We start from the raw sequence: 144,179 nt of genomic DNA on the forward strand, positions 1-144,179 counted from the left end.
ATGGGCTAGCACAGCATCATGAACAAACAAATGTAACAGGTCAGGCCGACCAAGGTGTCACAGACTCGTTATGGTGTGAGAAAAACCCTCAAACAGTACCTTGGGCATTGTGGACCTTGCGATTGGCATCGGTCCCGGAGTTCGGTGCAGGAGTCGCCGGGTCCTTGGAGTCACACACTTTACAGAGTGAACTCAGTGAGGTGGAAATCAGGAGCGCCGGAAGGTATCGGGTGTCTGTGCAAAGTGGAGCGGTGTGGCGCTCTCAGGTCATGGTGCAAGCGGAGTTTCAGTGAGCGTGTCCAACGGCATTGGTGAGATCAGGGCTGTGATGCAAAGTGGGACAGTGCTCATTGGAGTGCTGGCAGGTTATGGTGGAGGCAGCCGCAGCACTGCTGCTGAAGCACTGTTGTCGGTAGACGATCTGGAGTTAATGACGCTAGGGTTGCAGGGCGAAGCGGGGTGGTGCTCACGTAGGTGCCAACAGGTCATGGAGCTTGCAGCAGCTTCATTAAGGAAACGGGTTGCTTTTTCTTCTTTGACAGCTGAAACACACAATTTCAGATTTGGGTACCCAGAGGATGGTGAAGTCTTTGGTGTGCCTGAGACTTCCAACAGGAGGCAAACTTTATTTCAAGCCCTTGGAGAAGCTTTAACTGCAGGTTTCAAGAAAGTTTGTTCCAGTCCTTTCACTGCCCAAGGCAGGGGCAGCAACCACAGGCCAACCCAACACGGTAGCAAACAGCAAAGGGGCACTACTCCTCCTGGCAGTTCTTTCAGCTCTTCTTCTTAGCAGGGCCCTTAGTCCAAAAGTGTTCTAAAGTTCTGGGGTCTTAGGCCCACTATTTATACCACATTTTCTCTTTATAGTCTTTGTTTGCAGAGTCTCTGAGCTCAGTAAAAACCAGTTCTGCCCTCCCTGGTTCGGTTTCACTACAGGAAGTGGAGACAGCCTTGTGCAGAGCAGACACAGCCTAGTCAGGTTGTAGTGAAAACTCCTCCTACTACTCTAAGTGCAGAAAGGTCCATTCAGCCTGGTTATGAGTCACCAGGATAAGCAGGACACACCTCATCTCCCTTTGTGACTGTCTAGAGTGAATGCACATCCCCAGCCCTTTCACTAAAACCAGAAGGTGAAAACACATACAGGCATAGGCGAACAGAATAGTTAAACACGATAATACCCACCGCATAAAAGTGCCATTTTCAAACACACAATTTAAAAATCACCTTTTCTAAAAGATGTGTTATTAAATGTATTAAATTTAGAGCTCAGAAAACCTAAACTCTGTTTCTGTATATTTTACCAGTTCAAAGTTACTCTTGCAAAATGTTGCAAGCCAGCTCCAATGCTCACCAATGGGAAAGATCGCTGTTCAATAGTGAAAAACGAAATGCACAGTATTACACGTAAAGCATTACATGTAAAGCACACTACCACATGTCCTAACTTTCACATACAATGCACTATGCCCATAGTGCTACCCTGGGCCTACCTTAGGGGTGACTTACATATAAGAAAAGGATAGATTAAGGCCTGGTAATTGGGTGTACTTGCCAGGTCGACATGGCAGTAAACACTGTGGAGAGACATCTTTGAAAGGCTGCTTGTATGGTTGGCACAACCAGTGCTGCATGCCTACTATTAGCATTTGATTTACAGGCACTGGGCACACAGAGTGCACTGTACTAGGGACTTACTAGTAAATCAAATATGCCAGTCATGGAAAACCAACCATAACACAATTTACAGATGGAGCACTTGCACCTTAGCATTGAATAGCAGTGAAAGTGTGCACAGAAACACTACACCAGCAAAACGAAGTCCAGCATACAATCAAAAACAGGAGGTCAGCAAGCAAAAAGACAGGGGAAACATGCCAAAAGATGCCAGGTCTCTCAGAGAATAACAATATTGAAATAAAAAGATCATTTGAGTTACAAAGGAGGAAGTTATTTGGCCTCCAATGGTTTGCGGAAGTTTCTATTCTCAAAATGATCCGTGCATCAATAGCAAGCAAATGCACCAGCCAATGAGGGCTTTTCCATTCAAACATATCAAATTTAAAGCAAGTGAATAATCACCACATGGAAAGGTAGAATGCTCTTTACATGAATAATGTTTGTTATTTTCTGAATGTATGCATTATTGGTAAATCCATATTTAAGACAGGAACAGTTTGGTTGCTACAATAGTTTATATTGCATTATGTATTGTTACTAAGTTATGAGAAATCATAGCATACAAATCCCTGACTGTAAGGTCCTTAGATGAATACATTATTAATAATAAGGATTCAAAATATTGTTCCTGGGCCGATTAAAAAAAGATGTGTCTGTTCGTAGTTAGACATTGGTCAGTAGAAGTCATAATTCATGTATAGGTAATATAAGCATAATTTATAAAGTAGGCAGTCATACAATAAATACGTGTTCATAGCCCCTGTGCCAGTAGCAGTTTCTGGGTAACATCACGGATGGGTGGTTTGAATTTTAAATATTACTCAGAAAAGCCATAAACCTTTAAGTAACATTCCAAGCGAGTCCTGGTTTGAACTATCTATTTTGGTACTAGTAGTCCAGCCTTTCTCATGTGAGACACACATGTGAAAAGCAAAATGTAATGTACAAGTTAAACAAAAACAAAGCCATAAACAGGCAGAGATGGGTTGCTCTCACCCCCTCGGGCCTGTGAGAGAGGAATGAGGGAGGCGGCTCAGATGGGGCCCCTAGGGCAAAATTTAAATTACAAAACAAGGCCATGGGTCACACAGGTGTGTGTGACAACCCCATGATTGCATTATGTCATTGGTAATGTCATCAATAATATCAATTGAAATGGTATTAGTGATGTCATCAAGGTTATCATTCACCATGCCATGAGTGATGGAATATTTGAGGTCATAATCAGTGAATGGCAGGGACATACGTTATAGTTAGCTCCGTAAACTATAACTGGTGAATTTCAGTGTTTTTTTCTATTTTAAAACAATAGTTTTTATGTTATTACAGACCTAACTATAACATTTTGTACACTTTTTTTTAAAGTATATTTCTACTGACAAGTTCAAACTATAGTATCACTTTCTTTGTTGACCTTTGTGATTGTCTCCTTCTCTCTCTCTCTCGCTCTCTCGCTCTATCTATATATATATATATATATATATATATATATATATATATATATATATAGGAGCCACACTCAAGCGCAAGAGGATGAGGAACTTGAAGAGGAAAATAAATGCATTAAGTGACGAGCCGCCGTACATAAATGGCAGGATAAGAGCAGCTGATTGAAGTAGATGTTTTCTACAATCCAGGTCTAAAATGCTAATCATGGAGGTAGACCTGCACCCCCTCTTCATCTCACACGCACCTAGGAGCAACTATGCATCCTGGCATGCTATATTGCATGTCTGTTCCTGCAAACCCCAAGTTCTCTATTCCAATGAGTATTCTTTCAACCACTCATGACAACGAAGTTCGGAAGACATGCCAGTCATACACGGCATCTATCAAGCCTGCCCTTTAAAGAGAAAACTGTGTATATTAATATCCTGCACACTTATTTTCTCTTATGCAGTCCTTATTACACTTAATTTTGTAGTAATCGCTGGGAGAGGAGTATTTCCATCTGTGGCAGGATGCCACACAGGGTTTGTCTCCAAACACATCTCTAGAATACACACAGGTATGCTATTAACCCCTTCTGCGTTGATGACGAGCCCAGTCTCGTCATGCAGCATGGCGTTCGTGTGCTGGTGACGAGCCTGGGCTCGACATGAGCCATGGAACTCTCACACGCGGGGATAATTCCAATGCTGTGCTGAGCATTCCATTGCGCTGGCTTGGCTCATGACGAGCCTAGGCTCATCACCAGCACACTAGCTCCGTGCTGCATGACGATCCTGGGCTCGTCATCAGCACCACGGCGCCGTGCGTGGCCCCCCTCCCCCGCACCACGGGGGATTTAGCCACGCGGCGAAGGGGTTAATGTAGGTGCCCCACTATGTGGACCTTTATATCATCTGTTTGTTGTACCACTACATTGCAAATCATGAATGAATGAACGAATGGAATGAATATGGTATTTTTAGAGCCTACCGTCACTGTACCTATAGATCAATACAGAAAAGGAACAACAGAAAAGCATCAACAGAGGAAAGCAAAATAAAGTGTAGAAAGGAGGTCCCGCTCAGTCATAATAATGAATGGCACGGAGTATCCGGTGCAACTGCTCTTCCTCAAGTATGGAATTGCTCATCACTGGTCCCCTTTTGTCCTCTTTATTCCTTGTTCTTATTATGGTATCATTAAAGTCTATTTATAAAGCACTGACACTGCGTGTATAAACAGATAATATAAATCATTCCAAATACTTCATTTCATACAAGTAATGATTAATGTTTCACTTGCAATGCTTCCTCTGCAGATGCTAATAACGCTTGTAAACATATGGCAATAATAGGATTGTAAATTGCCATGACTTAAATGGTGCAATTTAATCATACTTGTTCATTATTAGCTCGAATTATCCCTTTCCTTGTTTCCAGTTCTCTAACTTTATCAATAGACTTGATACTTCTTACAGACGTTTCCTCTTTTAGAGATTTTTATATCTGGCTGTGCCAACTTCGAAGAAAATAATTAGAAATTGATTTAATTACAGTCATTTTGATTTATAGTTGAGACCAGTTGAGCAGAAACCATATTTTGTATTTGTAATTTGTATTTGTATTTACCGTATTTTCTGGCGTATAAGACGACTTTTTAACCCTTGAAAATCTTTTCAAAAGTTGGGGGTCGTCTTATACACCGGGGTCATTTTATAAGCAAGTGAATATAGCTCAAACCCTATATTTTAAAAGGAAAAGTAGGGGTCGTCTTATACGCCAGAAAATACGGTATATAGCGCAAATCACCAACAGGTCTGTAAGTGCTTTTGGAGGCGAGGCTTGAGGTGATGTGGACGGATCAGGAAATCCCACCCATGATGGGAGGTTTAGCTGGTGGTCAGTGCTTCCTTAAACAGTAATGTTTTTAGTTGTTTCCTGAAAGTGAGGAGCGTGGGTTCTTGGCGAAGGTAGTCTGGCAGCTGATTCCAGAGTTTAGGGAGTATGACAGAGAAGGATTGTCCCACTTTTGAAGCAAGGGTGTATTGGAGGGTTACCAGGCTGCAGGCCTCGGTAGATCGAAGTGAGCGCCATGGTATTTTGCAATAACATCATGAATGTATCTTTCATGAACTTTTTTTGACTAAGCATATTTTATCAGGGGATTAGTTTGGTGTTTTAAGGGTTAGAGATTATTACAGTCTTCAAACTCTTACTGAAACCAGCTTCCTTCTCTATGATCTGAACCAGGCCTGGAATTTGGTTCCAAGCTTTTGGACCTAAGATCATGAGGCACTTGCCACCCCAGGATTTTAACCAGAATGATGGCGGTTTTAGCAGATTGGCATTTGAGGATCTCAGCGTCCTCTGAGTCCTATGGTGACAAAACCAGGCAGTGAGATATTTGGTGCCCCTGGCATGAAAGGCTCCGAAGAGCAGAAAGAAAATATTTAAATAAAATCCTTTTAGGAACAGGTAGCCAGTGCAACTTCATGAGTGCTTTTGAGGCTGAACTCATTTTTGGGAGTTTATTACCAGTCTGGCAGCTGTGTGCTGGACCATCTGGAGTTTGTGGAGCAACTGATAGGGGAGAGGATGTGGTCTAATGGCTAGATCAGTCATCCTTGAAGCTGGGGAACCAGGTTTGAATCTCAGCAGGGACACTCAACATCCTGTGATTCTGGGCAAATCACTTAATCTCGTTGTGCCTGCCAAAAAAAGGAAAATTAGTGTGTCTATCTGTAAAGTAACTGGTGCTCACATCAAGTGCTTAGATTCCTTTGGTTAGAGTTTGCTCTATATAAAAACTAAAAAAAATAATAATTTGAAATCCCTGCATAAAGGCAGTAATCAAGAAAAGATGGCATTAGGTGAAATCCAACGGTTTTCCTTACAACTAGTGGGAGTGAGTAAAAGGATTTTTTAAAGATTTCATCATTGAAAAGCACACACGGGCCACTGATAGAACTTGAGGGTAGAAGGAAAGTGCATTGTAAAATTTGCCATTTCTACTGTGGCAGGAGGAGAAGTCGCAGAGATCAACCTTCATATCGCTATGGAAAACTGATTTGCTTTTCCCGACAGGAGAATTTTGGTTTTATCAGTGTTGCAAAACAGTACTTAAAATTCAGTTTGGACTCAAAAGAAACCTGATAAAGAGATAGGATCTAATGAGATTCATCCACATCCAAAATGGCTGCGAATCCATAGGAGGTCATCAGGGATATCAAAGGGGCAAGGTAGATATTAATTAATACAGGGTAAGTGATGAGCCTTTCGGAACACCAAACACCACCGATCTCCCAGCCTACGACTACTGCCCGAAAGCTGAAAGTTGTTTCCTATCAGCCAGAAAAGAGCTGATCCAGGCCAAGGCTTTTTCATATATGGCAACCTCAAGAGGATGCTGTAAGAGGATAGAGTGGGAAATGGTATTGAACATTGCTGAGAGATCCAATATGATCCAGGCAGCGTTGTAACCAGAATCCAGGGTCATTTTAGTGGAGGCTTCTAACAAGACAGACTCTGTGGAGGGCCTTTTTTAGCAGTGGTCTACTCAGAAACACTTCCCAGAAAGAGAATTGTTTAATATGTGGTTGATAACTGGATTCACTGCGTCAATGGCCTTTTGTCAAATGGTCGGTGGGTAAGGACCTCTCGGGGAGCCAGGCTTGCATATGAGAATCACTTGTGATTGTAATAATAAAATATCCTGAAAAGTACCTAATGTGGGTTGGGGCTACCAGGGGTGTGCGGTCTCTCTGTGTAACTGCCTGGGTTCGGGAAAAGAGGCATTGAAAAAACGCTGTAATGTTGATATTTTTTCTTCGAAGAAGGTGGAAATCTTATCACACGGTTTGTGGGGTGGGGGGTGTTTCTTGACAGTGCTTTAGGCTGCCGGAAATATTTCGGGATTTGAAAGACATTTTTTTTGGTCAAAGTTAGCTTGTTCCACTTGGCTGGTGTAATAGGCTTTTTGGTGTTCCTGATGAAATCGTGTTAAGATTTCTGGCCCAACCTTAATCCACTTGTGGAATAGAGCCAAATCATCTGGGATCCTGTCTGTAAGGGGCAGGGGAGGTCTTATCAACCAGGTGGTAAGATTGGAACTCACAATATTTCCCCATTTACAGAAGTGGGGGGCTTAAGTCAGGTTGGGGGTTAGATTGGTGACTAGCATCCTATGTCAGCTTAACGGGAAGCAGCCAACGGTCAGACCATGAATGAACTACAGGTTGCTCCAAAACCAACAGAGGCAAACTGGTACAAATCTCATCTAGGGTGTGACCAGCTGAGTATGTTGGACCCACAACTAATGGAGAGAGGACTAATATTGTTAGAATCTTTGAGACTTTTAGCATCAGGATTCTTAAGATCCTCAAAGATGTAATTAAAATCACCTGGTAAGGTGAAGTTAGTGTATTGGAGCAATAATGGGCACAGGCATCTCCTAGAGTGGCCAGAAAGTTAGGACATGATCCAGGCAAGTGATATATTAAACCCCCAGTGAAGAACTGTGAGTGACTAATGTTAAAACAAAAACCCAAATGCTCGGCCCCTTCAAATCGCTCACCTTAAAGGAGCTAATTTGAGAGGAATCTTGAAGGATAATGGCTAAGCCTCCGCCACGTCCCTCAGACCTATCCCATCTGAGGAGCGCACAGCCAGAAGGAAGTGCAATGGAAATGTCTGGGTTCGACTAAGGCTTGAGCTAAGACACAGTAACAAACACAAAGGGGCAGATTTACAAGCCCCTTGTGTCATTTTTGAGCCGCCGTTGCGTCACTTTTTGCGACACAGCAACAGCATAAAAATGCGGCCCATTTACAACGTGATGCATCTAGGGAGATGCCTTACGTTGTAAGCCCTGCGTCACATTATACCTACATCACGTATAATGTATGCAGGGTGGGCGTTCCAACTCAAAAAAGCCTTGTAGAATTAACGCAGTGAAATCTACAAGATTCCACTGCGCCACTTCTAGGACGCCACTGCATCACATTCTTACGCCTGCTTGGAGCAGGCGTAAGGAGTGACACAGCACAATCAGGATAGGACTTCCCCTGCATTGCTGGAGTTGCGTTGTGCTTGCGACACGATTTCAGCAATGTGTGACTTTTGCATCAACCGATGCGTCAGAATTTCTGATGTATCTATCAATCCTTGCGCCATGGTGCGTTGTATTGTAAATACTGCGCATCCTTAGTGCCGCAAGGGTTTCTCAGGGTGGGGCAGGGAAAGTAACGCATCTTTACAGATGCATCACTATCTTTTAAATCTGCCCCAAAGTTTTCGGCGTGTTTGGGAAGGGACGATGCATTTATAGGTCAACAAGCAAGAGACTTACTCAGTCTCACTCTGGGTTGCTCAGTGAAACAGCCAATATAAAGCACACATTTGCGGCGTTTACATCAACTTGCACCCTCCCAACAGCTGAGATAAATAGTATTGCCGCAGTGGGGAAGTTTAATATTAAACAGCTTGGGGAGACTGGTGCTGACTGCGGGATGGACACAGATGGACGCCAGAGGCACGTCCATGCCCTGGGCCTGCACATATCCTTCTTTTCCCTTAAAACCCCCTCAGCACTCAACTATCCTCTCAACTTTGTTGAATGTGGTGGATTCTCAAGGTTACAGAAGTAAAAAATACAATCCCATGTTCAGTAAAATACACTGAAACACACTGAATTTCAAGCCCCAGAATAGGTTTCAGATTCAGGCAAAATTACACGATAAAGTAAAATTTTGTAATTTTAAAAAGTATGTGACATACTACACTTTGAGGTGCAATAAGTTGCAGCGTAAAAGCGGTCATATCCATGCTTCAGGCCTGCACACATCCTTTTTGTTATCCTTTTGGCACTCGTCTCCCAAACGCTCAACTGGACACCGAACCTTGTTGAAGACGGTGGCTTTGTAAGATTATAGAAGTGAAAAATGTATCCAACATTCAGTAACACATACTGAACCACACCGAAATCCACTATGCCTAATGCTCTTACACATCATTGCTCTGTCAGTACAATAACGACACCTGCCTTAATTCCAGTTGATATCGTCAAGGAGGGCAACCTACGAGGTCGCTGTATCAAAACATGGCACCGTACGTTCATGCTGTTTGTTTTTGAATGTCTCTTTACTCGACATATATCTCGCATGTCAGCTATAATAAATCAACACTCTATTTTGTGAACACTACAACCGACACCCAAAATGACATCATGTTACATCCTGCAAAAACCACAGTTGATGGACAGAATGCAGAACAATGTCATACATTCACCCCAGTACAGAGATCTGGGCCTAAATCCATCGTTTTTTTGCCCATGAGGCACAGGGTCAGACTGATTTGCATATTGCCATGGCCGAACTGGGGATGTGTGGAGTGCAAAAAACCGATGGATTTGGGCCCAGATCTCTGTACTGGGGTGAATGTATGACATTGTTCTGCATTCTGTCCATCAACTGTGGTTTTTGCATTATGTTACATCCTGGCAGCCTCTGCCTGTCATTCAAGTAAGTCTGTGAAAATCAATCTTTCACCACTGTATGTCCTAATGTGTACTTTTCCAGCATCATTTCACATTTTCTACCAAGGTATTCTCAATGACCTTTTAATCCTTTTGAATGGAATATGGCTCATGCCTTATTTACTCTAACCCCTATGACATCATTTGTGTCAACTAAAACTCTTCTCCTCTGTCCCATACCCACATTAGAAAACGTTCCCATTTCTCTTTTCTCCGGATACTCAGTCAAAGGAGACATTACCACTACAGTCTTCAAGGATACTGGTTCAGCAGCTGATGTCCAGGGGTCCATCTACAAAGGGAACATCCGTGACAGCAACAGCTCAGACGTCATCATGTAGGGCCTTCAATGGAACAAATGTTAATTTCATATGGTAAAGTACTCTGTAGAATGAAATGTGACTTGCTGGCAGCTAATATGAAACACGACCAGTGCAGGAATTAACACAATCTTTTTTATCTGATGTACACATGATTACATCTTCCTCTTGCAGGTCCTGTGGATGAACAAATGCTGCACCACCCACAAGGAAATTAGGGAGGGCAGTGCCAAAGCAAACATTCAGCTCTCTTTCAAGCTGCAGTCTCGGTTGCCACCACAGCAACAAGAATAGAAGGAAGATATTGATGGCCCCACCCAGAATTTATTCTCTAGTACTGCCTCATGGCCAGTCATCAGCTTTCCTCCAATGCTTCTGAGGAACAAAAGCCTCAGCCAACAGCTCAGCAGCCACAGATACGAGACTACGAAGGATACCCCTCCACACAGGCCTCAACCAAAACATACATAGTTGATTCCTGTATGCACTCCTTGCACACCTGTCAACTCCACTTTTCTGCCAATAATCTGGGAAAGAGGGTATTCCCTTTGAAGAGGATCTCTCCTCATCAACATTATACCTACCAAAACCTCCTAGATATCAACCCTCTATGTGATGGATAGATGAACAACCTGCTGACCATGTCAGATGGCATGACCATATTCTGTCCTCTGGGAGGATATGATTTTCCAACAGTATCATTTATGCTTATCCTTTTCCATCAGCATCCATCTATGCTTACAGTGATAAGATAATGAATCTGAAAACTCAAATCTCTCTACTCTGGTTACCATTTTCAGCATGCTGTTGAGGCTGTTGATACAGCCTTGTAGAAAAAGGGTAGGGCCGATGTCGACCAAGAACCTCTTTCAGTATTGCCCGGCGCTAACCGCCTCTCATACCACTCGAATCTATCAAACAAAGAGGCAGGCGATGGAGATGGGAAGGCAGGAAACAGGAGTTTATTCCGACGGAGCAGAACACATCAAATCAGACAACAGGGTATCTTCTCGAGGTGCTCTAACTGCATCTCTGAGGCCTGGCCTCTTATACACAGGTTTATGGCTTTATTACATGAAACACATCTTTGTCAACACTTTGATGTACGGAAAGACATCCTCGGAATCCCCGCTTCATGCCTGTTCCCACACACATTTACAGTAGAAGTCCCCACCCCGGTCTCGACAGGTGATGACTGTCACGCAGCTGGACATTCCGCCGATTCCCGGAATGTGTTTTCGGCTGATCGGATCTCATGGGGTGGGGGCTTTGATCGGTTGTGGATCCTTTGATGACATAAGCTTCCTACTGTATGGGGGCAATAAACTGCATCCGCAGGGACAGGTGGCGGCCTGGGAACGAGCAGGACAATCGGGCGCAGAGGAAAGTGGGGTTTATCAAAGGATACAAGATCATGAAAGGGATGGAGGGAGGTGTTTAGCTAGGAACGGGATGTGGCTCCGAGGCAGGGTTGCGCTGAAGGGGAGGTTTATGGCCCAAGCATGTGAGAGCGGGGGCTGTCAGCGTGCGGGGGATGCTTGCGAGGTTAGAGGGAGAGAGAGAGAGACGCGCTGGCTATCGGCAGTGGGCAGAGGAGCCATGGCCTTCAAAATGGCTGCTACTTACGCGCACATATGAGCCTGAAAAGGGACATGATGGCGCCGATAATGTTGATGTTGCAAACTAGATTTTAACAGTCCTCCCTTTTCAACATATCTAGCCAGCTTGTTAGTCAATGTCTATCCTCATTATATTTCTAACCTCGACATCGTACAATGCTTTCATGCGTTCGGTTTCAAAGTCCAAAGTCTTAGGGCAGATACAGTTTGCACATAGTGAACACAGAGGTGGCAAGCATTGGATACCCAGGCAGAATCCACATATTACGACAATCGGTATCAGTATGATCATAAATAATCTCCACCCCCAGTTCTTCACGGTACTCCAGAACCAACCACCAAGCGACCATTCTTCTTGTTCCTGGTGAGCTTCTGAGGAAAGTCTGTGGAGGTGTTCGATGGCTTTGTACACTGAGGGTGAAATGTCCGGTATGTAGGTGCAACAGCTGGCCCCAAAATACGGCATGCTCCTGCATGATCCGCTAGAACCACACCTAGAACAAGGCGGTTCTGAAGAGCCACCAGGCGAACCGCTTGAAGCTCGGCTGTATTGTTCGCAAGGATGCCAGCTGTAATGTTCATTGTCATTTCAACTGCCTGGGTCAAATGTGGGATGGCACGGCTGTTCGCCATCGGACCCCAGAGTGGAACAAGTCCCTTCATTGCATTGAGGAACTGTGCTCCGGTGGAGTCGGCTTGTTCAATGTCTTTTGCTCGTTTTTGTCTGTGATGGTTCGCTGGAGCCACATAGGTCGGAGGAAGGATGAAGGCAATGTAACAGGTACCCCCCCAGCCTTTGGGGCGCAGGTGTAAGCCTTTGTAACACAAACAAAGTACATATTCGGAGAAGTGACAAAAGAGGGTGGATCAGTTGAGTCCAAAGTTCTGGTGATGCGGCAAGCACTGTGGCCTACCAGCTGTCTTCCAAGCCCTTCGATACACATAAGGCCTGAGACATTGACGATGGATAGGGCCACAGTCAGGGTGGCAGCTGTTCGTTTCCGGAGGTAGGAGAAGGTGGGTCTGGTTGGGTTGTTGAACACCTGCATTTCAATCCGTTCTTTGACAGGGATGTCCATATGAATAGAGTCGTTGGATGTCAGGGGGTAAAAGTGTGCAGCAGATCTCCCTGTTTTGTTCTGCCAGACCCCATGAAAGAAATGCGTCATCGTTCTGCTGGAAGTGGCATTATCCTTGGAGCTTTCTTGCAAGAGGATCAGCCAAACAAGGCAGGAGCCGTGAACTGAGAAAGTTGAAGGGATGAAGGGGTAGAATGTCCAGTGGCATGGGGTAGTAACCCACATATCCAGCAGTTGGTGGCATTGGTGGCAAGATTGTGCTGGTGCAGCAGTTGTACAAAGGAGTTGTTCCAAAACTCCTTACGTCTTTCTCGGAGTTGAGGTGAAAGAGAGACCAGGTAATGTTCTTTCATTGTGGTAGGCTGTGCAGTGGTCAGAAATGTCTTATGAGCTGGTGCGCTTTCTTCCACGATCCAGAGGGTGGTCATGAGGAGGAGGCAAAAGAGAAAAGCGATAAAGAGAGCAATAGTCTTCGAGCTGTGGATTTTGTCAGTCTTTGGGTTTCTGTAGTGAATCTTCGGATGTCCGGTTGCTTCCATCATCTTCGTGCCGGGGGCTTCCATCATCTTCATATCGGGCGCTTCCATCATCTTCAAGGGGCTCGGTAGCGGGCAGAACCACAAACTTCGTTTGGCTTCTCTCCTGGCAGCCTTAGTAGTGTTAGGCCACCGCTCTGAGAATTATAACTTAGTCAGTGGTCTGCTTAGCCGAAGCTCCCTCCTTTTGTCGCAGGTTATACCCTTCTCTGGATGGCACAGTGGGATCGGGAAATTCTGTCAGCTCAAGCGTCTCTTTATCAGGGTAACAGCTCAGGGATGGTCGATCTTTGTTCAGGAGTTCTTCCTGGGTGTTCACGTCTTCCGTCGTCGTCAGGGTTGAGGAGATCTTTTTGCAGTGGTGTGCATGCAGCCAGTTGCGTTTCCCCTCCACTCGAAGAGCTGTTCGGGTGGTGATCAAGACTTGCCAGGGGCCCGTCCACCGAGGTTCCAGACTCTTTGCACGCTGGAAATTTCGGACCAGCACGAAGTCGCCGGGTTGGATGTCGTGTCCGGAGCCCCTGGAAGCATCAGGAATGGCATGCAGCACCTGTTGAAGGATAACAGACAGTGTCTTAGTCAGGTTATACAAGTAATCAGACATTAGGACGACCGGGACATCGTGAATGGAAGTCGGTTTAGGTGCAGACCAGACGCTCATGGGCCGGCAGAAAACGACCTCGTAAGGTGTCAAATGGTGTTTGGTGGGGGTGGAACGCATTGATAGCAATGCCAGTGGGAGAGCGTCTGGCCATTTCATTCCTGTGGTAGCCACTATCTTAGCTAGTTTGAGCTTCAGTGTGGCATTATGCCGTTCAACTAGTCCAGCAGATTGGGGGTGGAAGACTGCGTGGAATTTTTGTTTTACACCCAACCCCTTCAAGATGAGTTGGATAACTTCGGCTACGAAGTGGGGGCCATTGTCGCTCCATAAAATTCGACAAAGGCCATAACGAGGGAAGAATTCTTTCAGTAGTACCTTTGCAGTGGCAATGGCAGTGTTGTCGCGAGTTGGATAGGCTTCCACCCATTTGCTAAATGCGCACACGACAACAAGCACATACTTCAGACCTTGGCATCTTTCTAGTTGGATGTAGTCCATCTGCAGGACTTCAAATGGATGATTGGGAACCCCAAACCCTCCCCGGGGTACTACAGTTCCTTTCCCAGGGTTGTGTTGCAGGCATATCAGACATTGTTGGACCAGACGTTTAGCAGAGTCTGCGATTTTGTCGTAGTGCCAAACTTTGGAGACAAGTTTGGTCATAGGGGCAGATCCTATGTGTGCAGGAGAGTGTGCCATAGTCAGTATGGGGATCAGGTATGAATTGGGTAGCAACCATTTGTTCGTGTCTTTTGTCCGCCAGCAGCCTTCATCGTCTTTCAATCCCACCCGTGCCCATTCAGTCAATTCGTGTTGTGAGCTGGCCATTTGTATGTCTCTAATAGTTTCCCTAGCGTCCATCCATTTTTCTGCTTGTGACCTGGTCACATACATGCGTGTCGTTGTCCTATTCTCGGCTGTGGTTCGGGCAGTGATGTCGGCCAGTGCATTCCCCTGCCCAATGATGTCTGTCACCTTTTTGTGTGCCTGGCATTTGATTACCGCAAGTTGTTTGGGAAGCAGGACTGCTCAGTCAGAGCAGAGACTAGATCTCAGCGCAAGATGGGTGTGCCGTGCGAGGTCAGGAATCCCCTCTCCTTCCATAGGAGCCCAAAATGGTGAACCACCCCGAAGGCATACTGGCTGTCTGTGTAAATGTTTGCTGTGGTTCCTACTGCTAGGATACATGCTCGTGTGAGGGCAATCAGTTCGGCTGCCTGTGCAGACCGTTGTGTGATGCGGGCTGTCTCTACTACAGTTCGGGCTGTGGTAACTGCATAAGCAGCTGAGGTGGTGCCATCGGGGAGTTTTATGCAAGAGCCGTCCACCCACAGCTCTCCGTCAGGGTCTGGGAAGGCTGTGTCTCTGAGGTCAACCCTACTCCTAGTCTGTTCGTCCGTGAGGGTCACACAGTCATGTACAGGGGACACATTGGGATCGGTCTCTGGTAGGGGCAACAAAGTCGCCGGATTCAGCGTGGTGCATCTTTTCAGGGTGATGTGGGGTGCAAGCAGAGTCAGTTCGTACCCAGTCAGTCGTGCACTAGTCAGGTGTTGCGTCTTAGTCTGATTCAGGAGGGTGTCGACCGCATGGGGCACTAACACCGTGAGGGAGTTCGAGAGTACGATCCCCTCACTTTGTCGGATAGAGATAGCAGCGGCAGCTACAGCTCAAAGGCAGGCAGGCAAAGCTCTGGCTACGGGGTCAAGAGTGGCAGAGAAGTAGGCACATGGGCGTTGTTTTGGGCCAATGGACTGGGTCAAGACAGACAAAGAGCATCCCTCCCTTTCGTGAGTATAGAGGGAGAAGGGCTTTGTGTAATCGGGGGTTCCTAGGACGGGGGCTGAGCAGAGGGCATCTCGTAGTTCTATGAAGGAGGATTGGCACTCAGGGGTCCAAGGGAGTGGGAAGGGGACGTCTTTAGCCAGCAATGAAAGCAGTGGTTTCACAATGAGGCTGAAGTTTGGCAACCACTGTCGGCAGAAGGAAGTGAGACCTAGCAGGGAGCGGAATTGTTTCTGGGTTTTGGGGACAGGGGTCTCTAGGATGGTTTGAATTCAGTCGGGGGTAAGCTTTCTCCCGTCTTTGGACAAGAGGTGGCCTAGGTAAGTGACCTGGGGTTGGCAGAATTGCAACTTCTTTTTGGAGTCCTTGTGACCATTTTCCGCAAGGAAGTGTAGGAGTCGGATGGTGGCTGTGACTGCAAGTGGAGTGGTGTCGGCCGCCAAGAGGATATCATCAACATACTGTATCAACACCACTCCATCGGGTAACTGGACTGTGTCCAGTTGTCTCTTGAGGGCCTGGCTGTAGATGCTGGGACTTTCAGTGTAGTCCTGGGGTGCTCGACAGAATCTATACGAGAGGGCTTTTAGGGTGAAGCCGAAGAGGTATCGGCTGTCTGGGTGGATGGGGATAGAGAAGAAGGCGTTCTTGAGATCAATGACAGTGAAAGTGGTGGCAGTGGAAGGAATCAGCGTCAGAATAGTGGTAATGTCTGAGACCACGGGGTACTGAGGCACAACTACTTTGTTAACCTCTCGTAGGTCGACGATGAAGCGATACACTTTCTCATCTCCTTCCCCTTGCTTCTTTATGATGGGTAGGATAGGGCTGTTGCAAACATTGCTAACTACTTCCACTACCACTCCTGCATCTATCAGGGACTGGATAATCTTTGCCAATGCCTTCTCGCCCTCGGGCGATATCCGATATTGTTGAAGTTTTGGGAGTATTGCGTCCTGTCGAACAGTTATGTGCACTGGGTCGATCATCATGCGTCCTACGTCCGAGTCAGTCTTGGCCCACAGATATGGAGGTAGAGTGTCAAGTAGGGACGAGTCAGCGTCAGAGATGGAAAACATGCGTCGGGAAGGACAAAGTCTGAGCAGAGCCGGGTTATCGTACAGAAAGACCCGAACTCCATCTTGCGAACACCTAATGGTAGCTCGGAAATGTTTCAATAAGTCAAGTCCCATAATGGCATCAGGGGTGTTGGATGAAAGCAAAAACGTCATGTCAGTGATGTGATTTTCTAAGTCAAAGGAGATCGGTGTGGACAAGGGGTTAGTGGAGGGTATTCCATCGAAACCTATCGATGTTACAAGTGAGCCAGACAAGGGTGCCCTTGGAATCAGTCGTTTAGATAGAGCTCGACTGGATCCCTCCCTTGCCCTTGGCAGTCCTATGCGAAGTCGTGGGCGTCGTCGCAGTCAGACTGTTGGTACTGATTCTGTCGGCGACGGTCAAATGTGTTCAGTCTGCTTGGTCTGTCGTTATTTGTGTCATTCGTGGACCCTCGTCCTTGTCCTCTATTTCTTGGTCAACCCGCTACATCACTGGTGTCCCTATTCTTATTCATCTCTAACAGGACCGGACACTGGGATTTCCAATGGCCGAATCCCTTGCAAAATGCACACTGGTCCTCACCAATATCTTTTCGTCCAACATAGGGTGCGGGTGAACGTTCTTTAGGGGGTGGGTTTCTAGGAGCATTCGACTGGTAATTTCCCTTGTACTGCTCTCGTCCTATAGTCACCCCTTGCAACTGTGCAATCATCACCTTCTCCTACAAGTCCTTTTTCTTTTTCTCGGTCGCTTTATCGTTTTCATTCTTCTGATGTTCGTAATACTGGGCCATCTGAAGGATAGCCGCAGGCTTGGAGGCTGCCCAACTACTTTCGCTGGCCTGTAGTTTCTGAGAGACCTCCTGTGACAGACCTTTAACATAGTTCTGGACAAACAGATGATGTCCGGTTGCAGTGGTCATGTCCTGGCCGCTGTAATCGGAAAACACCGTTTCAAACCGGGAGAAGTATTCTGACACGTCTTCCTGGGGTTGCTGGCGGCAGGCCGTCACTATCGACCAGTCCACCTTCTTTTCTGGGATCAGGGTTTTCAGTTTCTGCACAATTTTGTCTGGGAGTTCTAAAATGGATTTCAAAGGTTTCTGTCCAGGTTCTCGCTGTCTATCTATGCCTTCGAGTTGTGACGAGGTATGTCCGAACAGCTCAAGGTGGTCGACTTTCCGGATTTGCTTCCACACATCAGCTGGCAGACATAACCCGAAAAACAAATCGATGTCAGCTAAGGTCATAATCGTTGAACCTAAGGCTGTAGCTAGTTCAGTATAAAAGGCAGTGGGGTTTTTCCGTAGATCGGGCAGAGATTTTCGGAACGTCAGAAGATCTTGCCGATCCCATGGTTGGTAGACCCAGTTATACACTACCCTCCCTTTCGCATCTTGAAGGTTAACATCATTGTGTGTTCCCTGACCTCGTGGGGGAACCCAGTAGGGAGCAGCCTCCCTTATAGGCATCATGGTGCTAGCCTGTTCTATTCGAGGTTCGGCCGCTACAGGAGTCGTAGGTTTAGCTTCCAACCCCCGCTCAGTGAGGTGGCGGAAAACCTCAAGCGTACGAGTGAGGAGGTCCGTCACGTCACACTCGCCCTCATCCCCGATGTCAACCCTTCTATATAGAGTCGTTAGGCTCTAGGGACCTTTGTCTCGGTATCGGTCCTCATAAGCATTTAGAGCATGGTAGCATAATCGTACAACAAAGTGCCATCTATGGCTCCCAGCATATGAGTTAAACATATTCATTATGTACTCCTCACTCTCCTTCCGTTCCACTAGTGTCTTTAGTATCTTGTCGATCCCTGCTCGCTCATCCTTGCTCAACCTGTTCATTCTAGTGGAATCTTTCCTTTGGACCTCAGGGTCATCTAAACTGCTGCTTGTGCTGTATCGAGTACAAGGGGTTCGCCCGGCACGGAGGCCATGAGGACCGAGGCCCTGGTACTATTCTCATCTGCGCTTGGGGGTGGCGGGTGTTGTACTAGGGGTCGGGAAGGGGCATGTAGATGATCGGAGGACCTAGTAATAGATCATCGTTTGCTCGCTGTTTCATGGGTAGCTCGGGGTAGAGCATAGAGGGTGTTCTGACAGGACACTGACTCAATGTTTCGGACTCTTGCTTCTGTTTGGTTTCCTCTCTCTCCTTTATCTCTTCCTCTAACTTTCTGGCAGCTAGGTGAGCTGAGCTGCTTTTCGCAGTTCTTTCTCTAATCTGACTTCGTTTCTCTTTTTACGTTGTTCTGTTTCTTTGCGCCACATGCCAAAACTATCAAGCATAGTGGGCGTTGTCTTATTGTTACAACGGGCTGTTCCCAGTGCGTTTAATTTATCTTCGTCGAAGGATCGTATCAGTGGCCACTGACTTTCCTGATCCTTTCTTGTATATTTATGCCATAGCTTGCTATAGGCTATAGTGATTAGTCCATGCTTCATGAACATGTCCTTATTAGGGGTGCCTTCCAGTGGAGCTGGATGGTTCATTTCTAATAAGCGGTCCGGGCTGAACCAACTACCAATCAGTGGGGAGAAGATAGGCATGACAGATTACAACGGGGGACAAAGGTCCGCACTACCTATCCTTCACTACTTGCAAAGACTAGACAGAATATTTCTATTCTAGGTTATTTGCAAACAGAGAATACCTCAAAGAACCAACTTCGAACAGTCAATGTTCAGACAATCAATCAATCAGTGGGGAGAAAAATAGGCACAACAGATTACAATGGGGACAAAAGTCCGTGTTACCTACCCCTCACTATCTGCAAAGGAAGAGAGAATATTTCTATTCTTCCCCGTTTGCAGACAGAGAGTATCTCAAAAGGACGAACTTCGAACAATCAATGTTCGGACAATCAATCAATCAGTGGGGAGAAAAATAGGCACGACGGATTACAAAGGGGACAAAAGTCTGCGTTACCTATCCTTCACTATCTGCAAAGGAAGAGAGAATATTTCTATTCTTCCCCGTTTGCAGACAGAGAATATTTCAAAAAGAACAAACAACCGAAGAGTAATACTAGTATTTTCCAAATAATCAAACAATTGTTTTCGCAATTTGTCGTGTTACACGACCTTACCCGGACCGCATGGGCAGTTTCTCGTCTTCCGCATCCAGCGCCCGATCGTCCTCTATTCTCCGTAACTTGTCACGGCACTCCTGATGGTTCACAGTCAGGACCGTAGATCACTCGAGAGAGGTCTGTTCGGAACCGGTGAAGTTCGGATGATCGGCTGTCAGACGAGGGTCTATCAGACAGGAGCTTTCCCGATCGTTGCAGTCGTTCACTCTGTCGTCAGGACCTCTCCCACTGGATCCACGTGTCACTGAAGGGCCCCACGTTTGGGACGCCAATTGTAGAAAAAGGGTAGGGCCGATGTCGACCAAGAACCTCTTTCAGTATTGCCCGGCGCTAACCGCCTCTCATACCACTCAAATCTATCAAACAAAGAGGCAGGCGCTGGAGACTGGAAGGCAGGAAACAGGAGTTTATTCCGACGGAGCAGAACACATCAAATCAGACAACAGGGTATATTCTCGAGGTGCTCTAACTGCATCTCTGAGGCCTGGCCTCTTATACACAGGTTTATGGCTTTATTACATGAAACACATCTTTGTCAACACTTTGATGTACGGAAAGACATCCTCGGAATCCCAACTTCATGCCCGTTCCCACACACATTTACAGTAGAAGTCCCCACCCCGGTCTCAACAGGTGATGACTGTCGCGCAGCTGGACATTCCACCGATTCCCGGAATGTGTGCGGCTGATCGGATCTCATGGGGTGGGGGCTTTGATCGGTTGTGGACCCTTTGATGAGAGAAGCTTCCTACTGTATGGGGGCAATAAACTGCATCCGCAGGGCCAGGTGGCGGCCTGGGAACGAGCAGGACAATCGGGCGCAGAGGAAAGTGGGGTTTATCAGAGGATACAAGATCATGAAAGGGATGGAGGGAGGTCTTTAGTTTGGAATGGGATGTGGCTCTGAGGCAGGGTTGCGCTGAAGGGGAGGTTTATGGCCCAAGCATGTGAGAGCGGGGGCTGTCAGCGTGCGGGGGATGCTTGCGAGGTTAGAGGGAGAGAGAGAGAGACGCTCTGGCTATCGGCAGTGGGCAGAGGAGCCATGGTCTTCAAAATGGCTGCTACTTACGCGCACATATGAGCCTGAAAAGGGACAAGATGGCGCTGATAATGTTGATGTCGCAAACTAGATTTTAACAGCCTTAAAGCTTTATGCTTTTATTGTATTGCCCTTGGGTCTATTATTTTCAAGTCCATAGGGGTGACATAGGGGTGAACTTGAATGACACTGCATCCGCCACAAGGAACTTCTTCTGTTGACTGAGTGGCTGATTACATGTTGGACTTGGCCCTATCATTTTTGTTGGTTTTACGAATCTGAACTTTAACAGTGCTCACTCCCTAAAACATGGTAAAATGGGCTTACACCTGATTGGTTTAATTATTTTACCTATAAGTCAAGACCTTAGTGAAGTGTTAAACCATATACCCAGGGCCTGTAAATTAAATGCTACTAGTGGGCCTGCAGCACTTTTTGTGCCACCCAATTAAGTAGTCCCTTAAAACATTTCCCACTTCTGCCATTGCAGCCTGAGTGCAGTTTTAAAAATTGCCAGTTCAACCTGGCAAATTAACACCTTTGCCAAGCCCCAAACTCCCTTTTTATTACATATACATCACCTTTAAGGTAGGCCCTAAACAGACCATGGGTCACAGAGCATTGTAATAAAAAAGTTGTGCATGTACTTTTACGTTTTACATGTCCTGGTAGTGAAAAACTCACAAATGAATTTTTCACTACTGTGAGGCCTACCTCTCCCATAGGATAATATTGGGTTGACTTATTACATTTAATAAATGCTAACTTTTGATTGGAAACCAGTAGGAAAGTAATATTTTGTGTTTGAGAAATTGTAATTTAAAATCCTCTTTAATGGTGAAGTCGGATTTTAGGTTACCATTTTGTAAAATTTCACTTTTAGAATGTTGGGATTTTCCTGGATTTCCTGGATTTCCCTGACTATTTGGTCCATCTAGCCTGTTACTGGGTCACATGATTGGGTGCAATTGGTAATTGGTCTTTGTATATTCCTCCCAGACAGCCACACAATTCAGGGATTATGTTTGCCTGGATGGGCTATTACTGGCAGGGTTGGGAAGAGGAGCTAGCCTAGCCCCACTTGAAAATCAATAGGTTGTTCCTTGCCTTCACACAAAGAACTTCATAGTAGGCCATTGTACCTGCAGCCAGGCTGGAGTCAGGGCAGGAGACACATGCAATTCCAAGCACTTCAAAATGAACCTCTTGAAACTTCCCCCTACTTCAAAGAAGGCACCAGGTATAAAAATAAGACACTCACACCCACTATTCATTTTACTTTCTGGACCCAAGGAAGGTCTATCAGAAGACTGCCTGCTGCTGTAGCCCGCTGTGTATTTCAGAAGACTACTTTGCTGCACCTGGAAAGACTCATCTACTGCCTGAACGCTGCCTTGAACTCTCAGAAGCCTGCATTGCTGTTTGAGCTCTGTTCCACTACTTGCAACAGGGATTACCAGAGTGACACCAAGGGCCAGTTGACTGGCCTTCTGATCAAAGCATCAGGGACAGAAAAGGCTCCAACCATCTTGAATCCACATCTGGGCACAGCTTGAGTAATTTCCTACTCTTCACGTGGAGCCTCTCCAGTCCTGGACTCTTGTGAGTGTTGCTAAATGTACCCAGAAATCTAAAATCAAAAACTTGGGACAATTTTCCCTTAAAAAGTGTTCTGAGAACAAAGAAGAGGGCGGCACTTTGGCGCTCACGATCCACCTGAAGGTGAATCGCTGGTCGGCCTGTCTTCCCGGCAGCTCCAATCAATCAAGAAATTTGTATAGCGCGCTACTCACCCGGAGGATCTCAAGGCGCTTGGGGGAGGGGGTCCGCTACTGCTCGAACAGCCAGGTCTTGAGTTGCTTCCTGAGGAGAGGTGGTCTTGGGTACGAAGGAGGTGGATGGGGAGGGAGTTCCAAGTCTTGGCTGCCAGGTAGGAGAAGGATCTTCCTCCCATGGTGGCTCTTCGGATGCGTGGGACCGCGGCGAGGGCGTGGCTTGTCGATCGCAGTTGGCGGGTGGGAGTGTAGAAGGTCAGGCGGTTGTTGAGGTACCTGGGGCCCAGGTCGTGGAGGGCCTTGTGTGCGGGGGTGAGGAGACGGAACGTGATTCACTTGCTGACGGGGAGCCAGTGCAGGTCTCTCAGGTGTCCGGAGATGTGGCTGTGTCGGGGGATGTCCAGGATGAGTCGTGCAGAGGCATTCTGGATGTGTTGGAGTCTTTTCTGCAGTTTGGCTGTGGTTCCTGTGTAGAGGGTGTTTCCGTAGTCCAATCGGCTGGTGATGAGTGCTTGGGTGACCGTCTTCCTGGTTTCGGTGGGGATCCATCGGAAGATCTTTCGGAGCATGCGTAGGATGTTGAAACACGATGATGAGACGGCGTTGACTTCTCTGGTCATTGAGAGGGAGGAGTCCAGGATGAAGCCCAGGTTGTGTGCATGGTCCGTTGGTTTGGGTGCGCTGCCTAGGGCCGGGGGCCACCAGGAGTCGTCCCAGGCAGAGGGTGATGAGCCAAGGATGAGGACTTCCGTCTTGTCTGAGTTCAGTTTCAGGTGGCTGTTCTTCATCCATTCGGCTACTTCTTTCATCCCTTCGTGTGGGTTAGTTCTGGCGGTGGCAGGGTCGTTGGTGAGGGAGAGGATCAGCCGGGTGTCGTCAGCATAGGAGATGATGTTGAGGTTGTGTTGGTGTGCGATGGCTGCGAGAGGGCTCATGTAGACGTTGAAGAGGGTGGGGCTGAGTGATGATCCTTGTGGTACGCCGCAGATGACTTCGGTGGCCTCGGATCTGAACGGGGGGAGGCGGACTCTCTGGGTTCTTCCGGCGAGGAACGAGATGATCCACTCCAGTGCCTTCTCTTGGATACCGATGTTGCTGAGGCGTTGTACAAGGGTGCGGTGGCAGACAGTGTCGAACGTTGCGGAGAGGTCCAGGAGGATGAGGGCCGCAGTTTTCCCGTTGTCGAGCAGGGCTCGGATGTCGTCAGTGGCTGCGATGAGGGCGGTCTCGGTGGTGTGGTTGGCTCGGAAGCCAGACTGTGAGTGGTCGAGGGATCCGTTCGTCTCGAGGAAGGCGGCAAGCTGTCTGTTGACGGTCTTCTTGATGACTTTGGCAGGAAACAGGAAGAGTGAGATGGGGTGGTAGTTCTTGAGGTCGGTGGGGTCTGCTGATGGTTTCTTCAGGAGGGCATCCTTCAAGCTCTCAGGGAAGGTGGCGGTATTGAAGGGGCAGTTGATGATGTCTCGGAGTTGGGGGTGCGATGACGGGGTCGGCCTTGTTGAAGACGTGGTGGGGGCATGGGTCGGTTGGTGATCCGGAGTGGATGGTGTTCATCGTGTGGATGGTGTCTTCGGTGCTGACCGGGGTCCAGGCGCGGAGGGTGGTGGTGGGGGGCGTTGGTTCTGTGGTTGGGTGCGTGGTCTGTTCGCCGAAGCTGTTGTGTATGTCTGCGATCTTGCTGTGGAAGAACGAGGCGAGTGAGTTGCAGAGGTCTTGTAAGGGAGTGATGTCATTGTTTCCAGCGCTTGGGTTGGAGAGCTCTTTGTCGATGTTGAAGAGTTCCTTGCTGTTGTGTGCATTGTTGTCTAGTCGATCCTTGAATGCTGACTTCTTGGTGGTGTGGATCAGCTGGTGGTGTTTGCGGGTGGCGTGCTTGAGGGCGGTCATGTTGTCTGTAGTCGGGTTTTTTTGCCAGGCTGTCTCGAGGGTACGGCAGTTCTTCTTGGAGTTCTTGAGGTCGTCGTTGAACAAGGAGGCTTTCTTGCTTCTGGGCCTGCTGGGATGGTTTTTCAGGGGTGCGAGGTCATCAGCGCAGTTGGTAATCCACTGTGTGATATTGTTGGCTGCTTGGTTGGGGTCCGTTGATCTGGCGGGAGAGTTCAGGTTCAGTGCTGTGATGAGCTGGTCGGTGGTGATCTTGTTCCAGCTCCTGCGGGGGGCTTGTTGCGGGTGGTGGCGAGTCGTGGTCCTTCTGAAGCTGAAGTGGACGCAGCTGTGGTCTATCCAGTGGAGTCCGGTGGTGTGGCTGAAGGAGATGTACTTGCTGGAGGAGAAGATTGGGTCAAGCGTGTGTCCGGCGTAGTGGGTTGGGGTGTTCACCATTTGCTTGAGTCCGAGGTTGGTGAGGTTGTCCAGCAGGGTGGTGGTGTTGTTGTTGTTGTTCTCTAGGTGGAAGTTGAGGTCCCCTAGGAGGATGTAGTCGGAGGAGGCAAGGGCGTGTGGGCTGATGAAGTCTGCGATGTCTTCGCTGAATTGTGTGCGAGGTCCTGGGGGTCTGTAGATTAGGGTGCCTCTGAGTGTGGTCTTGGGGTCGGTGTGTATCTGGAAGTGAAGATGTTCGGCGGCTGTGAGGGTGTCGTCGGAGTTGGTCGTGAATGTGATGTGGATGGTGTTCTTGTGGACGATGGCGATGCCTCCTCCTGTCTGGTTGACGAGGTCCCTCCGGGTGATCTTGTATCCGTCCGGGATGGCGATGGCGATGTCGCGCGCTGAGGAGGCGTCCGTGTCCGTGAGGAAGGCGACGTCTGGAGATGAGGTGTCGAGCAGGTTCCATAGTTCCACGGTGTGTCTGTGGATGGAGCAGGTGTTGAGCAGGATGCACTTCAGGTGGTTGCTGTTGGTGCTCGGCTTGGTGGGTGCAGGTGCGGTGCAGGTCCGGATGCAGGAGAACTTGCAGGATTGGCAGGTGAAGGGTCCATGGGTACATCCTGGGGATGCTCGGTGGCAGCCGGGGGTCCGGGCGGTGTTAAGTGCGTTGAGTGTGGCGGCGGGTGGGATGGCTTCTGTGGGGGCCAGGGGGTCTGGCGCTGGGCGCGGTTCAGGCGTGGACGGGCTCAGACGGGCTTGCCTATGGCTTGCCTTTGGCGCACAATCGGCGCTCCCGCTGCGCGTACGTGCGGACTCTGCCATAAATGGAGAGGGGGGGCGGGGCGAGGGAGGAGCAGCTGGGAGGAGGGAGCTGGGTGGCGAGTGGGGAGGGGAGTGGTGATGCTGGAGGGAACGGGGGTGGAGCCGTGGGGCAGCAGCGGCAGGGAGCGGGGTGGGTCAGCGGCAGAAACGGAGGTGGAGGCACAGAACGATCAGGGGCATATCGAGGCACAGAACGATCAGGGGCACAGGGCACAACGATGCAAACAATAACAAATACAGGCACAATACTGGGACAATACTGAGGTCAGGGGGCAGAAACGATCAAGGGCACAACGAGGCACAGAATGATCAGGGGCACAGGGCACAACGATGCAAGCAATAACAAATACAGGCACAATACTGGAGCCACAGTGGACGATGTAAATGGACAGTTACAGGGGCAGATACAAACATGGCAGCGGCGGCGGCAATCGGACACCGGGCACACTCGGGGTGAGCCACGCGGCGGGAGGAGCGACCGGCTCTGAAAATCCTTTTCAACAGTCCTTTGTAGAAGGGTTATTCAGCCTTTGTCCAGTTTGAGATTTTCAACAATATATAAAAGACACTAATTCTAAACATGGAAATCTTCACCACCATGTCATCAGGTGTCTCTCTGCCGACAATGTCTACTCTCGGACACCACCTGCTTCCATGTCCTGCGAATTGTACAGTCACAGACATTTTTCCTAAAAAAATATTACTTTAGTCAGAAGAAGAAGAAAGTTTTGTTTGTTTGATTAATTAAAACCTTACAATATATATGCAGTATTTCTTGATTATAAAATCAGTTACAGAATCCCTTCTATGAAAATGATAAACTTCCAGTTTGTTACACTATTTACATGTTATATACTTCCTAAATTACATTCTTTCAATTTTTAATGGTCTAACTTAATTCTCAATTGCATTAAAAACCTTACAAAAGCAGAGCTTAAAATTATATCGTCCGTATGGAGGCATCTTATCAGTGCTTGTCTGCAACTCCTTATTCCACCAACATTAAAATGTTTTTTTACAATAGATATTCTTTCAACTTTCAATTCTGGACAAACACACAGGAGGTGCATAATATTCTCTTTACCAAGTTTGCATAGGTTACAAGTCATTGGTCCCTCTGTTCTCAACCATGGCATTAGATGACATGAGCCCGGAAATGCTCCAAAGCGAGCTTTTATGAAAATTTGTTTAAATTTCACAGACCAAGGAATTTCGAGTTACGGTTGCACTTTTACTTTGGTATAGCCATTCAAGAGAGGCCATGCATGTTTTCTTTTTGAGAAGGTATATTTATCCAGGAGTAGTGATAAATGCTTTGTTGTACTATTAATGACTTTTTAAAAAGAATTCAGGGTAATTGGCATTTCCCAGACTGAGTTTACTGAATATTCCTCTAATGATGTTAATAGATATTTCCACGCCTGGGCTTTCGAGTTTAAGTTTATTTCCTGCCACAATAGTTTGGACAGTTGATTTACAGTGTCCGTTTTTATCCTTTTCCACACTTTGATGAATTGTCCTTTTAGCCCAAGTACCTGATTAGTTATCCCAAATTCCATTTGTATCTGCGCAGGTGATGCATTGTGTGGTATTAAAAAGAGGGCTTTATAGATTTTCGTGACTGCATTGTTGATTAGGACTGAATGATTTCCACACAATGCTTCACTTCCATAGGTTAAGGTTGGTAAAAGCTTTGCTGATAGTACTTTTAATGATGGACCATAACTCTGCCCTCCTAAGGATTTCTGTATAATTCTGAATGCCACTAGCAATGTTTTACTTTAGTCTAAACGTAAGCAAAGACTGGGCCAAATCTACTTCGTATCTCTGAACTGTGCTCCATCGCGGTGGGCCATAACTTTCTACTCTGCCTCAATACAGTGCTAGAGGGTTAAGCACAGGTTAATTTAGTGAATTTTCTTGTTCACCCTGACAAGGACAGTTTTTTTCTACCAGGATATGCAAACTTTAAAAGTCCCAGGCCTGCCATGCAGCCTGTGTGTAGCTTTAAACAGTCATTTCCACTCAGCAATATAAACCGCTTGCCAGGTCTAAAACATTCTTCTTAATACATATGTCACCCCTAAGGTAGGCCCAACACAGCCCTAAGGGTAGGGTGCAGTGTATTTTATAAGATGGACATGTACTTTTAAAAATGTGCATGTCATTTTACAAAAAAATACTTGTCTCCCTGGCGTAGATGCCTCCTACTTGGACACTGCCTGCTGCCATGTCCTGCTGAACTTTACCTTCTTAGACATTTTTCTTAGGGATCTTGTCTGAGAGGTGAGAGGGTTTGCTGGCTGTGACAGCTTTGTAAATGATGCACAACGTTTTGAAAATGATGCGGGCTGGCAAGGGTGACCATTGGCGTTCTATCAGGATGAGGTTGATCTGATCATATTTCTGCATGCCCTGGATGATATATGCTACAGATAAACAGACAAAATATCGACTACAAAATATCGAATGGACAGAATACCGAGTACAAAATATAGGCTGGACAGAATATCGAATGGACAGAATATAGACATCAAAAATATCGTTTTGAAGGTAAGTAATGTAATATCGAATTTTAAAATATAGATAGTCAAAATATTGAAGTACATAATATAGGTTAATAAAAATATCGAACATTTAATAATATCTAATTTTTTATAGTGTATTTTATGTGTTAAAAGTGTTTATTTATGTTATAATGTAATTTAATTAATGGATTTAGTGTTATTTAAATGTTGCGTAATTTAATTCTGTAGCGGGTTGTGGGTTTATAGGGGAATAGGGTGGGAAGTAATTTAATTATAATTAATTAAATATGTAAATTTATTTATTGGTATTTGTTTATAATTAATTTTTAATTTATTTTTATTTTGTAATTAATAACATTTTAATTGCCGATTAATTTTATTTAATTGATCAATTGATAATTATTTTAATTTAATTTCTGTAGCGGTTTTGGGTTTATAGGGGAATAGGGTGGGAAGTAATTTAATTATAATTAATTAAATATGTTAATTTATTTCTTGGTATTTGTTTATAATTCATTGTTAATTGATTTTTATTTTGTAATTAATTACATTTTAATTTCCAATTAATAATATTTAATTGATTAATTGATAATTATGTTAATTTAACTAATTTAATTTCTGTAGATGGTTGTGGGTTTATAGGGGAGTAGGGTGGGAAGTAATGTAATTATAATTAATTAAATATGTACATTAATTTATTCGTATTTGTTTATAATTAATTGTTAATTAATTTTTATTTTGTAATTAATTACATTTTAATTGCCAATTAATTTTATTTATTTGATCAATTGATAATTATTTTAATTTAACTAATTTAATTTCTGTAGCGGGTTGTGGGTTTATAGGGAATAGGGTGGGAAGTAATTTAATTATAATTAATTAAATATGTTAATTTATTTATTGGTATTTATAATTAATTGGTAATTCATTTTTATTTTGTAATTAATTACATTTTTTTTGCCACTTAATTTTATTTAATTGATTAATTGATAATTATGTTATTTTAACTAATTTAATTTCTGTAGCGGGTTGTGGGTTTATAGGGGAGCAGGGTGGGAAGTAATTTAATTATAACTAATTACATATGTTAATTTTATGGGGGTATTTATTAGATTTTAATTGTTAGGTAACTTTTTAATGACTAATTAATTAATTGTTAAATTGTAATTAATTAGTATTAATAGATAACTAATTGTAATGATTAAATTCAATTAGTATTTGTAATTATTTATTTATTATAATATATTAAATTGGTAATTACTTTTAATTATTTTTTTATAGATATTAATATATATATATATTTTTAAATAATATATGAAGTATCTACTTCCCCTACTGTTGTACTCACTGGAGTGGGAATAGTAATTTTTACCCCTACGCTATCCAATGCTTTCCCTACTGTTGCACTCTCTGGAGTGGGAATAGTGATATTTACCCCTACGCTATCCAAAGCTTTCCCTACTGTTGCACTCTCTGGAGTGGGGATAGTAACTTTTACCCCTACACTATCCAACGCTTTCCCTACTGTTGCACTCTCTGGAGTGGGAGTAGTAATTTTTACCCCTACGCTATCCAATGCTTTCCTTACTGTTGCACTCTCTGGAGTGGGAATAGTAATTTTTACCCCTACGCTATCCAACGCTTTCGCTACTGTTGCACTCTCTGGAGTGGGCATAATAAGTTTTACCCCTACGCTATCCAACCCTTTCCCTACTGTTGCACTCTCTGGAGTGGGAATAGTAATTTTTACCCCTACGCTATCCAACGCTTTCCCTACTGTTGCACTCTCTGGAGTGGGAATAGTAACTTTTACCCCTACTCTATATAACCCTTTCCCTACTGTTGCACTCTCTGGAGTGGGAATAGTAATTTTTGCCTCTACGCTATCCAACGCTTTCCCTACTGTTGCGCTTTTTGGAGTGGGAATAGTAATTTTTACCCCTACGCTATCCAACGCTTTCCCTACTGTTGCATTCTCTGGAGTGGGAATAGTAATTTTTACCCCAAACGCTATCCAACACTTTCCTTACTGTTGCACTCTCTGGAGTGGGAATAGTAATTTTTACCCCTACGCTATCCAACGCTTTCCTTACTGTTGCACTCTCTGGAGTGGGAATAGTAATTTTTACCCCTACGCTATCCAACGCTTTCTCTACTGTTGCACTCTCTGGAGTGGGCATAATAAGTTTTACCCCTACGCTATCCAACCCTTTCCCTACTGTTGCACTCTCTGGAGTGGGAATAGTAATTTTTACCCCTAAGCTATCCAACCCTTTCCCTACTATTGCACTCTCTGGAGTGGTAATAGTAATTTTTACCCCTACGCTATCCAACGCTTTCCCTACTGTTGCACTCTCTGGAGTGGGAATAGTAAGTTTTACCCCTACGCTATCCAACGCCTTATCTAATGTTGCACTCTTTGGAGTGGGAATAGTAATTTTAGACTTCCACTATCCTACGGTAATAATATTGGATATTTATTAATTATATTATGTTACTATATATATATATATATGTTTTAACAAATATGACTGTACATTTTTTTATAACTTTAATTAATTATTTAATTATTATAAGGTAATTGAAGTATTTTTAAGTATATTTTAGTAAATAATTTTTAATATTAATTTAATTTAACATTGTTTTCAATAAAGTCGATATTTTTACAAACTATATTTTTGTAAACAATATTTTTTACTCGATATTTTTGTACTTACTTGTTTGTAGATACAAAGTCGATATTCTGTCTGTCAATATTTTTTCGCTGATATTTTAGGTAGTCAATATTATGTCCCTCGATATTATGTCAGCGATCCATGCTACAACATGTAGGATTCACTTAAGGGGAGCCAGTGTAGAGTCAGGGAGGCCATGCTGTAGGGCTTACCACCATCCAGATGTGAGTATGAGAGTTTCATAATCAGTTCTGAAGTTGCTTACTAGTAGAATTAATTTGCATTTCTTTAGAAGGAAGAGTTGGTACCAGGCTACTTATGCTTTTTTTTGGCAATGTGTTACTTGCGGGTGAAGTGGGTGTCAAAAGAAATCCTGTGACTTGGTATCCAGTAAAAGTTGCGGTTTGAAGCTGCCATAGTTCATGTCAGTGATGCAGCTGTATAATGCATCTTGTCTTTGTTCTTGGCAAATACTTGGAATGGTGTCTTTATTAAGTTGAGCTTTAGGTAGGCACTGGCCATCCAAGTCTGGATGAAGTGCAAACAATGTTTGAGGCACTAGATGTCTAAAGTCTAGGATCCTTTCAAGTAGAGTTTCGTATCATGGGCATACTTGTGAATCTGGATGCTGTTTTCTATGAGTAGAGAACCATGCAGCTCCATGTATAGACTGAAGATGACAGGAAACAGTATGAAACCCTAGGGGACCCTACAGGTAATTGGGATCTATTGTGACCTGGATGTGCTCATTTGACAAACTGGGGTTGGTTGGAAAGGTAGGAGAACCATAGAAGGATATTGTCAGTGAATCCCAAATCTAGACTCCAGGGCCCATACAAGGGTAGGGTGGTTGACAGTGTCAAAAACGGGCTGAGAGGTCCATCAATATTAGGAGGCAGTGGTAATTTTCAACTGTGGTCAGTAGGGCATTGTCTACAATGTCCTGTATAGATATATAGGTTCCTGTAGAGAGATTCAATGCAGCAAGGACCTGCCCTTGCTGCCTTGGACTTGTCTCTAGGGTCTCCTATTTCTGAACTGTACACCAGAAGGCAGACCCTCCAGGATTTCTCGATTTTGCGATTTCGCGTTCGCTGCGAAATCGTCACTTTTGTAAAAATGCCGCAATTTTTACAAAAGCGCCTGAGAAATCAACAACTCCCCATTAAACTCTTCTCCCCTCAATCAGGTGACCTGCTGAAGGCATCTAGCATTACTGGGAGAAGGGGTTGTAAACTAACCACAAAACCTTGTGAATATACACACGTGTACGTGCTGCAACTGGCGAGGTTTAATCTGTTAACTTAATGTGAAGTACTGAAATTAACAGATCCACACTCTTGTGAAGTCTAAACCTTCGGGTGCCGATTTGCGGATTTCTTTCTCCCACAGCTTCTTTGCAAGCTATGAACCCAGTCCCAATCTGGCCCCAGTGTGGCTAGTAAATTTAGTAAGGACCATCAAACAGGTAGCTTTCCTTTCACAATACAGGTTAGTGAAGTAGTGTGGCTCACTGGTTAGAGGCGGCAGACCCGAGAGCAGAGGACGGCCCGGGACCAGGGTTCGATTCCTGGCGCGGCAGGTTTCTGGACCAGGGTCAGCGGACTCGATAATTCTCTCGCCTCGGTGCCCACTCTGATCAGCGTTCACACTCGGCAACTCTGGGCATTAGCTTGCCTCATCTTCACTAACAGCCCCACCAGACCGCCGGGGATGCCTGGTCTCACCCTGGAGATACCCATTAAGGCACCATCTCTCAGGGAAGCCAGGAAGGGTTTCGCAGCGGTCGAAGCGCCTTGGGACCCTCCGGGTAAGTAGTGCGCTATATAAATGCCTATACATTACATACATACATTACATTACGTTAGCACAGGCGTATGCACTTAATAACAACTTTTGGAGCAGTGCCTTTATTTCTTATTATTTAAGGTAAATGAATAGAAGCGCAAAGTTAAAGGAACACGTTAAACTCGGATCTCAAAAAGAAACGAAGTTTAACACAAATGAAATATATTCTTCAAACATAAGACTTCCATTAAACATTTATTAAACATCTAAAGTTGAAAACGAGTTAAGAAATGGCTTTCAAGAATGTTTGACAATAAAGCAAGGGCACACGTTCACCAAATGCTGGCAAAGCCAAAAGGTCTTGCCTCAGCAAACTGGTGGTGCACTCGTTGCGTTTTTATGATTTATTGCAGGCACAGGCTACAAAGTAAAAACGCAAATATGCTATCACTTAAACACCATACACTCACAGAAACGAACCGTTTACTAGTGATATTTTTTAACATATTTTTGCTGTGTCATGTGTCTTTTTAGTATCAATTTTTGAAAGAGACACGACAATATTACCACCTAACCAACTGCATAAACAGGTACAATTTTATAATCTCACTTTATGACAAACTTTGAAAAAAACAGAAGGCGAAAGAAAAAGCTGATAATTAAAGTTAGTTCAAACAAGCAATGGCAAAGGTAAGAGGTTTCGCCTTTGAGACATACTGGCTTTGCCAATGGTTTTTAGCGGTACTGTACAGCATTGCTAAAGACTAAACAAAAAAAATGTGTTGATAAATTTGCCCACGTCATTTTGTAGGGATGCACAACTGGCAGGGGTGGGTTTACAAAATGGAGCAGGCATTTTTTCCCTTTTATTAAACGATACCTTAAAATGTAGCATATTATATTTTTCTTTTTTTGAGGCGCAGGTTGGGGGATGTAAGTAACTCAGGGTGCTGGTAGAGGCATTTCCGCGGCTCCTTTCCTTTCCAATGTACAAAACTGGCTGCAAGTAAGAGTAGTGTACTGGTATTAACTACATCGATAATTAGATCGATGCAGATGTTGGGTCATTTACGAACACTCTGCCCTGAGGATGGTCTCATGTACAATATGCTAATTCCACAACAACTATGCCTGGATGAACTAAATGGAATATCATTACAAACCTTCTGAATATTTATTACAAAAGACTGTTTTTTGGCACTGGTTGAGTGGATTCTGATGCTGATTATAGTCACAACCTTATTGTAGGCTAGTTTTAAGTGCAAGTCGAAGTGTGTATTTTGAATAACCCACTGTTCATTTTTGATGTACAAAATGTATCTAAATCAGGAAGTTAGCTTTAGGATGAGGGAAGAAGAAACCCAAATCATTTTGAGCTTTAAAATAAATGGGCAGCGGTAGGATTTCAAAAGGTTTGCATACAAACAAAGTCAGTTATTTTTCTCACATTGGGCCTTCTCGGACCTGTTCAATGGGCCATGACCTGTCCACGAAAACTGTGTCCAGCCGCCCTCAGACTCTAAGGCAAGAAAAGGGTTAAGGATGCGCCAAACACTGGTTCCGGAATGTGTCAAAAAGTGTGATAATTGCTACTGCTTTACTAAAGCAAATGGAGAATTGCATTTCCAAGGGAGAACAGCCTTCACCTGCGAGCTGCTTCCTCTGTTCCATATTCCAGGTTGCCTATTCAAAGTGGAATACTCTGCTAAAACAGTTTCCATTAAGTTAAGGCTGAAAATGAATGTTTATGAGTAAAAAAAAGTGCAGCAAAAATGCCGCTAAATTTCCATATTTGTGCTGCTAAATTTCCATATTTGTGCCGCTAAATTTGCGAATCCATGCCGCTATATCCTGGGGGGTCTGAGAAGGGTTTATTTATGATTTGCTGAGGCAGTAAATAGCAACAGGTATTTAGAATGGCCAGGGGACCCATTTCTTGTTTACTTGTAATAATTGTTGAGGGGATGAGCTTTAAGGAAAAATCATCTAGTGCTATGTCTATTCACTCGCTGTTGCAAAAGGCATGCAGTGTGAACAGGAACAATGGTGTGACTGGAGTGCTCACATCAGTAGATGTCGCCTACGTTATTCTGGGTAAGCATGGGCGGAAAATCCGTTACACTCGCGGATTTTGCGGATTTTCGGTAAATTCGCAATCCGCGAGATTCACGAATTTCCCACAAAATTCGCGAGCGGAACGGATTGGGTCCAAAGTTCAAGCTGACTTTTTGTAACTATTTTAGAATGGCGCCGGCAAGCTGCCAGAGCCTCTAAAATAGTTACAAAAAGTCAGCTTCAACAGGAAGCACTAATTCACAGAATGAACTTAAGACTCAATTCTAATCTTACTACTATTTTGGTATTCACAGAATGCACATACTACTTTTGGTATTCACAGAAGTTAGTACTGTGTCTTAAGTCTGTCTTAAGTCTGTCTTAAGACAAACTTAAGACAAAATCCTAACTTCTGTGAATACTAAAAGTAGTAAGTGCATTCTGTGAATACCAAAATAGTAGTAAGTTTAGGATTGAGTCTTAAGTTCATTCTGTGGATCTGGCCCCCAATCATTAATCACCCCACATTTGGGGTGATTAATGACTGTGTCTCTTAATTTGACCTTCAACTCAAGCACCTGCTATACTTTAGCTAATAGTGCTTCCTGTTGAAGCTGACTTATGGCTGAGGGCAGAAGGGCACAAAGTGGGACAGAGGGCATGAGTTAGGCAGAGGGCAGAAGGGCACAGAAACCAGTGGGGCAGAGGGCAAAAGGGCACAAACAAGAGTGGGGCAGAGGACAGAAAGGCACAAAAACAAGTGGTTCAGAGGGCAGAAGGGCATAAAAAACGAGCGGGTGGCAGTGATCAACCAGGCAAAAAAAAAAACTTGAACATGCAAAGCGCCCTGCGAATACACAAAGTTCCCCACGAACACCCGCGAACACCCAAAAATAAAAAATTTGCGCGAATTCGCAAATTTTGCGTGTTGCGAATCCGCAAATTCGCGGATCGTGAATTCACAAAATTCGCCCATGCTTAATTCTGGGCAGCATCCATTATTCTTCACCTGATTGCTACACAGGATTGCAAAACACATCATAAAGTCAGCAGAATCTCTGTTATAAATTATATTTCCACACTGAAAAATAATCAGAACATATTTTTGTAAAACATGACCAATATTATCTGTACTTCCCCATTTAGGTTGATTTAGTATGTTGTCTCCAACGAAGAGTGAACCTTTGCGGCATGTAGCCTCATTAATGATCAGAAAATAACAGTAAACATTGACTGTGTCCAATATCAATGCAAAATGACACCTGCTGAGCTCCTGGTGTACCTCTGTAATATGACCCCAAAAAATCGAAATGAAGGTAGGCAACCATTTCACTGGACCACAGACCAATCTGTCTCCTTGAATTAAAGTAGATGCCTCAGGAAATTGTGTTTATATACTAGTAGTAGGCTAGGGACTTTGAACAACTACTAAAGGACTTTTTACGAGTAATTTATCCATACTGCCACATTACTAGTGGGTTCTAAATGTCCACACACATGTATACAAATGTTTATCAGTGTACTAAAAACATCCCATCATCTTCCACCAAGGTGGACAAAATATAAGAATGCATAATCTCATGATGTCATAGTGACGGTTGAAGAAAGTGGTAACTATAACATTAATGCAAACACTTATACCTCATTCATGAGAACTGATGCATCGCTGCAGCGAGGCAGTGATGCATCAGAAAAGCTTGGGCTGTGGTGCAACAGTTTTAAATGACATGGATGTGCTGTATTCATGGTACAACACACCATGTCATAAGGTCCCAAGATGTATTAAAAAATGACGCATTTGTGGGACAGATGCCACAGAGAAAAGTGACACATGTGTACCCAAAGTGGCACTAGGCTGCTTCGTGGTTTGTAAAGCAAAGCTTATATGCCTCAAAACAGTGTTGCGCCTCATTGGAGTGCGTCATTCGTCAAAAATACCTTAAAAAGTGATGCATTTGAAAGAAACTGTTTTACCTGCACCTCGAAAAGGAGAAATGGAGCAGGTAGCAGGCAGCAGCAGTGAGGGCAACAACCCCATCAACCCAAATGCCTGTCAGGATGTCCAGACAGAACCCTATTCGAAGAGGAAGAGTAATTTCAGTGAGGGAAAGAATCATATTCAAATAACAGAGGTGACAAAGCATGAACATCAACTCTTTGTCACCTCAAAATTGCCAGTAGGGAAGAAAGAGGCATGTGGCAGTCCATAGTGGACAAGATTATCAGTGTAGGGAAGTTAAAAGGATAGTGCCTGAGTGAAAGAAGTGTGGGCATGGTGTGATGTAACGGCCTGAGCTGCGGACTGTGGAGCCGGTGGAAATCAGGTTCGAGTCTCAGCACTGGCGTCAACATCCTGTGATTCTCAAAAAATCACTTAATCTACCTGTGCCTATAGTTCAACACCTTGATACCCTCAAGGGTGATTTGCTGTGCTGTACAAATTCTAGATTTATTTATTTATTAGCGTAGGACCAAGGAGAAACTGGCCAAAATCCTAAGGGCTAGAGGAGGAGGACTTGAGGACCAGGAGGAGCTGGACACCTTGGAAGAGCAGGTGTTATCAGTCATCCCAGCAGATTCGGTGGCAGGAGTCCCAGGACAGGACAGTGCTGTGTTAGAGGACCAGGAATATCTACAGGGTAAGTGGCAAAAAGGGACAATATGGTTAAACATGTCATGCGGTGAAGCACAGCAACATTTGCTTCTGCAATGCACTCTGCTGTGTCCAAGGGAAAGAGCAGTAATCTCACACTTAATTCATACATCACATAACTGTAAGTCATACTGCCGAGTTAGTTACATGTTGCACAGTCCATCTCTTTCAAGTGTGTCCAGTCCTAGTGTGATGTGCAGCATCAGTCCAGGTTAATCTTTGTATACTGGGACTTGTAGTGGAATGTATAACGAGTGGCCAGGACTACAAGTCCCACAACACAATAAAAAAACTTGGACTGGAACACCACTTGATGCATGGACACTGGAACCCCACCCACCCTGACTTTGACACTGCAGGTCCCCTTACACCACAAGGCTAGTGTGTCTGTCTTGGTGTCATACAGCCAAATCTGGACTTTAAACAATGGAATAGAATGAGGTTGCCAGAAGATGAATTCCTCACCTTAGATGGGCCCAGGTGTGGTATATGTGAAGTAACACCATATAAAAAATGCAAAGAGCCAAAGGTACACTCACTAGCATAAAAATACATTGCACACAGATGTCCCGATGTGCAGGGTGAGAGCACACATTTGTTGGCTGCCATAGTAGAGACCACCCTACCTCCCGCCATGTACACATTTATACTGAGGGTTGAAGGCAATTGAAATGATGCACACAAGAGGACCATGCATGTATGCAGGAAGAACAGATGGCGTATGAGCCTGTAGGGCCCCTGGTAGTGTAGTGCAATATAAGTGTGGCTGAGCACAATGAACTGTGTGTGGTGAGCCATTGCATAGCAAGGAGGTAAGACGTTATTTGTGTACTGAAATATAGCCTGAGTGATACTCATGCACTGCTGTGTGTGATATTGTCACACTTGTGAAGCATTTGAAAAGGGATGACACAGAAGAGGGCATTGGTTTACTACATACTATATTTGATGTGGCCCTAGGTGAAGATGTGGTGTCAAGTGTCAGGAGGGATTTGGAAAGAGAAATGTCTGACTATGCCTTATTGTTATTGTTAACTTAGGTTTCTATAGCGCCAACTCACCTACAGGTCTCTAGGCGCTCAAGACCGATAACAAACAGCGATGATTGAGAACATAAGAGAGGCAGAAAAGGCCTATGATGCAACTTATTTGGATGGGCCAAGTGCCCCCCTAAATAAAAGGGTTTTTAACAACTTCCTGAAGCGCAGGAGATTCGCTTCTCTCCGAAGTGATTCTGGTAATTTATTCCATATCTGTGGAACCAAAACCGAAAAAGATCTCCCTCCTTTGGTTTTTATCTTGTAACGAGGGCAGACCAGTAACTGGGAATCAGCAGACCTCAAGACTCGTTTGGGGGTATAGACCTCCAAGCGTTCTTTGATATAGGCAGGGGCTTGCCCATAGATAGCCTTATGGGCCGTGCACAAGCTCTTGAACTCCACCCTCTGCTCGAAAGGGAGCCAGTGTAGCTTGAGCAGTAGAGGAGGGGCATGGGATCTTTTAGGTAGCCTGAAGATCAGACGCGCCGCATCATTCAGGACCACCTGCAATCCGTTGGTCAGGATTTTAGGCAGACCTAGATAAAGGGCGTTCCCATAATCCAGCCTCGAGACGATGGTAGCAGAAACAACCATAGGAAGTGCGGAAAAGGAGAGAAGAGGGGCCAACTTACGCAGCTGTCTGATCAAACCAGTACACATCCCTACTACTGAGGAAATCTGATAGGCCATTGACAATTCATTCTCAATCTTAATACTGAGACTTTTTACTTTATCACACGGTATTGGTGAGGGACCTAGTTCCTGGGGCCAATATGGATGTATGACGTTATAACGCATACCATTACAACTACCTACCATTACAACACGACCATTACAACGCATACCATTACAACGCATAGCGCTTAGAGGTGCTGCATAGTGGTAAGTATAATTTACTATTCCAACTCCAGTCCCCGTGGACACTAGGGAAGGTGTTGGATAGTAAATTAAACTTATTCCCTATCCTAGAGCGCCCCCCAGCGAAATGCGTTCTAATGGTATGCGTTGTAAAAGTTGCGTTGTAATGGTAGGTAGTTGTAAAAGTTGTATTGTAACAGGTGTATACCGGCCAATATAGGTCACTCCAGGGTGAGGCTACGGTGGAAACCACCAGAACCTCCGTTTTTTCCAGGTTTATTTTCAACAGGTTTGCAGTCATCCAGCCGACCGTATGTCTGAGAATGTTCTGGGTATTGGTCTGCGCCAGGACCGTGTTGTCAATACTCAGTAGCAGCTGGGTGTCGTCAGCGTAATTAAACACAGGACAACCTATGTTCGCTAGAGAGTCAATCAATGGTTGGAGGTAGAGGTTGAATAGTAGTGGGGATAATGCGGAGCCCTGAGGGACTCCGCACTCCAAAATACCCACCTCGGAGATAGAATCCCCCAGTTGAATCCTCTGGGTCCTGCCCGTCAGGAAGGATTGAAGCTATTGATGGGCCAGACCCCTTATCCCAAAAGTGGCCAGTCTGTCCAGTAGCAGGGAATGGCTGACAGTATCGAGCACCGCCGATAGGTCTAGGAGTATCAGGGTGCTTGGTTTCTTACTATCAGCCATACCTCTCAGCTCATCCAGCACCAAGAGCATCACCAACTCGGTGCTGTGGTGTGCGCGAAACCGTGCCTGGCGCTCCTGGAGTAGATGGTGTGACTCCAGGAATAAGGAAAGGGACTTCAGCACATGTTGCTCCAGGACCTTGGACAGAAAAGGCAGTTGGGATATCGGCCTGTAGTTTTTTAAAATAGCCGGGTCGGCTCCGGACTTCTTTAACAGAGGCTTAGCACGTGCCTCCTTGAGACTCAATGGTAAATAGCCAGTCTCCATTGAGCTGTTGAGAAGGGAGATAATATGGTCTTCTAAGATAGGACGGGCCAGACGTAAAACCCTAGGGGGACATGGGTCTGCCGGGGAGCCTGACTTGGTGTTGTTCATAAGCTGCTCAAGACTTAGAGAGTCTATCTCGGGAAACCTTGAAATACATGCTTTCGAGGGAATTTGAGCTTCCTGTGACGGAAAAGGACCATTCAGGGCATTGTTCTTAATCTCAGAAAGGATAATCTCCATCTTCTCAAGAAAGAAGCTTTGAAAACTATCAACCTTTATTATTGTTTCCATCAGTTCTGTTTTTTTACTCAACTCAGTTAAGATTTTAAACGTTTCCTTCTGAATGTTCTCGGCTTGATTTATACGGGTTTCATAAAATTCTGCTTTTGTTGCCATAATCAGTTTTTTATATGACTTAAGTGAGATTTTATACTATTCCCGATCTATCCCGTCTTTTGTTCTCCTCCAAGTCCTTTCTAGAAGGCGGAGTTTCTTTTTATGGTCCCTCAGGAGCGGGGTGAATCATGGAGCACCTTTCCCTACTCCTTTTGCTTTTTGTAGTCTCTCAGGTGCTATCTGGTCGATCGCCTGACTCAGATTCCGCGTTATATCCTTGTAGTCCTGTTCTAAATCTCCACTAGAGGCTAATGATTGGGCACGATCAGGAAGACTACTGATCAAGGATTGTTAATCAACTTTTATCCACTGCCGGACTTTTTTCAGTTTTGGAGGTTTTTGGGACGGATAACTTACAATTGGGATCTCACAGTTCACCAAGTGATGGTCCGACCAGATACAGGGTACAATGTCCACAAGGTTTACCTTTGGGTCTGAAGTCCAAATAAGATCTAGGGTGTGCCCCTTAACATGTGTGGGGGCATCTACAAGCTGTCTAATACCCAGTGAGGACATAGTATTCTCCTGATGTCGAGTTGGCGGGTCTTTCTGGGCTTTATCCCAATGCATGTTAAAATCCCCTGTTACCACAATTTTTTGGTATCTTGTACATAAATCAGACATGATAGGGGCAAATAAGTCATTAAATGCTGAAGTGGAGTTTGGAGGGAAGTAAACTGTATGAATCACTAGACATGAATTATTCAGAGTGATCTTCACTCCAAGTATGTCGGCTAGTTCTACGGTCTCAGCTGCTATTTTAACAGCCTTTAGGTCTTTTTTAAACAGAATTGGTACCCCCCCACCCCGGGCGTTATCCGCACGATTGTGCCATACCGCATCATAATCGTTGGGAAGGGCACCTATAATGTCAGCCAGGTAGTTAAAACATCAATGTCCTCATCTTGAAGACGAGTGAAAATTTCAAGATGGTGCTTTTGATGTGACCTTGTGATTAGGCAGGTTAATTTCAGAGAAGGCGGGACTAACCCAAACCTACCCCTGCATGGTCGAAGAATATTCAAATCTTCTAGCTTAGTCATGATGGTGGGATCTAACATCTGCCTACCAGTATCCAAATCTAGGAGATCTCTAGAGGAAAATACCTGTCGCCGACCAGAGGGCCCAGCCCCTGACCCCGACCGAGCGCGGACGGGCGCAGATGGGCTGGACTCTGGCGTGACTCCGGCGGGAGTCCGGCGAGCCCGCTGCCCGTGACCGCTGCGCGTGGACATGACCGTATTAAATGAGGGTCTAGCGTCCTTCTGACGACTAGACCGTCAACCAAGATGGCGCCACCAGGCGTCCTTCCCTCCCTCAAAGATGTCCGCCGAAATGGGAATGCTTGGCAAGGGGGCCCTTCCGAAAAAGCGGTGAAAGTCAATTACAGTGCAGGCAAGTGGGAAGAATATTAAAACCGGGGTAGAAGGCGCAAATTACAATAAAGAAAATACAAAAACGGGATTATTAAAATTTGATCGCTTCAAGCCACAAAGATCAAATCCTGTCAAATCCTGTCAAAGCAGGAGGATGTCAAACAGGGAATTGTGAAGTGACAAGATGAGATAGGTTTCCACAATGATGGGCAGGTCTTAGTGATATTTGTAGGGTGAGGTGTACATGCCTAGTTGAGTGGCCACCTTGAGTGTTACATGTCACTGAACATCAGTACTACTTTCATGTGAACCACAGCTTAAGCCATAGTCCTCAAATGCAGGCAGCCATGTTGCTCAATTGCAAATGCTGACTCACTGAGTATCATGGTGTCACGTGAGAGCCGAAGTATGATCTTTGTGCCATCAGTTTATGACGAAAAGTTTAGATCCCTGGGTCCACTAGAGGATTGACAAAGGAGTCATGTACAGGTACAAGTGAGTGAGACTGAGTTGAGTGATATGTGACACTTTGCAGGTAACCAAATCTGGCAATGAAAAAATGGGGACAGTATCAGTGGTAGCAACCTTCCAAGTTTGACTGGGCCTATCCCCTCAGAGTTGGTACATGGTGCCTATGGCTTTGAACTATGTAGACAACTGTGTGTGTGTACTGAAATTACATAAGTATACACAAATAGGGAAGCCATGGTAAGTACATGCCCTTACACATGCCTGCAGTGTTACAAGGTTGCTTGCTGTGTATAGTTTATATTTATTTATAAAGTTTTATACAGCACGAACAACATCCTGAGGGATATCAGAGCGCTATATAATATGATGGAAGGAAGGACATGAATGCAATATCCACATCAAGTAAGAAAAAAAACACAAAAATATTCGCAGATTACCGGACAATTGTACCCAGGAGGGTAACACAATCAACAGGTGTAGGCGGGCGACGAGTTGGGGTCAATAATATGCAGTAAAGAAGAGCTGTAACAATGGTGGTACAATGGTAGTAGGAACAATGACAACGGGCAAGTGAAGCCTATCCCTCTTAGGGTAAGAATTTGTCATTAGGAATCTTTTGGCTTCCAATTTGAACACTGTCACTGAGGAGATTCTGCGTAATTCCGGTGCAAGAGAGTTCCATATGTTTGGTGCAGTGCCGGAAAAAGCTATGGGACAAGTTCTCTTTGAAGAATGAGTGGTTTCAACAGGAGGTAGAGGCACTTCTTGAGGCTCTTACACCACGGGATAGTTCAAGTTTTTGAGCCAGGTATTTGGGAGTATTGAAGTGAAGGGTTTTGTGTGTCAGAACAGCAATCGTCAACTAAATTTGTGTTGTGTGGATGCATGTCAAATATGAGCCCTTGGACACTGGAATGCACATTCTGCATGCAAGACAGCACAACAGGATAGACTGGGGCATGGTTTACTGTGTGTAAGGCAGACTTCAGGATCCAAAATTCTACATGACCAAAGCAACATCACTTTCCCAGGGGCTGCGGGATGAGAACTGGCCTGGGTAAATGCAGGTACCCTGGTGACTTGCTGCAATGTGCACAGTAGTAGTGTTAAAAACTGAACCTGCATTCAGTATAGCCATCATGAAGAAGAAATACAAACACCAAGCAGATGTGGAACTTACCTCAACTTACACTGCGGCAGGGCAGGAGTGCAAGCTGTGTAACTAGGTTGCAATGTGTGGTATGACACACAATTTCACCCTTGTTACACAGGGGTCCTGTGAACAATGTAGAGATAATTCCATCTGAATTGCAACAACAGTGAATCTTGGCCACAATTCCTATGAGTAACATATTTCCTACAAATCAATGTTGAAGTGAAAGTGAATGAAAATAAAATGTGTATGTCTGTCAAAGTTACTTATGTCAACATCTAGCATAGACCACTATTAATGTATTCCCATTTCATTGCAGGGGAAGAAACAACATCTCATGACCACCAGCCTGTCCTGCAAGACCAATCTGTTGGAGATGACACCTTCCAGCAATTGCTGGATTCCATTGGAACACTTACTTTAGTCACAGCTAGGGGTGACAGCATTGCTGGGTCTCAAAAGGAAGCACAGAATATGCCCCATCTGCCAGCCAAAGTCCAAGCCTGGACTACAAGGCCCCCAATTTGTCTTCTAATGGTGAGCAGAGTCCAGAAGAAGCTGGTAGATGAGGTTTGGGCAGGGATGGAGACTATTGTGGGCAGCCTACAAGGAATCCAAGGTGCCTCTGTCTCAATAAGGACACTTCTGTGGCTATCATAAGCACCTACCTGGCACTGCTGGTGTCATGAGGCAAAGGCAACAACAACAGCCTGCCAATGTGACACCAGTGAGGTTGCTACCCAGGTAGCACCATCCTACAATCTATTGAGCGGAACGGGGACCACTACATTGCTAATATGGATGCCTTCCACCATGATGTTGTTGCCAAGCTGACAAGCCATTAGGCCCTTGTCAGTGCTTCCCTCCTTTCTGGTACAGACGAATGCTGCTGGGGGCAAGGGAGCCACATCTCAGCCACATCTCAGCCGGTGATATGCATGTGCCTCAAATGCCTAATGCACAAACACCACCACCATCAGGGGAGGCACAACACACATCAGAGGATGAAGATGTGGACTTCACCACTTTCTGGCGGCGATCTACCCAGTAACATTTGTCTATGCCTCTTGGCTAGTGTCCCTTTGAACCTGTGTTAATTATTATGCCATTGACCCTGTCACCTAGTTACCATTTTTGCATGCCCACCTGGTAATCCTATCCATTTGTGGATTGTCAATGAGGCCAACTTCCCTAATTTTAATTTGGACCTTTAACTCACTAAAATACTCTACCTTAGGCTTACGAACAATATTGGGATTGTTGCTACAAGAACTGCTACTTTTAATTAGCCTATGTACACACCTGTAAATAAATACACTACCTTGAACCAGTGTGTTGTATGTCTGTTGCAATAATGAATAACTAGACAATGGTGAATGTGTATATCCAAAAGCCACTTCCTACCATCTCAAGGGAATTGTGCTATAGCTCCTGTTGGACATTACCATGCATCATGTGCCACTCCTGCCATGGCATTATGTGAAAACCTCTTTGAACTATCGAACGTCATGGTGTGTCAATAGACATCGGTATCGTGGGTGCCACACAGTGCAAAAAGGCTAACTAATCATACAATTGCAAAACTGCCCAATTTGGATTCTGTGAGGCCGGTGAGCCCCTAACACATTTCACACATCCAGAGATATTGTCCCCAATTATCATGACAATGTCATCATTCACATATGTCAGCCTCAATGCTTCCATTAAATATATTCTATAAGTACTATCATAATGCATGCACTAACAACATGCAGTTACTAAAGGCCAGACTCTTTTAGTATAGCATCATATATACGCCATTCAAAGATGTAGAAGCTCAGTGCTACACCTTAAATATCATTAAGAATGATCTGCAACTACTAAGCATTTGGGACCGTGTGTCAAATGATAAATGTAATAAGGCTCACTGGGATACGTCGGGACATTATATCAATTTGCCTCTGATAGCCTCACATGCATTGCATGTGAGTGTAACCACACATGACATCAAGCGTACTATATGCACAAACATAACAATATATTGGAGCCAGAGAACAAACCCTGGAACCAAGCTACTCATCCCTAGGCTAAGCTAAACATGCAGGAGTGTTACGGGATATGCTTAGAAGGCTGACCCACATTGAGAAAGGTGTGACCAAGCTGGACTTGGTTGACACCCAACATTATGGGAACTCACAATTGCTTAACTGAGTCACGCTACAGGCTGAGTATTGCGAGCTTGCTAAACATGTGGTGCTATTCTGAGGGAAACATGCCAGGGCACACCAATTTGGAGAAGGGCAACTGCCCAGGACGCACACTGGCCAAACCTTTGTGACCCCAAGGGGCTCCTCCTATATTGCTGAACTACATCTTCGTGGGAGATCGACAGCAACCCCACTGAAGACATTCTGGAGACTACTCCAATATCATACACACCAATATTTAGAGGAGATAGCCATGGTGTGTCTGATCTCTACCCATTAGCAATTTCTTAGCAAATTCATATCCAGTGAGGAGCATGTACAAACCATAGACTCTCCAGATGGATCCAAGACTCCCAGTCTGGATGGTTTCACTGGGGAGTTCTATAAGCACTTTAAGCAACTCCTTGCACCACGTCTACTGGCCATGTATGGGGAATATCTCAGACCTGTATCCACTCTCCATCACTGCAGGAAGCTGTAATAACCTTACTCTTCAAACCTGGCAAGGACCCTCAATATCAAGGATCGAATAGACCCTTATCGCAACTACATTTCAACAATGAGATATTGGCCAACGTCTTCTCTAACCACCTTGCCCTCCCGATGGAACAAATGTTATCCCTCGTTCAGTCAGCATTTCTCCCCCACCATTCCTCATCTTTGAATATGCACGCTGTCTTCCCAGTTCATAACAGGATTTCACCTGATATTCCAGCTGCAATAGACCTTCTGGATGCGGACAAGGCTTTTGATTCCCTGGAATGACCAGTTCTCGATGCTTTTCTACCCAAGTTGGGTGCCCAGCGTGGGTTCTCTTAATTAATCAGTAATTTATATACCAGACCCATGACACACATCATGCCAATGGCTTACTAACCCCCCGTCCCTGTTACGCATGGTAGACAGGAGGGATGCCCCCTGTCCCCACTGCTTTTTATAATGGCCATAAACCCCCTGGTCCGGCACCTTCAGAAAGATCATATGCAACGTGGCTTGCAGTCTACATCGGGTCCCCTCCTTATCTCTCTATGTCAATGATGTGCTGCTGTTACAGCATTCAAAGGACAACTTAGCCCTGTTTCTATGGGAGGTAGTCTATTTTGAAAGCCACTCTGGCCTCCAGGTCAATTGGTCTATATTGGAAATATTTCCCCTCACGGATGTTACTACACCTTCTCAATGTGAATTCCCACTGATCTGGTGTGACGGTCTGTGAAATATGTAGGCAGGGAGCAAGTGGTGTGGTTTGACAATGGCCCCGCTATTGATACGCTAGCCATGCAGGTGGAACAATGGAATTGTTTACCCCTGTCAATGGCCGGATGAATCGTGATTATAAAAATGTTGGTTCTCCCCTGTTTCCTGTATTTCATTCAAAACATTCCCATCCCTATCATCAACTAATTCTTCACTACACTATGTGGCCTGTTATTAACCCCTTCGATGCTTGTGACAGAACCAATGTCCAATAGTCGCTGGTGCTGCGCACAGTAAGGGGAAGGAATTCCAGAGTGCAGGTGCCTGAGCTTTAAAGGAACGGCCACCAGCTCTACAGCAGCGGACTTGTGGAGTGCACAGCAGATGTAAATCGGAAGAGCGCAGTGCCCGCCTAGGAACATAGGCTGTGCAAAACTCCTGCAAAAATAGTGGATTCTGGCAATGCATGATCTTATGAGCTATAGATAGGGTCTTAATTTGAATTCTTTGCCTTATGGGCAGCAAATGAAGACGGCGAAGAAGATTGGAGGTGCGACATAACCTGGGTACAGCAAAAAGAATGCGTGCTGCTGCATTTTGTACACGCTGGAGTCTGGCTGTGACATTGCAATAGTCCAGAAAAATGGCACCACCGACTGCACTTTTGATGGGTAGAGGCATGAAATAAGCCTAGAATAGATTTGAGGCTACGCAGGAGGCCGAAGCAAGTGCCCGTCACCTTCTTTGCATGAGGCTTAAAAGTAAGGGCAGTATCCATCAAGACCCCTAGATCTTTGACAGTGTTATTAGGTTGTGGAGGGGGGGGCCTAATGCCGTGGGCCACCATTGAGAATCCCATTTACGTCACGGTCTACCAGGAGCAGTTTTGTTTAAGCAGAATTCAACTGCAGGTAGTTATTAGTCATCCAGTCAGAGATGACCATGACATCCTCACGGAATTTCAGTTGGTCAGTAACCGGGTTGTTAGTAAAAGTGAATACCAGCTGGGTGTCGTCCGGATAAGATGTCATTTTGATGTTACGTTATTTGGCTAACAAAGCCAAAGGGCGGACGTACACATTGAACAGCGTAGGGCTCAAAGCCATGACCTGGGGAACACCACACTTTAGAGGGTAGACATTGGAAAAGTAGGGGGGGGCGTCAACCTGGAAAGAGCGTTCCGACAGGAATGCCGTGAACCAGGCCAGGGCCCCGCCTTTGACTCCGATCTCTTCCAAACGTTGGAGAAGGTTTTTATGGGAAACAGTGTCAAGGGCGGCACTAAGATCGAGTAAAACCAGTGCCGATGTACCACCCTCGTCTTGTGCTGCCCGGAGCTGCTCAGTAACAGCCAAAAGCGCTGATTCGGTGCTGTGTTTAGAACGCACACTGGCCATGGGCTCTCGCCCCTTGATGGTCCGACAGCTCTTCTACATTACAATATTAACAGTGTGGTTATTTGCAGCATGCAACACACCTCGCCACATGTGAAGAACATAGTTAAGTAATTGTTGTTTAAGTTGTCTAATTTCACTATTAAAAATGAGATCGGTACACTAAGCCAGCTTCGACACTCCTGTGCCCTACAATTGCCTACATCACTATAATTTCCAACATGACCAAAGAGAGAAGGAGAATTTGTTCATTCTTCTTCCCAATCCAAAATGATACAAAGCAAATGTAGAACGGATCAGCTACCTATATGGTTGCTACTGCCTTCTTCCGTATGTCCCTTTAGATGTTCGTTTGTAGGGACCCTGGAACCCGCAATGGAACCCGCAGGGTGTTTTAAAAGAACACTCACCTACTTAGTCGGTGGCATGCTTCATCATTGGTTTCTCACGCTGGTTACCAAATGCTTCCAGTGTGTGCTGCGATGCCAGAATTACTGCGGAGCAGGTTTACTTTTACGCATTTGCCTTAGTGATTATTAAAATTGGCTTGAGAAGCCTCAAAATAGTTTTTAATAAGAGTTAGAGGGTTCACCGTAATGTGGTGGATGTATATGGGATGTTTAATTGGTCCCAATTATCCTCATTAAGGTCATCCTGGGTGTGGTCTACATGTTTCAGCCATTATCAGTAGCCCTGAAAGGTCAATGTGGCTTTCTTCAGGACCAGGAAACTAAGTTCACTCGTACTAAAGCATGCACTGCAAGGGTAGAGAGTACTTACGAAGTATCCTCGTGACAGTTCGATCACAATACGTCTTGTAGTGTGTCCTGTGAAGAGAAAGGAAGGGTAAAAAGAAGGAGAAAAGCTTAATGTGTATCAGTGGTCATACACATGAAGGGCTAAGTGCCAGATTTACTCATAGCCCTTAAATTTAGAGAGAATCAGGCCCAAACACTCTAGGGGATTTTTATGCAGCTTTGTAGTAGTGAAGCGTCTTACTTTCACATCCATCTTATGGGTTAGTGCTAGGATGTCAGGGAAACATCCATACATGGTCATACATAGAGAAACAAAACGGTACACTCATCCGCGTCAGCATAATTGTCACAGTGCTTTCATCAGAGCAAATGTGCTATGCTCCATCATGTGGGGAGAGGTGTGGCGCCACAGCCAGGGTTACTGGCGCTGGAATCTGGGGATCACGGTTCGATCCCCGGCTCCGGCGGCAGGTTAGCCCAGCACCATGTGACTCTGGGCAATGACTCTGGGCAATAGCTTGCTTAATCTTCCCAACGGTGCTCAGCACCTAGAGACCCTTACGGGTGTGTCTTCGTGCTTTACAAATGTGGATTATTATTATTATTATTAATAATATGTGCGCTTGTGTTAGGAGGCAAACGAGAATAGGGGACCTTTTTTGTAAAGAAATTATGCAAGCGGCATCGCAACGTCCTTATCTCATGCAGTGCTCTCTAGATCCGAAGCGATCATGTGCACAGTTTTCTCAGTCACTCACTCGCATTTCTCAAATGACGAAGCGGGGATGACAAATAATGTTACAGTAATGCGTGCCAGACAGACTCTCAAGATTTCTCTTTTCAATTTCGCATGCAGAGTTACTCATACTGCTCCCACACACATTTTTGTAAGTGCAACATGCATACAGGCATGTGCACCCTGTACCGCGTGATTAGTGTTTAATATAAACACACTGTTTTGTATCGTATTATAAATTCCTCCTTTTTCATTGATTTCCTACTTTGTGGACAGTTATATTCTCATCCATGACTACATCCTACCAGCCCATTGGCATGGACACATATAACGTTATTTACTCAATATGCCACCTGTATATTAAGCATGGACATAAAATCCGTTCCGTTCGCGGAATTTGCGGATTTTCTGCAATTTCGCGGTCCGCGAATCTCGCGAAATTGCAGAAAAATCTGTGAAATCGCATGCGGGATGGTTATTAAAAAACTGAAGTACATGAAACACTTACAGGGTACAGCAGGTGCCCAAGTTGAAGCTAATTTCTTTGTAACCATTTACAAAATGGCTACAAAGAAATTAACTTCATCTTGGGCACCTGCTGAAACCCTGTAAGTGCTTCCTGAGCTGCGCCTCCAGAGTTGTTGCCTACTTGCAACAATTCTCTGACCCTCGAAGCAGGGTCAGAGAATAGTTACAAGTATGGCACAATGCTCCAGGCTGTCACAAAAATCAAACCACAACGGGAAGCACTTACAGATAAGGAAGCAGGTGCTGGACTTGAAGCTCAAATTCAGTAACACATTAACCAGCCCCCGGTTGAGGCTGGGCAGGTGTGCTTTCTCCCCATAATCTACAGGGGTGAACCAGAGGGTGCTGTGATGAAGCAGAAGGTGCAGTTGTGAACCAGAGGGTGCTGTGATGAATCAGAGGGTGGCAGTGGTGAACCAGGGGGTGGCAGTGGTGAACCAGAGGGTACTGTGATGAACCAGAGGGTGGCAGTGATGAACCAGAGGGTGGCAGTGATGAACCAGAGGGTGACAGTGATGAACCAGAGGGTTGCAGTGGTGAACCAGAGGGTGGCAGTGATGAACCAGAGGTTGGCAGTGGTGAACCAGAGGGTGTCAGTGGTGAACCAGAGGGTGTCAGTGGCGCACCAGAGGGTGGCAGTGATGAACCAGAGGGTGGCAGTGATGAACCGGAGGGTGGCAGTGGTGAACCAGAGGGTGGCAGTGGTGAACCGGAGGTGGCAGTGGTGAACCAGAGGGTGGCAGTGATGAACCAGAGGGTGGCAGTGGTGAACCAGAGGGTGCTGTGATGAACCCGAGGGTGGCAGTGATGAACCAGAGGGTGACAGTGATGAACCAGAGGGTGGCAGTGGTGAACCAAAGGGTGGCAGTGATGAACCAGAGGGTGGCAGCGGTGAACCAGAGGGTGCTGTGATGAACCAGAGGGTGGCAGTGGTGAACCAGAGGGTGACAGTGATGAACCAGAGGGTGGCAGTGGTGAACCAGATGGTGCTGTGATGAACCAGAGGGTTGCATTGATGAACCAGAGGGTGGCAGTGATGAACCAGAGGGTGGCAGTGATGAACCAAAGGGTGGCGCTGCTAAACTGCTCGGGAGCCATGTGGGTGTGAGCCCCCGTGCTGCTGAGCTGCCCAGGGGTTGTGAGCCCGCGCACTACTGAACTGCCCGGGGCCCAGTGGGTGTGAGCCCCCGTGCTGCTGAACTGCCCCGGAGCCCTGTCAGTGTGAAAATCATTTGTGCTCAATTGCCTGGGAGCCCTCTGGGTGTGAGCACACATTGTGCTAAGTGCCCCCTCCCCCCAGTACATATTTACCCGTACTGCACAGCACCATTATGCTCTTGCACCATGAAGTCTGGTGCCTGGATGCTCCTGATCCGTGTAGGTGGTACCACCGTCTGGTGCAGTCAAAATGTAAAGTCATAACTTCCTACACAGCACCAATAAACACGTGTCCCCCCTGGCACCGGTATGCGCATGTACCAGGCGTGGAACACCCGCATGCCACTGCACCCTACTGCCCAGCGCCAGCATATGCCTGTACAGGGCAGTTTAGTATGAGATGGGACATTGTCCAGCAGCAGCAGCTGCATCCGCCTGAACCCACTGAGCAGGATCAGAATGGCTTTGTACCAATACGTGCAGCAGAGCTATCTTGGACATCTGAAGGATTCTGGGGTCCTGTGCCAAACGTATTTTTGCATCCAAGAGTTTCCCGAGCGCCATCCCTGTGTAGCTCCTGTGACCAGGAGGCTGCTTTCTCCTCATCTGCTGCTCTGCTCGGTCTACGACTCTTTATAAACAAGATGCATGTGAACTCGCATAGAAGCCCCGCCCGTTTGGCCCCGTCCACTACACAATAGCGGTATGAAACCTCTTCCCGCCCTTCCCCACTATAATGGCCAGCTCACTCAATGGACCTCGGCGCCTTTTGACGCGCTGGCAAAGTTACAGGCACACGTGGTCACATATTTGTGCAAATGGCACAAAAATCCGGAAGTTTGCTGGAAAATTCGCGAACTCGCAGATTTTTTTGCTAATTCGCACGAATTTGCGGATCGCGGATTCGCAAATTTCACCCATACTTATGACATTGTGATGTTGGATGTTATATAAATAATCAATACAAACATTAAAAAACACACAAACAAATGTAAAAAGCTTTTGGGCATTTATATATTGTATTTTCCTTTATTGCAAAACCTAAACAAAAGTGTGTCTGTTTGTCCTTTATGCATTACTACCATTCATCTGATCGCCATGAAACTGTGGGAAGTTGTTGAGTACACTCCTGTGAAGGTTTCTGGCAACAACAAAAAAATTGTTAAGAGTTGTTGAGTACATTCAAGCGAAGGTTTCTGGCAAAAAAAAAAAATGTGTTAAATATCGGCCCCCCGGCTCCCTGGGCCCTCATAATCTTTCCAATACTGAACGTTGACAGTTTCCGGTGCAACTCGCTTTTGCAATCACCATCAAAAAAGCACAAGGACAATCGCTGCAAGTGTGTGGACTAGATTTGGAGAATCCGTGCTTCTCACATGGACAACTGTATGTGGCCAGCACATGCGTCGGAAAACCTTCTGATTTATTTGTGTACGCACCAGACGGAAAAACAAAAAATACTGTGTATCCACAAACAATAGAAAAAATAAACAGAATTAAAACAACACTTTAAAATGTTTTCCATATTAAAATGAATAAGTTTCAATAAAAATGACACAATGTAAATTTAAGGTTATCATCACGATTTTCCTGAATTTCCTTTTTTCTGAGATCGCAGCAACGCGCAACGGGTAAGCTAGTCTATATATATAAAAACAAATGTATGTCTGTCTGTCTGTTTGTCTATGCATTACTACACCATTCATCCAATCGCCATGAAACTTTAGGAAGTTGTTGAGTACACTACCGCGAAGGTTTCTGGCAAAAAATGTTTTTTTTTAAATATCGCCCCCCGGCTCCCCGGGGCCATCATAATCTTTCCAATACTGAACGTTTACAGTTTCCGGTGCGACTCGCTTTTGCAATCACCATCAGCAAAGCACAAGGACAATCGCTGGACTAGATTTGGAAAATCCATGCTTCTCACATGGACAACTGTATGTGGCCAGCTCACGCTTCGGACAACCATCTGATTTATTTGTGTACACACCAGATGGAAAAACCAAAAATACTGTGTATCCACAAGCACTCGAATAAATAAACAGAATTAAAACAACACTTTAAAATGTTTTAAATATTAAAATGAATACGTTTCAATAAAAATTACACAATTTAAATTGAATGTTATCATAACAAGTTTCCTTAAATTTCCTTTCTTTCGAGATCGCAGCATCGCGCGACGGGGAAGCTAGTTAATATATATAAAAAGTAAAACCTATAAAATATCTTGAAACTCTAAAACCTACCTTATCTAAATCTACACTATCTATTATTTGCTAAACTACTACAATATAGAGGATGAAAACATTGAAATACAAATGTTCACAGCAGTTGTGAGATATGCTCCATTGCCTCCTTTAGGTTTGACAAGCGGATGAGCTGATGGTGAGTTCCTCACGAATACCATCCAGTTTCTGGTTTAGTTTGGGCAGTACGCATATGATGGTGTAGTGGAACAGCGATTCCCTTCAAAGGGGTGTCCTAGTCTGTGTGGGTAGACACTGTGTGGTGGCAGGGGGACCTGGTGTTAATACACTTTGGTCCAGCTGTGGCTAGTTTGGGACTGCTCTGGGTTAGCTTGAACCTGCTCTGGCTTGGTTTGGGCCTGCTCTGTCCTGCCTTGGGAACACTCTGTCCTGCCTTGGGTGTGCTATCTCCTGGCCAGGGGGTGATGTCAGCATTGCAGGTGTGGTTGGTCGAGAGATGTGATAAGACCCCCCACCTTTGCACGCACATACCATTTCTGCATCTGTTTTTTATGCCTTAGCAATGTTCCTCACATGTCAGTAACGTTCTTGGCACATTTCAACAGTGTGTGTATCATCAGCTGTCATGTTGTCAAGGGTGAAAATAGAAAAAAATTGTTTGCAGAGGCAGTATATGTACATGACGTCTGTGAGCAATAGTCTGACATTTTAACCGAATCATATGCTCCTGACCACACCAATACCAGCAATAGGGATAGATAAATATAAAATATGTTGTCACTTCATAAACACCCCCAACTTGAACCTGGTAAATTGAGTCAAGTGCCATCTGTGTGGGTGCACTAAATGTAACAGTATTCACGATAAGATAGATATCATATCATACAAGACAAATGTTCACACTCACGAAAATGTCCTGCTCTACAATTTGACAGATGGGCCTGGGTACCCTAATTGGGATTCAGAGTTGTGTCCTAAAAATGTGCCAAAAAATTATCTTCAACCGAAATGTAAGTGGATAAGGTGACACAAAACAGGCAGATATGTTTACTCCCTTTGGACCTGCTTACATACACCTTACAGTCTCAAAATTCTTAGTTCATGAGCAATGCTAAAGAAACTGTGGTCAGGTTCTGTACTGAATCACAGACTGATAGCTCATTGGTAGTAGCTGAGTATTATCTTTCACCACACACCACAATAGAAATTTTCCACATAGATAGCACACAGACATCATAATGGTACATACATGTACTTATTACATTTACTGTTAGCATCAGGGTCCTGTAAGGATTGCACCTTTCCCCTTGCGGATGGAAGATGTCCACCTAAAAGTCATGAAAGAGAACATGATAATATTGCTTTCACAAATGCTTACATTTTTAATAACCAAACTATGATATCCCAGTATTGCAGAAGTATACAACAGTTGAAAACACATATGGCAATATGCCCAGTTCATTGCACACATCTAAACCGTTTGCAGGCCTGAGCAGGCTGGATGCGGAACTTTAGATGTGCCCATCATGACATGCCTAAAGCATTCTTCAAAGATGTGATCAATTACGTAATGCTGGGCAGCATACTGGCATTGTCCCGTATCCCTTGACAAATGGGTGACATGATTGACCATAAGAGTAACTAAGGGGCATAATAATGTTCCCCTTGTGCTGCACTTATATCACTTTTTATGATGCTCCTATTGCACTCATCACTAAATCAAATATATGTGGTCACGTAGTCACTTTGAGTGGCTTAGAATGGCCTCTTAGATATGGAGTCAGGCAAGGCAGCACAAATTGCTGAAATGCCTTACTATGCACTAGGGAGCAATTCAGTGGGCCTTGTGATATTTTTTCCCACACTCATTTATTTTGAATGTTCCCCAGATTTACAAAACCATGTAGACATGGGGTTGTTCCAAAATGATACAGCTACCCAGGGGAGACACAACAAGGAGATATACCTTGATTTCTCCTCATTTTACCCTCTTTCCATGTGTGCTGCATTTGTCAGAATACATAGAAAGAGGAAAAATACTCACAAACTTGTTTTTGTGCAGGTAGTTTAACCTTCAAGCACAAACACAATCCTGCCAAAAACACAGGCACCCATGCACCACGCCAGTGGATGGTGAAGGTACAGGAATGCATCGTATTGGATGAATACAGTGCATTCCTGCTCTTACACTTTGGCGTCGGGAAGGGCAGCAAGGCTACTTGCTGTGCTGCCCAGCACAGCAAGGCTACTTACTATGCTGGCCTATGCTAAATCCCCAATGATAAGGCGCTAAGTTCTCTTACATTACATCATACCCACATATATATTTATTTATACTGATATACATGCTGCTTGTCGCAATATTGTCAATAAACACAAATGAAGTACAATCCAAGTTTATGTTTTCCATTACGGATAATGGTACATCCCAAAATGCAGACAGAACATACATATATACCGACAGGTCTATCAATCATAAGTCCCAGGTAGTCAATCATATCAGCCTCCTGTGAGATTATGTCTGCCCATCAATGCTTCATCTGGTGGGTTGTTCGGCCTAGCTTCAATGTTTGTTCATCATGCCAGCACACCCGCTTCCATCTGTCCTTCTTCTCCTTTGCAGAGTAGCCCTGGCTCACTCTGCCACCAGTCATAAGCATCCTAGGAAGTGGGTAGGCAATGAGCCACTTGAGTTGTCTCAACTCTGGTTCGGACAGACATATTCTCAACCCTCTCCAAAAATACAAATAAATTATCCTAAATTTACTCTCTAGTCACTCAAACTACCCCAACATATAAAACCCAACAAAAACTACACCCGACAGTACAATCACAAATAACAATACAAACCTATGACACAGGATAATATATGTATGGGACAGTGACAAAATATGTCCACAAGACCTAAATGCACACTTTAATCTGACCCTCTCAAACAACCCACTACACCAACACAGGCTTCCTGCCACCCACACCCAATGTGTCGCTTCCTGTGTCAATCCCGCCTGTTTTTTTACACATGCTCTGTTTTTTCTGATGCATCAGTACAGAAATTGCCAATGCATGATCAATGCACAACTCATTAGCCACTATGCTTTTCCAATGGATTGGTGCAGATGTGCGGCTTAGAACCCAGGCAAAGGGGCAATGAGACACACAAATGGGTGCATGGGTTGCGTGGGTTGTGACCCAAATAAGTGGCATATTGTCTGGGATACACTGTAAGGAATAGTGCAATGCAGGAAAACACACGTTGATCTCACTTTTTTGCTCCTCTTTTCTTACCTACCAGGTTTAATCTTTTCTGATGTGTGAATTTTGATTGGTAATAGGGACCAATGCATGGGCAGTTGGCATAAGGCATCACAGAAATTCATCTAGCTACGCTGCCCTATGCCAGATTTAAAGTGCAGTATACCATCGTATATGGTGCATTCCTGTCCTCTCAGCCTACACTGTAGAATTTTTGGCAGACTAGCTACAATGCAGGCATCCTTGCACCATGGTACAAATGTATCTATGTTGGGCCTAGTTTGCCAATCCAGCCCGGCCCAGGGCTAGAGGCGACAATTGAAAGTGTTATGTTATATCCCTTAGATTTCTTGAAATATGATTGAAAACATAGCTGTCATGTAGAGACTATCTGGGCTACATTGCGTGGTCATGACCATTATATGTCCATATGTTGACACTCACAGGACATCATGTAGACTATACTGTCATCCACATATGCAAGACAGAAACCAACATCATGAAGTGAAGGGCACACACAGGAGTGTATGCTTTTATGCTTTTTATTTTATTTTTATTTTTTACTCATTGCTGTTGCTAATGTTTATTGAGATTGTTAACCTGAGTATACTCTGGTGCCTTGTCTAGGTTGGAATTGATTCTACATTGATGAATGACTGATGTATGACATGTTTGGCTGCATTGAGTTTGACTAAGGGAGTTTTACATTGCTGGATTCATGTGCTTTTCATTTTGGCTACCCAGTCCACAGAACAAGGTGAGCTAACACACTAGTGACATCAGTCAATGTGTAATATTCCATATAGGTACCATATTATAGGCTTCAGTAAACTCGTTACCCTTCACCTACATTCTGTCCCTACATTACATGCCATGGTTTACAGGGACTGAGCTTTTACCTAGACATTACACTGCATTCAGATCGCGTGTTTTTCCCTAGTTCAAAATCTCATGAAATGAAATGAAAATGGGATTTGGAAAGCGCTACAGTTGCCCTGAGGCGTCCAGGCGCTGAAACTAAAACAGAAGATGTCCTCAGGAGGTTACTAATTACTGAAACAAAAAGGTTTTGAGCTGTTTCCGGAAACTAGTTAGGTTGGAATTATCTCGCATCTGCAAAGGGAGGGTGTTCCACAATTTAGACACATTGTACGAGAACAAACGTCCTCCTGCTCTGGCTCTAAAGATTCTGGGAATTTTGGCTAGTGATGCGGTTGAGGAACAAAGTGCCTTGTTGGGCAGATAAGGAGAAATCAGGGAGCAGTTGATTTCTGGACCCATTTTGCAGAAGGTCTGGTGGGCAATGCATAGAGCTTTAAACTTCACTCTGTCCCTAACAGGCAACCAGTGTAGAGTTCTTAGGCTGGTTTTTATTGAGGTCCTCCGTGGGACTCCCAATAGTGCACGGGCAGCACAATTTTGAGTGCGCTGAAGTTTTTGTAAGGTGTCATCTGGTGCTCCAAGATAGAGGGCATTATTAAAGTCCAGACAGGATTGGACAAGGCCCGTATGCTTATTTGTCTGGCCTCAAATGAGAAGGGGAAGAATTTTTTTGATCACCCTAAGGAGGCCAAAACAAGTGGCCGACACCTTGGTGGCCTGTGTATTAAGGCTCAGCGACTTATCGAGCCATACCCCCAGACTTTTGATGTTATCTCTGGGGGGTGGGGCCGCACCCATGCTTGCGGGCCATATCAGCTCCAAAGTAGAGGGGGCCGCCGGGCCCAGGAGCATGAGCTCGGTTTTGTCGTCGTTGAGCTTCAGACATGAGCTCATCATCCAGCTCTTTACATCCTCCCGGCATGCCGCTAGATTGGGCGGTAATTGGAGGCCGCTCTTCTGTGCAAGGGAGACCACCAGCTGGGTGTCGTCCACATAGGAGATGATATTGACACCATGTGGACGAACAATCCCAGCCAGCGGCCTCATGTATGCGTTGAAGAGCGTAGGGCTCAAGGATGAACCCTGCGGGACTCCGCACCCCAAAGGCCTGCTTGATGACACGGATGTGCCGTCAAAGACCTGGAAGGTTATGTCCGATAGGAAAGACTCAAACCAGACCAGGGCTTCTCCGGACACTCCTAGGTCGGCGAGACGGTTCAACAGAATTTTATGATGTACCGTGTCAAACGCGGCACTCAGATCGAGGAGGATCACTGCCACTGACACCCCCCGATCCAAGATCCGTCTCGCCTCCTCGGTTACGGCCAGTAGAGCGGTCTCTGTTTCATGTTTCGGGCGAAAGCCCGTCTGGGAAGCATCGAGGAGATGGGTTTCCTCGAGGAATTTTGTCAGGGTGGTATCGACGTGCTTCTCCAGTATCTTAGATGCCCATGGGAGCAGAGAAATCGGGCGGTAGTTGCCTGGGTTAGCTGGGTCGAGGGAAGGTTTTTTTAACAAGGCCCGTACCATTGCATGTTTCCATGTCGCTGGTACCATCCCACTCAATATGGAAGAGTTCAGCAATTCCAGAAGGGTAGGGAGAATGGTTTTGCTGGCCAGCCCCAGTGAGCCCGGTGGAGCAGGGTCACATGGAGAGCCGGTTTTTATTTGTTGTGCTAGACTCTCCAATGTTTCCATTTTCAACAGAGGAAAGGACTCCAGCTTATTGTCCATGTCCAGAACTGAATCCAGGCATTGAGAGGGTGAATCAGTGGGTGGATTTGGAAAGGAGAGGTAGATTTTGTTCACTTTTTGAAAGAAGAAATCCACCAACTCGTTGCATTTGGACGGTGAACTACTATTATCTGTGGCAGGCAGGGAGGGTTTTATCAGGGAGTTTACTATACAATATATTTCTTTCGGCTTAGATTTAGCCGTTGTTATTTTATTGTTATAGTAGGCTGCTTGCAAAGTTTTTATAGCCAATTTATAGTTCCTAATAATTTCCCTGTAGGTAGTTTTATCAGCAGGGTTGTAGGTCATGCGCCATTTCCTCTCTTGTCTCTTACAGAGACGCTTTTGATTTCTGAGTTCTTCTGTGTACCACGGGGCTGATTTGCTTTGCCTCTTTGACCTAGATGGGTATGAAGGGAGAACCGAGTCAAGAGAGGTTGTTATCCACTTGTCATATTTAATGTTATTTGCCATCGGGTCATGGGAGAGTATGGGTCTAGTAGTGCTGAGAGCCTTCATCCAGTTGTCGATAGGAAGTTTGGATCAGTTTCGAGTTTTCCGAGATGTGAAAGAGGATGAGGGGGGTTTGCTCGTGGTCCAGGTGAAGGCTATCAGGAAATGGTCCGACCATGGAAGGCTACTAATGGTGCCCACTTTAAGCTGGTCACTGTTACTAAAGATTGGGTCTAAAAGATGACCTTTTTCATGCGTGGCAGAGGGGACTAATTGCTCCAGTTGAATGGCAGCCATGCTTGAAATCATCTCTAGTGCCGTGGAGTCCAACAGGTTGTCAAAGTGGATGTTAAAATCTCCCAGTAAGGTAAAGTTAGAGGGAGAGACGACCAGTTGGGATGCCACCGATAGAAGAGAGGTGTTAAACTGTCCGATAGAGCCAGGGGGCGGTAGATGAGAATACCAGTGAAGCTGGAATTAGGGGAAAACTCGATTGCAAAAGAGAGATTTTCGCAATCCTCAATCTCCTCCGACAAACAGCGGCAGACATACATTATGCATGAGGATTCTTGGAAGCACTGCAGGACTACTATCTCCTGTGTAAAATCTAAGTATAAAGTTCATGCCCGATGTCATCCGTAAGGCAAACACAGTAATACAGCAAGGTATGACCACCCAAGGAGGCCTATGGGTATATACATCACATCTTGCTAAGATAGCTGGAGGAGACTGAGACTTCCCGGCCAACACACTGTCCAAAGACTCTGAGGTTCCTGCATGCAGACGCTCCAGCTCGCAGTGGTTTAACAACCCTCGCAGGGTGTCCAGCTTGAGATCAGGACGGGTCCCATAGTCTCACATTTCAGGTAATGGGGGTTCACTAAATCCTAGAGGGATTCTTGGCTTAACACCTACACCCATGCTAGGTACACATAGGTACATCTAGTTATGGAAAGCAATAAAGCATCGTAGGAGTATGCATCTTTTATCATGTGTTTCATATACTTGAATGTATTTATGATTTTAGTAAGATGGTAGAACTATGCCATCCTTTTACCTTTATAGTACTGTTAATCATTTATATCTTATACTGTCTAACAGTTGTTGCAGCACATCAATTTTCCACCAGAACAACAACTATTCAATAAATGATTATTGAAAACACGCAACTTGTTTTATTGGGGTATCTCTCTGAAAGAAACTAAGTAAGCACAAATGACTGAACGAAAGGTAATGTATTGTTTCCATGGTCCTGAAGGATCAGGTGTGTCATGTTCGATGGATGCCAAGAACTACTCTCTCCTTGGTAAGAGGAGATTCTAGTGACACTGTGAGCTAGTTGGTTCACAAGGCCAACAAACCTGGTAGGGGTAATCAGAGTTTGCCTGACACCAATCCTACAGTGTATGTTGTCTAAACGCGCAAATCCTGTATACTTTCTACAGGAACCACACAACAAATGTGGCAGTAAACCTACCTGTATGTGTGTGCATAGACTGTCAGTATTGCTGAGACATATGTTTGTTTTTCACTGTTGGTGTCACAATGCCATCCAGTATTGACATAAACACATGTCTGGGGCCTACACTGACATGGCATGCCACACATGGCTTTTCCACATACTTCTTCCTGTGTTGGTCCAGTAACCTTGATCAACATAGATTTATACTGCCATGTATGACACACTTGCTCATGTCTACAGTATTTGTTCTCACACCACTGACCTTGTTAACCTTGACTGATACCAAGAGTAGGTACACCATTGAGTAGAAACTAACATCAGACTTTTTCTCTTGTGTTGCCTTTGTACTCATGTTGGCTTGTCTGTCATGCCACATGGTTTCATTTTTTACCCAATGCAGTTGATGTGGTCTATCCATCCACACAGTTTGAAATTACACATTGCTACTCACTGACGTCCTGTCTCTACTGCCATTGACAGATTAGTAAGTGCATGACCATATGGAACATCTTTGTCTACACGTTAAGATGAGTTGTTCCCACTATGTGCACATGACAGCATGACCTACATATTTGGGAACGTATCACTGTGCTTTGCAGCAAGTCACCTGTCTGTACTGTACTGCATTACTGAGAAAGGGCAGTAGTGCACAGTATTTAGGCCATACCACACTTTCCTCACATTTCAGCCTACACTGGCACACAATGTGCAGCCTAGCACAAACACAGGCACACTTGCACCAAACTGCCTGGGTGCCTGCATTGTATATGGAATTGTCTTTGTGCAGGAGGGGGAAGCTTCTTTCACATGATGATGCCTCAGAGTCCTGATCGCCTATGTACGTGTGCTACAGAATGCAGCACACATGGGAAGTGTGAGTGACTTGGATCACTTCAGCTGTTTTTCCTTGTTACACATCACCTTGGGAGACCCACTGATTTGTCACATTTCTAAGTTTACCTGGTGTGAGATCATTGACAAGCCTCATGAATCATGGGAGTTGCATGGCGATACCAGTAAAATGCCCATGGAACACCTCCTATGCACACAGTGATGGCACACTGCATTTTGCCCAGTGTTGCATTTCTATATACCTTTACACCATTCAAAGGCACACAAAATGACTTTACATGTCTTTGAATGTGTGACTTGCGGGTTTGCTATAACATATCCGATGATGCATGGTGCATGAATGAGCCAGGCTCCTCATACATATGGTCCTATCTCTGTCAACAGACACAGAGATGGCTATTTTGTCATGCATTTCTTATTGCTAATAGTTCTACTTATGGGGTTCTCTGTTATGGGACTGACCTACCAGCAAGTAGGTCAGTCCCATAACAGCCATTCTGGAAGCCCTCATTGATGATGCAGTGCCTGAAGATGTAGGCATCATGCACACTCCCCGGGTATTCTGTCAGCACATTGGTAAACACCCCTTGATGGTACATGATGGCCTGAACATTGATAGAATAGGAATGCTTCTGGTTCCTGTAGCGATGCGATATTTCTCAAAGGGGTACCAGTTGCACATGTGTGCAATCCATAGCACCTAGCACATGTGGGAATCCAGCAATGGCAAAGAAACCTTGCTTGGTATCCTGCTGCTGTTGTTGTGTCTTGAGGAAGAGGATGTACTCAGTTGTTAGGCGAATTATGCCATCAAGGACAGAGGCTCAATCTCCCTGAGGTCAAAGAAGGAAGTCTGCCGGTAAAAAATGCACTCCCTTGTCCGGTGCTGCCTACATAGTGGTGGTCTCCACAGAATTGCCAGCTGCAAGATAAGCACCGCCATTGTGTAGTTGAAATTTTCAAATGTATTCTGTTGCTTGTGTTCCTGTACCACAGGCAATGCATAATTTCATACGCCTGGGTTGCAGATATGCAGGAATGTTGACGCATTTCAGACTCCAAGCGATGTTTGACGACAATATGTTACACATTGACCATACCATAAATATCATGCATGGCTTTTACACTGGATTTTACGGGGGAATGCCTACCTTGACTGTTTTAGTCGCTGTGTGGCAGAGTTGGTTCTAGTGCAGGTATTTTCCAGTGCTGGCCTAATAAAACATTTTGCCGCATGCATCTATTTGTAAATATGGAGTTCTGCCTGTGCCTCCTGTGCATAAAAATTAGTGACACAGCGGCAGTGTAGGCCTCTCATAAATAAGCCCTTCTTTGTTCACTAAAGGATGCTCATGCAATATTTATAATCTTTGAAGCGGTGTGAAAACTTGTTATTACATTAATTGATAATAAGTTCCTTGGTGCAAAATGATATCTGGAATTCATTAAAACCTTTGACATCGTACATTAAAGTGAAGAAAATGACCTACTAAACCGAAAAGCAAAGTAATGGGCTGATATGCACCCTAGATAGCATACTTAATTTACATAATTCACTATGAAGTTGGATTTTGCTACTTTCAAATTTGTTGAAAGATTTGAACATGAGACGCAATTTTGATGCACAGGCTTAGCAAACGTTTGGAGAGTGACAGTACCCACTAAGGGGCTCAACAGTCAATTTTGGATGTATTTATATGCCTTTTCTGTACCATGATATATTTGTAAGAGGTAGGCTTGTGGTGAAAGGATTCAAAAGGGACCGAAGTAGCACCCTGTCTGATGTTATAGAATCAATTACTTTAATGTAAAAGACCACACTATAAATATGGTAGTGTATAATTAGGATGTTAATAATTTATGTAGAGATTAACCAACACTTTTGCCACTGAGCTTTAGTAAGGCAATTACTTGACATAAAAGACCTATGGCCAAATTTAGAGTTTGGCAGAGAGATCTGTCAAAGACGTGACGGATAACCAGTGTGCCTTATTACAAGTGCCACAGGATATAATACACTTGTATTAATAAGGTGAATGGGATACAGGCTGTACATCTATACAACATTGGAACTGAGCTCCAAGTGATTATACTACCAGAAGCATGTAATAAGTTAAATGGGGTGAGGCATGTTCTGTAGCCACTGGTACTGGTTTTGATTATGCCTCTTATTCCAACCCCAAACATGGGGACTTACAGGTGAATATTGGTAGGTACCTCCCTGTTTCAGCGCGCAACAGCGTTTTCCCCCTTATTTTCCCCTAGTAAATTTAAGCAAGATAGACCACGCTCACGGGAAAATTGCATTTGGAAGGAAACTCGCAATCAACTCATGACTCACCTATATTTGAATCTCTGCACAAACTCACATCTGTGCAGAGATCAGAATGTAGCCATATACTTGTAATCAGGGTTAAAGTTGATATTATTACAACATCGATGAAGAAGAAAGAAAAAATACACCACCAAAATTGATTTCACGGTTTCAAACATCACCAGTACTTTTTTCGGCCTTGCTAAAAGCCTAAGGGGAATTTTAGTGACCACACAGCACGGAAAATAATTCACCAAGGGACATTTTATAATATTCTTAGCTTTGTTCACATTGGCTGCAAGCCACATTTAAGCCTATTATATATCTCTGCAACCTACTCCAGTACAACTAACATCGAGTGCCAAAATATAATTGTGCAGCCTCCGTTTCTGTTTGATTTTCTCTAATTATTGGAGATGTTCATACTAAATGATAAATGAATGCTGCGTAAATACCAGTACATTGTTCGAACCCTAGCCCTAATCAGAAGGAATGGAAATGGGCAAGTATTGACTTCACAGGTCAATAGACGACTGACATGCACACAACTTACAAATGCTGCAGTTTTCGACGCAAACAAAAATGAAAGTCATTGTAGAAAAGAGAAGGCTGGTATTGCTATTCTTCTCTAAAAACATGTCTTAAAACAATAAATATAAACAAAAATAGTATTGCTTTGCGTTCTGAAGGACAAACATTTTAACATGGATACTCTTATGCTCACAGATTATTTTAGTATTTTACATAGTTGTTAAATGTGTTATTTTTTTTATTTAACACACATATCTTTGGTGATAAGGATATGGACGCTCATTCTCGCTGTTTTTTGTAGAAGATGCCCACTTATATGGTGCAGCCAAGTAATACTGCAAAGTGGAGGTGTGGGCGTGGGGGATACCACAATGTTGATACCCCAAAAATGACATTAATTAGAATGCCCAGAATTCGATGATCGGAGACAGTGTTAAACCTCAATTTCATGAGTCAATATGTCCCCAGGTTTAGGCACCTCCCGACACAGCTAACATTTGGAAAATGCCGTCAATTAAAGGGCCCACTCAATAACTGAGATCAGCAGAATAGTTAAAGAGTTTTATTACAAAATTCAAAAGTAAGGTGTACAAAGACAAAGCCATGAAGGCAGATCTCAATGAATAGGGAAGAGCAGAGAAGTGCAAAATCTGAAAATTAGCCCATGTCCCACGTGGGCAGAAAAATCAGGAGACAAACTGTTAGAACCGGCTGTCTCTAGTTGGCAGAGGTATACACTTCTGACAAATAGGGACACTCCTTTTCTAGTCAGGGCAAGGGGATCACACCCTTCGATAACCCCTGCTCACCCCCTCGGTAGCTTGGCAGAGCAGTATAGGCTTATCTCCGAGGCTGTGCGTTAAGCAATTATGACCACATACAGTAACACAGTGAATGCACTACAAATGGACACGACACCGTAGTATTATAAAAATAAGTATTTTTATATAAGGCTTAGCACAAGACCAAATAACGGGAAAACTGTACACAATCGGAATAAATACGTTCGGGAAGGAAAAAGGATAGTTCAAAGGTAGTTTCTTCTTTAGCACAAAAGTCTTTTAGTATCAAGCAAATCTTCTTCTTGGAAACACAGTTCTTAGCAACAGGGTAACTCACACGGGAGCTACACAACGTCGCGGCAAAGATAATCCACAGGTTCGGCGTCGACCGCGAGGAGCGCTGTGTCGGGCCTGGAGTCACACGGACCCCCAACAACACAGTACCTTAGGAAAATGAAGCACACGATGATCAGCGGCGTCGAGCAATCCGGCGTCGCGTCTTCGGTGTCGATCAGGCCTCAGCAGGCGTTGTCGATGATGCAGTTGCACAGAGTGAGCAGCGCTCACGGCGTCGAAGGGCACACGGTTGATGCGATCAGCAGCGGTGCAGACACGAGGTCCTCTGGAGCTAGAGCCGTACTCCCACTCACTGGCGTTGCTGCTGGCGTCGGTCGGGCCCACCGTCCGGTCGTCGTGATTGCTGTTCCTTTCAGAGGTGCTGGATTCACACTTCCAGCAAATAGCACTTTTAGCAGGTGAAGTCTTTTAGCCCTCTGACTTCGGCAGGAGACTGGCACTCTTCCAGTCCTTGGAGATTTTCTTAGCAAGCGTGAGAGTACACACACAGTTCCTCTCTCCTGGTTCCTTGGCAAAAATAAAGAAGCACTGCAGGATTCCCCCAACAACAGCACACTGGCAGAAGGGGTAGGCAGTCCTTTAGATCAGCAGGCTTCTTGTCCTTGGTTACAGGGTTCCTTGTCAGAAGTGATCTGATTTCCTAGTTCAGGGGTCCTTCTCTTATACCCCTTTTCGTCTTTGATCCCTTTGTCTATGCCGGGGATTTCCCAACATCCTGGGTCTGTGGTGGGTGGAGCTAGGCAGTAGCACCTGGCCTATTCATTGAGCCGGGCCGGGTCCTCAGACGCCCCGCAGGAGGTGGAGCCAGCATTGATACTGGCAGGAGCAGAGCTATCGCCCTCCTGGCAGGAGGTGGGGCTAGGATCATCCATGGCAGGTACAGAACCATCAGTCGCTTAGCAGGAGGTGGAGCCAGCATTGTATCAGGCAAGGCAGGCTATCAACAACTACTCTCCCCCTACTCTCAACGTAATGTCCCACTCATCCCACACTGACTCATCCAGACCTCTTGGAGCCACCCAGCTCCTGTCACACACACGCAAGACCAGCAGAAACCAGATATGGTTAGGCAAGAAAATAGACACTTTCTAAAAGTGCTATTTTCGAACCCAGAGTCCAAAAACCATCCACACCAACGGATGCGTAATTAAACCCTGAGTTCAGGGATACCAAACTCGACATTGCACCGTACTCTCCGAGCCAGCTAGGATCATAGCATTAATAATCCCGGCGGCCCATTCTAAGCAAGGGAGAGCAGGCTACCTCGCAATAGTGAAGCACGAAGATGGCGGCACTTCACTATCAGGACATGCCAACTTGGTCAGGCGTGTCCTACCTTACACTTACAATGCACCCTGCCCACGGGCCTACCATAGGGGTGACTAACATGAAGTTAAGGGCAGGTTGGAGGGGCTGGCAAGTAGGTATACCTGCGCAGCCTGCGTGACAGTACAAGACTGCACGTGGGTCTCGCAATGACCGACCCGTAGACATTCTTTTACGAAGCCGCTCCTGTGGGTGGCACAACACGTGCTGCAAGCCCACGAGCGGCATTTGCATTTACAAGCCCTGGCACTCCTGGTGCACTAGACTAGGGACTGACAGTAAACCAAAATAAGCCAAACATGGATACAATAGATACATCATTTTAACATAGGGAGCACTTGCGCTATGGCACTGATCAGCAGTGACACGGCGCCCAAAGCATATACCAGCAAAACATCGTAAAACAGTAGAGGCAAACAGAAAAAATGGAGGAGAGACTCAAGCCAATGATGTCAGGTCTAACACGTGTCCCCTCCAGCTGAAATGTGGGGAGAACTACCCTTAACCTAGGGAGTCCTCATCACTAAGGCGGAAAAATCTGGACAGACCATCAGCATTGGCGTGATCTGTACCAGGGCGGTGTTCCACCGTAAAGTCCATCCCCTGTAGAGAAATGGACCACCTCAACAGTTTCGGATTCTCACCCCTCATCTGCACCAACCATCTGAGGGGCCTGTGGTCTGTCTGAATCCGGAAGTGAGTCCCAAACAGGTAGGGTCTTAGCTTCTTCAGTGCCCAGACCACAGCAAATGCTTCTCTCTCTATCGCACTCCACCTCGTTTCCCTGGGAAGTAACCTCCTACTGATGAAGGCTACAGGCAAGTCTCGGCCCTCTTCATTCACCTGAGCTAGAACAGCTCCCACGCCATGCTCTGAAGCGTCCGGCTGAACAATGAATTCTTTCGAACAGTCGGGTGCTTGGAGTATAGGTGCTGTGCACATTGCAGTTTTCAGGGTGTCAAAGGCCGTTTGACAGGCATCAGTCCAGATCACGTTTCGTGGCTGCTTCCTGGAAGTCAGCGACGTCAAGGGGTGCACAATGTTACCATAATCCTTGACGAACCTCCTGTAGTAACCCGTGAGTCCTAAGGAGGCTCTCACCTGCGTTTGGGTTTTGGGCGGCGCCCAAGCCAGGATGGTATCAATCTTGGGTTGTAGGGGGGCAACCTTGCCGCTCCCTACTTGGTGCCCCAAGTACACCACAGAACCCTGCCCAATCTGGCACTTACTGGCTTTGATTGTGAGGCCTGCTCCGCGCAGGGCCAACAACACTTCCTGGAGGTGGCGCAAGTGTTCCTCCCAGCTGGCGCTGAACACCGCAATGTCGTCCAGGTAGGCGGCACTGAAATCCTCCAGTCCAGCCAAGACCTAGTTGACCAACCTCTGGAAGGTGGCAGGGGCATTCTTCATCCCAAAGGGCATCACCCGGAACTGGTATAGCCCATCTGGTGTGGAGAATGCTGACCTCTCTTTTGCCCCATCAGTCAAGGCGATCTGCCAGTACCCAGACGTTAAATCAAATGTACTAAGGTACCGGGCAGCCCCCAACCGATCGATGAGCTCATCAGCTCTGGGGATGGGGTGCGCGTCGGTCTTTGTGACCGAATTGAGTCCTCGGTAGTCCACGCAGAACCGGAGTTCCGGTGAAGCACCAGGCGCTGCAGCCTTCGGGACCAAGACCACTGGGCTGGCCCAAGGACTGCTAGAGGACTCAATCACCCCTAACGCGAACATTTTGGAGACCTCCTCCTTAATGTACGCTCGGACCTTGTCAGTCACCCTGTAAGCCTTGTGCTTCACAGGAGGGCTGTCTCCGGTGTCAACGTCATGGACACACCAATGCGTGACACCCGGAACCAAGGAAAACAGATCCGGGAATTGTCCCAACAGTTGGCGACAATCCTGTTTCTGTTCAAGGGTCAGTGTGTCAGAGAGGACCACACCATCCACCGACCCGTCTTGCTCTTTAGCACACAGGAGGTCAGGAAGAGGCTCACTCTCCTCCTCCGTTCCATCATCTGTAGCTAGGAGCATGCCCACTTCGGACCTTTCTAAGTGGGGCTTCAAACGGTTGACATGCAGGACCCGCAAGGGGTTCCTGGGAGATTTCAAGTCCACCAAGTAGGTGACATCGCTCTTCTTCTCCACAACCTTAAACGGTCCAGTCCACCTGTCCTTGAGCGCACAAGGTTCCACAGGGGACATGACCCACACTTCCTGACCAGGCTGAAGCTCTACCAGAGTGGCATTCCGGTCGTACCATCGCTTCATCTCCTCCTGGCTGGCCTCCAGATTTGCCAGAGCAAGTTCTCTGAAGCGCCGAGTCTGGTTCCGAAAGGCCAGCATGTAGCTGTATACATCCTGGGGAGGTTTCCTGGGAGATTGCTCCCAGCCTTCCTTGACCAGACTCAAAGGTCCTCTTACCGGGTGACCGTATAAGAGCTCAAAGGGGCTGAACCCTAGGGACTTCTGCGGCACCTCACGGTAAGCAAACAACAGGCATGGCAAGAGGACGTCCCATTTCCGCCTCATTGGTTCTTCAAGACCCATAATCATGCCTTTCAGGGTCCGGTTGAATCTCTCAACCAGCCCATTTCCTTGAGGGTGGTAAGGAGTGGTGAACCGGTAGGTTACCCCACACTCCTTCCACAGAGACTTCATATAGTTCGAAATGAAGTTGGTGCCTCGGTTGGACACCACCTCTCTGGGGAACCCCATCCGGGAGAAAACACCCATCAGTGCCCGTCCCACCACGGGGGCCGTCACTGTTCTGAGAGGGATGGCTTTCGGGTACCTCGTGGCATGGTCCACCAAGACCAGGATGAACCTGTTGCCCAGGGCTGTCTTGGGGTCCAGGGGCCCAACAATGTCAATACCCACCCGGTCAAAGGGGGTGCTGACCACTGGAAAAGGTTGGAGGGGAGCCTTCTGCTTCCTTCCGCTTTTCCCACTTGCCTGGCAAGTGCGACAAGTCTTGCAATGGATGTCTACATCCCTACGCATCTGAGGCCAATAAAAATGGGTGACAAGCCTATCATAGGTCTTGTCCTGCCCCAGATGTCCAGCTAACGGTACGTCATGAGCCAAACCCAGTAGGAAGGCTCTGAAGCGCTGGGGTACCACCAGCACACGGGCTGACCCAGGCTCAGCAGCCTTAGGCTCGCTATACAGGAGATCGTTCTCCCAGTACACAAAATGTGACCCTGACTGATCACCTGAGGATTGGGCTGAGGCCTGGTGCCTCATGCCCACAAGAGAAGGGCACTCCTTCTGTTCCGCACAGAATTCCTCCCTGGAGGGACCACCGTCCTGCTGCCAATGGGTCAGCTCGGGCAGATCTCCCAGTTCGGCAATTTGTTCCCCTGTGGGCTCCAGGGCATCCCCCTCAGGGTCTGCCTCCTCCTGGACCACGGGAACTACGGGGGCCGGTTTCCCGCGCCTCCTGCCTCTTCCCTTTACAGCTGGGTCCTGGGCCATACTTTCAGGCTCCGGGACCCCATCAACACCCTTATTCACTGTCATTGAACGAGTGGTTGCACACACCCACTCTGGCACACCCAACATTTTCAAGTGCGCCGCTCTCTCCACCTTAGCCCAAGGGGAGTCTTCCAAATCATTGCCCAAGAGACAATCGACAGGCATGGCGGGCCTCACAGCAACCTGAAGAGTACCTGAAACTCCCCCCCATTCAAAGGAAACCTGAGCCACTTCACACTCTTTCTGGGAGTTATCGGCAGCTATCACGGGGTAGAATGCGTGGGGAACCACCTGCTCTCTGGACACCAAGTGACACTTGACAGCTGTCACACTCGCTCCGGTGTCTCTGAGAGCTTCCACTCTATGGCCATTAATGGTCACCCACTGCCTATATTTACTAGTGTTACTAGGCAGAGGGGGTGGAGGGACCATTTGCATGTCTCCTAGCGAGACCAGGGACATTTCTGCGGGACCCCTCCCCCCATGGACAACCATCTCCTCCCCTCCCAAGGCTACACTTGCCAACTGACGAGGGGGTGCACGCGGCGGTGCATTCGAATCCTTTTTGGGACACTGGGGGTCATAAAACCGGTGTCCCACCTGCCCACAACCGTAGCAGGTTAGGGGGCCCCTATGAACAGGTTTACCCGTCGGGGCCCCTGACTTCTTCTCAGGGGGAGGCTGGGAACCTTTCCCTTGGTTCCCTTGGGGATTACTTTGGGGCCCTTTCTGAGACTCCTTCTGTTTTCCCTTGTCCCCCTCACTCTTCTGCTGGGGACCCTGCCCACCTTTGGCTGAGTCTCCCACTGGACCCTTGTGGAGCCTGGTACTGACCCAGCGGTCCGCCTCCTCAGCAAGTTTTCTAGGGTTAGATATCTTGCTATCAATCAGGTGCTGGCGCAGCTCTGGAAAACAGTTATTAGACAAGTGCTCCCAAGCAAACAAATCATAAAGAGCTTCAAAACTTTCCACGTTGCTGCCCTTTACCCAACCATCCATGGCTCTGCAAAAATAAGACACATATTCAACCCACGTCGTACCAGGCAACTTCTTACATTCTCTAAAAGCTTGTCTGTACTGCTCGGGGGTTAAGCCATATCGCAACATTAAAGCATCTTTCATATGAGCATACGACATCCTATCCGCTACAGGCATGTCTAACAGGGTATCTCTTCCCTCCTTCACAAAGCGACCCCACAACCCCGCTCCCCAATTCTTCTCAGGGACCTGGTGGGCCAACAATGCTAACTCATATGCTTTAAACCATTGACCAATATCTTCATTCTTATTGTAATCTTTGATCACATCTTTCGGGAAGTAAAACTTACTTTCTGCAGGCTCGGATGGAATGCTGCCACCAGAGGGATTCAACTCTAACTTTTTAGCTTGGATATCCAGTTCCCTCAACCTGGCTTCACGCTCCAAAGCTAACTTCTCTCGTTCAAACTCCAACTTTTTGATCTCTAAATCAGCTTCCCTTCTACCTCTTGCATTTTCTAACTCCAACTGCCCATTTATTTTTAGCCTTGCCATCTCCATGTTGTAAGCTCGCTCTTTCGCCCTTTCTTCTCTTTCTTCAGGGGAAAGACCTTTGGAGGAAATACTGCTTCCGGGAGAGGGCACAGGTCCATTCACTGGCACCTCCTCCTCCCCTTCCTCTGTGGGTACCACCACCACATCAGAGGGATTTCTGGATTCCCACCAGGCCTGCAATGCTTTACAAAAATCATCCTTTCTCGAGAGGCCGGTGGTAGGAACTTGAAACTGGTCGCAAAAGTGTTTCAGCTCATCTTTCTTATATTTCTTTAGCTTACTCCTTTTGAACTCCTCCACAACAACGATAGCAGGGGCAGTGACTCCGTTGTCACTCATGGTTAAAACTGGCAGTGTTCAGAAAATCAAGTTTCAGAAAAGCGGAGAACAAAAAATAGAATCCTTCCGAATCAGATTGTGACTGCGCTATGGTCTGCTTTTCACTACGTAGCGCACACTAATCACTGTACATGGGTCATAAATGCAAAGTCCAAATCCCACCGCTGACCCACCAATGTTAGAACCGGCTGTCTCTAGTTGGCAGAGGTATACACTTCTGACAAATAGGGACACTCCTTTTCTAGTCAGGGCAAGGGGATCACACCCTTCGATAACCCCTGCTCACCCCCTCGGTAGCTTGGCAGAGCAGTATAGGCTTATCTCCGAGGCTGTGCGTTAAGCAATTATGACCACATACAGTAACACAGTGAATGCACTACAAATGGACACGACACCGTAGTATTATAAAAATAAGTATTTTTATATAAGGCTTAGCACAAGACCAAATAACGGAAACACTGTACACAATCGGAATAAATACGTTCGGGAAGGAAAAAGGATAGTTCAAAGGTAGTTTCTTCTTTAGCACAAAAGTCTTTTAGTATCAAGCAAATCTTCTTCTTGGAAACACAGTTCTTAGCAACAGGGTAACTCACACGGGAGCTACACAACGTCGCGGCAAAGATAATCCACAGGTTCGGCGTCGACCGCGAGGAGCGCTGCGTCGGGCCTGGAGTCACACGGACCCCCAACAACACAGTACCTTAGGAAAATGAAGCACACGATGATCAGCGGCGTCGAGCAATCCGGCGTCGCGTCTTCGGTGTCGATCAGGCCTCAGCAGGCGTTGTCGATGATGCAGTTGCACAGAGTGAGCAGCGCTCACGGCGTCGAAGGGCACACGGTTGATGCGATCAGCAGCGGTGCAGACACGAGGTCCTCTGGAGCTAGAGCCGTACTCCCACTCACTGGCGTTGCTGCTGGCGTCGGTCGGGCCCACCGTCCGGTCGTCGTGATTGCTGTTCCTTTCAGAGGTGCTGGATTCACACTTCCAGCAAATAGCACTTTTAGCAGGTGAAGTCTTTTAGCCCTGTGACTTCGGCAGGAGACTGGCACTCTTCCAGTCCTTGGAGATTTTCTTAGCAAGCGTGAGAGTACACACACAGTTCCTCTCTCCTGGTTCCTTGGCAAAAATAAAGAAGCACTGCAGGATTTCCCCAACAACAGCACACTGGCAGAAGGGGTAGGCAGTCCTTTAGATCAGCAGGCTTCTTGTCCTTGGTTACAGGGTTCCTTGTCAGAAGTGATCTGATTTCCTAGTTCAGGGGTCCTTCTCTTATACCCCTTTTCGTCTTTGATCCCTTTGTCTATGCCGGGGATTTCCCAACATCCTGGGTCTGTGGTGGGTGGAGCTAGGCAGTAGCACCTGGCCTATTCATTGAGCCGGGCCGGGTCCTCAGACGCCCCGCAGGAGGTGGAGCCAGCATTGGTACTGGCAGGAGCAGAGCTATCGCCCTCCTGGCAGGAGGTGGGGCTAGGATCGTCCATGGCAGGTACAGAACCATCAGTCGCTTAGCAGGAGGTGGAGCCAGCATTGTATCAGGCAAGGCAGGCTATCAACAACTACTCTCCCCCTACTCTCAACGTAATGTCCCACTCATCCCACAGTGACTCATCCAGACCTCTTGGAGCCACCCAGCTCCTGTCACACACACGCAAGACCAGCAGAAACCAGATATGGTTAGGCAAGAAAATAGACACTTTCTAAAAGTGCTATTTTCGAACCCAGAGTCCAAAAACCATCCACACCAACGGATGCGTAATTAAACCCTGAGTTCAGGGATACCAAACTCGACATTGCACCGTACTCTCCGAGCCAGCTAGGATCATAGCATTAATAATCCCGGCGGCCCATTCTAAGCAAGGGAGAGCAGGGACCTCGCAATAGTGAAGCACGAAGATGGCGGCACTTCACTATCAGGACATGCCAACTTGGTCAGGCGTGTCCTACCTTACACTTACAATGCACCCAGCCCACGGGCCTACCATAGGGGTGACTAACATGAAGTTAAGGGCAGGTTGGAGGGGCTGGCAAGTAGGTATACCTGCGCAGCCTGCGTGACAGTACAAGACTGCACGTGGGTCTCGCAATGACCGACCCGTAGACATTCTTTTACGAAGCCGCTCCTGTGGGTGGCACAACACGTGCTGCAAGCCCACGAGCGGCATTTGCATTTACAAGCCCTGGCACTCCTGGTGCACTAGACTAGGGACTGACAGTAAACCAAAGTAAGCCAAACATGGATACAATAGATACATCATTTTAACATAGGGAGCACTTGCGCTATGGCACTGATCAGCAGTGACACGGCGCCCAAAGCATATACCAGCAAAACATCGTAAAACAGTAGAGGCAAACAGAAAAAATGGAGGAGAGACTCAAGCCAATGATGTCAGGTCTAACACAAACGAACAGCATACCTAGGAGCATTTAAGTCTTCAGGAAAGTCTTCTGGCTCACTCCGATAATTAAGTGTATTTACACATAATTTTCACATATTAACTCCATAGCTGCTAATACACATTCCTCCCCAGTGCTGCGCTGTCCATTAGAACTAGTGCTGAATGGACGTTCAATGGTCGTGCGCAGCACTGGGGAGGTAGCGCTGCTGACGACCATTGGTCGTGCGCAGCACTTAAGGGGTTAAATTAACATTACTGCAGAATCACTTTGATGTGAGCAAAAGTATCATTTTTTTAGCAAATCAGAGCACAACTTAATTCAGCATTATATTTGCTTAGCACCTAAGCACTATCCCACTTCATGAATATTTATTCTGCCCACTCAGTGTTAATGCTATCAGGAGATGGTAGAACAAACTTGTAAATAGCGAGCAGAAAATTATTAGGAATAAAAAGGGTACAGTGAACTTGGCGAAGATCCTTGAAACAGTTATCAACATGCCACAAACTGTCAACAGGGATGGGGAACAATCTGCAATGGTTAAATAGCTGTCACACTGTATCTGATTTGGGACAGCACAGGCCCACTAAATAAAGTAGGGAGTCCAGACCTCTGGTGCCAACACAGTCTCTTTGAAGTTTGGTGGGAAAGGCCCAGGCAGTGATGTCATTGAGGACCGGAGCTGAGGAGATGTGGCCAATGACTCCTGAATGGCCCCATCACAGCATGCTGTGCAGGAAGGTAGAGGTGGGGTGAAGAGGTCTGGTGGCACCCTAGAATTGGCCAGGAGTGCCTGGTTTCTAAAGCTTTCCACTCTCACTCAAAAAAATCTTGCACAAAGGAGAGAGAGTGTTTTTATTTGGAGCTGGACACTGGGTCCGGACAGGAGCAGCCATGGGCAACTGAAATCAAGAACCCCCGGTGCCCTCTTGAACTAAGGACTCCACCTTCAGTTGATTTCAGGACCAATATGCATCTCTCCAGGACCAGCTAAGCTGGTTCCCTTACATTCTCTAAGGACATGCTGGAGGAAGAACATCACTGCTGCAGCCAGGAGGAGAGAAGCCTGAGAGGCTATAAAAAGAAGAAAGGCTGTTGCAGAGAGCCAATGGAACCATTGTTCTGGAAAGTGTGCCAACTTAGAGGTGAGGACCCCTATGGAAAAAGTCCTGAATTGCCAGAACTTGCCACCAGGAGCACAATAAGCCCACAATTGTGAGAAATGACCCAACTGGGTCAGATGTATGCAAGAAAGATGTGGAACTCCACTGCCCAAGTCTACAAATGCCCCTCCTCTCGGGGGTGTGCCAGAGCCTAGGTTTCGATGCAAGGATAACCAGCAGCTATGAACCCGGGAGGGGTGTTTAGTAGACCCTCTTTGGAACTCTGGAAGCCTGGAGATACCATCGCATGGGCCAGTTCATGTTCAAGGGGGGCTAGGACTCTATCTCCAGGCACTCACCATGGCAAGGATTCAGGGAGTGCTGTCGCTCCCTGTTAGAAATGGGATCTCTGGTTGGCTAAGGCTTGCGCCAAAGCCAGGTAGAGACCACCACTCTAGTCAGGGCAAGCAAGTTATACGCCAATATCACCCCTGCTCACCCCCTTGGTAGCTTGGTACGAGAAGTCAGGCTTATCCCGGAGGCAATGTGTATAGCGTTTGTGCAACACACACACACAGCAGCAACACACTAGGCGCACCACAAAGGAACTCCACACTAGGTTATATATAAAAACACACAATACAATAGGGAGCCAAGAGGGAAATAAGGGTACTATAGGGATAGCCCTCCACTCAATAAGCATCAATACAAAAAATCCCAGTACCCTGGACTCGGATTAGTGTTCATCTAATGAGGCATATCACTGTGCTGGAAGTTATACAGTTAGATTCCTAAACACCCACCTACTAGAACTTTGAGTTAAGCGTTTGTCTTCAAATGCCAATCCGTCCAAAACAAATCATTGTTTCTTTGAACATAAAAACAAGGGGGGAGAATCCAGAACTGCTTTTCAACTCGACACGACCACCAGTGACTGCTCAACTGAGACAGTGCGTAATCCCACACTTAAAACGAGACAGACATAGAAATGTGTGGTGAGGAGGAAGGCACCTCACTGTAGAACACCCTCGGGCCCTTGGCAGATGTTTACCAATTTCTTGCCCCTTTCTCATCATCGGTCGCCTTACCTCCTCAAAATAAAGTGTCCAAAAACAAAACCATACATGTTGTGTGCAGAAAGACAGGTGCAAGACAAAACAAACCATCCAAGGAATCACTCCTTGATATGACACAGAAAAATTGATTAAAATCAACAGTCACACCAAAGTTACACATTTATTATTAGTTATGGTGTATACCGGTGAATTAAAAAGGCTGGTAGCTTAACATCGCATAACAATACCCATAGTCAACATGTTTCACTGCCCTACAAACTTATTGGCTGATTCATCAGGGCTCACCACTTGGTCACTGCACCAGTGTTGGACATCCTCATAGTGGAAACCTTATCCAGCCATATCCTCTCATACCAGCTGGAGGAGGAAGAGACTTCTCGGTCGATTGTCTCATCAATCGTACACACGGACACCGGGACAGGAACTCTATCTCCAGGCACTCACCATGGCAAGGATTCAGGGAGTGCTGTCGCTCCGTTAGAAATGGGTTTCTGGTTGGCTAAGGCTTGCGCCAAAGCCAGGTAGAGACCACCACTCTAGTCAGGGCAAGGGAGTTACACGCCAATATCACCCCTGCTCACCCCCTTGGTAGCTTGGCACGAGAAGTCAGGCTTATCCCCGAGGCAATGTGTAAAGCGTTTGTGCAACACACACACACAGCAGCAACACACTAGGCGCACCACAAAGGAACTCCACACAAGGTTATATATAAAAATAGCCTTTGTATTATAAGAAACACATTAGAGTAATAATCACACAATTTACACTGTGCCAACTGGTACTGGGCGATATTTACAGGGGATTTTATGCACATGACAGGGCCACATGGACCACTGTCAGAATCATCACTTAGTAGAAATGGTAAAATTCAGAGTTATCATAAATGTAGAACACCACCAGTAACTACTGGCACAATATTGACCTCAGTATTATCCTATTAGGCATAAACATATTAGTTATTATGCACCAACCTCAAAATGCATATTATGTAAGAATCAGGAGGCCCTATGTCCAACAGAGTCAGGGCATAATCTGCCAAGGCAGCAAAGAATCCAAACAGTGTGCAAAACTGGCCTAAACGTAGCAGCTGCCCACTAATTGCTAGGCAGTTGTGAAACTGTGCATTGGCACCGGAGTGCCTCCCGAACAGCTCTCTGGGACTCTAAATGAAGATGGATGCTCCCAAACATGGCAGGTGCCCTCTAGCAAGAGGGCATCTGTATTTCAAAATAGGGGCTTGGCACTACGGTGCCCTCTGGGCATCACTGGGGTGTTTTAAATAAACTGGCCCGACGTTGGAGAGGCCAGTTGCCAGATGGGGCCGCTCAGAAACATAAGCACCGGCAGGGTGCCCATTAGGAAGCCCCTCTCGAGGCCTTTTGAAATGCATATGTCACACGTTGGAGCAGCCCGCAAGGGCGGGTCCACTCAGGGGATCAAGAGAAATGCAATGAGCCTTGATCGGCACCCCTGATATCCTGTTAATTCCGTCCCACTCACCGGGACTGCAGGTGACTCTCCTCGTCTCCTGTGGTGGGCTGCTCTGGGTCTACTACTTGGGCACCGCTGGGCTCTCTCACACTTCTGGGATACCCGCTTTGGCAGACACCACACGCAGGGCTCACACCACGGCTGCAGGAGCCCTACCTTCACGTCACCTCTCAGTTCCCTGGTTCCGGTCACATTCAGCGCAGGGTTGGCTGTTGCCTGGATTCTCCTACTGGCTCGGGGAAAGCAGGCCACGCCAACCAGGCACGGCTGCCTGACTTCCGCTGGGACGATCCCAGTAGTGTGGCGGCGGCTCCTCATCACAGAAGCGCGGCGTGGGCTCCCGCCTTCGTTTAAATCAAATATAATGGCGGGGTGGGCACCTGCGCCAAAATAGGCAACACTGCGGGGGGGGCACCCGCCCTCAAGGCACCGATGTGGGGTGGGCTCCAGCTCAGTACTTTAGCACAAATTAAAGGCGATAGCGCCGGGTGGGCTCCCGGTTGTCCCGCGCTGCAGGCCACCAGCAGTCCTCCTAAGGCAGAAACACAACTCTCACAAGCCCAAAAGTCAAGCGCTCTTAAAAATAAAAAATACAGCACTCACAGGCGCTGCAGAAAAGTCCAGGGAAGTCTTTTAGGATGAAGGGGGGGGGGGCAAAGGCTGGGCCCAGGCAGGCCGGCTCACAGGGACCTCCAGCAGGGAGGCAGTCCCTAGTGGTGGTTCCTCCTTGAACCGAGCAGTAGCAGGCCCCCCCAAGTAAGAAACAGCACCCAAAAGCACAACACTTTCATGGGGTCACTGGCCCTGCATTTATGCTACATTTCCTTTGTGTATGAAGCAAAGGGCTTGGGGATGCCAGTTAGGATTGGTTTGGGGGAGCTTTGAAGCACTTTTTTTTGCTCAGCTCCTCTCTCCTTTGTCAGGTGGGGGCTCACGGATCAGACGCACCACAGGGGGAATTGTGGAGGGAAGGCACAGGTACAACTCCTCTTTCCCATCTAGATGCAGATCTCTCTATTCTCCACTGGGCTGACTCATCCTGGCTCCTGGAGCCACCCACACCATCCAGCACCTGTCAAAATCCAGACATGCAATTCACATCAGGGAGGCAGACACACTGCACATAGAAATGCCAACTTCTAAAAGTGGCATTTCTCCGTTAGTCACCATACATCTGCGCACACCATTGCGCAGCATTTATTCTCACGAGTTTATACATACTAAACTCGCCCCTGCACTCCTTTAATACCAGGAATTACCATGGACACACATATCCCCCATGCAATCTTATGGGATGTCAGGTAAATCACCACACACACTCAGAGCCTGCCCACCCTTTACACTGGACCACAGTGCTAAAGTGCGCAGAGGTCAAAAACTACTAATATCAGGTCACAGAAAAGGCAAACATTTTATGGGTGAACCGGCCAAAAGGGCCAAGTCCAACACTCCCACACCTGTAGCAAAGCAGACTGCTGGCCGAATGTAGAGACGGTCATGGCAGCCAGAAAAGGCTCCCGGAGCAACTTCCCACCAGAAGAGGCACGCAGGGTGCTGAGGTGGAACTGGGCACTCACTCCCCACAAAAAACTGAAAATAGTAGAAGAAAAAGAAGCTGCGCGCTGTGAGGCCATGAAGAATGAGGCTGGTGCCACTTATTTTACATTCAGACTTCCTGTTAGGGAGGGCACATAATGCCCTGCAGTAATGACACTAGAAACATATTTTGGCTGTTTGTGGTGTCTCCAGTAGAGCAGAAACTAAACCAACGAGACAGGTTTGCAACAGCTCCCCCAAGTAAAAGGTTGACCGGATCAAACAAAATATGACCCCCACTGACCTGCCCCCTAGCAGTTTTCTAGCTAGAACCATAAGCACTCACAGAGCTGGAGTTTGTCCCTCATGGGCTGCATTCTATGTAGCCTAAGTTTGTCTAAGAAAGACACAGAGCCATGTTTTATGTTTCAACAATGCTTTATTTAAAGGTGCTCCTACTTCTGACAGTAAGGATTATTCCTGAAAGTCTGTAATGTTTTATTAATCAGAATGTGTGCACATGGTTGGCATGGTTTTTGCCTGGTGGGTGATAGAATGTGTGTAGTTTGTACACTTGGCTGTCTCTGAATCATGCTGTGAGCCCCAAGTATACATTGACAAAGGTATCTCTAATTTTGAGTTTCTCAAGTATGTATCAGCCCTCCGGGTCCGTTCAGGTCTACAGCACCTTGTAAAGCATGTTTTATGGATAAGTAATCACATTCCTTTTTTCCTGTGATGTGTGTGTGTTAGTGGGGAACCCACCCAGTATTACTGAAGTTTATCACATTCTGATGGTGTTAGGTGTGTCTCTTGTATGATTGCGATGTCTGGACTTTGTCTACCCGAGGAAGCATTCATGTTCTTACACCTAATGTAATGGGTAAGGCCATGAACAATAAGGGAGACTGTGTGTAGTGGCTGGAATATGGAGGCAGCATGTGTGTTCAAGAAGAGGTGGATGCAGATTGAAGACCTGAATAAGCCATTGAGTGATGGGCCTCAGGATAGCCATGAGGGGCGAGACCATGGAAAGACTAATGGTACCGACCAGAGGGAGGGGAAGTGAGTGAAGCAAATAAGGGTTCAGTTCAGGCATGGCAATGCTGAGATCGGGCACAGTCCTGTTCCGGAGAGTTAGGGCACTAGTATCGCTGTTGGTAATCTCAGCTAGTTCATATGGTGGAAGGAGGTCCTGAGCTGGGGCAGGCATAGTGATCAGAAGAAATAAGGGTGGGAGAATAACACAACAATGGTCTCCGGGCCTCTCTGTAGCTGTAGAGCCCCCAAGTCCATCAGTAGAGGTTGAATGGTGGTAGCAGTGACTATATATTAGCCTTGTGGAACCAATCTGTTGAGAATGTGAACTAGGTGAAGAGGTGGCATGGAGAAGTGTGGCTCACTGGTTAGAAGTGGCAGACCCTGAAGCAGAGGTCACGCCCGGGACCCGGGTTCAATTCCCGACGCGGCAGGGTCTTGGGCTCAATGTCAGCGGACTCGATAATTCTCACCTCAGTGCTTACTCTAATCATGTGCCCCACTCTGAAACTCTGGGCAATAGCTTGCTTAATCTCCACAACGGCCCCAACAGCGCTGGGATGCCTGTCTTCACCTTGGGGTTGCCCAGGAGGGGGTATCTCACAGGGAAAGCCAGGAAGGGTTCCACAGCGGTAAAGAGCACCAGGATGCCTCGAGATGGGGTGGCAATGCGCTTTTCAAGTATACACACATTTACATTTACATTTACAGCCCTGCAAAGTGGTGTCCTGCTTGAAAATGAGGTAGTGGGAGGCAGACACGGCAGCAACTCTATGGGAGCAGGTTGAGCCTTAGGAGGCCCAGAGAATGAACAATAAGGAGTAAAATATACCCCAAAGGAAAAAGGCAAGGCCCCTTCCAAGCGATCCCTCCCCCTGAATTAAGAGGTCAACACTCAAAAGCATCATCTGTTCACCATGCGGGTCCACAATCCTGCCCTCCAGAGATGTGAGCTGCATTCTGAAATTGCTATTTCCCCACAAAGAGATTGTATTTCTGCAGAAGTGATACAACTGCAGATATTACCAGTGCAATTGACAGTTTAATGTCCACCAGCTCCTTCAGCAAAGCTGTTAGGGCATTATCCTGGGCCTGGGATGCAGTGACCGTGCCTGTGGTTGTGACTGCAATCTGGGAGCATCTAGCTACAGCTACAGAGAATAAGCGAGTCAGCATGTGTCTTTGGGGTGGTGAGTCAAAACTGTCCCCATGAGATATAGGGAGTCAGTGAGTCTGCCCTCTGCTGTAGACTCCTTAGGGGTGCAGTCCCGCTCCAGGATTGTGGGGGCCCACCGGCTATCAAAGCAAAGTTAAGTTAAATAAATCTCAATCCATTCAGTGGGCAGCCCTGGCCAGCTTACAGAAAAGAGAAAGTGCATGGCTTAGGATGACTTAAAAACTCTGGCCTGGCATTGCCGCGGGAGGTTTATGAAGTTGGGCTATGCTAAATGACGGGTACCTTCAAACAAAACTCTATTCTTCCTTTTCTAAACAAAAGCATGGACTGGAGAATCATTTATTGAGTGTTAATATTGTGTGTCAGTGAATCGGGATTACCAGACGATACCACCTTTTATGAGTAGGCCTGAGACTGCTATGCTTTTATACCCCGGTAGAGTGAAGCACCTCAAAGGGGTGCTTGGTTTCCAGTGAAGGGGTCATTGTGAACCCATCACTTGTGGGAACTGCACAAATACTGCTTTGTTTCCTTACAATGAGGGTCTGTTCTCTAGATCCATACACAATAGTCTCCAATAGAGTAGAATGTGGGATACTGGAGGTTTTATGGCAAAATGTGCCCAAAGAACTGCACAAACGTAGGAAGCCATGTCCCTCTGCACCTGAAGTCACAAGTGATCTGGATCAGTCGAATTGGCACCTCATAAATTCTAGAAACTAGCTTGGCTAAAGGTACAACTTTTCTATGTTCATAATATAATATAGATTCTCGAGAACAGAAGAAAATACTACATAGGGTGCCCTCAAATGCCTTCTGGTGAGTAGGATCATGGTCATATCAATTGTTAGCCCAAGGATGAACATATACGTCCTCTTGAAGAATTGTTCCTAGCAGTGTCAGAACCTTTGTGGAAAAGATGCCCTAAAATATGACATGAAATTGAAACGAGCATTAGGAACAGTAATGTGCAGTGACTACTGGAAACAATTACAGGATGAGAAAGTAAAAATAGACATCCTTAGGTCTATTATTATCTCAAAACCTTCTAGTGAGACAGCTGATATGATTTCTTGAATTGAGACCATCTGGCATGGCTCAGTTCTCACAAAGACATTCAAATCCTTTGGATCTCTAATGAGACAGTAGTTCCTGAAATGTTTGGGGCCCACAATGGAGTAATCCATAAGGACATTGCCATCGGAAGGTAATTGACAAATTGCCCCCTTGTAAATAAAGTCTTAAACTGACTGATGACTAGTTTAAGGGGTCATGCAGCCAAGGATTTGAACAGAAACGAGAAGGAGTATCCTCTGGAGTAAAGTGAATGGAGTGGCCACTTCTTATTCTATTTAGAACCCAATGATCTGATACATTCTGAATATGAGCTCTGAGGAAAAACTCCAGATGGCTTCCCTCTTGGAGGAATCTATGGGTGTAAAAACCCTAAATAGTCAGGATAGTGAAGGCGTAGAAGGACTATGACATCCACTGACAGAACTATACTTTCTTCTACAGCACCAGTCCCTATCTAAGAATGGCTTCAGAGAAAGATAACTAGGAGAAGGGTCATGCAAAATGTCAGAGTAAAGAAAGGAAAGAAACTGATAAATAAAAAGATAATTTCCAAATTTTGCAACCGGCTTCACAAAAGCATCTCAAAAAAGTTTTCAACTAAAGCGCTGTTTGAGCTTGGACTTAATTCCAAGTTTTAAGCCAAAGATTTTTTTGACCAGCCATAGCTGTGATGGCACTCATAGAAGACAATTTTGGGCCCAATTACGATGTTGGGCAGGCGGTCAGTCAGTTGCGGTCCACCTGACATCTGCCATTGCGGTTGGCGGAGGCATCGGGTGGAGGGACTATGCACTGCAATTTGACAGGCTCAAGGAGCCATTCAGAGCATCAGAAGCACACATAATCCCATAATGATGAGCCACTTTGGCTCGGTTGTCTATGATGTCACTTTCCAACAGCCTTTCCATGCCTGCCTTTCTGACATTAAAAGATTAGGGTTTTGGGTGCCCCTAATCGGGCCCCTTTCCCCCTGGCCCTCTGCCATGTAGCCTGAGGGGCACTTTTGGTGCCGCCCTAAAGATCCCTGCACAATGTGGCATGCAGTGCCTGCCACACAGTGCAGGGATGTTTACAAACAAGCGTTTTTCAATGGCATCTTGTGTTGTGGAGTTCTACCCACTGCACAGGCCGTCATTGACAAATGGATGTTTCTGACCCTTCATAGGGCGGTTGCATCCAAATTGAATGGTCAGAACCACTGACCTATGGTCTGGCGGTTCCAATCGGGAACATTAGTCCACTCAACATTGTAATGATTCCCTTTGTTGTGTCTGGAGTTTTTAACCTCTTCGCTGCTGATGACAAGTTCAGCTTGTCATCAGCTACTGCGCTGCTATGCTGATGACGAGCTGAGCTCGTCATGTAACGCAGCTTTTTCAAAATTGCCGCACACAGCGGGAAAAGCCGCCGCAGCGATGCAGTTAAATAATGTCCAGAAAGACTCTCCACAGTCACATTCATCCTCCAGAGCTATACTATGTGAATGGGAATCTTTCATCTATGACTGTGCTGTGCATGTTATTTAATTTCATGTCCTAATTGAAAATGTAGAGGTCATGTTATCTGTGGATAAAGTAAGTGCAACATCTACAGCTGCAATAATGGAACAGGCAGTTAGACAGAGAAGGAGAAATTCCAACTGAAGTTCATTGGGAAAAAGCTGATCAAATTCTACTAGGAGGTACATTTTGGATTATTAGCAAGGAACAGAGGTTTTTCCTAGATTTTCTATTCCTGGCCTTTAGCCTCAGAGGAAAATGTCAAAGAGTTCCCACCTCTAGAATCTCTCTTTTTATGTAGTTCCCCTTTGCCTCAATGTTGTGGTTTTCATCTCTCAGTGAAACTCATTATTGTTGTCACCCATCATCACATTCTGCATGACCCTTATTGTTTATGGCAATCTGACCTCAGTTCACTTCTGTGCCTGGTAAGGTCCCATCATAAGCCTCTGCATTTCACTATTAGCCCTCCTATTATTCACTTTGTAATCAACATCCCTTTACAGTTACTTTGTACCATACACAGCATTCAGCCCTGCTCACCTTGACCTGATCATCTGATCTGGATGACCTGACTCAGCTTCCTTTCTCCCCATAAGGACTTTCTTTAAGGATTGGCACAAAGAGCCTTGCTAAAGAACCAACACTTGTTTTCAATACAAATGCTACACTGTCCAGCCATAAATTACTGCATGTCCAAAACAAGTTTGAAAACAAATGTATGCCCTCCACAAACAAGTACACAAGAGTCCCAACATCATATCATCATAGGAAACATTTAGGGTGCGGAAGAACCTAATGTTAGCATAATGGCTGTCTATATGTGATCAGCGGGTAGTAAATTTAAATCCACTAAATTCCAGTGAGCTGCTATAGTTCCGGCCCCCTGATATACCTCTGAAAATAAGTGTTGCCAGAGATTTTCATTTTAATTTTCGATTTGTGCTTTTGGATTATTAGAGAAGTAATTTAGCTTGGGTAGTCATTGCTGATCTGGGATACATTTTTCTGGAGGACATTTTTAAAAATGGCAGATGTGTTGTAGTGATGATATAATATTTCGGGAACCATGAGACCTATATGCTTCATTTTGTTGTCAAACATATGTTTTGAAGTTCATGTAATCTTTTAAAGACAGAAAAAATCTCCTCAGAGTAAGAAGAGAAATATATAGACATGAAACAAATAATAATGGTTTTTAATCCTTTTATGTATGCATCAAACTATGTATTTGATCTGAATATGAGCAAATAAATAATGTTTATCACTACTGTTTTAGACTCCTTTTCATCGTTCACTTAATTTGTTTCGGCAATCACTCATGGTACATTTGCAGAATGCTAAACATTTGAGAAGAACATATCGATAGGGACATCTTTTTAATTTGCAAGTACATGTATATGTAAGTTCTGTGGGTAGAGGCTTTAGAAATTGTGTAGGTTTTAGCACCCCATGAATATCTTCCCAACCAAATGTATACCTATCTTTTGCTACATGTGCATGATCCAAAACTTTTACACAACTTCTGATCAAGTGAAACGCTCTTTTAATGTGTCCACACAGTTAGTGAGAGTGATCTCTTGAACTCACTGTACCAAAGATCGTCAAATGTGTAACAGTCCAAACTTGTTTTCCACACACTCACAAGTCATTTTCTACGCCTTTAAAGTTACATTCCTATTCAGTCTCAGCAAAAGGTTTGAGAAACTTCACAGGTTCAGCAGTTTTTTTGTAATATATTTTCTCAAACTTGTTTTTCTTTGCCCACAGATTATTTCCTCCAGCCATTACTGTTATTAGGACACCTTCCAAGGATTGGGCTATTGGATCTTGAAAGACCCCGCAAATCCATATAATTTTGATGTGTGCGCCCTGATGAAGGAAATCTGTACTGGCATTTTTCCGAAACGCGCGTCGGCGCTGTTCTTGGTTGTTATGTGATTGTGATTGTGTGAATAGGTTGGGTTTGACTGGAAGAGTGAATGATATTTGTGTCAATCTTTTAATGCCCCTTTGTGTCCTTAGGCTGTTATCATTAATCTCTATGTATGTGCTTTTTATAAACAAACTTGATAGGAAGAAAATTATGAAAAAGAAATTGACTATGTATTAACATTTTAGAACTAAAATATTTTTCTATGCTAATAAAAATAAATATTTTAATATCCAGCTTTCCTCTGGGCTTTTCCTGCTTATTTTGGAATTATTCCTCCCTATTATTAGGAACTCCCCATTTTCATGTTTTTCTGACAATTATCTCACCTTGGCGGGTTGTTCCCTACTGAGTGATTCCTTAATCTCAGGGCCCCTCTCATGTTTTTTGCATCAGCAGTTGAAGCTCCAAGCCTTGTGGCAATCTTGCTCATAGTGTCAACACACATATGAATATGTGCTTTGACAAATACACTGGGCATCTCTAGGCCAAGTTTCTTGTACAGAATATGATGTGGGATGAAGTGTCTTTTCCCGCCTGTTCAATAACGTATCCATAACTCTGAACAATCTTTGACTTATGAACATTTCGACAAATCTAAGTAGCAAAATACTATTATCTGTGTCATTTGACAGTACAATGACTCAATTGGAACTATTTCAAACTGCCCACTCAACTCGTGGCAAAGAATGAAGGTCAGCTTCCCCCAATATGCTGTTCGGTTCTTGAACAATATATCTCTGTAGGCACCACTCCTCATTGACAATCATTCAACTTGCAATATTCGGAATATCAGTGTTCACTGTAACACCAGCCATGTTTCGGTGAGTTAACATCTCCAAGTTCAGGTGTCAAATCTTTGATGCAGGCAAGATCAATTGTTCCACTTGTAGACAGTTATCTGATTGTCTCAATTTTTAAAAGATATTTCAAGATGTCCGTCAAAGACAATTTTGAGTTCTTGCAAGGTGCACACTGACTTTGATATCTGTAAAACAGTTTGAAGGACCTCTCTGAAGTGTTGAACATTCGCAACTGTGACACACAGTCCACAACAACAGCAGTTTTCAATGAGGACACCTTTGCAAATTGAAATTCTTCAGGTAAAAGGTTCTCTTTTAGTTCTTGTATGAGTGTGTGCTTCACCAGTTTGTTTGCTTCATCTCTACTAAATATTGTGTTTGTGAGAAAAAGATTATGCAACTGAATGTCCTTGATAAATTCACTCCTTTTTATGCTACATCCATCGGTATATGTGCTTGTGAAAGCTGTTTTTTTGTAAGCTGTTTTGTAGTGGCTGGTTGGACACAACTCTTAATATGGCAAATAAAGCATGGAAGTTTAGCTTCAGTTCTGCTTATAGTTTTAGCTTCAATCCATGTTCCAGCAGATCCAGTGGACATGTCTTTATATCATTATCCATATATTGTTTGGTCACAAAGTTATGTAGGCGCACTGGCTCAGTCATTTGAAAGGGGTTTCCCTGCTGCTACATGAAATGGAGAAGGCTGTCAAAATATTTATTAAACCGTTGCACGATGGTCCATTAGTTTTGAATTTGTCAGCATTGCAAATATTAAGCACTTCATGGTAAACTAGCTGCCGTTAGCAACATATTCACTTTTGTGTGTCTGACCAACAATTCCCTTAGTGATTTTCTGTGATCTCTGGATTGTGTGTTCCAGTTTCATACCTGGAGCCACAGCATTAAACCTTCCCTCTCTGTCTTTCACCACAAAATGTATTTGGATTAATTTCTGTAAAGGTATAGTTTTTCCACTTCTAGGCTCTCTTTTCAAATATCAGGTCTCATAGCTCAGGCAGGTTATGCAATCAAATTCATGAAACAAAGTAATCAGTGACTCTACAGTCTTCACCTGCAGTTACCAATCACCTTCCCAATCACCATTTACCATGTTTTTCACTAGAGCTATCATGTGTAAAACATTTCTCCGGTACTCGCAAAGTTCGGACTTTTTTTCACATTCTTGGACAATCTCTATGAACTTGGGGGCCCATTAGCATGTCGGGCGGATCGCCACCACCCGCTTGGAGGTGGTGAGCGGCCCGACATTTGAGCAAGCCCCCATGCCAATTCCCCCCGCCACATTACTATGGCGGGGGGACCCCGGCGGATTGAAAGACCATCCACCGGTTTCCGGCCGGTAGGCAATCCGCCTAATTGCCTACCGGGCTGAAAAGAAGGTGATATGGTGGCAGTGTCTGGTAGACACCGCCATCCATATTATGTTGAATGCGGAGGTGTTGATTTTCCGTGGCAGCAACGGCGCAATGGAAAGGCAGGGGTTCTCATTATTGGGGGCCCATTGCGTGCCCTCAGGGATTCCAGAAGGTGCACATAGGGGGTACCTATCATCCACCAGTGTGGCGGGCACATCCTAATGCCACCAATGGGGCCCCCGCACCAATGGTGGACGGTCCCATTCCACGACAGGTCAGTCCGCCCGCCATCCTAATGACCCCCTTGGTTTTTAGGTTTTCTGATTTTGAACTGAGTGTATTGAACATATCCTGGATTTATATTATATCTTTTGAATGAAGTGCACCCTATTCTTTGTTCACTTCTGAGATAGGAAATGCAAATCCTAATTTGCCATTCTTATTCCTGAAAGCATTCTAAAGCAATGTTTCTATTGCCTAAGAAATGATGAGCAAATCTTGTAATGAACAAACATAATGAGTTCTGCTCAATACTGACTGGACAATTTTCCTACCAAAGATTTCATCCTCAATAAAGGCATCATCTATGCCACATCCACTGAGATAACTTCCTTCACATTGCAACTTTTGTCATGTGGAAAGCACCCATCATTGGAGAAAGATAATCAAATGCTACTGGATTGCTCATAAAAATGTTAGCTACAATACGAAAATAACTTTCATCACAGAAAACTGGCAGGATATGTTGGTCTTCAAGCTGAGTCTGCACATTTTCGACATTTGTATACTGTTGCGTATTTTGTGGCTGGAGATTGTATTACTGCTAAAAACCCAACCTTCTTCAGTGGGATGGTATTCTGAGATCAGAGCATGAATTCCAGCCCACAGATTTACTGACTTTTCTTAAGCAATAAGATACATTCTGTTTATTCAGCTATGCAAACCTCAGCTTCCAGAAGAAGATGATCCATGTCCTCAGCCACTTTTACATTTTCTGGTAGACTTGGATATGTTGATGTCTTGTTACGATTTTGTACATGTTGGCAAGGCAGTTGGGTTATAAATTTGCAGCTTCATTTGTTTATGCCTGCAGCAGCCCCGAGAACCTACTTCATTGGTACAGTTTTGAAAACACACCATGGCCGTATCATGTGTGCTGGAGGTTCCAGACAAAGAAGGTGTCTTCAAAATCAAAAATTTCTAGAGCAGTAAATCTTTTTCTGATAAATTGACTTGGAAGTGGTGTGCTGTCAGATTCACATGTATTTACAGCATGAGCTGCTAACAAGTTCCTGCTCTGTACTATGTAATTATAACTTGTTGATACACCAATCAAATTCATTGAGTGACTACGTCTCTACCTTTGCACTTATCATGGATTATGTGGGCCGTCATTGTGTGTAGAGGGGTTCTCTTTTTTAATTAATAAACATGATTTGGAAAAAACAAAGTGGTAAAAAGCATCGACATACCGTCTCCTAAAGACATTTTCATTGGACCAAGTTGAAGTTCAACATTACAGACCTATCTCTAGGCTCCCCCAGTGAAGATATTAGAAAAGGCCATTAGTGAAGAACTTAGGGACTATCTGGAGACACATGAGATCTTATCAACTTGGTTTTAAACTCCAAACATAGGGGCCGATTACGAAGGCAGACAGACTGGAGTCCATCCACAATACATGCGACGGTCACGCACCCCCAATTGGGATGCGTCCACAACCATGGTGCTCTCATTTTGCACTTTAACATTGCGGCGGCTGCTGCTGACTGCAGCACCCGCCATAATGTTCAAAATTCATGTTTTGTATTTCACTGCACTACGTGGCAGACATCGCACAGTGCCTGTCACTTGGTGCATTGAAAAGTAGGGAGGTATGATGGGTACCCCCCAGTGCACCCACACCTCCCCCAACACAATGGAGGCCCGCAACGGGCCCCCGAAACCAATCCCCACCAGCCTTTCCATGGCGGTTTCGCCACCATGTAAAAGCTGGCTGAAGACAGCATCCTAATTTGGCGGATGGTGCCTGCTAGGCACCACCACCATTTTAGCCTATCTGGACCCGTCCGCCAGGCAATTGTAATGATTGCTTGTGGTGTTTGCGTCTGCCATGGTCGCAGTCCTACCATCGTAATGTGGCAGGGGAAAAACGCGGTCCGATGGCGGAAGGCCTTCCACAGCATGGCTGGCGGTGGCGGTCCTTCCACCATCGTAATGACCCCCATAGTATGGAGTCAGCGTTACTGATTGCCACGGAGGAGATATGGCAATTAGATGGATCAGGGCGATAGGTCTTCATTCATACTTCTCTTAACCACGTTTGATACAGTGAACCCTGCTTCACTTGGCAGGTGATTGGAGAGTGTCAGGATCTGAGGTGCAGTCCTGACCATCCTACGCTCACTTTTGTCAAACAGAGAACAAAGGGTGCATTTTGGAGGATTCACATCTGTCCCTTTCTCTCTACTTTGTAGAGTAACACAAGGGCCATCTTTGCCACCTATATTGTTTAATATTTACAGTATCCCTCTGTTGGCATTCATCAGATCTTTTAGGCTGACTGCCTTATTCTATACAAAAGATACGTAAATTGTGGTATTGATTTCATCTGATACTGAGCAGGCCGCCATCAGTTTTCAGAATTTTCCGGTCAAGAAAGTGAACTGGATGCAGGATAACTGTCTAAAGATGAACTCAAAAAAGGCAGAAGTAGTTCTTTTCGGTTCAAATACACGTGTGTGGAATACGTCCTAGTGGCCGACAAATCTTGGACAGCTCCCTTGCACGTGTTGAAGGCTAAGAACCTGGGAGTGCTATTTGGTAATCAGTTGGATATTTTTGTCCAAATGAACTAGATCACCTCTACTGATTTTCATCTCCTCAGAGGATAATATTTCAGTTTATTCCAGCAGAATTACAGAAAACAGTGGTGACGACTCTGGTATTGTCGAAATTGGACTATTATTAATGCATTGTAGCTGTTGAAGTTGGACTACTGTAATGCATTGTACTTAGGCATTCAAAATCGACTGATTCGTAAACTTCAAACCCACTAAAATGCCATGGCTTGTCTACTCTAGCTGTGCGGTGGCAGGCCTTATGCCATTGGACTGTGATTTTCCCCCACAGAATTACAATGGTTAGGGGATCCGGACTGTGACCATGGTGGACACAAAATCGTTTTGATTACCTGGCGGACAGTCCAGATAGGCTAAAATGGTGGCAGCGCCTAGCAAGCTTGGGTACACTGGGGGCATTTCACTGCACCAAGTGGCAGGCACTGTGTAGTGCAGTGAAATGCACAACATGCATTTTGAATATCACAGTGGGTGGTGAAGTCAGCAGCACCTGATGCATTGTTAAAGTGCAAAATGTGACCGCCATAGGCGATCGCATCCTAATTGGGTTTGCGGGACCACTGCATGTATTGCAGACAGTCCCAGTCACCACCACGATGGTGGACGGACTCCAGTCCATCCACCATCGTAATTGACCCCTTAGTTCTAACTCAAAAAGAATCTTCTACTTGTGGGTGATAACATTGAATTAAAAAGTTCTGAGTATTGTGCACAAAGTTGTGCATAGACTGGGACCTATATATTGCCATGAGGCTTTTTTTGTCTTTTACCCACTTAAACTCTTGGATCTAAATCAACAAGATTGTTCTCTGTCCGGAAAATAAAAAGAGAAAGACTGGGAGGAATAAGTTTTTCTTTTTTAGTTCGCATGCTTTGGAATTCAATGCCATTTGAATTAAGAGCAGATTAGAATCATTCCTTTTTAAGAAAGCCTTACAGACATGGGTTTTTAAGAGCTGCATGGCTGGTTAACATCTGTAATACATTTTTCAGCTCTGTTCCAGTAACCACCAGCCCAAAGGCCTCTCAGCACTCGCGCACCATATAAAATCCATTACTTACTTTGCACAGCATATGCCTGTTGGTTCATGAGATTGTCTTCAATTTCTTTGCTTATGTCTTCAAAGCCATTATCAATGTTGTTGGCTTCTGTTCCGAACTCAAGAACTAATTTTGTAACAGTTTTGTTTTGCTGATATTGAACAATGATCTAAAACATGTTAAGACAACATCAGGCATTCTTGTTGACTCCAATGATTTGAGGAGCTCTGGGGCATCAAAACATATGTCTGCCTGCTGCATTCTGTGATCTTATTTTGACAGCAAGTCAAATAAGCCGAGAACACCACAAGTCGCTTATTCTTTTTATTAGACTGACAAAAGCAAATTCTGTCATTGTGTAGTCTCACATGAAAAAATCTTAGCTTAAATACTATGGATCAATGTTGACCATTATTTATCTGATCTCACTGAGTGGGAACCCGCAGTCAGCTCTCAAGAATGGCTTTAAAACGTAATTTGCTTTTTCGAAGAGTGCAAATTTAACTGAAAGCTGTTGGTTGCTTTGCTGCTGAGAGCTCATTGTACATTGATATTTTCAAATGTCTGCATGCATGCAGTTTGGGTGGCCATACAAATCTGCTGCAAATGCATTCACCTCACTGTTTAGATCAGCTTCTCGGCTGAAAACATCATTTTGGAAGAAACCAGATGCAAATTAAAACATGTTGGCACTTTGAGACTCACATACTCCTTACTTTGTTCTTTCATCAGTCCTTTTGCCCTTATTCGGGCTAAACCACAGATAACACAGTGAAGATCCTCTGCTTTCAGATCAATTGTTGGAGGCGGATGAGGGGTAGCCATCAATCTTCTAAGTGGATGGGCAATGGATTTGGTTGCCATTGCTTTCTTAAAGGACTCTGATTCTTGTTGTGATTCACTGGTTTCTGCTTCTTTTTGACAAAATATTTCTAGGCTTCTTCCTTTGTATATGATTAGTAGCAATTGTTATAGTGCTAAAATGTTTGACCCTATTCACACATCAGTTTCAATCTTTTGCTAATTTCATCTTGCCCTCTTTTTGCAGCATCTTGCAATTGATGTGAGGATTTCTTTCAGATTGCCACCTGACACATTTTTCTTTGTTGAAGGCGTCCTCAGGCTTTGTAGTTAGCAACTCTCTGTCAGAAAGTATAGATCCTCAGCTGCCACTTGCTATGCTCATGTTTGTGAATTTGAATAAAATATCAAGTTACTAACTAGAACACATTAATTAAATTAAATAAATATACTAATATAAAAATAAATAAAATATATTTAATAATTATTTTGCAAAAGATAAGTATTCTTATTTTTAGAAAGTAAAACAAACATATAATAATATATATATAAATATTGTATATATCTAATTTATTACCATAATTAAATGTACAATTTTAATTTATATTATAATGTTAAACTTTTATAAATGCATAATATGAAAACTAAACATTACTACATATATACAATGACATTTTTTTTTAAAACAAACCATTTTATTTACAACATTTATTGAAACTAAATAAAAATACAGAATTTACCAAAAATACATAAAATATTAAAAACATTAATAATTATAAATATTATTGGCCTGAGTCTGATAGGGTTAGGAAGGCAACCTAATGGCATTTGCTCCTTCCAAATCGGATCGGTAATGTGTCTTTCCGACCGACTTGGAAAGGTTTCGGACCGACTGAGTATGATGCAAGTTAGGCATTAGAGATATACCAATCCCAACCCAACGGCATTTGGAACGACCGAGCCGTACGGAGCAGAATTGTACGTCTCTAAAGGCCAATCTCTAAGTAGGGTAAGAGCGCGACTTTGAGATTGGCGTCGCCGGTCCGGCGATTGAGCAGCGGAGGGCAGGTAACTAGCTTGCTTTACAGGAGGTCAATGTTCACTTCTCTAATTCAGGCTCCTAGCCGATAAAAGCCCTCCCTTATGACTCTTGGGGTTGGATTTTGAAAATAAAAGTGGTCATATACGATTGGGAGCAGGGTCACCCCGACCACACCTGTATCTAGGTATCTTTCAAGGGTTACTGGGTGTTGCCGTACCAAACCCCTTTTTCTTCACTTCATTCACTTTTGCACAGTCCTGAAGAAACGCTACTGGATCCACTAGGGTCCACGGGAGGCATGAAACATGTCGACCTGATACCATTATTTTGGACCATCGCTTGCACTACAAATATGCAGAAGGAGAATACTCCCTATCCTGACCACCCTGTCAAGAGCTTTCCTCTTCATTCTACTTTTTAACCATATTAATCGGACCCCCAAATAAAGGGGCATATTATCAAGGACCAATGTTAAAATTATCGCTGTTTATCGACAGGAAACTGCTGATAAAACGGCGATAATGGGCTTGATAGTACGCCCTTGTTAATTCCCATAGAAGCCCATGTTAACATCAGAACAAGAGCTTCTATGAGAATTAACAAGGGCGTATTATCAAGCCCATTATCTCCGTTTTTTCAGCAGTTTCCTGCCGATAAAACGGCGATAATTTTGACAATATGCCCCAAAATCCCTCCAGGGTACCAGTGAGATATTTTTAACTCACTAAGCACTACACCCCACACACCCAACTCACCACTGCAGCTTTCCTCGAAAAGATCTCCAATAAAGAGCCCTCTCGCAGAGCTCGTGGAGGACTGCAGCACAAGCCCCACGAGGAGCAAGACCCGATGATGAAGCATGACACACGCTTGGGTGTGTGAGGGCACTTCATTCCCTCCTTTAATATTTTCCAACCTACACTCCTACACAGAGTTCCTGTCACCTGTCCTTCTTGCTACCGGACTGGTCTGCTCTTTTTAGGAACAGCTGCCCTCTAGTGATTGATAGCCTAGCAGGGCGCCCTACCCTCTGCGGCCCCTGGTTGGGGGCTGAGAGGGCACCCTATGGTACCCCCCTTTTAATCCATGCACCATGTGGTAGACACCTTGGGGTGCCTCCATGGTGCAGGAATGAACAGATTCTCCCATTTCTCTATGGGAGCGTTTGCTATAGCCGGATCATGTGTGCACTGTAGACTGGAGGTCAGTCGGTTCCGATTCTGCAACGGTGTCAGGCAGACGCAAGTTTGCCCAACATTGTAATAAGCCCCAAGTATCGTGCTATGGAGGTGTAAAATGTACAAGTCCCACTACACTCAATACCACTGTAGAGAAAGTGTTGGATTGCGGAGAGGTAATATGAACTATTCTCACTCCACGGGGGCGCTAGACGGCGCACATGCAGAATGGCCGCATGTGAGTGAGGCTCCTGCGAGCCTGGAATAATAATCCTAAATTTATCCTTCAAAACCAGCATCGATACTCGATCAGAACACACGAGAGGGCTGAGCATACCAGACATCGGATTCGGTGAGAGTTTGGCTGAGATCCGAAGTACCAGCCCGTTGGGAGCAGTGAAGAAACTTCCGACCGACAGTGGGGATGGAGGCTGAGAGAGCGAAGAGACGGCAGCCGGGGGCTAGGCTGCACTGAGGCTCCCCGCCTGGGGTGTAGGCCCAGTGGAGGTGGTCACCGTGAGGGGCCTGGGCCGGACAGCCTGTCCCAACACTACGGCATAAAAGGTACTGGAGAGAAACAAAGAGACATCTACTACTGCCAGAAGCCCGTAGGAGCTATCCACTGTGTGCTGAGGACCAGTGATAGCGCGGCAGGCCCGGGGCCCGGATCGCGAATAGAGGCTGTGCTGATCTCCGCCACGCCACCGCTGAGCGGGGAGACGGCTGGGCCCATAGGGGAAGGGATAAAGACAATTGATGCTACGCGCAGGGCCCAGGAGTTTACAACATCGTGCAGGATTTGCTGATTTATCCCACTCATAGCCTCCCGAGGAGTCTGACCAATTGGGGAACGTATTGCCTAACTTGCGGCCTCCCTGGGTAAGGACGTCGGCCTGGATCACCATTACTGACGGGGGGGTCGAGAATCTTCCATGCTTGGCTCTTGAACTGTGCTCTGCAGGCAAGGCTTTTAGCGGTTAGCGGGAAGGCTCCCGCACACCCGTTCCACACAACAGTGCTGCTTGGCTCGTGGTGCTTCACGACGGGAAGGACCGTGCTGTTCCCGGCAGTTCATGGATGTAACAAATTCGCCAAACCGGTAACTGTTTGTGGTGTAGGGATTTGAACACACGCACTCCCCTCCCTGCCAAGGAAGCAGGTCGAAGCCCATCGTGAGGAGAGACCGCTTTGTAGCTCTAAAGGTGCGTTTCGTGGCCTCCCCTTCCCCCGAGACACAGCGACGGATCGACTGCGTGTGGGCGGCGCGGCGTGGCCTGGCGCCTGGATGCCGTTGGGGTGCATAACACAACAGGACAATAAAATTAAACGGGGGTTGCATAAAACGTATGGACACGCCAGGTTTACCATAGGATATTTCATATGCCAATCACATTACGGCAATCTACTCATATTCAGGAAAGCGCAACCTAGGGGAGCATTGATTAAAGTAGGCTTGCGCCCTTATGCGAAGTTACTGGCAGTACGACTCTCACACATACAGTACTAGGTCGCCCCCCTTATTAATGCGCATTGAGACACTGCACGGTGAACGGGCATTGGCGGATTAAACCTATACGCTACTCCTACTGTGGTTTATATACAGGTTGTCTTCCCTCGGACTTACTGCGTGGAGGTAGGCAGACCACTGTATGCTCCTGAACTCTCACCTCCACGATGGCGGCATCGTAGATACCACAGGTCTGAGTGGGGTGAAAACTCTTTAGTAAGCGGTGAAGCATTGCGGCCTTCTCCTGCACAGACATAGAATCTGATATTATCCGCCCAAGGACCACGTGTGCATTATCGTCGGTGGTTTGTGGGCGACTTGTACTGTGCCCATGAATATAGGCTCTGGCCTCCCCGGGAACAACGTATAAAGCGAACACCATTGAGCGATCCTAGCCCTAGCAACAGAATCACTATGGGGAAATCAGGCAATTGTCAGTCCAAACTGCCCTTTGAAACCACGACTGTCAAGAAAGGGATGAAGAACGCACCGGACGCAGGGAGCAAGTTCTGTTTCTTCCACCACAGATGTACAGCAGCTGGTGCACGAAATGAGGCAGGGATTTGCCACAGTTGTGGATAAAGTAGACTGTATGTCATCTAGGATGGACGCTATTGCTCACAAATTAGATGTACATGAAGAGCGACTCACAGAAGTTGAAAGGTGAGTTTCTGATAATGATGACACCACAGCCTCGCATACCACACAACTCACGAGAATGGACAATATCCTCAGAGTAATTGCTACTAAGAACGAGGAATTGTAGGCTCCCACCCGGCAAAATAACATCCATGTAATAGGCGTGCCTGAGTCCACCAACACAGGGCGTATGGAGGAATATGTGGAAAAGATACTCCTTGCTGCGATCGAGCCTGAAGCGTTCTCTAAACAATTTATAGTCGAGAGAGCACACCGCTCACTCGGACCACGGCCTACCCCTGGGGCCCCACCAAGACCCATCATTGCGCGGCTCCTCAACTACCGGGACCAGGATGTGGCATTGAGGACAGCACGCACTAACCAAAATCTATCATGTGAGGGTGTTAGCTTCTCAATTTACCCTGACTTCACGCCAATAGTGCAAGAACAGAGACGTAAATTCTTGGATGTCAAGAAGAAACTCCGTGCTCTAACGATCGACTATGCACTTCTGTACCCAGCGAAGTTGAGAGTGACCCACCAAGGAAAACAAAATTTCTACATGAATCCGCAACAAGTGGAGGATTTTTTGAAAACTTGCGACGTGCACGGTCAGGAAATGGAAATCATGATTAAGACAGGCAGGAAGATGAATAACCGATGGATGGCGATCTCTGAATTGGTGTACTGATCGATGGGGTGCCGTGGTGTCCCATTGCTATTCATTATGTGGTCCACATAAGGACTGATGTTGAGTGTGGACGACACTGTGTTGCAGGAGTACCATGGACGGGTATTGGATTGCTGGTGGTAATGTATTCCAGGCACCACCCCCTTCCCTTGACTAAGCCCATGCAGGGCCGAACAGGACAAAGGGCAAAGGTGTAGGGGGTGGATATGTGCATACCTCAGATGTCTCCCGTAGGGAATAACCCAATGTTTATGTTTGTTACACTGCAGATCTTGGGGTGTTTATTCAATGTTGTGGGAGGGGGGCAGGAGGGGAACTCCGGCAAGTTGGGGGTGCTTCAGTGGGAGGGGGAAAGGGAAGGGATCGCTGAGAATTGCATAGCACTGCATGCTGCTATGAGACGGTACGTTGGCTCTTTTCGAGGCAGACATAGTTATAGTTTTATTGTGAATAGGGCACATATCTTGTTAGCGAGAGGGAAGTTGGTACTAGATGGGACAGGGCAGAGTGCAGACCTTATGAGGGATGATTGTTCGAATGCGACTTTGACTGAGGTACATAAATTATTTGATAAGGGAGAGGAGGGAGACGGGTACTGTGAGGAAAGAAGGCATAACACAAATCCATGCATACAAGCATTTAAGGGGTCATATAGGCGGGACGCGGGGGGAATCCCTACCTGACATGGTTAACACGATACTGATCGGCTATGGCTGACAATACCGGTCTATCTTACATATCCATAATTTCCTGGAATGTCCGAGGGCTTAACGACCCCAGAAAGGGCAGGAATGTTTTGGCTTATTTAGAGCCCCAACAGGTGAACATAGCATTGTTGCAGGAGATCCACCTCGCACCCTGTCTGGCTCTTACCTTTGCCAGCAAATGGGCGTCTGTTAGGGTTTTCTCTTCATACTCCAGGGGCACGGTTATTTTAATCAAAAAGACCCTCCAGTTTACAAAGCTTGGTGCATTCAGTGATACAGAAGGAAGATATGTTATACTATGGGGTAGGCTGGGTACTGATACAATTACCATTGTCAACTGTTACGCACCAAATGTAGATACGCCAGAGTTTTTTACAATATTGTGGGGGAAAGTTGTCGATATTGGATCAATGCACATACTTTGGGGTGGGGATTTCAATGTGGAACTGAGACCTGCACTAGACAAAGCGGATGTATGTATGCAATATAATAGGAAATCCAAAGATGCTATATGTGGTATTTTAGAGGAGGGAGGACTGATTGACAGCTTGCGGTACTTACACCCTGGGAAGAAAGAGGGCACGCATTTCACGTCCCATACCAACACATGGGCCCGACTTGATTACTGTCTCCTCTCTAGAGGTCTAAACATGGACATGGGCAAGGCCCTACATTTAGCTAGGACTTATCCCGACCACTGCCCCGTACTCGTGCAACTGAAGCTTCCTGGATATGACCTTGGATATGACGGAGCCAGGCCTTTGTGGAGATTGCAACCCACAGCCCTGCTAGACAGTGTCTGCAGCACAGAATTGGGGGAAGAGATTTGCGTTTTTTTCCCCAGGAATAAAGGATGAGTGGAAAATGTAGAAACAATATGGGAGGCGTTTAAAGTCACAGTGCAGGGGTTCTGTCTGTCTAAAAGCTTTGGTATATTAAGGGACATCAGGGGCACTATACGCAAACTGGAGAGTGAGTTGAAAGCATTGGAAGCGCAGATGGTCAGGTATAATGATGGAAGACTTCATAAAGAATTTAGACAAAAATTGTCGGAATTCGAAGTAGAAGCCGACAGAGAGATGAAGTTTAGGGGGAAATATTGGGTGGCCGTAAGTACTGCGAAGGTGAAAGGCCAGGACGTGCATTGGCTGAAATCACCAGGCATCCCCGGTTTGGCAACACTGTGCAAGAGGTCACTAAAAAGGAAGGTGGGTAATGCCGAGACACGGAGGGTATTCTTCAAGCCTTTCATACACACTACAGAACGCTTTACACGTCTCAAGGGCACATTACAGAGGGTACCGACAAGTATCTTGACGACATAGCATTATGCTGGTTGAGCGATGTACACAGGCAGTTCCCAGCGGCTCCTTTAGAGGTAGATGAGATTAGGGAGGCAATTATGTCATTGAAAAACCTAAAAGCATCGGGCAGCGATGAGTTGCCGGCAGAATTTTACAAACACTATGTAGACATAATGGCCCCGGTACTTAAGGAGGTTTACGAAGAGTCCTTGGAAGTTGGCGTATTGCCCTGCTGGATGCAGGAGGTGATTATTACCTCCCTCCTGAAACCAGGGAAGGATCCCACTTCCCCTGACTGTGATTCTTATCGTCCGCTGTCCCTTATCAATTGTGACACCAAAATATTGGCCAAGGTACTGGCTACACGTCTCTCCCTGCTTCTGACCAAAATAGTGCTCCCGGAATCTGCGCACCCTCTTCTCACTGATCCAAACCATAGCACCCGACCTACCGGTGGCTGCTGTATTTCTAGATGCAACAAAAGCATTCGACTCGGTTGAATGGCATTACTTGTTCGCCGTACTATATAGAATGGGATTCCCCAAATTGTTTGTTATACACGCAGCCTACCGCTAGAGTCCTGATTAATGGCCGGCTGTCCACACACCTCTCGATCACAAGAGGCACTCGAGAGGGGTGTCCTCTTTGACCACTGTTGTTCGCCATGGTGATAGAACCCCTAGCTTGTCGGATAAGGCAAATACATAAGGCGAGCACTTTTAACTGCTTTCAGAGGCAGATAGGGGTGTCACTAAATGCAGATGACTTGACATTGTACGTCAAAGACCCCCAAACGAACCTCAACCCGTTGTTGAGAGAGTTTTTAGTGTAAGGTAGGATGTCAGGCATACAGATAAATTGGAGTAAGTCTGTTACGGAGTTTCAGCTAGATTACCCACTTGAGTGGTGTTTCTGACCTCCGATACCTGGGAATACAGGTATCAACAGATAAGGATGAGACGCTAAGATTAAATTATGGTACGGCAATCACCAAATTGACAGATACTATACCACGCTGGATCTCATTACCGATTTCCTTGGCGGTTAGAGCATCTCTCATAAAGATGGTGATTTTACCACGCTTTCTCTATTTATTCTCTAATATACCCTAGAATCCGGGTGCTTTCTTTTTCACAACGCTACGGTCGGAATTATTAAGATTGTTTTGGAGGGGTAAGCGACCTCGCCTCAAATGGTCTATGGTAACGCTGCCATATGATAAAGGGGGATTTGACGTACCAGATTTTGAGGTGTACTATTTGAGTGCACAGGCGCAATACGCCTACCACTGGATGGTCCGGACACCTTACATGCCGCAGTTGGCGGTGGAGGACTGGGTGGCTCATCCCCTCCCACTATCTGGCCTTATCCACGCCCCAGTTACGGCGATAGATACCAAACCCACCACTATATCATGCACGATATATGCCTGGCCACGTATAGCACGCAAATTGCAGACGGGGTTGCTATGCTCCCCGCAGATGCCACTCACATATCACCCCCAGATGCCTCTATTACAGGAATCGGGATTTTGGGCGATGTGCAAACGACTAGGGGTTACTAAGTGGGAAGATTTATTCCAAAACTGGCAACTTCGGAAGAAGGAACAATTGTTCCTGGAGCCCCAGCCTACCCCACTTGAGGCGTTCTCTTATATACGCCTATCGCAGGGATTGAGGGGGGTACTGCCAGAATATCCAACTGAACCCAATATAACCACCCCATTAGACAGGATGCTGTACTCGGGTGGAGACGGGCATTTAGTGTCCAATGTATATAGGAACATAAGATAATACAGCCTAGAGGCTGATAGCCCGGCTCGCGTGAGATGGGGTATGGATATTGGGAGTGAAATTACAGAGGAACAATGAAACTACTGCTGTGTTATGACCGCTCACATATCCGCACGTTGCCGGCTAAAAGTGATACACTACAAGTTCCTACAACGGCTCTATTATACGCCGGTGCTGAAGCTTAGATTTCAATTATCGGAGGATGATAGATGTATGAGTTGCAAGGCGGAAGGTGCAGGGTTCATACACCTAGCATGGGAGTGCCCTGGGGTATGGGGCTATTGGACGTAAGTGCATGTGGCTCTTCAGGCAATAACTGGATGTTCCTTTGATAAAGATCCACTGATTAAGCTATTGGGGTACACTATGCAAATACCCAAACAAGATTGGAAATTTCTTGACGTAGCACTGTTGCTCGCCAAGCGTAGAGTAGCATGTCAATGGGGGCGGGGCAGGGCACCAACATTTAAGGATTGGCTAACAGATCTCACACATTGTCAAGAGCAACATGCTGTGTACGCTGACACACTACCACTAAAATGCAGACCTAGAGGTATCTGGGGGCCCGTCAGATGTATTTCCTAAGCACTGCAGATACATCTAGTGACAATGAGATAACAGCGGGTGCAAAGACTGTCTCCCCCAGACCAGATAAACAGTGATCTAAGTCGGAATCACCTATCCGCGACCTGCAATAGTTAAGGTACGCTTAAATGACATAAGTTATATTACTCCCCCCCAAGAGGAGAATATTTGCTTGTATGAAGACGGTGTCTACATTATCACTGCCAATAGAAATGACACATTTCATTGTTCCTACTGTGGAAATATTGTAATATTGTGCTATGTTATTGGTCTCGGACGTGACGGATGAATGGCCCTTTCTTTTTTGATCTTGGACTCATGTCATCGTACTACTGTTGTTTGATGATTATCATACTGTATACAACATGTGTTCTGATTCTGCCTTAGTGCCTCACTGACACCTAATGCTTTTATTGATTTTTTCCTTATTTGCAATTGTTTGTGTAACTGCCTCTTCATGTACTTCCTTCTATACTGAAAACCATATCAATAAAGTTTAAAAAAAAAAAACTATTCTCACTCCACTCCGTTCAGCAGTAGTGAAAGTGTTGGATTGCAGAGGGGTAAAATATACTATTCCAACTTTAGTCAGTTCAACAGTACGGAAAAGGGGAAACAACCATTACAACACAGTCATTACAACGCACTATCTTTACAATTCAGTAGTTTTTATCCCTACACTATCCAACACTTTCACTAATGTTGCCCTACAAGTATTATGCATTGTAATGGTATGCATGGTAATGGAATGCGTGGAAAGTGTAGTTTTTAAAAAAGCGTTGTGTTGGCATGCATGGTAAAATCATGCGTTGTAATGGATGTTAATATGTAAAAACCGCGTTGTAGAGGCATGTGTTGGAAAAATTTGCATTGTAACATGTCCTATTCTATAGAAAGTGTTGGAGTGTTGAGGGGTACAATTTACCATTCCCACTGCAGTCAATGCAACATTAGAAACAAGCAAATTCTGTTCAAAACAATTAAATAATTTGAAAAACATAGGGCCTCATTACGATGTCGGGCGGACGCCCCAGTGGTCTGGACCCCTCCGACCGTAGATCGGCGGTTCCACCAACAGAATATGGATGCGATCAACCTATGGGCAGCTGGAAACATCCATTTTACAATGGAAGATTGTGTGATGGGTGGAAAGCTGCCATTGTTAAATGGATGTTTTTAAACATCCCCGCACCGTGTGGCAGGCACCTGACTGTGCTTGCCACACAGTTCAGGGATGTACGTTAGGGCACCACAGGTGCCCTCCAGGCCTCATAGAGGAGGCTGCAGAAGGATGGGGACCCAGCTAGGGGCCCCAATGTCACTTTACAAGAGCCTTTCCATGTCGGAAAGGCTGACATAGAAAGGCTGTCGGAAATTGGACTCATAATCCCAACGGCGGAGCTGAGGCTGGCCCCACCATCATAATGGTATTATGTGTGTTTCTGATGCTCCGACAGGCTTCTTCAGGTCATCAGAAATGCAGCGTATGGTCACTCCGCCCGGTGCCTCCGCCCACTGCATCGTAATGCAGCACGCAGACCGTAATGGGAAATCTCCAGCAGACCGCAACCAACAGTTAGTTGGTTAAGGTCTGTCCAACATCGTAATTGGGCCCATTTTAAACAAATACAATTTTAAATATGGTAAAAAAATATAAATATATTTTATATTAAAAGTTAAATTGAATTAAATAAATACATATTATAATGTTAAATTCATAAAAATAACTACAAATATTATTATAATTAAAATAGAAAAATATTTTTCTGCAAATAAATATTTGTATTTATAAATTATTCATTAACAGAAAATTGTAAAATAATTTTAATTTAGTTACTTTCCAATATATATTCCCCTGCAAAACTCACAACCCGCACCCAAAACTTAACTTTAAAAACATAATTATTTACACTATCAACATTAATATTGATCAAGAAACTAATTATCGTTAATGAAAAAGTAATTATTAATTTAATATAAATAGTTTACTTCCCACAATATACCTGCACAAAACACACTCCTAAAAATGTACAAAAAAGTACAATCAATTAAATTAATTAACAATATAATTATTATCAATACTTTGTAGTTAATGTTTTGTCTAAACACGGCTAAAACACATCATTATAGAGGTGCCATGATGGAAAATTGTAGAGAGGTTGCTCAGAGGAGTCATATGTTGTCGCTATATGACTACTTGACTAGGACTTATGGTTCCTGAAATATTATATCATCACTGCAATACATCCGTCATTTTAAAAAATTCGTCCAGAAAAAAATTCTCCTAGCAATGTCTACCCAAGCTAACTTACTTCTCTAATGATACTAAAGCACAAATCAATAACCAACATTTCTGGACAACATTTTTTTACAGCGGTATATCAAGGGGACGAGACTATTAGACCTCAGAGAAATAGTGACAATTCACTTTGATAGGCATACTTCTACCGCACAACAAAGGGCCTCATTACGATGTTGGTCAGACGCCATTGAGGAATGGAGCTGTCCGACCATAGTTCAGCAGTTCCTTCTGCAAAATATGGATACGACTGCACTATCGGCAGTCACAAACGTCAAGTTTTCAATCGCAGCTTGTGCAATGGGTGAAAAGGCCGGGAGCACAAGCTACAATTGTAAAATGGATGTTTTCCTGCCACATGGTGCATGGATGTTTGCCCCCAAGGCCGGGTAGCGGAGAGCCAAGGGGAAAGGGTGCCCTGCTAGGGGCCCTCAAGTTACTATCTGCCTGTCTTTCCATGGGAGTTGGACCGCCATGAAAGGGCAGGTGGAAAGCAACACCACAATCCTGACTGCGGAGCCGAGTATGTCTCCGCTGTCATTGTGGGATTATGAGTCCTTCTGACGCGCCAATGGGCTCAAGGAGCCTTTCAAAAGCACAGCAGAATACCCTTGCGGGTTACCCTCTGTCTGCTGTTGTTGAAATACATCGGTGTCAGGCACAAAGCCTCTGACCAGCTGTGGGATAGCTTTCCTACCGACATCGAAATGGGACCCAAAGTGATTAGCAAAACTGCATATTGATTCTTTCTAAAGTTGGATCACATTAACAACAGAATAAATGGAGAGTGACTTAGCACTAATTTCTCCACTCTAAACTGTTCTCTTCAGCATAACGTCTAACTATGAGGCACATAGTGCAATAGATCATTACATTTCTGATAGTATTTGGAAGCAAGACATTGAGCTGGTTTGAATGAGAAGGATCACTTCTTTCAGTAGATCAATCATTACAAAAATATACTAATACCACTATTTTATAAGTAATAAACATAGTTTTTTCGTTTATTGATTACAGTCCATGGTAATTAATGCAAATATAAATTAATGAAAATAATGATTAGAAATGGCAATTTCAGTCCAGCCTTCTCCTGACAGTGACTGGGCCCATGCCACCTATTGTACAATGAATTAAAAAATGTTATAGTCATGTATAATCCAAAGGTCCCACTCACAGAGAGTCACTGAATTGCCCCTTCTGATGCCCACAGATAAGCCAATTTCTATCTTAAACAGCATATGAAAACCAATATAGAATGCACCTTGGTGGCGTTTCTAGAAGTGATTCACCCAGCTAGCCTATCGTCATGACAAGCATGGTGTTGTAACACCCTGTCATTTACAGACAGCACATTTGCCATTGAATGAGCACAAAATTTGCTTGCAATGCATGCAATTGTACTGGTAAAACTATAAAGTGCATAAACGATAATGTGCAGAAATCAGGTTTCAGCAAATATATATCATTTGTACTTCACCACTAAAGTGTCTTGATTTGTTTTGATCCTTAAAAAATTGTTGTTTCTATCACACTTCAGTATTGCAAAAGCTGCTTGCTTTCCTTACTGCTAATACATTTTGAAATATAATGTACAGCTCTTTGAATGCTGCTGTGTGGGCATTAGTAGGGGCAGTTGTGTCCCTCTGTGAATGGAACCTTTGGCTTATACATGACAATTATGTTGTCAGACTCTCTGTAACCCAGCAAGATTCTCACATAGTTCACTTTACACAATCCTTCAACTTTGCAGTAGGAGATAGAAAAGTGAACCCCAATCCCCATGTTTAAAGAATAAGCAGCAATTTGCCATAACACATAATCTGATCTTGGACCTCTGACTTTAACACACACACAGAAAACACACGACAAGATAAAAACGAAATGTAATGGCATCTTTATTGCTCATTCATTATAGAACTCCAGAATAGGTATTTTGGGTGTACTGAAGAATGCCTCACACCATTTCTTCCAGTGCCTATGAACCATCAGTCAATTAAATCCACTGAAAGGCCCATTGAAGTGATACCATAGCTGAGGCGCTGGAACTAGGGGTGCGAGGGGTGCTGTTTTGCTCCCAGAATAACTTTGCAGGACTTCAAAATGCGAATGATCAATGCAGAGGTCTGTTAATTTTGTTTTTATTGTGTAGCATTTTCTGTGCATTCAAACACTGAGGTCAAATGCCAGGGAATGTCCTCTGCTCATTATTCTCTTTTTTTAAGGTCGAGACTGATATATACCTTTCCCTTCTTTTTCTGCAAAGAGAGTGAATTTTCGACAAGTCACACTCCTTCTGTGGTGCAGCGTAAAAGAAAAAGTCTGAAAAGTCTGTTTTTTAACACACATCAAATTAAAATTCTTGTCTTTCAAATATTTCAACATATATCAGCAGCATGTAAAGATCAAAAAAGGTATTGTTTTTTCAGTGTTGAATTATGATGCATACAGATTTTACTAAGGCCAAAATAAACCAAGACACTTTACTTCCGTGATAAATATGTACAATGACCCACATTCCAACAAGCTACTGTGAGTGTGCCATATATCTTTAGCAGTAAAGCGGCCTGTCTGATTCATATTTAATGGCAATTTGAAGAGAACATTTTTATGGAAAATATGTTCTGTGTACAACGCAGTAACCTACCACTCCATCCATTACTGAGACAATGTTCTTCAAATGCATGACTGAATATATGCTACAGCCCCCACCAGACTCCTGCATTATGGGAGTGTCTCATCTGCTAACCAAGGGTCACATGTATGACCAATTTATTTTGCGGGTCCCTAATTGTGATTTTTTGTGACTCCCAATTAGGAACTCTCAAAATGGGATGTACAAATGTATGTCTGACACATTTAACGATTTCGAATGGGTTCACAATAGACTTACCTCATCAATATTCATGAAGCAGGTTACAATTTGTGACCCAGTGGAAATCGTAAACAACACATGGACGGTGGTCAGCTGGGGACAGCATACCACCATGCCTGTGTTTGCTTTTCAATAAAGCAACTTAAAAAAAAAAATGCAGCCCGTTTTCCTTAAAGGAAACGGGATGGGTATCTAAAAGAAAAATGAAACAGTTCTGTTTAATTTTTTTAAGAGTAGGAAGTGGTCTCTGCGACCAGGCAGTGGTCCCTAGGACCACTGCCTGCTCCTAACAAATGTTTTCACTGCCTGTCACAAAGGGATACGGGTGCCATGGGGACCCCTTCCAGTTTGTGACTGGCTTACCACCTACTTGAAGTAGATGGTAAACTGCAAATGTTTTGCAACTAGATTCTGTTTGCAAAACATTCTTACTTCCCCCTGCGACTCACTGTTAGGAAGGGTCCCCTTAACACGCCCCTTCCTAATAACGACTCGCAACCCCTTTTTTGCGAGTCGATAATAGGTTACCGACTCGGAAAATAGGGTTGGCACATATGAAAAATCATTTTATCAGTCACAAACGGAACGATGGGCCGTTTGTAACTGGTAAAATGCACCGCACATTTGGCCCCAATTGTTTTGCTGGCGCAATTTCCCTCTAGAGTTTTCTGGGTTATCTTTCAAGAACATTGACAGAAAGGCACAGCTCAGATACGAATAGGTCTGGTCTAATATTTCCATGAAACATCTTTTTCGAAAGCTTTATTCATTCCTTTTAAAATATTCATTTTTAATGACTTTGCCGTCTAAGGCGAGTTCAAATATTTAAATTGTAATATAAAACAATAACCCCAGAGGCCTAATATTTAGCAAGATAATAAGAAGCAACCTCCCTTTCTACTCATCCAGAAATATATACAGCTAATTCCGAGCAGACTCTGTAGTGTGTGCGGCCAGTGATAGACTATTGCTGCCTCTTTAGGCTGCGGCATTTCACTTTACTAAAGGTTTTCATCTAAATAGAGCGCCTTGCAAAAGCAATTTCGGTTGCATCCATTATGCAGAGCGAGAAAGAGATATCCCAGAAGAAGTAGAATAGTTTCAAGCGTGAGATGTCATGGTTACTATTTATCTCCTTCTTGTGTGCCAAAGAATTAAATTGTTTTCTGCAGCTGCACTGATGTGATATTTTTTTCCAAGATACACTTTGTATTTACGCTTGTAAATCTCTCCTCTGAGGCATGCACTGCATAGCTGTTCTTGAATTCTGGTTGCACTATTAGCAAGTTGTATTATTATTTTGTTCCAGTTCCTAGAGCCTGAAACCTAAAGTAAATGTATTCCTGTCATAATAATCAGTAGGCAAGCCAAGGGAAAGAATGAAACATAGCGGTTGCAGATTTAAAACCAATGTTAGGAGAACAGTTTTCCAGAAAAGATTAAAATCATGGCAGTGTGGGTTGCTGTCGCATTATTGACCCTTGAGTGCCAAAATGGGATTATTCATTATGGAATGGGGCGCCCCTGCTAACTAAATAGTCCATCTTGGTTTAAGGTTAAATACACTTAGGAAAGAATCTCTGCTCTATCCCGGTGGATATGACACAACCAGCAGGCAATCCCCCTGCGTGTTCAGCTCAAGCACTAACAACATTTCAAAAATAAAGAAAACATCACACTAAAATACCGAAACCAATTTAGAAAAATAGAGAAAACTTTATTGAGTGTAATAATCGGATTTTATGAAAATAGTTTAGGGGTACAGGAGAAGTGAATTTTAAAGTTTTATGTCAAAAAGCAACTAGATAAAGTCAAGCACTATGGAAAAACAATAGTTTGTATTGGACTGAATGACTGACCTTGGTGGAGTGACGATTGGATACACCATGCCAGTTGTCCTGTTCAAAGATGTTGTCTTCTGACTTATTCTCCATCTTCTGGGAAAGCTTCTACTTGCCTACAAACACGACACGGTGCGCAACGTTTACAACGCGCGCGTTACCACGACCTACTATTACCACGCGGTTGTAACAACGAAAGTTGTTACAACGCATTGCGCTGGGGGGCGCTCGAGGATAGTAAATCATTTAATTTACTATCCCAACACCTTCCCTGCTATCCACGGGGACTGGTTTTGGAATAGTAATTTAAATGTTTTAAATTTGCGCCCCCCCAATGCAAGTCGTTGTAACGACTTGCGTTGTTACAACCGCGTTGTAATGGTAGGTCGTTGTAACGCGCGCGTTGTAACGACATACATCCCACCTACCTCCCCAGGGCAATTATTTTGAGTTTCGCAAGTAGAGATTCGCAAAATGAAATGTACGAAGATGACTCTGACACAGTAGCGATTCCCAAAGGGGTCACGGTTGGCCTACCTCATTAATATTCATTAGGCAGGTCGCAATTTGCTACCCATCGGGAAAGGGCAATGTTAGAAATGGGATCCCTGGCTGGCCGAGGCTCGCGCCAAAGTCAGTCAGAGATCACCATTCCTAAGTCAGGATAAGGGAGTTGCACACACCAAGATAACCCCTGCTCACCCTCTAGGTAACGTGACGCGAGCAGCAAGGATAATCTCGGAGGCGATGTGTAAAGCGTTTGCGCGCGCACCCAGCAACAACACCCAAGGCTCACCATAAAGGAAACTGCACACAAGGTTATATGAAAAATAGCCTTAGTATTATAGCAAAACACATAAGATAAAAACACACACTTTACAATGTGCCAACAGGCACGGGCAGAATTTACAGGGGATTATTTACAGGGCAGGGCCACATGAACCACTGTCAGGGGTATGCACTTTTAGAACTAGCACTTGTTGTAATTAGCACTTTGTACGAATAATAATACTTGTAGGTATAACACTAGCACACAGAACATGTAATAACTGTAGCATCAAAATAGTACATGTAGCACACAACCAGCAATTACTGGTAAAGGGTAAGTACCTCCTACGCAACCCTAACCACCTTAGGAAAATCACGCAGGGACCTAGGACCTTACTAGCAGGACCTGTAGAAGGAAAAACAATCACCTAAGCATCAAACACATAGAAAAGGAAAATAAGCAAAAACACATGAAGCATAAAAACATTCAGAGGTGTAAGTAATAACAATTGCGCAGAAATCACATTGGTAAGTAAATCATAAATTGCGCAAGGTGCACACAGGCACAACACTAGAACTGTCCCTCAGGCCAACTGGCCTCTCAAGGGCTCAAATGCTCTTAGTCCAAAATGTCAGGGCAGGCTGCGCAGGCAGCCAAGAATAAACGTGGCAGCTGCCCACTAGGTGCTGGGCAGCTGAAGACACTGATGGGGCCAAGGTTGGAGCCTCGTGGGCTCAAGAACAACAATGGGGCCAAAGCACTCATGACCCTAAGAGCCTCGCTGGGCTCTAAACAAACAGAATGGCAATCAAAAACAACAAGGAGGGCCAACCACCACGTGGGAGCCTCGCAGGATCTGGATAAACAGAATGGCCCTCAAGAGCCTCTTCCAGGGCTCTAGAGCAAATGTGGGCTGTGAGCCTCTCTAGGCTCTAAAACAACTGTGGGGGGGGGCGAGTGGGAGCGGCCCGCTGACTGCTGGGGCCACTCTACCATGCAAGAACAAAGGGTTGTGAAGCCTTGTGCCCCCTGAGCCTCTCCGGGCTCCTCAACAACCGATGGCGACTTGAGCCTCTGGGCTCAGAAAACAACTCTGGCGCTTTGAGGGGAGTCCCTCTCGGGGTACTCAAGATGCACCAAATGACCCCGGGGGGAGCCTCGACAGGCTCTGACTAGCCAAATGCACCCTGAGCCCTTGTGGCTCGAAAGATAATTGGCGATGCCATTGGAGTCCCTCCTGGACTCGAAACAGTATCACAAATGCCCCCGGAGTGTTCTCAGAGCTGTACACAAGAATTGCCTAAACGTTGAAGTCCCACTCGGGGACTCTGAAGAAATGGTCCTCACGCTTGCGGGTGGGGCAGGTACCGGCAATGTGCCCCGACACCCTCCTCCCTACCGCCTAGTACCGGGCCCCACTCACCTGGTCTTGCGGTGGCTGCTCTGACTTCTCTGGCGGTGTCAGGCGGGACTGGGCAGTAGGCGGGGCTCTACCGGGCACAGGAGCCCCGCGGACCTCACCTGCTCAGTCCTGGCCGCCTCTCTTTTTCTCGTGCTGTGGGGGCGGGACTTCGGGTGGCACCTTCGGCTTCCGGGTCGTCGCAGGCAGCGCGGCACCTCGGACAGCAGCTGGAGACACAATCCGGGGCAAATGCCGAGTGGGCACCGGCACTTTTTAAATAAATGATAAATCGAGGTGGGCACTCGATCGGAGTAAAACCGGCAATAGAAAATGGGTCAAATGCCGGGTGCGCACCGGTGAAGAGCAAGTGAACTGCTCTCAAGTGCCAGGGACAAAGAAAAGTGCTGCTAGTGCCACAAGCAAAATAACGTGCTCCGAAGCGCTAGGGGCAAGGATAAAGCGCTCCCAGTGCTACAAGCAAGATAGAGCTCCAGCCAAGGCAGGGGGGCAAGGCTGGGCCCAGAGCCAGCTCACTGGGCCTCCAGGCAGGGAGGCAGTCCAAGTGGCGGTCCTCCTGGTTCCCAGCAGCAGCAATAGCCCCCCTCAGACAGGATCCTAGAAGAGAACAACTTGTAAGGGGACACAGCCCCTTCTTACACTGTAAAATCCTTTGTCTGGCTTCAGGGTGAGGGGAAAAACCAGTATCAGCTGGTTTGTGAGCACTCTTCATTTGCTCAGCCCCTCACTCTATTCATTGGCAGGGCTAGGGTCATTAGACGCATCACAGGGCGTGGAGCCAGAATTGTGTGGGCAAAGCCCAGCCCTATTCAGGACCCAGGTGCACCCCTCCCTCACATCACTCATGCTAATCTCTCCACTCACCACCGGGCAGACCCATCCAGACTCCTGGAGCCAGGCTCACCAGCCAGCTCCAGCCAATCACGTGCCAGCACACTCACTGCACATGCACACCCATGTCCAGAAGTGGCACTTCCACACTAGACACATAAACGCCGCACATATCACTGCACAGCATTCAATCACATGAGTCCGCACATACCAAACTCGAGCCTGCACACCTTATGTATCAGAAACTACCAGAAACACAGACATTCCCCATGCATTCCTATGGGAGGGCAGGCCAACCTTACTCCATGCACTCAGAGTGCGCACGCACTTTCCACTGGGACACAGTGAAAGTGGGCAGAAACCAAAAATCACTACCACCAATTTACATTCACAAAGCAAAAAGTTTAGGGGTGAACCTGCCAGAAGGGCCAAGTCCAACAGGTAATAACACAGGGAAGGTGACCAGCAGGGGACAGAAGACCACCATCTCTGTGTTTTCTCTTAACAGCTTCGACACGGCTGGAATTCCCTCGTGGTGTGGAAGAATTCCACGTGTGCCTGGAACGGACATTCCCAGGACGTCCTCTGCACATGCCCACTGTGACGTCGGATGGCCAGAGGTCGTCCGATGCATCGAAGAGGTTAGATAAAGCAACTTTAAAAAAAATGTATTGTGTTTTCCCTAAAGGAAAACGGGATGCATTTCAGAAAGGAAAATGAGACGTTTCTGTTACATTTTTTAACTGTAGGCAGTGGTCCCACCTGTTCTTGAAAAACGTTTTCGTTACCGTTCACAAAGGAGAAGGTGTCCCCATAAAACCCCTTCCCCTTTGTGACTGGTTTACCACCTACTTGAAGTAGGTGGTAAACTGCGATTGTTTTGCGAACGTATTTTGGTAAAAAAACAATTGTACATCCCCCTGCGACTCGTTATTAGGAGGAGAAGCCCTTGGCACGCCTCATCCTAATAGCCTCACATAAACTCTATTTTGCGAGTTGGTGATAGATTTTAGCTACTCGCAAAATAGGGTTTTACATGGAAAAATGCATTTTAATGGTCACAAACGACCCAATGGGCCGTTTGCGACAGATAAAATGCATCAGACTTCTGGCTATAGGACTCTCTCCAGCTGGGCCTGCTGCAGGGTCTAGTCCTCTTCAGTAAACTGGACCCTCTTGAAATCCTGAGATCTTCTGGTTCTGTGTCTCTGAAGTAGATTAACTGGATTCCATTCGCTGAATCCTTGAAGACCAGTTCTAGTCCCTGCGTGCCAGCACAATTCAGGAGTCTTTTAGTCCTTGTGTTTATGTTTTCCTTCAAGCAGAAGTCAGTAGTGATTCTTTTTAGCAGGTTCATCTTTAGAAGGAGTCTTCTTAGGTCCAAGAATGTTCTGAGGACATGCTTGCTAAAGTGCCAGATATGTCCAGTGCTTAATTTGAGCCAGTGGTTTCCGGGCCTTGTCACCGTCACTTAATTGTCAACACTGGCACTTTTGATGATCTGCAATGTCATAGCGCTGCCGGTCTAATTTAGAAATGAACACAACTACAATCATTTATTAAGGTAATACATTTTAAAAAGGACTAATACCTGCTGCAAAAGCCACTCTAATAGCTTTGTGGACCTGGAATAATAAATTGCCATTCCTGTGAGAGTGTGATAGTTAGTTGTGTTAGTACTGTCATTGGAAGTGCTGGCAGGGCAATGGGTTAGAAAGGTTACAGCGACCTCCTGATGAGGGCCCTGGCAAATGGATTCTTTTGAAGATTAAGCACTGTAAATATCTTATGCACTGGCCAGTGATTGGAGAAAATCTACCCATCAATTCTAACTATTTTCTAGTGGCCTCCCACCTCCTTGTGCAGTCTTTCCTCTTTGTCCAACTGTAAAAATGCAAAGGAGCCCCTGTTTCAGCCTAGCATGACCAAGCTGGCACCAGAGAGGCCTGCCTTCAGCTTGTTGGCTATTCCTCTACCTGACTATTGGGCTTGATCTAATAACACGGTATGAACTGGTGGTGGATTCTCCCCTCCTAATTGTTTAGCAGATTACCATGATAAATGGTTCTACGTTTTATTTGTCTATAAACTCAATCAGACAGGTTATTGGTGTTATCTTGCATATTAATGTATAGGAACGTTGCCAGTGGAACAAGAACTTGTGATCGACTCAATGTAGTGATAGAAGCACTTGGTCCCCTGGACAAAATTCCTGCTTTCTTACCTTCTGGTTGTTTTATTATTGCTGCTGCTTTGCCTATGTCTTTTAATGTATAAACTTAACCAATTCCCTATATTTTGCAAGACATGACCTCAGCTAAAAAACATAATCAGGTAAAGCACCCATTGAATTTGCTGCCCATATAATGTTCGTCTGCCTAGCATATGCATTTCCTAGAGCAAATTGGCTAAAACCTATCTGGAAACAGTTGGGAACTCGCAACCAAGAAGCCTTACAAATTTTAAGATTGGATGCTAGACCCTTGTTTGCCTGTGCGGTTTCCAATTTATTTAGCCTTTGTGGAGCATTTGGAAAAAATCCCAAAAGTCGGGATAATGCTAATTTTAGTATATGCATTTAACTACATCTTTTACATTTATAGATGGTCTAGCTTTTAACACATGCACCCTTTTCCCTGTGAACTTATGTTGGCATCCTGCTTGCTGCATGGTTGCCAAAACCTATGGACCAGAGGGGGGCACCAAGAGATAAGTATACTGCTGAGAACTTGTTAACTTTTAAGTTGTCTATTATTGTATACTTATGCACTCTGTTTCTTTAGATGGCCCTTTGCCTTTTAATCCCTAGGACACGTTGCAAATTGGTGAATTTACTGAATTTTAATTATGACATAAATTTCTGTAGTTAAATTGTGAATTTTTTTCTATGATTGCTGTATACTGAAGAAGTGAAAACGTTTATGGCAAGTATTTATGATAATGATGATGACATATTTAGGCAAAGTCTTTTCATCTCCATTTGAGTACTCCTGCATCTTTTTAGCCATATCCATTAGGTGTACAAGATTTTCTACAAAATATTAATCCAAAGGAGGAGGACCTTAAACTAATTTGACGGTTAACATGCTATGCCAGTCTCATCCTTCCTCTTTGGAGATTTTTTTCAGGGTAAACTTAAGGGTAGCTTTATATCTCTCCAGCAGGTCATATGTTTGAGGGGGATACACTGAGGTTTGGATTTGACTGATTTTGAGTTCCTTGCAAACATCTCCCATAAATTTGAAATGAAGGCAGCAGGAGACCTGTGGGAAAACCCTCTGTAAAAAATCTATCTACTATTACACTAGCTATCTGAGTAGCAGTAGGACCACTTCAGTAAAATGGATTGCATACTCCACTAAAACTAAGATATATTTGTACCCCTTTTGGGAGAGAACAAGTGGTCATACCAGATTCATCCTTATCCTTTGTTGAGGGACCTCACTTATGTGCATCTTTTGTACCAGAGCTTGAGGCGGGAAGTACGGGTTGGTCACCTGAAATTTGGGTCATTCTTAGCCTGTGCACCTATCCTGGGCCAATAAAAATGTTCAGTAAGGAGCTTCTCTGTCTACTCAGGACCAAAGTGCCCTCCCAAAAGATGGTGAAGGTGGAAAAAAGGTGTAGTAGGACAAGAAAGGGAAGAATCGTGAGGGTCTAAGTAGGCGGTGTGATGCCTGGCAGAATAAAATGTTTATAAGTTTTGGATCAAGCAATTTACAGTACATTTTTACTAAGTTATTTGTCTCCTTCAATTACCTCAAATCAGATGTCAACCATTAAGTCATGTTTTAAAAATTAAGCAGGAAATATCTGTGAAGCATTTGTCTGACCCTTTCCTGAGCAGAGGTAGGAAATAAGTTATTTAAGTTCGCCAATCCCAGTATAGTCTAGTCAGATCCACTAATTTAATAGTTTTTGAGTTGTATCACTATCCAAAATATGTAGTATGCCATCTTATTACATATTAGCAGCCAGGCCCATGGGGCATGCTTTGGGTGTGACTTATGTCTATATTAAATAGGTCTTTCCTACATGTTTTCCTGATGTTTTTCTATAGCTCCATGATTTAATTGCCAACTACAGCAGTGCAGCTACTACATTAAGGCGAGGGAGAGTTGCTCCACTAAAAAAGTGGCCCCATCGATAGAAAAATAAAATGGTAGTAAATTATTACTTTATTTTTCAAAACCTTGTCCAGGGCCAAGCATCAGGATGGGAGCGGGGCTTTCAGCTTTCTGCTGCTGACAGAAAGTGCTAAAGGTTTGAAAGGAATTGGATAAAAATGTATGACACGAGTGGTAAGCTAGGATATAAAAATATCATTATGCAATCAGAAACACAGGTTACATCTACTACCTTTCAAAAATAGACAATGCTTTGGATGCCGCTAGAGGGTTATTTGTGGTAGTTAATTCCTTTTTAAATCTGGTGTGCCTACTCCATCAATCGCAGTCTGTAATGATTTGGCTAACTTTTTCCTTTAAACCCACTGATATATACGCCTAGTTTTTAGGAAAGACAGAGCAGATAGAGTGCGCCTCTTTTATGCGTCAACCCAAGTTGCAAAGGGAAACATTTACATCTTTTCCTGTTAACAAGGAAGAAGACTTAATGAATGTAGTCATATCAGATTCTCAGCTTGATGTTGCCTCACCAACCAATTTGATTCAGAGGTTAGAAACAATTTACTGATTAGTACAACACGTGCTCAACGGAGTGGCATAGTTCTACCCTTCTGGAAACATGCATTAGTAAAGATATCATTAATAAAAATCCTCTCTAGGCCCCTCATCAGGTCACAGTTACAGATCAAAATCTCTGTTGTTTAGTGTGTGCAAGGTATTGGAACTGAATGTCAATCAGAATGTATCACCATTTTTGGAAAACAATGACATGCTCCATGCCACTCAAACTGGTTTTGGTCAGGACACAGTACATCGGCTGCACTTTTAGCTGTTGTGGAGGAATTTAAAATGACTCTTTATCAAGGGGACTCAGCTTCAGCTGAACTGCATCACTGTATCTCATTAAGTGTTTTTGCAGAAATTATAGAATGTAGCAGTAGCTGATCTAGCACAGAAATGACTTTCATTGTTTTTGGAGGACAGGAAATTTCAGGTTTACAACAGCCATTGTACTCAAAGTCTTTTCAATTGAAGTGTGGAGTGCCCCAGGGGTCGTCACTGAGCCCTACACTATTTAATCCCTACAAATGTCCTTTGGCTGAAACTTTGCAAACTCACAGTCTGTCAATAATATTGTATGCTGATGATACTCAAGCAATATCAATCAATCAGGATTTAGCGTGGCTGATCACCCTATAGGGTATCCAGGTGCTTGCAGTCTCCAGAGGCTTATTCTAACAACCGGGTATTGAGGGCCATTCAGAATTCCAGAAGTGAGGTGATGGTCTGGACGTGCATGGGTAGGCTGCTCCTATCCTTTGATGCGCTGTGGGAAAAGGAGTGTCCTCCACTTCTGCCTCAGTAGATCCAGGGAGTATGGGCAAGTGAAAGGGAGGTGGTGCATAGTATTCTCGATGGTTGGTGAAAGTTCATGCTGTACTTAATGTAGGCAGGTCCTATGTTGTTTAGAGCCTTGTGTGAATGAATCAGCAGCTTGAATTGGCATTTCTTCTATATGGAGAGCAAGTGGAGTTTCCTTATGTGGGGTGTGATGTGGGTTCGTTGGTTGAAGCTGAGGATGAGTCTAGCTGTGGCGTTCTGCAGTCTCCGTAGAAGGTGTGCAGCGATTCCTTCATAGTGTATATTGCTGTAGTTCAGTCAGCTGGTGATGAGGATTTGTGTCACAGTGTGTAGGGTTAAGCCACTTGAAGATCTTACATATCAGGCGTAGAGTGAGGAAGCAGGTGTAGGAGATGGAGTTGATCTGTGATTTTATTGTGCGCTTGTTGCCAATGATGATTCAGAGGTTTCTGTGTGGTTAGAGGGAGTGGGTGCGGGTCCTAGGTCTGATGGCTACGAGGAATAATTCCATGTGTTGCTGTTGCCAAAGATCAGTACTTCCATCATGTCTGTGTTCAGCTGCAGGCAGTTGTTCTTCATCCAGTGGTTGAAGTTTGTCATGCATCTGTGGAAGTTGTGGTGGTGGGGTCATAGGTGAGTGAGAGGATGAGTTAGGTGTTGCCTGTGTAGGAAACCTTGCTTGGATGTGGGTTTCTGACGATGTTGCCCAGCGGGGTCATATAAGCGTTTAAGAGTGTGGGGCTGATGGATGAGTCCTGGGGGACACTGCAGGTGATCTCCTTGGATTCAGAGGTGAAAAGTCGGAGGTGGATCCTTTGGGTACTTCTGGTGATGAAGGAGGTTATCCATCTGAACACATCCCCTTGGATGCCGATGTAGAGGAGTCTGTCGCGGGACACGGAGGAGAAGGCTGCCATGAGTCAAGGAGGATCCAAGCTGCTGTTTCTCCTTGTTTGGTATTGTTTAATGGTGGCTGCAATCAGGGCAATTTTGGTGCTGTGTTTGCTGCAAAAGCCAGATTGGGAGGCGTTGAGTAGCTGGTTCTTCTCCAGGTGTGTCATAAGTTGATTGTGGGAGCAGGGAATTGGCCGGTAGTTTTTGATACTCAGATCGTAATTTCTCTAACTACTGAATTACGTAAAGAAGATCAGATTAATCCATGCCTGAAGAAGGCAGAAAATTGAATGATAACCTTGTGTTTGAAACTAAAATGGGAAAAAAAACAAAGGGATGTGTGTTGGCAATGATTTTCATTGTTGATCTGTGGTTTGCTGGCCCAACCCCTTACGCAGCCATCCCAGGCCAAAAGCTACAAAATAAATTGCCATTTGGCTCGACAGTAACTTCATTTTTTAAGTTTGGATACGGAAAGTAGCAGCTAGTCGCTACATCATTCTCAGAAAGCTTAGAAAGATATTTGATTTCCTACTCTTTTCCTCATGGAGGATTGCTGTCTAAGTTTTAGTTCTGTCAAGCCTGGACTATAATAACTTTTTCTATTTGGATGTCCAAACTATGCACTAAGAAGATTCCAGGTGGTGCAAAAGGCAGTGGCCAATCTTCTTTTAAGGGACTCGAAACATCACTCTGTTGCAAGTTCCCTGGCCTCCCTGCATTGGCTACCTGTCAAACAGAGGATTCAAGTTAAAGCTCTCTGTATGGCCCATCGAGTATATCACTAAAATGGTCCTCTGTTGTTACACCCCTTGATATGATACTTAACTGCGTACCGTCCCTCTGCTTACAATAACTCCCCCCTGAGCGAGATTATCCCATACCATCCACCACCAGGGAACTTTTTACCATGCCGCCACTAGCGATCTCCCCATTTGCGCCCAGGGTCCCCTACCACTGGGATCAACACTCACAACTGCTGCTGGGAATGGGGAAAGATCTGCTGACTTTGGAACTGTCCCTTCCACCTCTCCTCTCACCACTCTTGACCTGGGGGTGAGCTGGAGGATGAGGCACACAGCACTTCCCAGCAACACCGTGACCAGTGTTCTCATGGGAACTACGACGAGGCCCCCTGGGCGGAAACTATAATCTGTCTGTACCTACAGCAGTGACCGAGCAACCTTGGCCGATGCCCGGTGGAGCTATCCTATGCAGCTATAGTGGAGTTCGGCTCTGGTTCACCCCTCGGCCGTCACCTACTCAGCCAGACATCAGACATTGTTTTCCTCACCTCCCCATTGTGATGCCTCCCCGCATTCCTTACCCCTGTTTTACCATTCCCCCTCTACCTTTCACTCCCCATAAGAATTGTAAGCAGTAATAACTCACATTATTGTCTTATCTCGTGTTTTTCTCCTATGTCTACACTTGGCTATGTAATTATTTAACCTCTAACTCGCTGCTCCTCATGAATAGCACTCTGATACCTCTGTGTCTAGCCAGCGCTATATAAAACTTTGCACAAAAAAAATAAATACATTTCAAACAGTGACCCCTAAAGTGCAGTAGCCTAGAAGTGGTGGTTGCTCCTTTTAATATCTTGGTCCAAAATTATGGAATTCCTTGCCTATCAGGTTAGGCAAGATGTAAGATTATTGGGTTTCAGGAAGCTGTTATCTATTCTGGTTTAATTAGGGCCTGGAATGTGTTCAGGGTTGAGAGGCCCGTTGGGTAGCCATGCATTTTATAAGTTCCCAGAACAGAACAGATGTGCATTTTTAGCTGTGCTCATCCAGAGTACAGTGGTGCCCCTGTCAGAGATATATTGTTGTCATCTGTGTATGGAAAAAATACACAATGTAGTCCACATATGACTTTTAACTTTCCATGCCAATAGTACACTTTGGGTCCCTTTTACAATGAACTCATAGGGAAACTAAATAGGCCAAATTGGAAGTTCCAGTGTACATCATCTAATTTAGAAGCCAAGCATGGACACTTTACTACTATAAAGTGCCCAAAGACTTAAAGTCAGTAACCTAGATGAGAATCTAGGGTTACAAAGCACAAAAGGTAGGTTTTCTATGGTAAGTGACTCTGCATATATTTGAACCTTGTAAAATGAACCCCCTTAAAGCAAAGATCCAAATTTATGGAAATTACTCAGTTCAACAATGATCTTCTTTGATCATATCCCTTCCCACCTTAAGGGTAGTGTATAAAGTAGTAAGAGCCACAGCAGAAGAGAATGTTAGTGACTTATCACAGGTGCATGTGCACACACTGTCACCTATTAAGATGTTCTATAGGCTATACCCACAAATAGAACATAACACTCTTGAAGGTTCGAGTTCAAGTTTGAAAGCGATCCTGTGACGTCTTGATCCATTTTAGAGTGTCTTGAGCGCTAGTAGACCAGTATTTTAAATGAAATCAAGAAGATTGTATGTAAAGTAAGGTTAGTATTTGGTTACCTTGCGATACAAGGCATCAAAAGAAGCACCACTATGAACAACACGTGTAAGTTTACCTTTCTGATTCATGCCCCATAGACTGCAAGGTAAGGTAAAGTTACACAGCCTAAAAAAATATGGAGAGCAAAAAGTTGAAGCATTAAATGAAGACTTCTCGACACTTTTATACCTCAACTAAGGAGAAAGAGAAAGGAAAATAACTTGAATGTTTATTCTTCATTTCTTAGACCTACATAGACATTCTGGATGCCTCAGCATTTACTCTGAGCACTTGCAGTGATTACAGAGTTTTTGGAAGAGTTCCATTTTTTATTTTGTATTGTACTCAATCTTTTCAGATTGCCTGCCAGGAAAAGTCTAGATTTAATATGTGCTCTTAGTCAAACAAAGTAGGTGTGTTTTGTGAATCGCCTTCAATGTGTCATAATGCTAAATATCTGACGGACAATATTTAATTTGTCCAGTTTTAAAGACTTCAACTCTTTAATTCTCATCAGTGACATTACTCTATTTAGTTCTTAGCAGTGACGCATGTTGGGATACTGCTGGTGCTCACAGTTGCACTTCGGTATAAGGCAGTAGCACTAGAATTCAAGAGCTTTCTAGGTGCTGTAGGGGTGCACATTTAGAGGTATGATATGGGCATAATCGTTGCAGCTGGTTTCCAGTGCTTAGCACAGGCAGTTTTTTCCAGGGCAAGGTCTATTGACATACCTGCCAAGTGCCAACTCACAAGGTGGCAACGTGTTCACACGTGATATCGCTTCACTTCAAACAGGTATTCAGACTCCCGGTGAAGAGACGATACCACACACACAGTAAATCCATCCATGCCTTTTTTTCAGTGTTGCCAAATGGGTGACACTTTTCTCATTTGTGTGGAAAAAAGCACCACTGGGTCACTGATGGGGCTGGATTAAAAGTTTTTTAATTTGATGCCGCAGCCACCTGCCTTATCAGGATGAGGCAAACGCTTCCAGAAACTGCCTGTATAGATACTGTATCAGCACGTGTAACAGGTACTTCATTCTTCAATCATAGATGCTCTAGTGCTTTACCAATGACCGCTTGCAAATAATTATTAGCCCGTCCCTCCTTTTCATTGAACAGTCAAGTGTCCTTGGTCGGACAAATGTGATCAGTGTCCCCACCTTGTTTTCACCCACCCCAGCAAATTGCACAGCTGATGATGAAGCAAGCAGGTTGTCATGCAGCAGGCAAGGGGCACACAGCAGGCCTCAGATTGTTGAAAGGCAGTTATTAAGTAAGTAAAGGTTTCCTATTCGTAACAATACATGAAGTAATGGAATGTCATAAGATTCTATCTCACGATGTAAGGAATCATGTGCCATTGTCACGGATACAAAATGATGAGGTAGGGGGCAGGGAAAGAGATAATTGCAGGTATTGAGCGTTGCATAATTGAAATGGAAATTTCCTGATCGTTTTGTGCCCTGTTAACAGTATTGTGGTAAGCAGAGACCGAAAATATGTGTCTTTCTTTTCATCAAAGCAGGGCTATTGCTTTTCATTAAGAGTGACACCGTAAAGCCCAGCTACAGAAATACCACCGGCCGTTCCAGAAAGAACCCTGAAGGCTTGGCTGAGGGTTGGCAATGGCACATTGGGTCGCATTCTGATCGATGCAGATAATCTCTGGAACAATGGAGGCAATGCTGGACATGCCATGCATGCTACATCCATCTTTGAATGTTCACATACAGCGATATGTTGATGTTGAGAGTGTCGTAATTTGACAATGGCCGAGTTAGCGCTTAGCTGTGCTACACGTTTTCCCGCTTAAATTGGCTATACTTGGAAACGCCATCTTGTGTGTTACGGCGGCCATCGTAGATCATGAGCGGCCTCGTGGCCAGCGTGCCCTTTAGTCTGTTGTCCGTGCCACTGACCACTCGAGTTTGCCCAGCAACAGGCTATTTTTAGTAACGGTCAAGCCTGTACATGCGCAGTCTCAACTGACCAGTCGCCCATCAGGAATGTGCCGCCAAACTGACCAGCGGGGTTGTAACCCCTCCAATGAGCTGGCTGTGTTCCAAAAATGACTATATATGTACATAACGCTCTGTAACTTTGTACCGCCTATCTTTTTATTACCTGTAAATCGTATAAAAGAACGGGTCACACCGATGTTCGGTGTGATACTTCTTGCATTACCGAAGGGTGCTGTAGGAATGTACCACCACCCCATGGGGTCCTAATAAACTTGTTCTTTGTACTTTTCAGTTTCCGTGCCAACAGTTCTTTGAATGTAAGTGGGTTATCTTCGGAGCATGTAGACCTTGGGAACACTGTTTACAACAAATTGGCGACCACGAAGGGACTCATCGGCGACTCAGATGCCCGAAGGAGAGGTCGTGACGAAGGTTTGGAAACTCGCCATGGACGCGTACGCTGCCACCGAGTGACCCGAGTCTTGGCACCCGCGGTGTTTCTTCCTTTCCTTCTGATCTGACCTTCCAGGTGGCGCCGGTCTCCGACTGAGTTCTTGATCGTCTGCGTTGCTGGATAAAGTGCCGTTTGGCTGATTCGATTAAAAGACCTTGGCAGTTGGAATCTGGACCTTTGAGACTTTGGGTAAGATTTGTGATCGGTAAGGTAGTCCTCGGACGCTTGCCGAAGTTCTATGACCTATGACTTTGATTTGAGTTAGCTAACATTTGTGAATTTGTGAACTTTGAATCTATATGTGTAGTGCACTTCACATAGGCAGGCATGTAGAGATGTTTCTCTAATTTTGTTCTTTTTTCCTCTGAGCGGCATGTTTGTGTGAAGTACTGTAAGTGCCATTTTATACGGTATCACGCTTTTGTGATACTTTTTGAACATGCCTGTTTTAAGCACACTCCGAGGGATGTGCTGTCTTGGAAATGGTACCACAATTAGGTTAGCGGAATCACAGCCGGCTCCCTCAGAAGGAACACCGAACCGTGAAATGTACATTAAATTCGGCCTTCCCCCTATAATGTACAGTAAACTATGGCATAAATATACTAAATCAGATCCTGAATTGCAATGGCCACTACATGGGTCGTTCGATTTGTGTAAGGTTCAGTTTGTGGAGCAATGTTTGTTTCAACGAAGGTCTAGACAGAATATGTTTGATTGTGTACGAATGTGGGAGAAAGCGGTGCGTGAGCGAATGAAACGTGAGGTTGCCTTGGCGGACAAAGAGCAGCGCAAGGCTGCTCGTGATAAGGCTTTACAGCTTGAGGAAAAGGAGGCTCAGGAGAAGAAAGAGAGGGAGGAACGGGAACGTAAATTGCAAACGACTGGTCAATTCCCTATTCGTCGACCGCTTTATCCTGTCCTTAATAATGAAATTGATGATTTTTCATTGCTAGATCGATCACCGCCTCCGTACGTCTCGCCTACGGCTCCAACTGCAGAATCTGATGACGAAGGACAGGATAAGCCAGGAAAAAGGGATACGTCCGGTGTCAGGTTTTCTGCGGAGAAATCCGCGAACTTGCGTAGTTGGGCTCGTAAAGTGAATACGAATTTTGTTACTCTTGCCGAAGTTGTTACTGAAAGGGGTAAATGGACAGAACAAGAATTGCTGTATTTTTTGGCTACTTTAGCAGATGAAGTTGTTACTACATACCGTAAATTTTCGGATACATTAGAACCTAAGGCTGTGTCAGTTCACCGTGAGAATTTGGAAAAAGGTATATTTGATTTTTCAGATGTCGATGCCTTTTACAAGCAACTGATCCAGCTGCGGGATGAGACGTCCAGGTTGCGGGACAAGCAGAAAAAGGATAAGAAGTCCGGGCCGGAGTCTACTGGGCAATCTAAGGAGTGTTCTCTTTGGGGTTCAGATAAGAGTTCTACAATGCATGTTATGCCTATGCGTGAAGCTGCACCTTTGTATGTTCCGCCAAAAGGGGAAGGTACAGATGATGATAAAATGTCAAAGGATGCGAAGGGATATTTTGTATATAATTGGGTATATACGCCTTGGAATAGAGCGGATGTTATGGCATTGAAAAATTCTTTACCTGACCTTCGTAAAAATCCGGCAGCATTTTATGAAGGGGTTGAAGGGGCTATTTCGTCCTGTGTCATGACTTTGGTCGATATAGATTTGTTTTTTGGGTTAATCCTTCCGCCTGACATGTGGAGACTAATTCGTAAAAATAATGATGAAACAATACTTGGGGGAACATGGAAAGAAATAAATGCAGCTGATTTAGATAGGGAACCGGCATGTAAGCCATGCCAGTTGATTTTAGACCTCCCGGCGGCTATTTTGATTAAATTAAAAACGCTCGTCCCATCTAAAAAGATCGATTGGACCATGTTAGCTTCGTGCAAACAAAAGCCAGATGAGACGGTTTCAGATTTCTTTACACGCTTCGAAGAGGCGTTTCATGATTACAGTGGTCAATCTTTAACAGACGATACGGGTCGGCATTTGTTTATAGATAAGTATGTGGCTAATCTCCTACCGGAGATTGCAAAACGATTGAAAACGAGTGAAAGTTCCTGGGCCACGGCGACCCCTGCGTCTTTGTTAACTATGGCTCAGTATTATGAGCGGCAGGAGTTGGAGGCTAAAGAAAGTGGTGATAAAAAAGCGAAAGAATTGAAAACGAAGGTGATGTTGGCACAGGTTTGTGGAACACAGAGTAGAGGGAATGATAGAGGTAGACGAGGTGGAGGCAATACGTCGTATGGTCGCACAGATATAGCGGAGGATCAATGTGCTTATTGTAAAGAGTTTGGGCATTGGGCTGAAGATTGTCCGGTACTTCGTGAACAACGTAGCCAGCGTGGTCGAGGAGGTGGTAGGTCGAGGGGCAGTTATGCGGGGGCGAGAGGCGGTGAAGGTGATCGTGGAAGGGCTGAAGAGAGGGGCCGTGGCCAGGATGAACGAAATACTTTTGGTAGACGAAATCAATATCAGATATCGGAGGGTGAGAATGCGGAGCATCAGGATTATGTGCATGCGTAGGACTGCGTAGGATGGGGTACGGAATCAATTGAAGTGCCGGTAGATCAGAAAGGTCCATATGTAACAGTGGGCATTTTGGGTTCTACTGATCAATTTCTAGTCGACACAGGAGCTACTCGTAGCGCTTTGTCAAAAAACTTGGTTCCGAGGGCTCCCCTGTCTGGCGAAATGATAACATGTGTAGGGTTTGATGGCACACCCTCCCCTAGCCCATTGTCAAAACCCCTCGCACTTTGTCTTGACAAATTTTTCAGTTTTGGTCAATTTTTGCTATCTCCCCATACACCAGATAATATCCTGGGCATTGACTTGCTTAAATATTTTCGAGCAACGATACGGTGCGCTCCTGAGGGAGTGCGGGTTATCCTGAATGACAATTATCCTGAATCAGATAGGTTTTGCACTATACTAGACACTCCAGCTTTGGCCTCTCTCCCGCACACGTTATGGGCGACCTCAGACACGGATGTGGGAGAGATGGGTATTCCACCTATTCGAATTACTGTAAAGGAGGGAGCCTCTCTGCCACGTGTGCCACAGTATAAGATTTCCAGGGAAGGTGAAATTGCCCTGACACATATTGTCCAAGATTTGATAACTGCAGGAGTGGTGGAGGAGGTTCCTTATAATGTTTGTAACAGCCCTATTCTTCCGATCCTTAAGAGAGATACTGACGACAAAGTCTTTCGTTTTATTATTGATCTGAGAGAAATTAACAAAATTGTCATTCCCCAATACCCGGTGGTGTCCGACATTACGACCTTGCTTACACTGGTGCCACCAACGGCAACGACCTTTAGTGTTATTGACTTGAAAAATGCGTTCTTTTCTATCCCTGTCCATCCTGATAGTAGATATTTGTTTGGCTTCACGTTAAATAATAAATCGTATAGATTTTGTCGTGTTCCTCAAGGTTATACTGAGAGCCCTAGTATCTACAGCCAGGCCCTGAAAAGACAGCTTGATTCTTTTGAGTTACAGTCTGGGGTTGTCCTTATCCAGTACGTGGATGACCTTTTGCTTGCTGCAGACTCTTATGTACAATGTGAGGAGAGTACACTTGCTTTGCTTTCTTTTCTGGCACAGAACAATCACAAGGTTTCTAAGAAAAAGCTTCAATACTGTAGACTCAAGGTGACCTACCTCAGTCATCTTTTGTCTAAGGAGGGGCGTGCATTAACATCAGATCGAATTCAGGCGATTTTAGATACACCAGTCCCCCGCACGCAGAGAGATGTACGTGCCTTCATAGGTTTAACGTCTTTTTGTAGACAATGGATCATGGGGTTTTCGCACATTATAAAACCTTTGTTAGCTTTACTGTCCAAAGCTACACCAATGCCCCTTGAATGGACAGATGAATGTCAAAATGCCTTTGAACAATTGAGACAAGCCCTCTGTTCTGCACCCGTGTTAGGTACGCCAGATTATACAAAGATTTTCACGTTGTATGTCCACGAGAAGGATGGGTGCGCGTTATCAGTGTTAGTGCAAGCACACGGGGACAAGCAGAGGCCATGCGCATACTTCTCGGCGGTTCTTGATCCTGTAGCACGAGGGTTACCTGGGTGTTTTCGAGCAGTTGCAGCAACAGCGGTAGCTATACGACAGAGTGAGGGAATAGTATTATCACACAAACTGTTGGTGTTAGTTCCCCATGCAGTAGATGCCCTGTTAAATCAAACAAAGACCCAATATCTCACGAGCGCACGTTTGACAGGATATGAGCTCACACTCCTGGCGCCACATATCACACTGAAAAGATGCGCTACCCTGAACCCTGCCACTTTATTGCCCTATCCGGTCGAGGAGGGTCAGGAAGAAAAACATCATGACTGTGTTTTCCTGACCGAGGAACAGACAAAGGGTTGTGTCGACTTACAGGATATGCCACTTCCAGATGTGGATGGGGAACTGTGGGTTGATGGATCGTGTTTGAGGCTGCCAGATGGTACGACTTCCGCAGCCTATGCGATCACGACACTTAAGACAGTGGTAGAAACAGCTAGAATACCACAGAAATCGGCCCAAGCAGCAGAGCTGATAGCCTTGACAAGAGCCTGCGAATTGAGTGCTGGCCTATGTGTGAACATATACACAGACAGCCGGTACGCCTTCGGAGTAGCACATGACTTCGGGCTACTCTGGAGAGAACGTGGGTTTTTGACTTCCCATGGAGTACACATTATGCATGGAGAACTAGTGCGTGATCTCCTAAACGTGTTACTTTGCCCAAAGAAAGTAGCGATAATCAAGTGCAGTGCCCATAAAAATATCACTGATAAAGTGGGTCAGGGAAATGCTTTTGCGGATAGCATAGCGAGACAAACGGCTATGTCCCGAACTGACTCCCCCATGTACGTAACACAATCACAGGCTGAGCGATGGTATGATGCTAGAGCAGAGATACTAGATATTCAGAAATCAGCTACTGAATCAGAACTTGCGGCATGGGCAGTAGAAGGGGTGCTAGATGATGAAGGTTGTTGGAGAAGCAAGGACATGGAGAGATGGAAATTGCCTGCAGCTTACTTGCAAGCGATGGTCCAGATGACACATGGGTTGGCGCACGTGGGGGCTCTTGCAATCACTCGACTGTTAACACGAGTTTGGGAGCATCCCAAGATTGCCAATACTGCTAAGAGAGTAGTGCAGACCTGCCTGATATGTTTGCAGCATAATCCTGCAAAGGGGACCCATACTCCGAAAGGAGGGTTCGTTCCACCCTCTGCACCATTCGAGGTACTCCAAATGGATTATATCCAGCTTGAACGTTGCAACAACCTGAAGTATGTCTTAGTGGTGGTATGTGCCTTTAGCAAATGGGTTGAGGCTTTCCCCACGAAAGACAATACTGCTTTGACAACAGCTAAGGTGTTGCTTAAGGAGTACTTCCCTCGATTTGGAGTTTGCAAATTTTTGTGGAGCGATAATGGGCCTCATTTTGTCGGGAAAATTGTGGAGTATGTGCTGAAGGGTTTGGGGATTCAGCAGAAGTTTCATGCTGTGTTCCACCCTCAGTCGGCAGGTCTTGTTGAGCGGTATAATGCCATGTTGAAACTAAAACTGGCTAAGATTGTGGCGTCTACGACGTTGAAGTGGCCGGATACCTTACCGCTAGCATTGCTCTCTCTCAGATCAGTGCCCCACTCGCGAACTGGCCTCACACCGTATGAGGTGGTGTTTGGAAGGCCTATGAATATTTGGGGAGTGCCTAAGCCGCGATTAATACATGATGTGCCTTGTATAATGATGAACGATTATTTGGCACGATTAACAAATGATTTGCTTTCTATTTATCAACAGGTTCGAGAAGCGCTCCCTGACAACTCTACTGGAGAGGCCCACAATCTTCACCCTGGCGACTTTGTGATGATAAAGTCGTTTGAGAGGGCGAACAGCTTGGAACCGAGGTGGCGTGGCCCGAGCAGGTCCTCCTGGCGACTCGAACAGCTGTACGAGTGACCAATAGAAAGCGGTGGGTGCACTCAACCCACTGCCGTCGTGTTTCTCCTGATCTGGTGAATCCTGCTGTGTTGACTGACTACAAGGAGTTTCTGGAGAAAGAAAAGAGCCCAGCTGTGACGTCGGCTGAAGTTGAGGGAGCCTTCTCGGACCACACTGTTTCGGGACGAGAGCGCTATAATCTGCGGCCACGATAAGAAGATTTTTTTTTTATTTTCGAGACTGGTTGGTTACCGCTCTGGGGTTTGTGATACGGAAACCGGGAATCTCAAGGGGGGGGGATCAGTTCTGCCAAGAGTAGCGACACCCGTCTTGACCCCGGAGAAGAAAACAACGGCTACCTCGGAGCTCAGCACCGTATTTTTCTTTTTTAGGTATATACATATGTACATTGAGACTTTGTGAACTTTTTGAACTATTTGAGATATTAAGAATTTTTTGAACTATGGCGTCTTCTGCATCACGAGACAAAAGAATACTTGGTGCCATCCTTTTCGTCTTGACAATTGTGGTAATAGCGGTAATAGCTTGGGTAGTTGAACTTGTGGTGCCTGCACGTGAACATTTGCTGCCGACTACCCCGGCTCCATCTGAACATTTCCACTTTACCTTGCCTTACCATGAAGAACGGCACCGACAGACTTATTTGAACAATAGCTTTATTCAGATCCTGCATCATACGCATAACATGACAAATACGTCCAATTGTTGGGTGTGTGGGATGTTGCCTGGGCACCAGAAGAAAGGGGGCACTCCACTCATTCCACTTCCGTTTTCACATAATGGATCTTGCAATGCCTGGTACACTCTTCTTTTCACTTTGAGATGGCCAACAAAAGGGGGGGTGCTTTTCCGTTTGAATAAAATTTGCTACCATGACCGGGATGGGTATCCACGAGCTGAGGGTACTCGATTTGAATGGGAGGAGTACCGCCCCGATAATGCATCTGCCCCACGTGTTTACAGCAACCAGAGGAACATCAATGTATCTAGCTCACATGTTATTAATGTTATTGCCACTAAAGCTGATTTGTGTATTCGCAATAAAGGTACAAATCCGGTGGGGAAAAGTGAATGTAACATTACACTTACATTTGACAGCCCGAATGGCATATCGTTTGTAGCGTCTCGCAATACTTATTTTATTTGTGGAACGAAGGGCTATGATCAGCTCCCGTTGGGATGGTTAGGTACTTGTTATGTATCCTTTGTATTGCCCCCTGTATTCATTGCTCCACCAATGTATCATAATGATTACGTCCTTTATCACGATTTTGTGTTGAATCGTGATAAACGTACTGTCGTTTTTGATTAAATCAATCAGACTGATACTGCTTTACAACAATATGTGGACTTTAATTTGGGACTGTTTTCCTTTGTGGGGGCTGCTTTGAATAGTCGGAAAATACGACGATTGACCCATGTTGTTGAGGCTGTAGCCAATGATACTGCTATTGCACTAGGAAATATTACTGAAGAACTCCAGATTTCTAGGATTGTTACGCTCCAGAACAGAATGGTTCTAGATGTGGTTCTAGCTGACCGTGGGGGGGCATGTAGAATCATCGGAAGCAGCTGCTGTGTATACGTACCTGATAATTCACCATCCGTTTATGATGCTATTTCGAAATTGCACAAGATAGCTGCCGAAATACACCCGGACAATGGAACTTGGACTCTTTCAGGGTGGTTCTGGTCAATGCTTACCACTTGGGGTTGGAAACTGCTGACGATTTTATGCATCATTGTGGGGATATTGTTTTCTGTATGTTTATGTATACAATATGGCCCAGCTTTATGTTCCATGTGTTTATCGGCTTGCATACCATCAAGACGAGCTCTTGCTCACAACAAAATGATGCTTCATAAAGAAGTAGCTCAAATAATGCTAATTGATATTGAAGATGAACACCCTGATTATGTTCACTATGAGGTAGCTTCAGCTAAACGCTAAAAGGGTCGTCTGTCGTAATTTGACAATGGCCGAGTTAGCGCTTAGCTGTGCTACACGTTTTCCCGCTTAAATTGGCTATACTTGGAAACGCCATCTTGTGTGTTACGGCGGCCATCGTAGATCATGAGCAGCCTCGTGGCCAGCGTGCCCTTTAGTCCGTTGTCCGTGCCACTGACCACTCGAGTTTGCCCAGCAACAGGCTATTTTTAGTAACGGTCAAGCCTGTACATGCGCAGTCTTAACTGACCAGTCGCCCATCAGGAATGTGCCGCCAAACTGACCAGCGGGGTTGTAACCCCTCCAATGAGCTGGCTGTGTTCCAAAAATGACCATATATGTACATAACGCTCTGTAACTTTGTAACGCCTATCTTTTTATTACCTGTAAATCGTATAAAAGAACGGGTCACACCGATGTTCGGTGTGATACTTCTTGCATTACCGAAGGGTGCTGTAGGAATGTACCACCACCCCATGGGGTCCTAATAAACTTGTTCTTTGTACTTTTCAGTTTCCGTGCCAACAGTTCTTTGAATGTAAGTGGGTTATCTTCGGAGCATGTAGGCCTTGGGAACCCTGTTTACAACAAGAGGATGTAGCGTAACATCCAGAGCTGTCAATTTTGGAACTGGGGAACCGGTACGAGTCTTGGCTTCACCTCAACATTCTGTGATTCTGGGCAAATCACTTAGGGCCTGAGTATGATGGCGGACGGACTTCTATCCGTCCGACATCGTCAGATTTTTGTGTCAGTTGTATGTAAAAATGTAAATTGTGTATTATATAAATGTATGTGATATATGTCTTTATATTGGAGGTGTAACTGTGTGAAGGCCAGATTCCTTCTCTAAAAAAATGATGATTTGAAAAAAACAGGGTGATTAAATAACCCAATCATGAAAGGAATATAGCGTGGTAGTTAAAAAGTTTAAGTGACAAGGATACCAAGTACATTTATTTGTGTATACTATGTTTTCCATTGCGGCAGGTGCTGCTGGCTGCAGCACTCTCCTCAATGGAAAATATGCAGGTTTTGTATTTCCCTGCACTACGTGGCAGGCACCGCACGAAACCCAAAACTGCCACCATTTTTGGGATGGGAAGGCCTCTGCCGCACCGGCGGGCTCAAGGAGCCAGTCAGATGCGTGGCAGTCAGATTTTCCACCCGCTATGAACCCACCCGCCATTGTAATATGGAAGGTGTGAAATGGCCTCACCGGGACCCTCCATCGACACGGTGAACCCTCTACCGACAGCCTGTCGGTGGCAAATTCAACGCCTTCGTGATGACCCTCTTAATCTCCCTGTGCCTTTTAACAATGAATGTTTTCTTGTTTAATGTAACTGATGCTCATGTAAAGTGCTTCAAATCATCCGGGTCAAGCTTGCACCATATGCAAAAAAAATACAAAACCAAGATTAATTGCATTCCAGAAAAGCAATGTAGATGCTGAAGCAAGGGTTCTTATCTCTCCAACTCGAGTTCCTCATATGTCATTTGAAATCTGCCTCGATGAGGCCGCAGCCTAGTTTTTTGTGCCGTTATCTGGCAATGTGTTATGTGGTATTTTACAGATATTGCTGTCATGGGCAACTCGCGGCCTGCCTCAGAGTGCAAAAATCTAAAAAAGCAACTATAAACTTATACAAGCAGGTACCAAAACAGAAATAACACTGAACGTAACTATTAGGCCATGTCAGTATATGCATTTTCCAAAATGTAATGTGGTTCCACGTGTTATCTAACTACCCCTAAAATGTGTCAGAGGGTTTGAACATGCACAGAGGGGATGAGCCACTAGATTGGAAGGAGTAAATTATCGCATTCCAGTGGTGGCTAGGAGGCTGCTTTCAGGAAGGGTCTGCCTTTTCAACACTTGAAAGCAACTCACTCAGCCGTCCCTCCCTCACAGCACACTGCACCTCAGTCAAAGCAGGAGACCCACTGTCCCCTTTTGCTCTAGGGTGCCTATCACAAGCACTTAAGAGGAACCCTATTTTTAAAGCAGTGGCACACACACACCACTATCACACCTTCAACTCTGTGAGGAACACCACCTACTACGGTACACTACCCGGGGCTGCAAGATAGATTATTTAGCAGCCATATGCATTATGGAGCTGCGCGTGACAGTTAAGGTAGTATCAGAGCTCATGTGGCTGCAAATGATTTATACATGGTGGTTGCTAGTAGGCATTTGGGCTATGCTTGGACACTAGGAGCAGTGTGCGCGTTGTGAATTTGGAGATGTTAGGGTGCATATGACAACTGTGTAAGCCTAATGAACCTGGACATTTGACAGATTCGACCCAATATATTTATTTTAATTTTTAAAGACATGACCCAATAAATATCATAGAATCACTGTGTCTTATATATAGCTTTCAGCAGTGCCAGTTGAGGGTGTGGGTGGAGCCAATGGAGTAAGTGGGTGGGGCCAGTAAAGAAAGTGGGTGGGGCCGAGGAAGTGGATGTGGCATTCTACAAAATCTCAGCACCTGCACTTAATATTTTACAAATTAAGCACTGGGTATGAAGATCTGCCAAAGTTAAGATTGTAAGGAACAGAATAATAAGTTTCGATATGTAGGTTTGCTGCTACCATTTTATGTGACACAATTAAGGGATGCCCACAAAAGTTAAATTTTTTTCATTCCATGGATGGCAACAGTATGCTACTGTTTATGTCATACTATAAACCAAGGTAGTTTCGATGTTTGATTCCTTACCCAGCTTTTTTATGAAGTCAGTCTAGAATTTCCTTATATTTTGACACCACAGTGATCCTTAGGCAATCATTTAACTGGTTTAGTACATCTTCAATTTTGTTCTGGGTTCTCTTCTGCTAGGTTGTTGTTTTCTCATACACCATCTGAAGTATCCATTCACCCCACCAAAATTGGATATGCACCTTAAAAACTGTCAGAGTTATGAGGAGCTGTATGGAGTGAGGTGAGGGAAAAGGAGTCTCCTATCCTTTGGCTGAGCAGAAACTAACTTTTATGTCCACTTTTCTCAAAGCATCTCATTAAGAAGGTCTGCGGCTGCCAAGGGGTGTTGTAGTTCATCTTCTATACACACTTTCTTTTGTTCATTCCTCCTTAGCCCAATGTTATTCACATTGGAAATCTTTAAATTCTTGAGCTCCCTTCCCCTCTTTTATATTTTCAGTTGACATGGCAACATTGTATTTTTAGTAGTGACCCAAGTTTATTTAGACCATTGGTCTTTTTGAGATACACACATAACACGCAATCTTAATGCAATCATAATTAAAACAAGTCTTCTTCCATGTAAATCACTTATATAAGAACTGCATGTCATATAAAAACCTTATTGCCTCACTTCGTACCCTAATTCCATATTTAACTAATCCAATAACTCAGTGATAAAATACCTTTAAGTCATAGCCACAATTACCATCCATGTTGGAAAATTGCATTGATCCATCCCCCAAATAATTAAGGGGCTTTAGTCCTATTCAAAATGTATATTTAACACACCTCATGGTAGGAATTGGAAGTTCCACTAAGTGCTGGAAAGCAGTAGGATTAGCCAAAGTGTCCCTCAAATGAAGGGTGTATATATATTAGTGGAGAAACACCCGAAATTCATGGCCCTTGACCCCATTAATCTTCTAACATTGAAAACGTTTTGATGAGAACAAGGATATTGAATGGAAATTCTGTAGTTTCAAATAATTGGCAATCTGGAATAGGTGATGCCTTAGTGATCCAGCACATCCTAATTTACTCTAATTATTTCATTAATGCAACAACTTGAGACCTTTGGCATCTGGGCAATTAGCTGCCTATGCCAGAATCGTATGTTCTGGATATTTGTAATATAGTTTCATGTTTTAATATTTATTTCCAACCTTACAGCTTGGATCGTGGAGCCCTTTGGAAGGCCAACGAAATGTTCTAAGCAGTGACCATTGTAACTTTTCTCACTCCACATGCGACTTTAACCACAGGATTTCCGCCGGTAAAGTGTTTGGGAAGGTGTTTGGGAAGGTACCATTGCATTATATGCAGTTATCACTGGTTTCAGTTATTGTCCATCAAATCCCTTTTGAGTTTCATTACTCCTCCTAATTGTAGTGTTTGCCTTGAGTTTTTAAAGTGCCTAAATGAAATTTCCTGGTTAGTTTATCATAAAAAGTCACGCAGGGGTATTTATAATAAAAACATTTCTTTGCCATTTATTTACCAATTGAACATGTTAAGAGTTTGCTTTTTGAAAAAAACCTATATTTTAGTTGTATCCATATTAGTTACTAAGAAGTTAACCTCACAGTATTTACTAAACACCATTACCTTCTTTTAAAGACCTACTTTTGTAATGTCCAAGTAAGATCGTCAGCATACAGTAGGCATGGAGCATGATGACCTCCCCATTTTAGATGAAAATTGCAAAGTATTCTGTAAGGGTGCAGGTAAATATGCAGGATAAAGTGCGAAGAGCGAGGGTGCCAGTATACACCCCTAACGAAGACAATTCTCCATTGGACTTTCACATGACAATATACAGCTATTTTCTACTTCCACCTTCACCCACTTACTACTGTGTAGCTCTTTCAAGACCGGTTATAAATACCTCAGAATTTTCACACCATCAAGCTTGTACCATAGGGTCTCTCAGTTTACACGACCAAAGCCAACATAATATCTTTAAAAGAAAACATGTCCAAGGATTCAATTGTTTTCTGAGCCAATGCCCAGAAGCTAAAAATGATTAATTGTAGAAGGGCCTTAACTAAATTCCCTTAGTTCTACTCGGATAAAGCATTTAAATATATCCAAACTTTTATATATTGCAATAGTGCTTTTGCATAATTGTTTGCCCCCCACATCCATAGAACTAATGAAACAGTGATTTTTAAGGCTGAGCCCATCACTTTTCTTAAAAATGGGCTTACCAATAGCACCTTATCAGCTATTTAGAAAGGCACCAGTTTTTGTAAATGCTTGAAAAGCAAGTTCAAATATTTTGATAGATTGTTTTATATTATTTTTAACCAATATTGCGGGGCAGATCATCTGGGCCTGAAGCACTTGCTAAATTAATTGACATAACTATCCTTTTTAAAGAGTGTGAAGAAAAATATGACAATAGTTCATCTTCCGTATTGGCTTAATACCCTCATAGAGACTGATCAAAACTTTAACCCATTGGGGCCGTGGCTGGCTGCCGAACGTAATGGCCGCCGCCTTGTAGAGCTCCAAGCCCTCTGGGGGGAAAACAACGTCAATCCGATAAATTAATCCACACCTTACCTCATAAAAATGTAAATGTAAATGTAAATGTGTGTGTCTTGTAAAGCGCACTGCTACCCAGAGGCGTCCTGGCGCTATAGACTGCTGGGGAACCCGTCCTGGCTTTCCCTGTGAGATGTTCCCTCCTGGGTATCTCCAAGGTGAAACCAGGCATTCCCGGGGTTTGTGGGGGGCCGTTGTGGAGATGAGGCAGGCTAATGCCCAGAGTTGCCGAGTGTGATCCCTGGTTAGAGTAGGCACCGAGGTGAGAATTATCGAGTCTGCTGACCCTGGTTCACGACCCTGCTGCGTCGGGGATTGAACCCTGGCCTCGGGCCGTCCTCTGCTTCCGGGTCTGCCGCCTCTAACCAGTGAGCCACACCACTCCACCTGACCTGCTGGGTGTTTCAACAGTGCCTGCACTTGGACGACGGCTCGCCTGGCTCCTGGCGGCGTCGCTGCGGCCTGTGACCGCTTGGAACCCCTCGAGGCCTGCATCCACGCTAAGACCGGGGACTGCCATTGGGGCGCCCTCTCATGTAGCTGTGTGGGGGCGAGGGCCCGACGGAATTCTGCCCGCACCCGGGGAGCGCATTGCTTGGCTCCCGGCGCCTTGCTTGGTGCGTGAAATGGTGTGGGACCCCCTGGAGGCCCGACTTCGTGTGGCGAACGGAGACCGGTGAGGAAGATTCATCCGGCGCAGCAGGAGGCAATGGTGGGCTTGGCGGCGCTCCCTGATACAGCACGCACTGGACTCCTCACCAAGCATTGCCAGTTACCCTCCGGGACCTGCCACAGACTTGGAGAGGTGTGGATAGTGGGAAGGAAACATCGGCTGATGGTCTCCTGCTGGGGTTGTGAGCGACCCAGCACCGCACTGCCCCGCAGGTACTGCTATTTCTTTTGCACCATTTTAGCGCCATAACAGACACTGCTCGCTGCATTAAGCTCCACACAGGGCTTATTCCTCACAGCTGGTGTACCATCCGAGATCCCAACCCGGGACTTACACATTGGCTTTACTCGAACTGTCACTCCTGGGAATTATTGCACAGTGCTCCGGATTTGGGATCCCCACAGTTCCTTCAGCCTCTTTTGCTGTTACTTGATAGAGGCAGGGATCCCATGCTGACTTTCAACAGGGACCTAGCCTAATTGTTCTACCCTGAACTCTCCAAGACACTGCCAGAGCACCTACTCAGCAGAGAGATGGTACCACGGCCCGTCTGTCCACTTCTCCACGATCGCAGATCTTTGCAAATCAAAACATTTCACGTTTGGACTCAATATTGAAAATTCCTCGAGTATCCCCCAGCTCTGGTCAAGACGCCTCTGGCCGCTTTAGGGGTGTCACCATCATTCCCTGGCACCGTATTTTTCTTTTTTAGGTATATACATATGTACATTGAGACTTTGTGAACTTTTTGAACTATTTGAGATATTAAGAATTTTTTGAACTATGGCGTCTTCTGCATCACGAGACAAAAGAATACTTGGTGCCATCCTTTTCGTCTTGACAATTGTGGTAATAGCGGTAATAGCTTGGGTAGTTGAACTTGTGGTGCCTGCACGTGAACATTTGCTGCCGACTACCCCGGCTCCATCTGAACATTTCCACTTTACCTTGCCTTACCATGAAGAACGGCACCGACAGACTTATTTGAACAATAGCTTTATTCAGATCCTGCATCATACGCATAACATGACAAATACGTCCAATTGTTGGGTGTGTGGGATGTTGCCTGGGCACCAGAAGAAAGGGGGCACTCCACTCATTCCACTTCCGTTTTCACATAATGGATCTTGCAATGCCTGGTACACTCTTCTTTTCACTTTGAGATGGCCAACAAAAGGGGGGGTGCTTTTCCGTTTGAATAAAATTTGCTACCATGACCGGGATGGGTATCCACGAGCTGAGGGTACTCGATTTGAATGGGAGGAGTACCGCCCCGATAATGCATCTGCCCCACGTGTTTACAGCAACCAGAGGAACATCAATGTATCTAGCTCACATGTTATTAATGTTATTGCCACTAAAGCTGATTTGTGTATTCGCAATAAAGGTACAAATCCGGTGGGGAAAAGTGAATGTAACATTACACTTACATTTGACAGCCCGAATGGCATATCGTTTGTAGCGTCTCGCAATACTTATTTTATTTGTGGAACGAAGGGCTATGATCAGCTCCCGTTGGGATGGTTAGGTACTTGTTATGTATCCTTTGTATTGCCCCCTGTATTCATTGCTCCACCAATGTATCATAATGATTACGTCCTTTATCACGATTTTGTGTTGAATCGTGATAAACGTACTGTCGTTTTTGATTAAATCGATCAGACTGATACTGCTTTACAACAATATGTGGACTTTAATTTGGGACTGTTTTCCTTTGTGGGGGCTGCTTTGAATAGTCGGAAAATACGACGATTGACCCATGTTGTTGAGGCTGTAGCCAATGATACTGCTATTGCACTAGGAAATATTACTGAAGAACTCCAGATTTCTAGGATTGTTACGCTCCAGAACAGAATGGTTCTAGATGTGGTTCTAGCTGACCGTGGGGGGGCATGTAGAATCATCGGAAGCAGCTGCTGTGTATACGTACCTGATAATTCACCATCCGTTTATGATGCTATTTCGAAATTGCACAAGATAGCTGCCGAAATACACCCGGACAATGGAACTTGGACTCTTTCAGGGTGGTTCTGGTCAATGCTTACCACTTGGGGTTGGAAACTGCTGACGATTTTATGCATCATTGTGGGGATATTGTTTTCTGTATGTTTATGTATACAATATGGCCCAGCTTTATGTTCCATATGTTTATCGGCTTGCATACCATCAAGACGAGCTCTTGCTCACAACAAAATGATGCTTCATAAAGAAGTAGCTCAAATAATGCTAATTGATATTGAAGATGAACACCCTGATTATGTTCACTATGAGGTAGCTTCAGCTAAACGCTAAAAGGGTCGTCTGTCGTAATTTGACAATGGCCGAGTTAGCGCTTAGCTGTGCTACACGTTTTCCCGCTTAAATTGGCTATACTTGGAAACGCCATCTTGTGTGTTACGGCGGCCATCGTAGATCATGAGCAGCCTCGTGGCCAGCGTGCCCTTTAGTCCGTTGTCCGTGCCACTGACCACTCGAGTTTGCCCAGCAACAGGCTATTTTTAGTAACGGTCAAGCCTGTACATGCGCAGTCTTAACTGACCAGTCGCCCATCAGGAATGTGCCGCCAAACTGACCAGCGGGGTTGTAACCCCTCCAATGAGCTGGCTGTGTTCCAAAAATGACCATATATGTACATAACGCTCTGTAACTTTGTAACGCCTATCTTTTTATTACCTGTAAATCGTATAAAAGAACGGGTCACACCGATGTTCGGTGTGATACTTCTTGCATTACCGAAGGGTGCTGTAGGAATGTACCACCACCCCATGGGGTCCTAATAAACTTGTTCTTTGTACTTTTCAGTTTCCGTGCCAACAGTTCTTTGAATGTAAGTGGGTTATCTTCGGAGCATGTAGGCCTTGGGAACCCTGTTTACAACAAGAGGATGTAGCGTAACATCCAGAGCTGTCAATTTTGGAACTGGGGAACCGGTACGAGTCTTGGCTTCACCTCAACATTCTGTGATTCTGGGCAAATCACTTAGGGCCTGAGTATGATGGCGGACGGACTTCTATCCGTCCGACATCGTCAGATTTTTGTGTCAGTTGTATGTAAAAATGTAAATTGTGTATTATATAAATGTATGTGATATATGTCTTTATATTGGAGGTGTAACTGTGTGAAGGCCAGATTCCTTCTCTAAAAAAATGATGATTTGAAAAAAACAGGGTGATTAAATAACCCAATCATGAAAGGAATATAGCGTGGTAGTTAAAAAGTTTAAGTGACAAGGATACCAAGTACATTTATTTGTGTATACTATGTTTTCCATTGCGGCAGGTGCTGCTGGCTGCAGCACTCTCCTCAATGGAAAATATGCAGGTTTTGTATTTCCCTGCACTACGTGGCAGGCACCGCACGAAACCCAAAACTGCCACCATTTTTGGGATGGGAAGGCCTCTGCCGCACCGGCGGGCTCAAGGAGCCAGTCAGATGCGTGGCAGTCAGATTTTCCACCCGCTATGAACCCACCCGCCATTGTAATATGGAAGGTGTGAAATGGCCTCACCGGGACCCTCCATCGACACGGTGAACCCTCTACCGACAGCCTGTCGGTGGCAAATTCAACGCCATCGTGATGACCCTCTTAATCTCCCTGTGCCTTTTAACAATGAATGTTTTCTTGTTTAATGTAACTGATGCTCATGTAAAGTGCTTCAAATCATCCGGGTCAAGCTTGCACCATATGCAAAAAAAATACAAAACCAAGATTAATTGCATTCCAGAAAAGCAATGTAGATGCTGAAGCAAGGGTTCTTATCTCTCCAACTCGAGTTCCTCATATGTCATTTGAAATCTGCCTCGATGAGGCCGCAGCCTAGTTTTTTGTGCCGTTATCTGGCAATGTGTTATGTGGTATTTTACAGATATTGCTGTCATGGGCAACTCGCGGCCTGCCTCAGAGTGCAAAAATCTAAAAAAGCAACTATAAACTTATACAAGCAGGTACCAAAACAGAAATAACACTGAACGTAACTATTAGGCCATGTCAGTATATGCATTTTCCAAAATGTAATGTGGTTCCACGTGTTATCTAACTACCCCTAAAATGTGTCAGAGGGTTTGAACATGCACAGAGGGGATGAGCCACTAGATTGGAAGGAGTAAATTATCGCATTCCAGTGGTGGCTAGGAGGCTGCTTTCAGGAAGGGTCTGCCTTTTCAACACTTGAAAGCAACTCACTCAGCCGTCCCTCCCTCACAGCACACTGCACCTCAGTCAAAGCAGGAGACCCACTGTCCCCTTTTGCTCTAGGGTGCCTATCACAAGCACTTAAGAGGAACCCTATTTTTAAAGCAGTGGCACACACACACCACTATCACACCTTCAACTCTGTGAGGAACACCACCTACTACGGTACACTACCCGGGGCTGCAAGATAGATTATTTAGCAGCCATATGCATTATGGAGCTGCGCGTGACAGTTAAGGTAGTATCAGAGCTCATGTGGCTGCAAATGATTTATACATGGTGGTTGCTAGTAGGCATTTGGGCTATGCTTGGACACTAGGAGCAGTGTGCGCGTTGTGAATTTGGAGATGTTAGGGTGCATATGACAACTGTGTAAGCCTAATGAACCTGGACATTTGACAGATTCGACCCAATATATTTATTTTAATTTTTAAAGACGTGACCCAATAAATATCATAGAATCACTGTGTCTTATATATAGCTTTCAGCAGTGCCAGTTGAGGGTGTGGGTGGAGCCAATGGAGTAAGTGGGTGGGGCCAGTAAAGAAAGTGGGTGGGGCCGAGGAAGTGGATGTGGCATTCTACAAAATCTCAGCACCTGCACTTAATATTTTACAAATTAAGCACTGGGTATGAAGATCTGCCAAAGTTAAGATTGTAAGGAACAGAATAATAAGTTTCGATATGTAGGTTTGCTGCTACCATTTTATGTGACACAATTAAGGGATGCCCACAAAAGTTAAATTTTTTTCATTCCATGGATGGCAACAGTATGCTACTGTTTATGTCATACTATAAACCAAGGTAGTTTCGATGTTTGATTCCTTACCCAGCTTTTTTATGAAGTCAGTCTAGAATTTCCTTATATTTTGACACCACAGTGATCCTTAGGCAATCATTTAACTGGTTTAGTACATCTTCAATTTTGTTCTGGGTTCTCTTCTGCTAGGTTGTTGTTTTCTCATACACCATCTGAAGTATCCATTCACCCCACCAAAATTGGAT

Source organism: Lissotriton vulgaris, chromosome 3_1 (assembly GCF_964263255.1).
Source record: "Lissotriton vulgaris chromosome 3_1, aLisVul1.2, whole genome shotgun sequence".
NCBI classification, from domain to species: Eukaryota; Metazoa; Chordata; class Amphibia; order Caudata; family Salamandridae; genus Lissotriton; species Lissotriton vulgaris.